Source organism: Haliotis cracherodii, unplaced genomic scaffold (assembly GCF_022045235.1).
Source record: "Haliotis cracherodii isolate W230 unplaced genomic scaffold, xgHalCrac1.p SCAF_2, whole genome shotgun sequence".
Classification (NCBI taxonomy): Eukaryota; Metazoa; Mollusca; class Gastropoda; order Lepetellida; family Haliotidae; genus Haliotis; species Haliotis cracherodii.
In genome coordinates this window covers 51,465,556-51,579,406 of record NW_027266275.1, presented here as the reverse complement: position 1 = coordinate 51,579,406, position 113,851 = coordinate 51,465,556, and the positions used below count along the sequence as shown (strand labels likewise).

Here is a 113,851-nt window from a genome sequence, read left to right as displayed (position 1 = left end):
CTTGTAAATAACACAAGACCATCTTGGTGCAGCTGATGGTGGAGGCAAGGATACAAACTCATCATTGAAGCACACTGTAGGTGTACTTGTGTACACAGTTGTTATGTGTGATGAAGTGAATAAGCCTTCATTTCTAAAGGCAATAATTGAAATACATGTATTCATCAAGGCCAATATACAGAAGAACCCTCTTGCACTGGGATTGCTTGCTTTAAGTGTCACTCACATCCCTGTTACTGCTCCTTGATACTATCTGTAGTCACATGGCAGGCCATAGTCAGCCTGTTCTGAGGGGATGTGTGATGCTCCCCTCCTTGACTGCGAACTATCACACCACTGATGAAGTGAGTGAGTGAGTTGTGTTGTATACGACTGTTGATCAAATGTTAACCTACAGACTATGAACATTAGTCTTCATGTAGCGGCCTACAAACACCTGCAGCATGTGACACCTACAAACACCTGCAGCATGTGACACCTACAAACACCTGCAGCATGTGACACCTACAAACACCTGCAGCATGTGACACCTACAAACACCTGCAGCATGTGACACCTACAAACACCTGCATCATGTGACACCTTCAAACACCTGCAGCATGTGACACCTACAAACACCTGCAGCATGTGACACCTACAAACACCTGCAGCATGTGACACCTACAAACACCTGCAGCATGTGACACCCTTGGGCTGGACACTGGCTACCATGGTAACTACTGGGTGACTGTGGCGATGTTGGGAGTGAAAGTGTTGCTCTCTATGACCTGGGATGAAGGTGAAGCATGTAACGCAGGTTTAGCCAATATGGACACAGTGTACGTTACATTGACCACCAGGTTCTGTGGAAATACTTTGAAAAATACTGAAAATGACAAATAAATTGCAAAACCTAACATTATAAGACATGCCAATAAAGTTGCATATATTGACAACAGTGTGCCAGCCATTCACACCAAACAACATTTTCTTGCTAACTGCAATTGTCTTCCCATTTCGCTTTCAGAAATTAATGTCTAAGGGGTGAGAGTTAACAAACCGCTTCCATGCCCCAACACCCAGTATTTACAACTGACAGAGTCTGACTACTTAGGTACCGTAACAAATAACACATTGTGAACAACGGTTGGAAATAGATTCCATCAAAAACAAATATTTACCAATATATACAATGTGTATAACGTGATGCCCATCTTCAACACTCTGAAACAGCAACATGTATATGACCAAGTTTTCAAGATTTCGGTATAAAATAGTCACCTCTGTGATATAACTCGATGATTGTGGTAAGCACACAGGTGAAAAGTGAAGGGGGATTTCATGTCTCCCAGTGACGCCAGCATGATATACATATTAGCACTTCCATAGTGACAAAGCAGAGTTCCCTTGCCTTCGCCATTGGTAGCAGCCTAGACAAGGGTAATATCACAAGTGCTGTCTTGCCAGCACAGTAGTGCCTTTTGAGACTTGAGTGCTTTGCCCAGGGCTGAAATAACCAAAATATAAATAGCAAAAAATCTTTCATTTCCTGAACTCAGGTTTGGCCATTATCTAGACAATGGCGGAGGAAGGTTTTCTGCCATATTTAGCAATACTGCATCAGCATCATGCCCACGGACACCGAGAACAGTCTTCATCTGTTGTCTGTGGGGAACAGAACTCCGAACATTGGTGTGATCAAAGAACCAACAGTCCAGGTGGAGCCCGGCACCTAGACATGTACAGGTATTGGATGCTCCAGACAATCAGCAGGCTCTGACTAACATTCCGGCTGCTACTGTAAACAATGCTTAATCACACTACCAGATTGGTGCTGAATGTCCACCAAATAAACCCAAGTGTACATTGTGTCAATTATCCTATAATCGTTAACCTGTTCATATATTCGAGTACGTGAAGAGTCTGTGTAATTTATTTATGTTTGACTTGCATCTGCTGTGTAAAGTGTTCATACAAGCTGTGTGAACAGGAAAGGTGAGTATTGTGTGAGATACTCATTAATTGTGTGATGTGAAATGCCCCCGATGTATATCATGGCAATGGAATCAGTGTAGGAACATTGTCCAGTCTCTTGGTAGTTGTACGCTGAGCATAAATTCTGTCCCCAGGTCTTCATGTTTCCTTTGTCAATCACTCCATTACACACACCGATCGGCTCCACAAGCACATCTTTCAAGCAGCTACCCACTTGTATCTGTTCACCAGGACTCCTTGCATCCCTGGACCAATAGATACCTGACATCCACAACACTTCTCGCATGTCTTTGTTCTATGCCTTGATAACAGGATTAACAACAACCTAGGAGGTGTTCACTGACTGGGAATTGCATCTATATCTCCTGTATCCGTCACATTGTTCTCATCTAAAATATACGTCACTTTGTACTTTAACCGGATCTTTTCCTGGAAGAGAGACATGACAACATTACAGCCCCATAGATAGCCGAGTACGTGACATATCACCTCTTAGCAGTAGCTAGTGTTACGATACAAAACATACGATATCAGACTATCAGACTAACAGTTTAACATCACATACATTGTATTATGCAAGCTCGAACATGACTGTTACCTGAACTTGTAAAGATTAGTTTTCAAAATGTGAAAAATATTTGTATTTGAAATACACCTAATTCTATACACCAGTAATGTCTATATATGAAGGTAAGTAAAGCAGTATTTCATTCAGCCTTCAGTTTATTATAGGAGATATTTCACATTTTGAAGTTCATTCACAGTCATTGTCTTAGCGACCACTACCATTGGGACACTTTTGAATTTGTGATAGGGCATTCTCCTGAAGTCGCATCAGATTCTCGGAACCACATTATTTTCCCTTCCACCCAGCCCTTACTGTAATACTTTGGCCCTAAATTAAGCAAGTCTAGATTTTCCACAGAATCTCCCATCTTACTGTTGCTTCTTTTCAATTTCGGTGGAGTTGATTGTTTTATTAGTAGCATTAGTCTAATTCTTCAGTATCATGACCAATTGATAATAAGTTTTAAACAAAACAATTGTACATTTTGGTTGATAGTGAGTAAATGTATAAGAACATGAACTGATCTCAAACATAGAAGACAGCTACTGGGATGCTTGCTAAGCAATTATGTCCTACTCTGTGGCCAGTGAGATCTCATAGCGACAGTCAAACTGAAAACAGGGGGCTGACAATAACAGCATCACTGATTGTCACCAGGGTATGATGTCACAATTAGCCAGCGAGCATGGTGTTAATCTATCATGTGGTGGGGGATGATATGCCCTTAACTCCCAAATGTTTTGGAGAGTCATGGATTTCAACTTCACATCAGACGATTGTTATTTTAGAAACCTTACCCTTTTTGGGTTTGCTATGAGCATAACTTGTGTTATGGCTGCTGGGGGTAGGATGGGGTTGTATGCTGGCAGGTCCGAGGCTGAGGGGGGTTGCAGCTTCACCTTCATCACCTGGGGTCAAGAGAACAGTGCATCATCAACATCAACAACATCATCAACAACATCAACAACATCACCTGTACAACACCATCACCTGGAGGCATGGAAATAACATCACTAACATCACCTGTACCATGGAAATAACATCACTTACATCACCTGTACCATGGAAATAACATCACTTACATCACCTGTACAACTCCATCACCTGGAGGCATGGAAATAACATCACTAACATCACCTGTACACCTTCATCCCCTGGAGGCATGGAAATAGCATCACCTGTACACCTTAATCACCTGTATGCATGGAAATAACATCACTAACATCACCTGTACACCTTTATCACCTGTATGCATGGAAATAACATCACTAACATCACCTGTACACCTTCATTCCCTGGAGGCATGGAAAAAACATCACTTACATCACCTGTATCACCTGTACGCATGGAAATAAAATCACCTGTACACCTTCAATACCTGGAGGCATGGAAATAACATCACTAACATCAACTGTAACAGTGAATGTCGTGTACTAACCATTACTTCATAACTATAGTTATGTACCTCACAAGGACTATTACTTTTGTGCTTTCCCCATCTGACTAAGCTTACTTTTGGCACAGCTGCCTGGAAAACAAACTTCTTGATGGGACTTGTGTTGGTGGACAGTGTTGACAGTACCATAACAAGTACATCCGACCGAGGCTTGTCTGTTGCAAAATGAATCACGGTCTTGACACTGTTCTTGTCATAAGCTGTCACTGGGGGCATGTCTGTGGCTGCAGAGAACATGTTTGTTGAATAGGGTTAGACTTACATCAGTGGCTACTCACCTCGTCTACATTATTCTCTGGTAATGGATCAGGTTTGTAATTTCAATAATGTATTTAATAGAGTAAAAAACTCATTTCCAAAAGGTAGTGGAAACATCCTAAACTGTGTTCCCGGAGAACACATAAAAACAGCTCACCTGAACGCACCCATGGCCTGCGCATGACCAAGCCGGTCTACTCGTCACTCATTTCCCTCACCTAACACCCGAAACAGATGGAACGAGGGGATGGCTGGGTGGGTGCTATAGCGCATGAGTCAGGATAAATCTAAATGATGCTCATACTGAAATCCTTTTTACCTATTTTACCTTATCCTGACTGCTTGAATCCCATGGAAGGTGGTGGGTTCCACCTGTGTGCAAGATCTAGATTGAGATCTGTTCAATTAACCTCATTGGAACGTAATATTCTTCTTAATTCTTCTTTTATCCTTGTGGGGTACCACCTCCTTGAAGTAAATCTAATAGATTTTGTGGGTTTTATAAAGAGTGCTAGGAAATATTTTCCCGCTTACTTTAAACGATTATAGTGTTAAGAGTTTTAGTTTAGTTATAGTGTTTCTTCTGTTCTCCTGGAACACAGTTCAGGAATTTTCCAATACCTTTTAGAAGGTATTGGGTTGAGGTAAGCAACTAGTAAGAGTCAGGATAAGAATAAATGATAATTTTACTCTAAAAAATACATTATTGAAATAACAAACCTCAACAATTGCCAGAGAATGATGGAGACAAGTCAGGACAAGGTAAACTATTTATGATGGAAGTAGGCTTGTGGGTTTATACTATACGAAGTGACATTTTTATATCATTACACTTGGAACCGTTCTGTGCTGTTTACAGATAACTTTCCAAAAACGTAAATCAAACACATCTGCTATGGTGTCCAAATAACATGTTTAACAATGCAGCATTGCCACATAAAGAACATTTTAGTGCTATAGGCATGCTTCAGTTTGGTATAAGTCTACAAATTGTAGCAAATAGAGTTAATGTGGCACAGTCTATGATCAACAGATTGTGGAACAGATCATGCCAAACACAAAATGTTGACTCAGGTTCTATGAAATGAAGGACTAACAGCTGGTGACCTCACCCACCATGTAGGCCTAAACAGGGATACTGGTGCTTGAGTTCCATTTCAGGCAGCTGCATACATGACAGCCACATTTGTGTGATCACCACAGAGTGCAGAGGCACTTGGGGAACAAACAATGTTCACGTGTACTGTTCACAGATAAATCCAGATTCACCCTAGACTTCCTTGATATGTGTCAAACTAACACAACTTTGTTGTTTGCCAGAATGCTTGGTATGGTGGTGGTGGGTCAGTGATGGTAGAGGGTGGGATCTCCATAACGGACACACTGCACTCCATCAGTGAGAGGGCCGTCCAATATGACAATGGACAAGCACACAGTAGAGCAGTGGAGCATCACATTAGTGTGACCCAACACTGAGCCCCAATTTTACCCCTGTTGAGCACAACACCAGTCGACATTTACAATGCCTGGCACTACCCGAGATAACCTGTGCCCTGTGCACCACATGTGTGGGATACCAACAGTAACCAGTGGATAGCTGATCAGGAGCATGCCATGTTGAATACATGATTCTTGGTTGAGACCTGGTAATTTAACCCATTACTTATGGGCAACACATTGTTTTTTCAAACTTCACACCAGATGACCATGACAAGCTGTTTTGATTGCAGCTTCCCTCTATGACATGATAAGCATGTCTTGACAAATCCTTCATTGTTGGGAACTTGATCCACTCATTACCAACAATAAACCCATCTGCATGTATATCAGATCTGTTGTCATTTTTGGATATTCCCTAATATTTTCACTGGTATATTTTGCTATGTAGATAGCTATCTCACCTGGTTTGATGTTTTCTAGGGGAACGAAGATGTCAGTCAGGGGAAGTAGCTCTTGTGATGCAGCACTTCCGGGACCCACTGGGTTGAGTATTGCTGTAGACTGTGAGGATGAATTCTGATTGGCTAATAACAGTAAAGTAGGCTGTGTGCCTGGTGCTGATTGGCTACCAGCAGACACCGCAGCAAGTTGATTCATGGTCATTTTCTTTGGTGTTGTTCTGAAACATGGAAGACTTCAACGATGAGAGTGTGTGAGAGGCAGACGGCCACCTACTGTTGCCCAACATGGATCTTAACCAAAGAATGTGAGAGAAGGAAAAACACGTACTGTTGTGGAGGGAAATGATTGCGCTGGTCCTTTCCACCCAGACTCTGCTGTAGCAGATTCTGACCTAGGAGGTCAAGGTCAGCCATTGCAGTCACTGGTACCTTCTGTGATGACATGCCAGTTGATGCACTTGAGGCCTGAACTCCTGCATGTAGCAAAGTCATAGTATGTATTCTGGTTGATGTGCTTTAATACCCAACAGCATTTACACACAATAGGAAGACGAAACAGACAGGGATGTTTCACACTGTTATGTGGCAGTAGAGGTTGTTGTAGATTTTTTCCGAGTGATTGTCAGTAGCTGCAAACATTGTTGCCCGATTGTAACAGGAAGTGTGATTAGAGTTACCTCCCTTGGTTACTGACAACAATTACAAGCTTGAAAGTTTTAGAGGTTTGGGTGGGCTCTATACATAAGAGCGACACGAATGTAATTCAAGGCCTATCTGAAAACACTGAATCCCTGCCAGCTTCTATCACTATTTCTGACTGAAGAACAAAGACAGGCCTATTTGATGAACAGTGAAAATTTCTTGACATTCGTGAGTGCACCGACATATATTGTAGGGCCTGTTACTTGTCGCTGCTGGCACTACAGGTTGTGTAGGACAGAACAGTGGTACCTTGTACTGCTGGTGCTACAGGTTGTGTAGGACAGAACAGTGGTACCTTGTACTGCTGGTGCTACAGGTTGTATAGGACAGAACAGTGGTACCTTGTACTGCTGGTACTACAGGTTGTGTAGGACAGAACAGTGGTACCTTGTACTGCTGGTGCTACAGGCTGCTGCAGCTGCCCAAATGGTGACAATCCAGGCTGCTGGCCCATCGCTGGCATCATGACGGGGAATGGTGCCGCTGCTCCCATGACTGGCACTGTGCCGGAGGCAAACATTCCTGCTGTGGACATGGCTTGAGACAAAGCAGGCTGCGGGGGTTTGGAAACAGGCTGGAAAAGGGATGTAACTATTTGTAGGACGTGTATGTCGACTTCCTTCTCAACCTGGCTACTTGCACTGCTGCACAGTTGTTACAGATTTGGGCATATTTGACTCTTGATCACATGACGCCTGATCATTGGAAAGGAGATGACTACTAGTCTACTACCGGCTGTAAATTGATCAAAAGCACCTTTCCAAGGCAAATTATCCTCTTTCAAACCTTTTGAAGGAAGAATCGACATTCAAGGATTTTTCAATAGAGACAGAACAAAAAAATTAAAGGCCTTTTCAAATGTGTGGAAACCTGCAAGAAGTACCTGTTGTGCAGCAGCTCCAAATATGTCATCTAGTTCACTGAGGACAGAGCTGTCGGACGCCTGGGTCCCGGACACCTTCTTGTCATCCAGACCTAATCGACGGAGGGAGTTTCATAACAGTCAATGTAACCACACTGATGACTTAATTCCTCCTTTTAAAATACCTATTCTTGTAGCAGTCAAAATAGCAGCTGCTTTTGTTCTGTTTACAACACAAGAAAACATGTTTCAGCCAAGTTTACTTCGAGTTACACTTTCTTGGCATGTAGTAGAAGTGTGAAAAGCAGGATTACTTACAAAGAGTGGTAAATGATACAAACGGAAAACTAAAGACCTTTTTGATATGATCATATTGATTCATCATCATCACCTTGTTGAACATTTACGCATCTTTCTTTTCCCTCATGCTTTGAAACAAAGGGAAAATGGATATTGGCCCCTTGCCAGAAAGTAGTCTGTATACATCACAAGCAGCAATAGCCAATCCCCGCCACCACATGTTTACCATAAGAAAGCAGGAGGTCTAAGGACATGACTCAGTAACAATGTTGTTTAAATACCATAATGAAAATGAAATAGCACAACTTTTCATTTCATAATTCTTTCATAAACCCTAAAACAAACTACCTAATGCCTGGAATTCGCCCTCCAAGATGACTGTTGAGGTGGAGGTTGCGGATTGCTCAATTCTAGCTGCTCTGCTGGGCGATGGTTCAAAGTTGAGATCCAGTAGTGAAGAGGCATCTGTGAGGAGTATAGATGGGGATCACTATGAAGGTGCCAGGTCTTGTGTATACTTAGGGGTCACTTTGACGATGCCAGATCTTGTGTATACTTAGGGGTCACTTTGATGACACCAGATTATGTTACAGTAATTTAATGTACATTGCATGACAAGCAGTTACAGGTAGGACATACGACAATGTTATTTTACAGTTACAGTAACAACAGCTTGGTGTGCTATTCAACAGTTGTCCAAAGGACAATGTTATTCAACAGTTACGTCTAAAACAGCAGGCTGTGCTATTCAACAGTTGACCAGAGGACAATGTTATTCAACAGTTACGTTTACAACAAAGGACTGTGCTATTCAACAGTTGGCCAGAGGACAATTTTATTCAACAGTTACCTTTACAATCAAGGACTGTGCTATTCAACAGTTGGCCAGAGGACAATGTTATTCAACAGTTACAGCTACAACCGAGGACAATGTAATTCAACAGTTACGGCTACAACCAAGGACAGTGCTATTCAACAGTTAGGCCAGAGGACAATGTTATTCAACAGTTACAGCTACAACCGAGGATTGTGCTATTTAACAGTAAGGACAAGGACAGGACTATGTCTGTCCAGTTAGTGGATCTGAAGTAGAACCTGCTATGATCACATGGCAATCCTTTTAATAAATAAACAAAATTTAACACAAAAAGGTCAACTTCTAAAAAGTAATGACAATCCACCACCTGGATAAAACTCAAAGTTGGAATGTGCTTAAATAAATATAAAACAAATTTATTTCAATCTGATAACACAAAGCCACTAGCATCCCAAGCCTACAGTATCTCACCTGTATACAATTAACTACAGGTACAAATGCTAAGCATTTCTTGGTACACAAAACATAACTGTTGCATGAAGCAAATATCTGCACAGCTTTCCTTCCCAAAGCAGCAGCAAGAGTCCCATACCTTTGCCATGAGCCCAGTCTCCTTCTTCATGGATTCCCTCAACCTTGGACTTATATTCTCCCATTGTCTTCATAACTGTGTCATTAGCCTTCAGGATATCATCTTCAAACAAGAAGAAAATACAATCACCTCTACCATGGCAAGTATGGCCACTGAATACACAATGCCATTTAGTAGTATTGGTGATTCTGGTACTTTTTGGGGTTGAGTCCCATGCGGGATTCAAATTTTGATTTACATTTTATCTTTTCTTGAATCAATATGAAATTTGAAACTTCTGCATTTGAACTGATTTGAACAAGTAGGTTTACACAAGTAACTTAGGTCTGGAAATATTGGTGACTCACTGATTCCGTCACTGTCTTTCTCATCCACATCGCTGGCGAGGCGGAACAAGTTGGGGCGTAGCTTCTCCAGTGTTGCATGCAGCTCCTGTGGAAAACACATGGTCTAGGTGTAGTACTTGGGTAGCAATCACTGTTATTGTCCCACATAAACCAGGAAAACGACTGCAAATACTTCTACAAACAGAAGAGCTTCTTCATTTTCATTTCCAGACTGAGTGAGCGAGGACAGTTTTACACTCCTTTCAGCAATATTCCAGCAATATCACGGGTGGGGACACCAGAAATGAGCTAAACACATTGTTCCCATGTCGGAAAAAGAACCCCGGTCTTCAACATGATGAGCAGTGCTTTTAACTACTAAGGCTACCTGACCGCCCCTTTTAATTTCCAGAAGGGCCCAGGACTCACTATATACCACCATGTTCTTCCTGGCTGACACAACTATCAGCTTCAGTGAGGGGAAACACATGCCTTGAGCAACCTCAAACAGATTAAAATAACGTGCCTCTGGCCAATTCAATTGAGGAACCAACATGCATTTCCAGTCTAATGACACGACTTGCACTGAGATATACAGGACCTACAACCTGAAAGTCCCATTTCTCTTGCTTATGAAAGATGAAAATGATATGGATTAATGACATCACTTCTGGATTAATGACATCAGTTCTGGTTTAAAGGCAACACTTCTAGTTTAATGACATCACTTATGGATTAATGACATCACTTCTGTTTGAATGACATCACTTCTGGATTAATGACATTACTTCAGGTTTAATGACATCACTTCTGGATGCATGCCTGCAGCTACCTTAATAAAAGTGTCACTTGCACTTCCTGTCTAATGACCTTGACCCTTAATTTCAGCCAATCACACGCTTGCTACTGTCAATTTGAAATATGGGTGACAGCTCTTACAATATGTCATACCAACACATGGAGTTGGTGCAGTACAAACAGCAGCAGGTTACCTCCCAAAATGACCATTCAAGTGACTGACTCATATTCAATTTAACACCATGTTCACTATCACAGCTTCTCTACAAATAGCTGTCAATGATTTCCAAATAAAGTGCAACAGATCTGTCTGTGTTACCATGACAATACAACTGTCCTTGAAGTAAACAACTCTTCAATGCGTTGTACCAGTCCATAACAACTATAGTTTGGGAGATCAAGGAAATATCCTCCACAACATGGTTCTTGTCATTTGGAGGTAGCACATACCTTCATCATGTCTTTCTCTGCCTGTGTGGTGGTGTTCTTGTCGTAGATGGACATCATCTCTGTCAGCAGCTTCACGTTGTTGCTGATGGTCTCCAGCTCATTGATCCGCCGGGATATCTTCTCCGACTTAGCCGCATCCTACAGCCAGGACCAGCCAGCGTGTTAGAGGCATATCCTTACCAGTTCTAGTTACTTTGTTCAACACATTTTATAAAGCAAGGCATGAACATGCTGAAAAAGATGTCATGTGTTTCTAAATGAAAACCTTTAATTTACATTTTAATATTCGAAACATTGGAAGCACACTTTTCACTCTTGAAACTTCTTACAATTTTTTCACACCACTGCAACAGACTGAAATTATGTGTCTGGATAGTCTGGATAGTCTGGATAGCCAATCTTGGTTAATAAACAGCTAGCATCGGGCACTGTAGAACAATCTGCATATCATAGGCATGATAGACACTCGTACTCTGTCAAACATATTGAATCTGTTAAAGATATCCAGGATACTTGAAGTCTATCAAGACCACACTAAGCCCTGGATGTGATCTGCTGCAATAGACAGGAACCTGTCCCAGTGGTATTACCTCCTTCACCATGTTCTTGATGAGTCTGTTGGCAGCCTGCAAGTCATCAGGGTTCTTACTCTTCAGGAGTTTAGACAGAAGCTACAACACAAAGACAGGTTCAGTGATGCTTCAAGCCAAGCTTTCATCACAGTAGGCTAAAAGAAATAATAGTCTTGGTCCTCAGGCACCGCCCGCATCATGATAAAGTCTGCCACATGTTTCTTTCTTATTTCCATTTAAAATATTAAACAAAAAAATCCTAAAACTTAAAAACAAAGCAATGCAATACAGCATGCAGTTATTTCCTTTACATGCACACTGCGCAGCTCGTGTTATGGTCTTAGCGGCAATAGGTTTGTAGTTTGTATGATTGTTGATGTAGGGAGGCCCTTTCCCAGGTTGATGGTACACAACTGTTTATGTGGTTACATTCTAGTTTGAATAAGCTAAAAAAAACAAAAAAACACTGCCCAATTGCACTATATTTTCAAAAGTCATTACCTGAGAACCAATTCTTTTATTGTTTAAGTCTAATAGGCAAAAATAATCCAAATCGAAATGAGCTTTTAATGAGATTCTTGTGACAGTATACTGTGTCTTACTGAAAGTGCCCTATGTAACATCAGTGTCAGGTAGTGTCAGAATGAAGCCATGTCTACAGGGTATAAGGGCACCTATCAGCCACGGCGTCATTGTGGAATGAGCACTATAACAGTCAGTGACGGGAATTACAATAGAACACTTTGTGGAACATGGTCCTGGTCAAAGATGAAAGTTGGTCTACCCTGAAGGTCACTATTACTACAGAGTAGCCATTTTGACCAGCTGATTCACATTACAGTCTCATCATATGACCTGCATGAGATCTGCATCTCTTTTACCTACCTTGGCCTTCTCGTCATCTTCAAACACAGCATTACGTGGCCGCTCTGGGGGGATCTCGAAGGTCTGAAGTACAGACAGGGATTATTAATGCTGTCATTTTGCTTGTTTGTTTGTTGTTAAATGCCTCACTCAGCAATATTCCAGCTATATGATGGTGGTTTGTCTGGACAATCCAGTGATCGACATCATGACCATCAACCAGGCAATTGGGAACGATGACAAGCAACAACCAAGTTAGCAAGCCTGACCACCTGATCCCATAATCACCTCTTACAACAAGCATCGTTGACTATCACGGCAAGTGGGTTTCTGAAGACCTACTTTAAACCGGATCTGCATAGGTCGTTTTGCTTGTCATACTCATCACAAGAAACATCTGTAACAGTCTTACGTCATTTCTGTAGGTTAGCATGTCCATGTATTGGGTCAATACTAAATTTTTAAATGAAAGAGAGAACGTAACTAAGTGTTTAAACAGTGATGAATGAAATACAATGTCTTTTCTTATCTTAATACAGGCCAGTAAGAAGTTACCTAGCAACATGACAACGTCTATACATTCTATTGTACATATTCTCAACAGTGTTTTCATCAGATTCATCAGCACATTCCACCACTTGGGATACCCAAGTCAGAAATATCAAATCCGATCAACTAAGCGGCAGGATTAGTGGTCTTGTTTAGGCAACAGTAAATGTTGGACATCCTTCAAGATAATACCATGTTTTTCCCATGTCTAGGAGTTCACAATTCTCTGGGATGACAGACTTTATATGTATTGAAGGTCCTATCATGGCTATAGCTTATACTGTACAACTGATCTCTCGAACTTTGTAATTGTTTCATGCGGAGAAGATGAACATGGCGTGCTAATACTAACATATCAGTCATCAGTCCTCTTGGCAAGCAAGCATACCCTTTAAGACTACATAAGACCATTCCCATATGATGCTTGTCTGGCTGTAACCATGGTAACTACACTGTTTAAAATAACTATCATTGTCACTGATTATCACAACAATCCCTTGATTCAAGCATGAGAATGCATATTTTCCTTTTCAGCTGAAACTTCTTTGCAATAGAGCGTGGTCCATAACTGTTTGTGGGGGAAGCCATCAGATCTTAACAAATTTGTGGTCACTAAAGGTGACGGAAATCTGTGGATCGGTGGAAGATTCTCATTCCTGTTGATTACTACCGGTACATCCATTTCTCAAGTTTCATATAATCCTTTGAAGTCAAACTGTAAAACAAACCAGGATCCAGAACAAAGTACTATCCATTTCTAGAGTTTTACTTTTTTACATGGCACATCATTCAATGAGATATCCCCGTGATCTGGGAATTGAATGACCAAGCCATGGCAGCATAACCTGACCCATCACAGTCGGATCATGACTAGTGTTTCTTTAGTTTGTATCAACAAGTTCAACATCAATATAATGATGAAACAATAAACAGAAAGTATTAACATGATTAAAGAAACAAATTTCATAAACAACAGCAGGGACTGTCAACACAAATACAGTGGAACCTTCAACACAACATGGCTTCACTCAACTCAACTTTGGCCTATGACTGTGACAACCACAAATGTCAGACAACACAGTAGTGATAGATAGTCAAAGTGATTACATCGGGGGACTGGGCACACCCAACAATATATTTGTGATATGAAGGAGAGTAATATCGTCATGCTTCTGACTTGGCCATAGCAGGACTGTATCATGTGTATAGGACAGCACTTCTTGTGCAGAACATTGAAAGTTACAACTTCACCCATTTGTGTATTTTATTACTTACCCAGTTAATACATGTACAGCTGTATTACACATTGGGTAATACCAAAGCACTTGCTTATGTACTGCAGGAACAAGTTTCACTGACAAATATCTCTGGACTTATTCAAAGACATTATGTGTAGAGATGATAGATCACTGAGAGGAGCTTATACACACTTGCTGACCCCAGCAACCCTGTTGCTAGGCTGACATCACCTGGCATTGCTTCGCCAGAGATCTTGCAACAAAATTCCACACAATTACCATGATAACGTGATTGTAAACTTTACGTGCAGGGTTCCGCTCCACAATGCAATTGTAGTGCAACGACAGTCGTAAGTCTATGTTAAAGTATGGGAGTTACGATAACCTTAGCGCTACGAAAGCTTTGTGGAACATACCCCTGAATTCTAAAGGTAGTTGGTATTATATTAATATGTGTCAACTTTTGACGTGTTTGAAGTAATATTCTGTCAAACTGTAATACACGAGAGTGAAATATTTAGAAAAAGTTATAAATGGCAAGTAGGGAATACTAAACGGGCTCCCCTGTAATACCAGTTTTCTCTTGTCAGGTGACAGAAATATTCACTTGTTTAAAACACTTGTTATTACACAGGAGCTTGTTTAGTATTCTCTATGTATGTAAAAACAGAAGTGTGGGTGAGCGGTGAGTGAATGTTGCCAGCGGTATTCTAGATATGTCATGGTGGGTGGCGTAACTAATCCACCGGGAAAACCAGGCAAAGGAGACATTAACCACCATCCACTCCACTGGCACCCATCAGCCATGTCACAGTCTCACCAACCAAAGCCACATTTCAGTTGCTCCACCACATGATCATACAACAGACATGAGGTGCTGGGGTGGTACTTTGACCTGGAACCTCCACAGTGGAGAATACTGAGGCCCCAACAGCGTCACATATTAACTGAATCTATGTATCAAGTTAGAGAGATGCATTTCACTTGAGGAAATAAAGTGAATTACTGCAGGAAACATACAATTAGATGATCACAAAGAAATGCTTCATATTCATTGAGAATAAACTTTTCAACAGGCTCGACCATCTACATGTCACCAACGCCATCTTGAGCACTGAGTAACTGAGATCCTTTCAAGTTAAACACCAGCCCGACATACAGCCGTGGAGGGGATACATCACGTTTTTACAGCAACATTTAGAGAGACACATATTTCAATCGCATGATCCAAATTCAGTCCCAAAATTGGCCAAGATCAACAGAACTGTTAAATAATGTAACATTAAGGACCTAGATGCCATGGTGACATGATCTGTTTCTTAGGGACTAACCTAACACAATACGAAAGAAGAAAAAACTTTTGACATGGCCTAGATTATCTAGAGGTGCTACAATGCAAGATTACAAACAAACTGCACTTGTGTGAGACAGTGATTAAAAACAGAACAGCAAAGTGTCACTGTCATATCACTATTATATCACGGGGGGTGACAGCTTAATGTGATGCAGGTCTCAGACGTTTACCACTTCAGTGAAACCCACGAGCACAGGTATGGTGCTAACAAACCTAGAAACATAATCGGGGGGAACTGGGATTTCAACCCACACTCATAGGTTTCTGGTGAGCCCAAGGGACGCAACTCTGCACAGCGAATCCCAGCGCCTAGACAACTGGGCCACCAGTGCCCCTGCTGAGTCACGAAGGAAGAGTAAAGTGTCTCAGTCCGTCAGGTACTGTCTGATGCAAGTGCAATGGCTGGCAGGACATCATTTTGCCATGGTAATGTGAGACCAGTGAGGCCAGTCTGGCTGCAGTCATCTGACATTTGACTTCACTGGCTATTGTCTTTCATCAGGAATGTCAATAAACCAAATTTAGTACAATTCCATGAACATACAGGACATGTGTTTAAACTAATGTCTCATTAATCAGACGTGTCTTGTGTTCATAAATCAGACGTGTCTTGTGTTCATAAATCAGACACGTCTTGTGTTCATAAATCAGACACGTCTTGTGTTAATAAATCAGACACGTCTTGTGTTCATAAATCAGACACGTCTTATGTTTAACCTGGAACTCTGACAGTTGGTGGAAGACAAAGATGGCGGTGACAACATCAACAGTACACAGAAAACACTCCCAACTGCAAGCTGACACAAACAGGCAAAATGCATAAACATCGCTATGGTTACCTGGAAGTACTGGTCACCGACAAAGAAAAATTGAAATGGATTTAGTAGTGATAAACAGTGATAACTGAGCACACTGCAGTAATTTGAAATGAAAATGATTAAGATCAGATCTTAATGCTTGCTGCTGCCATACAAAGATGTCAGGTCATCCCACTGCAAGTCACGTCAGGAGGACCTTTAGGAGCTACTGGGATTTATTAAATTTATTTCTTCCTTGTTAATTAACATTGTGTGACTGGCATGGGATTTAATATACAGATTCACCCAAGACATCATCCTGAGGCAAGGGAGTTAACTGATTGTAAAAGTCCAGTTTCCACCCTTGCCGGACTAGGCTGGAATTTTGAAGATCGATGATAGTGCCACAAATGGCTATTACGATATATGTCCCTTCCATGTCCTTCCTATTGACCAATCAGGTTCCATCTCTCATATGTCTTGCATTTGCTTCAAACAAAATGGCAGCGCCTATTCAAGACGATCTCATTGATAATCAAGATCTATATCATAATAAAACGGGTCTTATCTAGTGAAGTACATCAAATCACTTGAGCACCTTGATTAAAAACATGAAAATATTTGAAAAAGTATCTGAAATATTTGAAAGACATGCTCTGCAAATCCTGCAGTCGACTGAAATCTGCTGTGGCTATGTTGATTAGGAACTGGATGTCGATTTTGTTGCACGATTTTGATTGAACTATGCTCGTTGGTCCAGCCAAAGTGTAACTCCATAATTCCTGCCTAATTCGGCAAGAGTGGAAACTGGACTTTTATAAGTCAGTTAACTCCCTTGCCTCAGGATGAGGTAATGTCTTTAATTAATCTGAATGATAATCAGGTATATAAGCCACAACCACATAGATGTGCTTCGGTGTCAAAATCCTGAACCAATGTTTTCCAAATAATATTATAAAGGTATTCAACCAATCAATGATGTTAGTTCTACAACAGCCTCTAAATGCAAAAGACAGCAGCAGTATCTTCACGAAAGGCCCCTTCGAGTAATAATAGGGCTTAACCTTCACTTGATGCCTATCCAAATTAGCCTTTGCCCAGGTGTTCTACAGATGTAAAGATTCACTCACTGTGTCCACGTAAGTTGGATCCTCCTTCACTATGCCCTGGGTCTTGAGCATGGTGTAAGCCTCCTGGATCTTAGACTCATGGGTCAAGCCCTTGCTCCAGCTGTACAGAATCTCAATACACCTCTTCTTCACTTTCTCTGTTGTCTTGGAGCCAAGATACTGGAAACACCCCCATTTGGAAGGTCAGTGAGGGAACAGGTGAACAGGGTTTGCATGTAACAATACTGAAGGGACCCCTACCTTCATGACATTTCCTACTACTTAGAACTAAAAGATGAATTAGGTTCAAGTGAGTTCACATTGATTCTATACAGAACATATATTTTACATAGAAATATCAACAGTTAAAAAACAAGAACAGTGTAGCATTACTGGAGTGACTGAGTGAGTGGTTGTGTTAGCCTGATGTCATGCTTAAAGGTATTCAGACATAATAAGGGCAAACCAGGATTTGAACCCTTGATAGCCAAGGGATACAACTCTGCAAAACAATGACGAATGACGACTGGGCCACATGTGCCCCCCTGAGCTTGGCATGGCTAAAAAATACAATTCTGCACAGCAAATTCCAGCATGATAGATGTTAGGCTCCCCAAATCACTGCTGGAATCTCAGTATCCTGGTGATCATGGACATACTTACCTTGGGAGACACAACCTTGATAATCTCATTTAGAAAACGAAATTTTCCAATTTCCTGATGAAATCTGCGGCCACAGTTCTTCACACATGCTTCCAGTGTCTGGAGGAGAAAACACTCAATAACCACAATGATAAATTTAGCATGATCTCACTACAGTACTACATTTATACTGTTATGTACATGTGTCGGCTATGAGAAGGCTGTGTCTTCAAACAGAGTAAATGATTTGGGTTTTACATAAATTGAACAATATTTCAGTTGTATTATGACATGTCAGCTGAATCCCGTTGATGTGGCCGGAAAATACAGAGTGATGCAGGTCTCAGATGTCTGCCACTTTTAGTGATGGGTATTGGCCAGACTTTTGTATTGCAATTTAGCGCAACAATGATTCATGTATTGCAATAGCACCACAACATATTCCAGTCGATTTTCCGATCATGTTTTCTATATTTAACAGTTTAAGTCTGAAATGGGCATATTTATGATATTTTTACAACCTCGTTGTTGATATATGGTCACAATGCATGTGTAATAGATACATCATATACAGAAAAGTGGTTGTGAATGTTTTACCTTTTTCAATCACAAGAATCAATTCTATTCAATTCTGAAATTCATAATTCCAATTCGACTTAACACTTATGTAAACTTTACAAACAAGATGAAAATATGTATGATTTTGAAAAACGCATTATACCAGTATTTTCCAATTGTATTGTGATACATATTCATTAGTATTTCAAATCCTGGTACACAGTTTAACTGGGAATACCATGCATCTCTAGCCACTTTGAGAAAATCCACAAGCAGGGGTATGGGTCTGATAAACCAAGAATAATTGTCAGGACAAATGTGGATTAACAAGGAAATCTCACAGTGAGGGCAAACAGTGACTCTCTCTCCTGGGGCGACTGTATCTTGTGTGCCAGGAGTCGCACGGCAAACTGGGGCCCCTCCAGATCATGGTTCACCTTGTCACAGAACGCCATGATGAAGTCCCAGTCCTCATCTCTCTGGGCTGGGTTGGTCGCTTTGTCTGGCAACACATATAAACATTGTTTGAACTCAACATCAACTATGTATGTGAGTGCTTACATATTAATATCATTACAATGATGACATACTTCAACATGTTCAAAGGATCTCAGTAAGTTAACCAAGCATAAAGTGTTGCCAACACAAGAAATAATAGGAGCTAAATCCAACTAGTCTACAACTCATTTCCATAAAAAAACGTATTTCAGACTAGTGTTACCATGGTTATTATACTAGATGTGTAAAGGAGGAATCACTGGAGAAATGCACTTTACCAGGCACATATTTTTTTATTTCAATTAGCGCTATGTGGACATGGTGGAGGATCGAACTCACATTGATATCTTGCAGCTAAACTAGGCTGATGAATTAATCTTATTAGCCTACACCTCAGCAAGAGACCACAGGCACTATCACAATTAATTAGCGCTCGTTTACCAAGTGATCACCAGCCGACCGTTCACCTTTTGGAGCATGCGTAGTACCATCTTCTCTGTGAATTTGAATGGATTTTCTTCAAAATACATTGGGATAATTCGTTAAAAGAGAAAAAGGTAACCCATACCCTACCTTACAACCAACGCTAAGGAGTGCCTTACCCTAAGGATCATAAAGGGGCGTTTGATTGGGAAGTAGTGCTCAACCCCAAGAATCATGAAGGGGTGTTTAATTGTAAAGGGGTACCTAACCCTAATGACGGTAAATGGGTGCTTGATCGGAAAGGTGATCCAAGGGCTAAGGACATAGTTGAAGGGACCTGCCCTAAACCAAAGAGATATAACTCGGAGGATCGAAGGAGCCTGCAAGATCTGTGAAGCAGGACCCACAGCGGGAAGCCTGAGCCAATTAGCCCTATATCAGCAGTGCCCAATAAACTGCGTTGTTGTGGAATCACATGTAACATGCTTATGGTAAGAAACAGAAGGCAGGGTTGTAGTGTAACCCGCGTTCAGTTCCAAATTGAATTTAGCGGGGTTAAATCTACAGGTAACCTAGCTCTACATTGAAAACACAGAATGTTTATCTCCTAAATGGATAGTAAGGGCGAATGCTTACTAACACATTAACTATGTCATACGAAAAATGTTTCTTGTTCTATTTTAAACTTTCATGACATCAATTAGGATTGATCGGTGCTGATTTTCGGTGAACAAAGTACCTGTCATTAGAGACTCAAGGGTGGGCACCTTTATATTATCGTGGCATCCCTATTTTGTGTGTGATACGTGTTGATTATGTGGTTTACATAACTTCCTTTTTTGGATTGTGCATAATCAGTATTCATACGACCTAGGTTGGCTCAATGGACATCGTCCAAACAAGTGGATTCTCTTCTAACTAATTTAGAATGGAGGTAGGGGTAATTCCACTTAAAAAACATTCCAGAAACCATCATAAAAAAGTTAACGTGTATACTTACAAGTAGCCGTGACATAACGCAACAAGTCCTGTATTCAATCATGCGATGAAATATTGTGCTTACTTTTGCATAAGTAAAGAGTCGACAGGGGATGTAGATTACGACATTTACTGATACCACGATAATGCAGAGCCCTTGATATCATAGAGTCATATAACCTTTACGTGGGGGTATTAGTGGCTATTGGTTAAGTTGAATAGACTAAAAGAAATGTTACTACTCCCAGGCTTCAGAGTAAGGGGTAGGTTCACAGACTGACACTGGTCATGATACAAAGGTGTTTAGAGGATGAAAACGTGATACATGACACAGGTATGCTATAATAACAGTAGCTAACCACAGCTAACCTAGAGATGTGATATGATGATAATTAGACTTGTATTAATACACAAGCATTATGATACAGAGATCATTACGGAGATATTGCATAATTTGGGTATGCAGCCACCTTTTTTCTTTTCCGATGTTTTATGGTCTGGTCTTTATAGTTTAGGAATAGGTTTGACAAAATAAGTGTTCGTGGCTAAATATCCTTGGTCATTTTGATTGATATCTGTTATGACTTTGTACTAAGCTTTGTCTGCATCACAGGTTCCGCCAAAAACGTATCCGAGTAACCGCTGCAAAGTGACAAAATACAAGATAGATTGGCAATCCTTGATAAACACCTTTCGTTGCCACCAGACAGTGTCATCTCAGACAATCACGAATTTACACGCACATGCCGACCGGAAATCATTTATGCAGGTACTGTTGCAAATCGTCTTTACACAAATGTGACAAATAAATATTCAAAAATAACAATCATTCAGGCAACGTGTGCTCTGTTATTTTCTGCAAAATGTCTAGTCTGCTACCAACTTACTCAGTACCGACTCCAACGTTTCTCGTTCTTCGGCCATCTTGGTGACTATCACGCGACAAGTTGCGCGAGATTGTACGATACTTCCGACACTAAGGGGGCGTGGCATTGACAAATGATAAACAGTAATGTCTGAGAATATCGTGTGCTAAATACAGATGTAATTTGCAAAAAGGCCTTTCATTCAGTGAAACTCTCCTAAATTTTGTATTCATTTTATTCACAATTTACCTAATGAATTGGAACAGGTATTTGCCTTTTAACTAAATTTTGAATGCGTTTGATATAAAGGTCAAAGCAATATCATGTTTATAACAAAAAAATATATAATTGTGATAACTGTCTATATTATAATTATTATTATTATTATTATTATTATTATTATTATTATTATTATTATTATTATTATTATTATTATTATTTACAGATTAAAATAAAAAAATGCAGCAAGTTTAGAGGGTTTGGGTGATCCCGGCGCACCCTTGCCCCCTCGCAGCGAATGGGACTTCTCCCAGGAAGAGCTGCCTTGTCAAACCCACCCAGAACTTTTCGGAGAAGGTGAAGATTCCCAAACACTGAAGCCTTCTGCATTATCCAGATTGTCAGAAGGGCTGTATTCCCGGTAGCAAACACGGGTACTCTCCCATTGTCAGTCAACAGATTGGGAGGTACCAAACCTAAGGCACCGAGAACAATGGGGAGTCGGACAACTTGGTACTTGGGATGCAATCGTGACATTTCGAACGCGAGGTCTGCATACTTGCCATTGTTTTCCTGAATCTTGTCAATCACATTGGTGTCAAAAGGGACAGATTATTATTATTATTATAATTTTTGTTGTTGTTATTGATATTATTAAATCATATCAACTCAGAATTGCGTTTTGTTAAATATTGATACAACATGGTTGCAGTTCGATTCGTATCTCGATACTTTATAACTAAATCAACTATGAACATGAAACACATTGCAGGTGCGAGGTTACACACCGCGCTAAATTTAACACTTGATACCTCACGCTCCGCGTTCGGTTCCAAACTAACTTTAGCGGGGTTAAATCTACAGGTAACCTAGCTCTACATTGAAAACACAGTATGTTTATCTCCTAATTATCATTTGTACAGGACCCGTGAAGATTCCGGGGTAGGATAGGTCTTCAGCAACCCATACTTGCCGTAAAAGGTGACTATGCTTGTCGTAAAAGGCGACTAACGGGATCGGGTGGTCAGGCTCGCTGACTTGGTTGATGCATGTCATCGATCTCAATTGCGTGGATCGATGCTCATGATATCAATCACTGGATTCTCTGGTCCAGACTCGATGATTTACTGATCGCCGTCATATAGCTGGAATATTGCTGAGTGCGGCGTTAAACAACAAACCAACCAACCAACAAATCATTTGTACAGGTTACTGGCAGAGGAGTCGTCCGTAAAATATCCTTTTTGATTGCGTCCCTTGAATCATAACTCTTCAAAGATGAGGTAATAGTCGTTCACGGGAATAAACATTTACTGACATACATGCTCCGCAGACCATTCTAGAAATGCTCCAAGATCACAGTCTACTCCCACCGGCCCACGTCAGGTCACAAACTACACGTCAACGTTAGACAGGGCTGTGTGTAACACGCTTACAACATACGCCAGAGATGTTGTTATTGTCGGCTGGTACACGTCTCGCGTCGGGACAGCAGCAGAGGTTTCACTAGCGGTATGCAACCTGTTGTCCATATTGTGTTAAAACAGTGACATTGTTTATCCCTACAGGCACTTTTGGAAAAGATGTGTCATTATTTTCCAGTCAATCTATGAATGAAACAAGACAACCACAAACAAATTGTAAAAGAATTCATTTCAACTGTTTCACAACAGTAAGGGATTATTACACAGCATATCAAGTCTAGAATTAACGTTTCATTTGAGGAATATTTAAAGAATAAATTATTTCCATAGCGACCATTTCAATATTGTGAAGCTTCAAAATTTCCAAATTAGGACTGATGTGCCTCAGCATTTTGACTGAAATGGTCTTAATTGGGAGTTTATTTGCCTGTCTAGTATCTCAGCATTATGTAGTCAGTTGAAACAACATATCAAATATATATAAACCTTTCATTTGAGGAATATTCCTTAAAATACGTTTTATCAAAAGTGACCTTTTCATAGATTAGAAATTTCCGACTTTCAATATCAGGTCAGATGTACCTGAACATTTTTACTGAAATGTGAAATATTTTTTATTTTGAGTTTGCTTGTCTAGAATCACAATATCATGTATCAGTTCTGAGGAACGTACTGTATGCTTTGATATTGTTCACTCATCACAGTGAATATCATCATGAGACACGGTGATGCATCGGAACAGCTGACACCATGACACTGTCCACATCCAACTGAACACTGCAAACCACGTTTCTTGCAGTTACCATGGTTACATGGTTATCTGTCTGTCTTACAGTTGCATCTGACAACATTGATCGACTTGTACTGGAGGTAGATATGTATGAAGGTTTTTCCATTGGCAGTAGTCCAGTCCCATTGTTCGGGAATTAATATCTCTCCCAATCCAATCCACCACTGGACTTGAAGATAAGTCTGTTTGCTGTGAAAACTTGCTGCTGCGGATGATGGTGGTAATAATTATGGACCTGGATGAAGTCAGTATGAGACATCGCCTTAGTACTGAACTTTCTGTGCCTTTACAGCATCAGTCCTTCTCCTGGAGTTCTTCCAAAGAAGCAGGCTATGGCTTCCTCTCCAGATCTTACAGTCTCTTCTTGCAAGGCTTCTCCAGAAAACACTTGTTTGAAGCTTGAAATGAGGATCTGTTTTGAGTTTCTTTAATGCCTTCCCTTTTCCAGTTCCAAAAAAACAAGATGTAGCATCACATCCTGTTACTACATGTGCAAATAGAAGTAGGTGACAAACTTCAGGACGAAGTTTTGTTTTCATTGTCTGTATGCTCCAAACCCGCCTCTAGCTTCTTCACTTGGATTCAAATAAATCATTGGCAAGAAACTGACAGAAGATTTTCCAGGTGGGATCCTTGTTGTATCATCGGCAACACACCAGACCATCCAGGCACTGGTGCTCGAAGAATCCACGATAGTTTCTGTTGTTGGTCCTCGTACGTCAGTGATGACGTGCATTTGAACTCTTGTTTGTAGAAATGGCTTTTCATTTTCTCAATTGCTATAAGGTCTTCAGATGTAGCAGATATTCCTGGAACTGGTGTGAGATGTTTCGTGCCTGGTGTAATTCCAGCAATGATTCCCATTCCATGAAAGGTGTTATGGCCATTGAGAGTCCTGATGTTCTCCTCTACATTATCCTCAGTGAATTGAATGAAGTAACCAGGCCTCAATGATGCAGCACTGACTTCAAACTTTTTCACTGTTAAATACGAAGAGCAAAAACCAAGGCTGTTGAGAGTATCTATCAAAATTTGGTATGCAAAGTGATGATGTAGTGCTACTGCAAGACCTATTTGCAGAGGTGATATCAGGATTCAAGGTGTTGCTTGAACAATGGCTTGTCCAACCAAAGCGACATTGATTTGAGGATTTTTCTCACTGAACAGTGTGTTCAACAAAATCTTTAACGTATCAGGGACATTGGTTATGTCAATCAAAAGACCTGGTACTTCAATGGACCTATTCTGGGATAGAATTGGTTCCAATGCAGTAACCCATGCTTATTGATGAAACTTTGTGATGATCAGGCTATGCAGCCTTACTTCTTTGATACTGCAGTGCCAACTGCCATGTTTGGAAAACTGGTAAAGAAATACTTTTTGCCTAGTGCTTATACTAAAGGACTAAAATCATGCCACCTTGGTCTACACAGTGTTATGAGATGGTGTTGATTATCAAAAGACTAGCAGAGTTAGCAGCCAAGTGATGGCTTGTTTGAATGACCTGTTCAAAATGCATTTGCCTGCATACATCAAGACTGTCCTACTTGGAGGAAATGAGTAGCTCTGGCCTATAAGTGAGGGAGCCACTTTATCATTATCAGTGATTATATAAAAATATATATGTTGGTTATCAACATCAGACAAAAGGTTTTGGGTACGCATTACCCTGATTATTGAAGATAGTCAAGTAGTGTTAATAATAATTTTACTTCTTCCTGGTTCTAGGAATACCTTCCATCCTGTGAGAAATAGATGCTTTGATAATGTGCTTTGTGCAATATGAGGGTGTGAATATTGATTTATGTAGCCCTAGAAGTGTGAATATTTGTTCGAGTTTAATTTGTTAAATCAGAGTTTAAGCCAAATCAAATTATTTCTTTTCTTGTAGATGGATGATGTGTACAAGGTCATCGGGGCAATGTTGGCTATGCTCTTCTTTTTGGTGTATCTGTCCCGCTTGTACCGACGATACAGGCTCAGACACTATGAAGTGCCAGTCCGAGATATTCGTAAGGGGCATCGGTGGTTCATGATGGATGTCTTCATAGAACCGACATACTGCAACATCAGCGGTTACCACATCGTTCATGGGGCTAGATGCGACTCGTGTGGCATCAGCGTGGACGACCACAACATGAGAGCGGCAGACAAGAAGTTTAAATGTAAGCAGGTGTGCATCAAGGGGGAGGTAATGCATCACCAGTGGATACCAGGTAATCTCCCCTTGTGCAGCGTCTGTGATGTGTGTGGTGAAGACTGTGGCAACTCCCCGGAGCTGTGTGATCAGCGATGTTGCTGGTGTCAGAGAACTGTGCATGATGACTGTTCACCCTCCACTGATATCTGTGATATGGGGGCCAACTGTAAAGAAATTGTACCTCCAAACTGCCTTGAACTGAAGTGGGTTGGGCTCAAAGGTCGTAAACATCTCATTGTGAAGTCTGTCCGCAAACCTTCCATTCCAGAATGGTCTCCCCTGATTGTGATAGCCAATAGGAAGAGTGGGAACAATGATGGGGAACACGTCCTGCAAGCATTCCGTGCAATACTCAACCCAGCACAGGTAGGTTGTTAGTCCCAGTTTATTAACACCCAAGCCGTTTTCTCCGCCAAGGTGCCCACATTGCTTGAAAAGGCCTTAAATTGTTTAGTTTGTCCTGAAAAAGCCTTGAAAATAATCATCATTTGAAAAGACATTGAATTAAACCCTAACTACACAACAACTTATTTTTTTACTATTCATATACCAAAGACAAACTTACTTATGACTGTCCTCGAACATATGCTATATTGCTGTATGATAACCAATAATTCAAACTTTGTAGCTGATTTTGCAAACCTGGTTTGCAAGATGATTGTTTGAATTATGAGTGTTCTACTGAATGAATGCAAGTTGGGATAATCCAGGAAGATATTTGCCTTGATTTGACTATGAATGCAATGAAAAAGTCTTAAAAAGGCCTTGAATGTGTTGAGGACAAATCTGTACCAAACCGTTTGCCTTTCCATGTGGAAAATTCAGTTGGGAACTATCCTACATTTTCTTATTCAAGTTTCCTGACTCTTGGGCATGTTGGATAGTCCAAGGTTAAATACTATTCGGGTCTATTCCCCATGTCTCAGCATTAGTGTGCAGTTTTGCCGTTATTGAAAAATATCTGATCATGCTCAAAATTCATTAAATCCAGAGCTTGTGATGGGAGATAACATTCCCATCTAGTTTTGCAATTTTTCTAATTGTAGTTTATGGAAATATTTTGAAAGGCCATCCATGACCCTTCAGTATATTGTGTTGCCAGGTGATAGATCTCCATGACATTCCCCCTGAGAGTGGCCTTGAGTGGTGCCATCTTCTCCCTCTCACCCCCGTGCGTGTCCTCGTGTGTGGGGGCGATGGCACCATTGGCTGGGTGCTCAAGTCTATAGAGAAACTACAATTCAAGGTATGTTTGCATCCACTCTAAACAAATGCTGAACAGTGCACCAACAATGCACCTAAACCAACATCTTTCAGCTCTGTTCAGTTTGCACAGAATAAGAATGGCACTATTGTCACACCAAAAGTATGAAACACTGCCTCCGATCATGTAGACAGATTGCACTGCATGTATGGTGTCTTGACAGGGTCATGACTGCAAGCACTTATCCTGCATTACATTTACACCTTAATGCATTTACTGCTATTGTTTGACCGAATGACGAAGCTGTGTGAGGTCCAGCTGAAAAAGAAGTTTTTCCAACTAGTTGTGTGGCTAATTCCATCACACAGCGCCAACGTGACCACAAAAGTCACGGAACCTCATGCAAGTCATGCTCAATAAAGTTTCAGCTAATCTACTGGCATCCTGTTGCTTGTTTATTTTTTCAGCCTTCAATTGGGATTTGTATCATTCTTATGGTGTGTTTTCACATCTTACCATATATATTTGCCATCGCATTAATATATTGCATATGATAGTGGCTACAAGTCACTTTATATATCGTGTAATATAATTCCAAATCGCCATTTTGATTTCTTCATGTCACGTTCTCGTGTCTTATGTCCTTTATTCTGTATTGTTGCTTAGTAAGTCTAGTGGGATCCCCCCCTTTGTGTATGTACTGTACCAAACACTAGCCCCGTGGCTACGAAGTGTAGCCTCTGGTCACCCCTCTCTCCTACAGACTTTTCCAAGTACCTCCAGGTGTCTCGGAAATGCCTTACTCAGCAGGCCAACAGACAGACTAGGATGTCAGACTCTCAAGAGATCCCGTTCGAGACCCCTGCCACATCTAGCATCATGTCCATGCTGTCCTCTTCTGGATGGAAGCTGCCTTCGTCATCTACACCTAAGATCGCTGCCTCTTCTAAGCTACCTCTGATGCCGCCAACTAGGCAGCCTTTGCCTCCCCAGGCGCCGATGACCACGCAGGGGCCAGCGCCTCCCTTGGCGCAGATGACCACCATTGATTTCTCCAATGCCGACGCTTACCCAAGCGTATCTTCTGACAGCAACGCTGCCTGCGCCTGCACATAGTGCCTCCGCAAGAGACTCCACAAACACCTGCGCCTTCTGCCCCTCCAAGGTTTGGTATACCACCTGGTTTCAGTCTCTACCATTGCCTTACATGGACCTGACATGGATGCAAACTTTTATGCAGTTCATGTTTCACCAGTCGTTGGCACTTCAGCTGGTTCCTACACCTGTAGCGCCTCCACTGCCACTAGCGGCTCACCAGTGCCTGTTGTACCCTCAGTGCGTACCCCACCTGCACCTACTGCACTTTTTGGTGGTGCATCTACCTCCGAAGCTGTGTCATCTTGCAGGTAGGCTTCTCCTGGATCTTCTTCTAGATGCAGCTGTAAGTCAATGAGGTTCAGGTGCCGCTCCAGGAGCCATTCCTCTGAATGCCGAGCGTACAATTATTGCAGAGGGCTCCTTTTTACCTAAGTATGAGGGTTCCTCCCCGTAGAAGGATACCCATCTGAGCCTCAGCCAGGTACCGGACTGGATGGCTGATTGCTTGACTGCTGTTGTATTTTCACTGGGCCCAGGTGTGAATAAGAAAGATACTGTCTGGTCACAGCCTACCTCCATTCTGCCGGACCCAATGTTGAAGGACATGGTCATGACAATTGGACAAGGACTTTGTGAAATTATCTCGCACTCCGGCATTCAAGGCTACTTGATTTCGGAAGGATGATTCCCCATCCGAGCATTTGAGGTGACAGATATTGCCAATGCCTAGGATGAGGATCTCAATCGCATAGCTGACTTGTCCAAACCTATGACCACCAGGATCCTAGACATGCGGTTGAGTTTTATAAAGACGGGGATTCAGCATTCTTAAACCTTTGTCTGCTCTAGCGTCTTCCTTTTGCACTAGTGATCAGGACCTGACGGACACTAATCCTAATCAGATGAATCATCTGAGGACAGTTATGGTTTACCAGCAACATCAAATAGATCACATGTGTAATCATCTCAACGCTGCCCTGGCTGAGATCACTGCGACTGGTCGCCTTGGCTACCTGGCTTTAACTGATCGAGACTTCAAATTTTAAAGGAAGCTACTATGTCAACCTTGGTCCGCATCTTCCCTTTTCAATGGAGAGGTATCCGAGACTGAATGCCTTCCGTATTTACGGATGACAACATTGAGGCTGTTCAGGACCCGAATCAATACCAACGATTCCCTGATGTGCCTATCCACTCCAGCGACAGGTGGTTCCTAGGGTTCCTCTTCAGCGGTACCCATTACCAATGGGCGATACACCCATTTCGCATATCCACGGCCCCGTGACTATTTACATGCATCACCAAGCCAGTGGTCTCATACCTGCACCTGCACGTCCAGTTCATCCTTCTCCATCAGCTGGGGTGGAGCGTCAACGATCTGAAGTTGATGTTCACTCCATCCTTCACTCTCCAGTTCATAGGAAGCCTGTTCAAGACCAACCAGTACCTCTTAACTGGTCTGAGGGACAGATTGCACAAGGGCCAGCATCATCTGCTCCCTGCCCCAACGCTTCACCAGTGGCAAGTGCTTCTGGGTCTTCTCACATCGACGCAGGATCTGATTTCCAGAGACACTTACATTTGCGCCCAATTCAGCAGTTCCTATCTCTGTTGATCAGGCGCCAGGTACCGTCAGTCTCCATCGTCCTACCTTCACATCTCAAACCACATCTCCTGTGGTGGACAGGGGAGTTGAATGTCTTAGGAGACGCCTCTCTACAGGGTTCGGACGCTAATCTGGAGGACCAGTATACGTGGCACATAAACAACCTGGAGCTGGAAGCGCTCATTCTTTCAATATCTCACTGGCAGGATCGTCTCAAGAATGCCAAGGTAGCAATCTCATGGTGGTCTGGTGTCTGGTCTGCAGCAGATATTCCGTTTTTTCCATCTGGTAGATCGACTGGGCTTTCTAGTCCAGTACATCCCAGGTTGCCAGAGCATTATAGCGAATGCTCTATCCTGGCTGCACAAGGTGGCTCCCATAGAGTGGAAGCTCCACACTGAAGCCTTCAACCTGGCATCTTTGCTATCCAAACATAGACCTGCTTGCCACCAGTCAGAACTTCCTGATCCGGAGTCTCTCTGGTTCCAGATCCACAGGCCTGGGCTGTCAATGCCCTCAGCGTCCCTTGGTAAGGCCTTAGAGCATACACTATTCTGCCACCTGGGGACTCTACGACGACAAGTGGCGATTCTTTGAGTCCTTTTGTGAGGAGAAGCTTCAGGACCCTACTTCTACATCTCCCCAATTCTTGGCAGAATTCCTTCTGTTTTTGCGCAGCAAATGACAGTTCAAGGGCAGCACCATTTCTACCTGCCTGGTGGCCCTCAACTCTTTTTCACTGTTCTGGAAGATCGCAAAATGACAACGGTTCCAGAACTCAAAGCATTGCTGCGCTCCTTCAGGCTAGAGGATCAGAAGGCCAAGTTCAGACCTCCTGCCTCGGATCTGGACATGGTTCTCAAATTGCTGCGTGGTGCTATGTTTGAGCCTATTCACTCAGCTTTATTTTTTAACCTTACCAAGAAGATTGTGTTCTTCTTGGCTCTGGCCACACTGGCAAGGGTAAGCGAGTTGCATGCACTCGACCTCACCAGTGTACGGTTTGAGCTCAGGCCATTGACCTTTGGCTGTGCTGGGACTTCATAGCCAAGAACAACTCCCAGGACAGCCTTCACAATCCCACCACACGCTTTGATTGTGGGTGCCGAAGATGCTTATGAGGAGGAACTTCTCTTGTGCCTGGATTGAGCACTGAGGATCAAGGAAACGACTATTCATCCCTGTTTCCATGACTTCCCAGACGGAATATTTTTGTTGCTGCATGCAATCATCCTACAGGCTCTAGAGACCGCTGGCCTGGATCCTTCCAGAGCCAACAACCTTTACGAGATCCGAGCTGTCACATACACCAATGCTCTCCACAGCAAAAAAAAACAGTAACAACAGCTTAAGTTTACAGATGTAAGGAATATTTAGATATTTCTAATTTTCAGTTTCACCTACTTTTGTAATGAATGCCTCGGTATCTCCTGGTTGTTGTCATCCTGCTAACACTCACTTCTAACTACATAATTATTTGAACTAATCCAAATAACAAAGTTCTGTATGGAATTACCCAGCAAACAATTCTTTGACTCTTATGTAAGTATGATTTTCTGATAATATGTTTTCTTTTCTATGTTCCAGAAGCCACCGAGAGTGTGTATACTGCCACTAGGCACGGGGAACGACCTGTCCAGAGTGCTGGGATGGGGTGAAGGTTACACTGGAGACGTGCAGGTCTCGGATGTCTTGTCCCACTTGAAGGAGGCCCACCCTGTAGCCCTCGACAGGTGAGTGTGTTTGCATAATGTTAGGGATACATCAGGGGGGGTGTGTTCACACAATGTTAGGGATACATCAGGTGGGTGTGTTCACACAATGTTAGGGATACATCAGGTGGGTGTGTTCACACAATGTTAGGGATACAGCTGGTGAGTGTGTTCACACAATGTTAGGGATACAGCTGGTGAGTGTGTTCGCACAATGTTAGGGATACAGCTGGTGGGTGTGTGCACACAATGTCAGGGATACAGCTGGTGAGTGTGTTCACACAATGTTAGGGATACAGCAGGTGGGTGTGTTCACACAATGTTAGGGATACAGCAGGTGAGTGTGTTCACACAATGTTAGGGATACATCAGGTGAGTGTGTTCACACAATGTTAGGGATACAGCAGGTGAGTGTGTTCACACAATGTTAGGGATACAGCTGGTGAGTGTGTTCACACAATGTTAGGGATACATCAGGTGGGTGTGTTCACACAATGTTAGGGATACAGCAGGTGAGTGTGTTCACACAATGTTAGGGATACATCAGGTGAGTGTGTTCACACAATGTTAGGGATACAGCAGGTGAGTGTGTTCACACAATGTTAGGGATACATCAGGTGAGTGTGTTCACACAATGTTAGGGATACAGCAGGTGAGTGTGTTCACACAATGTTAGGGATACAGCAGGTGAGTGTGTTCACACAATGTTAGGGATACATCAGGTGAGTGTGTTCACACAATGTTAGGGATACAGCAGGTGAGTGTGTTCACACAATGTTAGGGATACAGCTGGTGAGTGTGTTCACACAATGTTAGGGATACAGCTGGTGAGTGTGTTCACACAATGTTAGGGATACAGCTGGTGAGTGTGTTCACACAATGTTAGGGATACATCAGGTGAGTGTGTTCACACAATGTTAGGGATACAGCAGGTGAGTGTGTTCACACAATGTTAGGGATACAGCTGGTGAGTGTGTTCACACAATGTTAGGGATACATCAGGTGAGTGTGTTCACACAATGTTAGGGATACAGCTGGTGAGTGTGTTCACACAATGTTAGGGATACAGCTGGTGAGTGTGTTCACACAATGTTAGGGATACATCAGGTGAGTGTGTTCACACAATGTTAGGGATACAGCTGGTGAGTGTGTTCACACAATGTTAGGGATACATCAGGTGAGTGTGTTCACACAATGTTAGGGATACAGATTCAGAATGTGTGTGTGTGTGTGTTCACACTATACATTTCTGTGTTTTTCTGTGGGTTTGTCAGATTTTGATGGAGAGAGGTATTGAACATTGTGAATCAATCTAAAACATCTGACTGAATGATATTAGGTTTTGATGTGCATTTAGGGACATCCATATGCGACTAAATTAAAAAATGACTTAAAGATCATCATGGAAGACTTCCAGACCCATAGTCTCTCTTGTCAAAAATATGTAACAATGAAATTACCTTTGTACAGCACACCATAGTTACATCAGATTCTACAGTACACTTTGTAAACTCTTGTTTATGAGGTTATCACACATGTTATGGCTGTGTAGACATGGTAGAGGGGACTTGTATGCACTGCAGACAGGACCAGTAAAGAGGAAGCAGCTTTGATGCTTAGTTTTACATAATTGAATTACATGTAACTTTAATTTATCGGTGCCTCTAAATTAAGTAAATTCCAAGTTTTACCAAAATTACCATCAGAGAACTTAGTTTGGAATCCAAAATAGATCTCTGCAAATGGCCAGCTTGTATTTGTCACAAGACAATAGTCTGTAATTTCTGATAGTAATTGATAGACTGATTGCTGTCACTACTGACAACTTGATCAATATTGGGTAAAATCAGGATTTTACTGATGCTTCATTTGATTCATAGCAGTTTTGCATCAGGATGAGTGAAATTGACCAAATATTTCGATTGATGACTTTCAGGTGGAAAATAGAGATCAGTCATGAGAAACACTTTGGAATATCCGTTCCCAAGCTGAAACGGGTAAGTGTAACTCCACCCTTTATGGCCAGGTGGTCATGTTCTGCAGAGTGCTAGACATTGTAATTAGTACTATGTGTGAAGCGGAGACATTGTCTGTGTCATCAGAGTAAGCATTAAGTGAGAGATTGATATGCATGCTAAACTTGAACAGCAGATATGCAAAGTTAAGTTTGATGGATTTAGATAAAATGTGCTTGGACTGGCAGATAGATTGAGCCTAATGCCCTTCGGAACTTAGCTCAGAAGTGATAACGCTTTAATGGAATTTGTATATTAATTACCTGCAGGTCATGATGATGAACAATTACGCCTCTATAGGTGTTGATGCACTTGTCACCCTCAACTTTCACAAGCGCAGGGAAAGTTGGCCATGGCTGTTTGCTAACCGGCTCATCAACAAGGTGAGTGCTTGTTCTCAACACGCTGCAGACACATTTGTAAGAAATATATTCTAGTTTTTACAGAAAGTATGTTTTGCCAGCGTTTTTAATAGGATTCATTTGTCCATCTATCATCGTTTGGGAACAACCATTTTTTTCTAGGGGGTGATGAAAGTTTAGTTTTTGAGATTATTTTAGTAATTGTATCAACACATGCTAGTGTTTGTTTGGCTTCATTTTACACAAAACAGCCCATCATGAAATCCAAAAGTGAAGCAAAAAGATACATCCCTGCCCCCATATGTAGTGGTCATATGAGAATTGAAAAGACAGTTCTTGCAGCTTAGTCAGTGCACCAGGAAGAGAGTTACCTGCCTTAGATCACTCTTGGTGTTTCCAATCCAGAATTCTGCTCTGGTATTCTAATATTAAAACCAGATGTGTGTAGTGTGGGTGAAGTGTTTGTAGGTTAAGCTGATTTGTCATGTGTGATAAGCTGCATGTATTATTTCTGATTAAGGTTTGGCATTGCTCACAATTTCACATGATTTAACACAAGGGCCTCATGTTCGATACCCTTATGAACTTATTCCGCTAATTTGTCCTTGTTAAAAGCAAAGGACTTTTCTTTTAAAATGGCTTCTCGGGCAATGACTTTCAAAATTTGACTTGACAGGCGACCTCTTTTATTCCTTATGACAAAAGTAGGCTATTTAGATGTAAAAAGTTCTCTTTTTTTGTCAGAAAGAAGCAATAAAATGTTTTTATTACGGGTGTTTTTGCTGATGTGGCAGTGACTGTAAAAAAAGAATATTTAAAAAACATTGGTTGAGATAATTTGTAAATATGTTATTTCATTCACGTGTAATGTTCCTGATTTGTGTTAAACCAATTTTACCATGCTATTTGGAATCCTGCATGATGATTGGTCAATCAGCCACTGTGAGTGAACCCATTCTTTATTCTGAAGGTATAAGTGTATTTGAAAACCTTGATTCCTTGAACAAGAAGACCAGTAAACAGATTCAAATACTGATATTACCTGAAACTGCCTCTGGATTATTCAAAGCATGTGTGGTAATGCATTTGGACAGAAACATGACAAACATCCACAAATTGTTTTAATAGAGAGCATTATAAGATTCCATCCCACTAAGAAAGTCTAACATATGGTGGCATTCGGTCATGTACGACATCTTGCTCCCTGCATCACAATGCTTCAACATTATGAATATCAGCATGTTGGTTCTTTAGAAATACCTATAATGTTTCAGGGATTTATCCAGGATTGTAAACTTATATAAGTGCCCCATGCAGGCAAATTGGGAAAAATATTGTTATTTTGTTCAAAATTGGGAGGAAGGCCTATTTTAACTGTGTATTTTGAGAGTACATTCAATGCAGCAATATACATGTATAAGGTAACTTAACATTGTAACCCCTCCTATTCATTCCTATTCAGTGAAATACAGGTTATTTTCACAAATCAATAGAATTAGCTATCTGTTATTTATTAACATAAATTGGGAAAAGTTAAATTCCATTAAGGGAATATTTAATGACATTTACTGCAGTTTTGGGCCAAATGTCGGCCTCTGAGCAGGTCTCGATCAATCCCTGTGTCTGTGTCATTTTCTCACATGTTTATTTATTTGTAGATGATTTATTTTATGTTATTTGTGAAACATTGTTTGATTTAAGTAGGCCTATATCAGCGAAGAAGTATTAGTTGTATTGGTTTTTAGTACTCAGTGTTTAGAAAGAAAATATTTGAAAATCCTGCTGCAGCCTTTGTCCTGTGTTTTGTTGACATTTATTACTGTTGCCTACATGCCTAGATGACTAACATTGCCATGGCACCATATTTCCAATTTTAGACCTGATACATCTGTATTTATTGAAATGCAATGTGCACATTGTGAAATGTTAACACTTTGACAGTGACGACACAGAAGGTATATTTGTTCCTGCACAGGGACATGTCAAGTGATACGGTCAGGCTGCTCTTTTCTAGATCAGCAATCAATGTTTTTATTCTTTACAATGTCTCGGTAAAGTGGCCTATGTGTATGTCTTTGTATGTCCGCTTGTATGACATGTGGAGTTTTTGTTTCTTCTCTGTGCAGTACCCCTGACATGACACAGCAGGAGTTACGTAAGCTCTGGCAGTGAGACAGTGTCCCTGGGTGACATGGGTGGGGTGGGGGGGGGAGAGTGAGTCACCCCAGGCCAGGTACTGTGGGATGTAGGCTGCATCACTCTGACCTACGGACACATCATGTGACTGCCTGCTCCAGTCTGACTCACACTCAGAACACCACAGTATATATTTATATGTATGCAAACCAAAACAGCTTCAGTTTGGGGAGAAGGGTTGTGTTTTCTAATATAGCTGTTAAAAAGTCAGAACTTTATATAATTGGGTGAGTCAGCTTCCTTAGTTTGGGTTGAAAGAGGCGTCTTATGTACTGATTGAGACAGTTTGATTGTTGACGTCCCTGATTCCTGAATCTAATGATTTAGATATGGTTGTATAATCAATATTGTCTGAGACTCTTGGCTGTTTAAACTGATCTCTTTCTTGACTTGGTGGATGCTTTTGAAACATTTCAAACTGAATGATTCACAAATGGGTATGTTGAGTTGTTCAAGGTGCATTGACTAGTCTTACAGATATCAGTTGGTACCTTGGCACCTATGACTAATGTCTACATTCTAGAGAGGTATCCCAGAAACTGCCTCATAAGTACTGGGGAATTATGGTGGCATAGTGTTTATGTTGTCATGGTGCTTGTGATGTCATGGTTCAGCTCTGATTACAAAATTAATATCAAATGTGAGAAAATATTTATTGACTTAAACTTCCTATTTTGGATAAGCACATGTGCACTCAGAGTAGGCTTCAGTGTTGTCACACATGCGCTTTAGTGTCGGCACACATGCGCTTTAGTGTCAGCACACATGTGCTTTAGTGTCAGCACACATGTCCTTCAGTGTCAGCACACATGTCCTTCAGTGTCAGCACACATGTCCTTCAGTGTCAGCACACATGTGCTTCAGTGTTGTCACATGTCCTTCAGTGTCGGCACACATGTGCTTCAGTGTCGGCACACATGTCCTTCAGTGTCAGCACACATGTGCTTCAGTGTTGTCACACATGTCCTTCAGTGTCAGCACACATGTCCTTCAGTGTCAGCACACATGTGCTTCAGTGTTGTCACATGTCCTTCAGTGTCGGCACACATGTGCTTCAGTGTCGGCACACATGTCCTTCAGTGTCAGCTCACATGCGTTTTAGTGTCGTCACACATGTGCTTCAGTGTCGGCACACATGTCCTTCAGTGTCGGCACACATGTCCTTCAGTGTCAGCACACATGTGCTTCAGTGTTGTCACATGTCCTTCAGTGTCGGCACACATGTGCTTCAGTGTCGGCACACATGCGCTTTAAGGTCGGCACACATGTGCTTCAGTGTCAGCACACATGTGCTTTAGTGTCGGCTCACATGTGCTTTAGGGTCTGCACACATGCGCTTCAGTGTTGTCACACATGCGCTTTAGTGTCGGCACACATGCGCTTCAGTGTTGTCAAATGTGCGCTTCAGTGTTGTCACACATGTCCTTCAGTGTCAGCACACATGCGCTTCAGTGTCGGCACACATACGCTTCAGTGTCGTCAAACGTGCGCTTCAGTGTTGTCACACATGTGCTTTAGTGTCAGCACACATGTCCTTCAGTGTCGGCACACATGTCCTTCAGTGTAACACATGCACTTCAGTGTCAGCACACATGTGCTTCGGGACACATGTGCTTCAGTGTCAGCACACATGCGCTTCAGTGTTGTCAAACGTGCGCTTCAGTGTTGTCACACATGCGCTTTAGTGTCAGCGCACATGTCCTTCAGTGTCGGCACACATGTGCTTCAGTGTCAGCTCACATGCGTTTTAGTGTCGTCACACATGCGCTTTAGTGTCAGCACACATGTCCTTCAGTGTCGGCACACATGCGCTTTAGTGACAGCACACATGTGCTTCAGTGTCAGCACACATGCGCTTCAGTGACAGCACACATGTGCTTCAGTGTCGGCACACATGTGCTTCAGTGTTGTCACACATGTGCTTCAGTGTCGGCACACATGTGCTTCAGTGTCAGCACACATGTGCTTCAGTGTCACCTCACATGTGCTTCAGTGTCGGCACACATGCACTTCAGTGTCGGCACACATGCGCTTCAGTGTCAGCACACATGTGCTTCAGTGTCAGCACACATGTGCTTCAGTGTCAGCACACATGCACTTCAGTGTCGGCACACATGCGCTTCAGTGTCGGCACACATGCGCTTCAGTGTCAGCACACATGTGCTTCAGTGTCAGCACACATGTGCTTCAGTGTCACCTCACATGTGCTTCAGTGTCGGCTCACATGCACTTCAGTGTCGGCACACATGTCCTTCAGTGTCAGCACACATGCGCTTCAGTGTCAGCACACATGCACTTCAGTGTCAGCACACATGTGCTTCAGTGTCACCTCACATGTGCTTCAGTGTTGGCACACATGCACTTCAGTGTTGGCACACATGCACTTCAGTGTCAGCACACATGTCCTTCAGTGTCAGCACACATGTGCTTCAGTGTCGGCACACATGTGCTTCAGTGTCAGCACACATGTGCTTCAGTGTCGGCACACATGTGCTTCAGTGTTGTCACACATGTGCTTCAGTATTGTCATACATGTGCTTCAGTGATGTCACACATGTCCTTCAGTGTTGGCACACACGTCCTTCAGTGTTGCCACACATGTGCTGCAGAGTATGATCTGATTCCAACCACTGTGAAATGCTGACTTTGTGATTTCCACAATAGTTTTGTTCTAATACACCACTTGCCCACCAAAGGTCACTAGTGACCCAGTGGGTATGCAGCCCCATCACAAGTCCCGAGTTTGATTCCCCAAGCATCTCCTGAAACCATGGTATCCTTGCTGTGGTTGGCCAGTGTCAGAACACACACTGACTCCTCTAACATTGTGCAGGCTTCTGTTTCTTCAAGGTAGTATATGATCCGTGCGGTTGAAGAAAAATAATTGTTTCTTAGAATTGAATCTTGATGCTATTTATTTTGAAAAGATGTCCACACAATTTTAGCAAATACTAAGAATATTATTGTGTCATAAAAGTGCCATTTGTTTCTGATTCCTGTCAACATGGGCTGTCAGCCATGACGAGCATTTTCATGTCACCACGGAAGACACCTTTAGTTGTGTTGTTATTTTAAAAAAAAAATGGTGGTTCCATTAACCAAAACATCCAAATTGGCAAAGTATGTAACATTCAGCAATTTTCGAGTAATGTAATTTTGAAATGTGAGAACAGCAGAAAATAAAAGACAAACAAGTGTGCTCTATTCTTGAAGAGTGTTTTGCTTTAGGGAGTCCTACACAGTTCAGAGACAAGAAGCGTTAGCCCAGAACAAAGGTGTTTATACATTGTCCCTCTCCCCCCACCAACATTCGTGAGGAGCAAGTGACAATGGGCAATGAAGTGTGTAAGCAGAGATGCTTTAAGTAGTAGAATGAGGAACGGGTGTGAGATATGAGGGGAATTTTAACAGTAAAACACCAGGAGGAGAAGCCGACCAGTGTCTGTCACGCCTCCTGGCTTGGATGTGGAAGTGGTAGTGTGGCCCCTCCTGTGTTGGTTCCCCCTCTGGGGGGTACTGTTTCAGCCCTCTCCCCCTCCAGGATCATCAGTGAGAACACTTAGCAGCCTCCTAGTTCCTCCATTATCTGCCCTTCAGCAAGATTTATGCTGTCTTTTATTGACCACGGTAGTGGTGGAAGCTTGAGTCAGGTTGCATGGAATGAGGCTGGAGTTCTTTGTACCGCTGATGAGATATTACTGAAACCACTGATGACCTCAAAAGCCTACTTTCTTAAATTTGTGACCCTTCATGTCTGGAATAGTGAGAGTTCCTGTGGTATTTATGGGTCATTAGGAGTCAGTATTTGGTGAACCCTCCATAAGTGCCATCTGTATTTCTGTTATCTTCTCATCTGCACTACATCACAATATATCTTTATAATGGAAAAGCCTTTTATTGTAATTGGCTACAAATCATTGCTATTGATATCTTTTATGTGACCTCATTAGTTATACAGTTCAGACATATTGGCATATTTAGCCATTGTAACTTTGTTCTTCATTGCAAATGGTATTGTTGCGCAGTGGAACTAAACAATTAACTAAATGTGAAATTCACTCAATGTGGTATGCGGGGACTCTCTTAGATTGATGAAGTAATTCAGGTAATAAATATCAAGTATCCTTGAGTCTAGATATTAAGTTTTCTTGAGTCTAGGTGTTAAGTATCCTTGAGTCTAGGTATTAAGTATCCTTGAGTCTAGGTGTTAAGTGTTCTTGAGTCTAGGTATTAAGTATCCTTGAGTCTAGGTGTTTAGTGTCCTTGAGTCTAGGTATTAAGTATCCTAGAGTCTAGGTGTTAAGTATCCTTGTGTCTAGGTGTTAAGTATCCTTGAGTCTAGGTGTTAAGTGTTTTTGAGTCTAGGTATTAAGTATCCTTGAGTCTAGGTGTTAAGTATCCTTGAGTCTAGGTATTAAGTATCCTTGAGTCTAGGTGTTAAGTATCCTTGAGTCTAGGTGTTAAGTGTTCTTGAGTCTAGGTATTAAGTATCCTTGTGTCTAGGTGTTAAGTATCCTTGAGTCTAGGTATTAAGTATCCTTGAGTCTAGGTGTTCAATGTTTTTGAGACTTGGTGTTTAGTATCCTTGAGTCTAGGTCACAGTATCCTTGAGTCTAGGTATTAAGTATCCTTGAGTCTAGGTGTTAAGTATCCTTGAGTCTAGGTGTCAAGTATCCTTGAGTCTAGGTGTTAAGTTTCCTTCAGTTAAGGTATTAAGTATCCTTAAGTCTAGGTTTTAAGTGTCCTTGAGTCTAGGTATTAAGTATCCTTAAGTCTAGGTTTTAAGTGTCCTTGAGTCTAGGTGTTAATTGTCCTTGAGTCTAGGTCACAGTATCCTTGAGTCTAGGTGTTAAGTATCCTTGAGTCTAGGTGTTAAGTGTCCTTGAGTCTAGGTATTAAGTATCCTTGAGTCTAGGTGTTAATAATCAACACATTTCACAAAGAAAATCTCTCCATTAATTGAGCTGTTTCTGGTTCTCCATGGTGGCGGTGACATACGAATCTGTTCGCTACTGCCAGGATGAAGCACATGAAGAAACAGTTCCTTCCTTATCTTGTTCAGCCAGACCTCAAAATAATATCTAACTATGGAGTTTCATCAAATGTTTTTGTAAGAGTTTTTCATGGGGATTAATTTTGTCCAAATGTTATTACATTTTGCCCTATTCCCCTGTAACTGACACTGCAGTGGGACCATCCTATAAATCTGAGCTGATTATCTTCAGATGCAGCCAGGCATCGCATGCAGCAACGAAATGGTGGTACATTTCAGAAAATGATTACGTTTTCCAGCTTTTTAAGTTTCATTTTAAACTTATTCCTGTTTCTCCTTGCTGCTGTCTGTGAATGTTTTTGCATGTTAAGTCAGTGTGATCCTCACCATGTGGCTGTGCTACTGGAGAGTTGCAGCCAAGCTCTGATTCTCTGAGTCTCCTCTTCTCTCCATTTTTTGTAAGCATTCTTTCTTTTTATGGAGATGCTAAAAAACTTAAAGTGTTCAAGTAGATTGGCAGCTCAGTAAAGATTTATTTAAGTTTATAAACAATGATAAAGGAAGCATTATGATTATCCAAATTTGTTGTATGAATTCTTGGTACTGAGGAAGCTTTAATATCTACTTCTGTATATTTTGTATGTCAAAGCCCACCCACCATACCATACCACCATACTTAACTCACTTAAGGACCGGTCGGCTCGGAGTCAGTATACTGTGTCTGAATGGGGTATTCATGTTATACTGTGGCATTGTATCTCAGCGAGCTAGCACTATAAAGCGACATCAGTCCGGACTAGTACAACAAGTTCTCAACAAGTGGTTCATGCATATTGTCATCACACACACTGACACTCTCAACAAGTGGTTCATGCATATTGTCACCACACACACTGACATTCTCAACAAGTGGTTCATACATATTGTCACCACACACACTGACACTCTCAACAAATGGTTCATGCATATTGTCACCACACACACTGCCACTCTCAACAAATGGTTCATACATATTGTCACCACACACACTAACACTCTCAACAAGTGGTTCATACATATTGTCACCACACACACTGACACTCTCAACAAATGGTTCATACATATTGTCACCACACACACTGACACTCTCAATAAATGGTTCATACATATTGTCACCACACACACTAACACTCTCAACAAATGGTTCATGCATATTGTCACCACACACACTAACACTCTCAACAAGTTGTTCATACATATTGTCACCACACACACTGACACTCTCAACAAGTGGTTCATGCATATTGTCACCACACACACTAACACTCTCAACAAGTGGTTCATGCATATTGTCACCACACACACTGACACTCTCAACAAGTGGTTCATACATATTGTCACCACACGCACTAACACTCTCAACAAGTGGTTCATGCATATTGTCACCACACACACTGCCACTCTCAACAAATGGTTCATGCATATTGTCACCACACACACTGCCACTCTCAACAAATGGTTCATGCATATTGTCACCACACACACTGCCACTCTCAACAAATGGTTCATGCATATTGTCACCACACACACTAACACTCTCAATAAATGGTTCATACATATTGTCACCACACACACTAACACTCTCAACAAATGGTTCATACATATTGTCACCACACACACTAACACTCTCAACAAGTGGTTCATGCATATTGTCACCACACACACTGACACTCTCAACAAGTGGTTCATACATATTGTCACCACACGCACTAACACTCTCAACAAGTGGTTCATGCATATTGTCACCACACACACTGCCACTCTCAACAAATGGTTCATGCATATTGTCACCACACACACTGCCACTCTCAACAAATGGTTCATGCATATTGTCACCACACACACTGCCACTCTCAACAAATGGTTCATGCATATTGTCACCACACAGACTAACACTCTCAATAAATGGTTCATACATATTGTCACCACACACACTAACACTCTCAACAAATGGTTCATACATATTGTCACCACACACACTAACACTCTCAACAAATGGTTCATGCATATTGTCACCACACACACTGCCATTCTCAACAAGTTTTTCATGCATATTGTCACCACACGCACTAACACTCTCAACAAGTGGTTCATGCATATTGTCACCACACACACTGCCACTCTCAACAAATGGTTCATGCATATTGTCACCATACACACTGCCACTCTCAACAAATGGTTCATGCATATTGTCACCACACACACTAACACTCTCAATAAATGGTTCATACATATTGTCACCACACACACTAACACTCTCAACAAATGGTTCATACATATTGTCACCACACACACTAACACTCTCAACAAATGGTTCATGCATATTGTCACCACACACACTGCCATTCTCAACAAGTTTTTCATGCATATTGTCACCACACCCACTGACATTCTCAACAAGTTTTTCATGCATATTGTCACCACACCCACTGACACTCTCAACAAGTTGTTTATGCATATTGTCACCACACACACTAACACTCTCAATAAGTGGTTCATGCATATTGTCACCACACACACTAACACTCTCAACAAATGGTTCATACATATTGTCACCACACCCACTAACACTCTCAACAAATGTTTCATACATATTGTCACCACACACACTGCCACTCTCAACAAATGGTTCATGCATATTGTCACCATACACACTGCCACTCTCAACAAATGGTTCATGCATATTGTCACCACACACACTGACACTCTCAATAAATGGTTCATACATATTGTCACCACACACACTAACACTCTCAACAAATGGTTCATACATATTGTCACCACACACACTAACACTCTCAACAAATGGTTCATGCATATTGTCACCACACACACTGCCATTCTCAACAAGTTTTTCATGCATATTGTCACCACACCCACTGACATTCTCAACAAGTGGTTTATGCATATTGTCACCACACCCACTGACACTCTCAACAAGTTGTTTATGCATATTGTCACCACACACACTAACACTCTCAATAAGTGGTTCATGCATATTGTCACCACACACACTAACACTCTCAACAAATGGTTCATACATATTGTCACCACACCCACTAACACTCTCAACAAGTGGTTCATACATGTTGTCACCACACACACTGACACTCTCAACAAGTGGTTTATGCATATTGTCACCACACCCACTGACACTCTCAATAAGTGGTTCATGCATATTGTCACCACACACACTGCCACTCTCAACAAATGGTTCATGCATATTGTCACCACACACACTGCCATTCTCAACAAGTGGTTCATACATATTGTCACCACACCCACTAACGCTCTCAACAAGTGGTTCATGCATATTGTCACCACACACACTAACACTCTCAACAAATGGTTCATAGATATTGTCACCACACACACTAACACTCTCAACAAATGGTTTATGCATATTGTCACCACACACACTGACACTCTCAACAAATGGTTCATGCATATTGTCACCACACACACTAACACTCTCAACAAATGGTTCATGCATATTGTCACCACACACACTAACACTCTCAACAAGTGGTTCATACATATTGTCACCACACACACTAACACTCTCAACAAGTGGTTTATGCATATTGTCACCACACACACTAACACTCTCAACAAATGGTTCATACATATTGTCACCACACACACTAACACTCTCAACAAATGGTTTATGCATATTATCACCACACACACTGACACTCTCAACAAATGGTTCATGCATATTGTCACCACACACACTGACATTCTCAACAAGTGGTTCATGCATATTGTCACCACACACACTGACACTCTCAACAAATGGTTCATGCATATTGTCACCACACACACTGACACTCTCAACAAATGGTTCATGAGTATGAGTATGAGTATGAGTATGAGTGAGCTACACAAATCAAGATTCTGTTCCCACATTTCCGACTGTGCTCTCAACAAGTGGTTCCTGTCCACATGAAGCCCCTGCCCCAGCACATAACCATGGGAAACACAGATACCCCGTGCCCCCCTCTGTATCATTTATAGAGTCCCCAAATATGAACCTCCACATGGCACCTGTCCCCCACTGCCAGATATATCTGTCCCCCTGTGATCCTGGGCCCTTGCCCAAACACTCTGTTTATAGCATTTCAAAATTTATAAACAAAATCGACAAATATTTGTGCCCCAGGGTGAATTTCCCAAGCTATTTTGCTGCCTAGCTGGCCATGTTTATTTGGTTCCAGGCTGGCTGATAAGAAGTGATTAGATGATGTTAGAAAGAGCACTCAGTGGGCCATTTTGTCAGCTTCACTACAAACATAGGCCTTGTTGTGATCCACATTGCGTAATAAGCTCTGTGCAGGATGTTAATGAGGTCTTGTTAGTATTCGTATCAACCTATCTGTAGTAGGCTGTGGTCCATATTCACTACTAAGCTATCTGTAGTAGGCTGTGGTCCATATTCACTACTAAGCTATCTGTAGTAGGCTGTGGTCCATATTCACTACTAAGCTATCTGTAGTAGGCTGTGGTCAGTATTCACTCCTAAGCTATCTGTAGTAGGCTGTGGTCAGTATTCACTACTAAGCTATCTGTAGTAGGCTGTGGTCCATATTCACTACTAAGCTATCTGTAGTAGGCTGTGGTCAGTATTCACTAACCTGTTTGTTGTAGGAAATTCTGGTATTCACTAACATATGTAGAAAGGCTATGCTGGTTTTCATAAACAAATCTGCAGTGGACTGTGGCCAGTATTCACTACATTCTTGAAGCTGGGGGACTCTGTTCATAATATCAAGCACTGGTTTGTGTGTTGAATGGTTACAGGCCACCGTGGAATAGTTGGAATATTGATGACTGCAGGGTGAAACAACGAACAAACAAAAACGGTTGACATAGAGAATAAGTGAAACAGGAAGAATATAATACCACCTTGAGCATTTCTAGAGGCACCGGTTGAAATGACTGGGGGAGTGGTGCCATTAGCTGAATAATGTTGTAATCTGTTTACCATTAAGCTTAAATCCATCTCGTGATATTCAACTTCAATGCCAACCTGAGTAACGTTGACATCAGGGGTTGCATGGTGTTACGTGCTGATGAGAAGTTCACAAACATCATTCTAACATATGAGTTTGCCATTTCCAGAGGTTCACATGTCATGATCGGTGCTTGTGTAGTTTAACTTTGTAGCCTAATTGAATGAGTTGAAAAGATGGTTGATATTTGTGTTGGTTTCTACTGAGTGTCGGTATGCAGCATTGCCCAAACAATCCCTCATACATGTCACACAAATACTTGATTGTTATTGTTATATATTTATGCTTATGTTACTTGTGAAGGTTTCCTTTGTAATGTGATTATTTGGAGTTAGACACTGTTTGATTTATCACCCTCTTAACCACTCCTTCTCTTCATACAGGCTATTAGTCTCCTTCAACATTAGAAGACTATAAATTCTCCTGTCATTAGAAAACACATCCAATGAAACCTGATTGTACCCTGTGGAGATTCTGGGTTAGACTAGGTCCTCTGCAAGAGGTGACTGGATAGATCGCGTTCAATGACCTGATTGATGGAGTGTTAGAGTACCCACTGCTCATTGTATCACTGGTAAACACTCCGCTCTGATATAACGTTACTATTATGGACTGCTGCATTTAGCACAAACCCCAACTCCATTAACCAGAGATGTCATCAAAGACGATGTTAACTGGCAGGTTTGCTCTAACATCAGTAGTCACAAGCTACAAACCTGCTCGAAACATATTTTCATTGTTCCGAAGGATTTGAGAGAAAAAATATATGCAACAAAAGTATTTTGCTGTGTTTCTTGTCAAAGATACAAATATTGACATCTAGCCATGAAAGTGGTAGTGTCATTGGAGCATTGTTGCAAAGGTTGTCACTAAAGTGCGAGTCTTTCTTCACATATCCATGTGGTTACTATGTTTCAGGGAAGTAGGAGGTATGTGAAGTTATGGCCTCTTCATGGCCAGAACCCTTGACAATTAATATGTACGCTCCATCTTTATTGAGAGTAAACCTCCAAGTCCTGATATTTGAGACAGCTATCATGGTCATGGATGACAAATCTCACCAGAAAATGTTTTCTTTCTATTTCACCTTGTCATTCAGTTTTTATCACTGCCCGATATAACATGATCAGAGAGCGTGGAAGCAGTTTTATGCCAATTTTAATACTTTTGGAGCTGGTTGCAGGGAAAATTGCATTTGAAGTCTTATGTGATTCTGCACGTGTGCCTTGCACACCAGATGCAGAGAACCGTTTAAAAACTAGAAATGTCACATGACATCTGGAATAGCTTGTGAAAGACCTGACCATCTGTGGGCGGGATGTAGAGTCAATGTTCCACATGGTGGTGGGCCATTGGACGCATTCTCCAAGCTAGTTAGCAGGATAAAATTATCTAACAGACGCTTCATGACAACAAACACTCTGCTAGCCAAAACACATGGTGGGGCATTCAGATTTTGAAGGCAATTTAAAAGATGACTTTATGTTGATGTGAGAGGTAAAAATATGTGAGAAATTTGACAGTGAGAGTAATGTGTTGATAATGCTGATTTTGTTAGACGGGCTTGTAATATGTGAGAAGTAGGATGTTGATAATTTGTCACCCAAGTAGAAATGATGGTGTTTCAGGTAAACACAACTACTATATGAGAGTCATTGCCCAGCCCCCCTCCCCTCTTGCGGATTCTTGGCCTGATGTTTCACGGGAGTGAATGTGGTCATTTGGCAGGAGTGCACACCAACAGTAGTCTGGCATCACAGGGTCTGGAATAACTTATTCCACTGCAAGGATTCAGAACACTTTCATCACTATGGGCTGGCAAAAATCGGGAATGTTGATTTTTATGCTGATGTTTTTGTATGTCCTCATGGTTTGGTTTGTGAGTAATGAGGGTATGAGGAACCTTTGGGAGGTTGGATGACCTCAGTATGTTTTTCTACCTTCTCTCATTAGCAAGATGACAGAGCTGTGTAGTCAGTACAGATTCACTGGATTAGCACCTCTTTCATTACCGTGCATGTACCGTTCACTGTATATTTGACCACATACACAATGCCATCCTTGGGTTCACAGCTATGGCCACCTACTTAGGTCTTCATTCACCTTTACACCTGGGCTCCATTAACCACCATCAATCACCACCACCTCATCATTCATCATTTCACCATCATTCACCATCATTCACCATCATTTGCCATCATTTGCCATCATTCATCAGTTTACATGTAAGGATCCCCATCTCCCCCATGCGTACCATAGAATCCAACTAAGATGAGGAATGGGTGGTAGTGAAATGTAACCTGGCTCATCATCATGATCGAGTCAGTTAGCATTGTTCATTAGGAAAACAAGGTAACTGACTGGTAGGTGTCAACTGAAATACCGTATTTTCTTGAGTATAGTGCACACCCAAGTATAATGCGCTACCCCCTCTAGCGGATTATGAAAAAAAACCAATTGGAATATTATGCGAAGAAAAAACTTATATCGTACCCCTTCAGCAAATTCCGGTAATCGAACAGGTGATAATTAAGAAACTTGGTCAATACAAATATGAAATTTGAGATAAAAAATGACCAGACATGTTGATTTACTGTTTAATTTGTAGTTTTTGTTCAGCTAGGCATGCTAGGCATGCAGGGATTAAGATTACTTTGTGTATTTTCTCATAAACTGAGCCGGAATCAGCAGTCAGCTGTACACATGTTATCTTGCAGTCTGCCGGTGATTCGGTTAAAACTTACACAATCATATAACTTTAAAGGGTTTTGGTGCAAGGATCGGCAAAAAATTGTATCTGAAACTATTTTTTTATCAGGAATAATATATTCCAATATCATGTTATTCTTTTAGTTGCAGCTTTTACTAAACATATTTAAAATAATAATAACCCTAAGCATAGCAGCTGATCGCTATTGCCGGTTATTTTTTTTCACATGGAACAATTTGACCAGTCACCATTGAGGATCCCGTGATCGCGAGAACTACATGTTGACATAGAATCATCAAACTTCAACAAATATGACTTTTTAAGATTCAAAGTATGGCATTTATGATACATGTATCCGTTCTCTGTCAACTTAAGTTTGTTTCAAGGCGCCAATAATGGTAATCTGACTCTGGTTGCTGTTAATAACGGTGAGTTGTGTGATCTTCTGATTGTTTCACACCCGATTTCACCGAAATTAATTAAAACAATATTGAAAGGAATTTTGAATGAAATTAATGAAATAAGTTAAAAACATAAGTCCAGATATACAATGAACACTTTTTATAACCAGACAGTGTAAGTACAAGATTACATTGTGTACTCCAGTATGGATTTGTTGACATGGTATTCCGGTGTTACGTGCTCACGGTAATGTCTTTGTGTTGGGGTGAAAAAACATCAAAACTCATAATGATGTGTATAATGGGCACCCCCTTCTACACAGCTGTGTTTTTCTGGGGAAAAAGTGCACACTATACTCAAGAAAATATGGTAGCATTCATGTAAAAATATGAATTTGGTAAAGAAATGAAGCTGAATCGTTTAAGAAAGCTGACATCTGATTGGCTTAAGAATCCAAGCATTCTTAATTTAGATTGGGCAGTCCTAGTTTACTCTGGGTTCCCCTGACGAGACATTCTGTTGGTGGTAGTAGTGTTGGTTCGCCATGTATATAGGTATTATATCAGATTAAAAGATTGAAATTTAATTATTGAGATTGACCAAAGTTAGTTTCTAGCATCAGTGACAACTTTTGCCTGTCCTTTGTGATTGCGTTTTAGACAGTCCACTGTAACCGGTACATGGAATATTGCTGACTTTGGTGTAAACGCCATTCACTCACTCAGCATTCCATTCACCATGCAGTGACTTGATATCAACTCAGTGATATATGTATTGGAAATCTGATATTACCATCATAGGCTTTTTCTCCCATACAATTTGATGACAGAAACATCTTCAAAGTCTGCTAAATGGGGAGATGAAGTGATCATGGCTTGATGCTGCCAAGCCAAAGTCCCCAGTGTAATCTCCGGTCCACACCAACACGTGTCCTGGCATCCCCACTAGGTGTGTGGCAGCCCCACCAGCTCATCAGCACAGGCCAGGCTTTTTACAGCTAGTTGGCCCTCTGGCACTTGCAAAAAAACTCAAATTTAGAGCAAAAACATTCCTCCCTGGTGACAAGCTTGAAATCACAATATTAGTTTTAGCCTTTCTTACGTTTGTGTATGTTTGGAAGACTTCAACCATCCCCTGTCTTCTTCTCACTGAACCCAGGGGGCATACCATCTTACACACAAACAACCTTTTTTATGAAATGCCATACCAATTTCTCCCAAAAATAATATTTCAATTTGTATTTGACATGGCTGTTGGCTTTGATAGTAAGTTCAATGTTTTGGACATGTGGTTTAGTTTCTTTCTTTTGAGAGATTTTGGCAGACCTTGTTCTTTGGTTTCATAGCCCATTGGATTTTAGAAAAAAAAGACCACATACCACATACCTGAACGGTTTATAAGGCAGCATTTCCGACAACTGGGTGGCATCAGCCTCACTCACTCATGTACTCAGACTCATGTAAAGTGTTCTCTCTGTATTGACTGACCAAAGTATTCTCTCTTTATTGACTGACCAATTAATAGAACTTCTACATGTTGATATAGATAGGTCTTTGTCTAGCTTCGTAGACTATTTACTGAATTCCGCCAGCTGCATGAAGAAAGTCTTATGTTCTAAGAATGGCTACATGATTAAAAGACGTTATAGCATTGAATGTATGCAGGCAAAACGTGCTACGAGGCGAGCACTACGGAAATTTAGAAGTAACAAGTCTGCTGATAACAGAAAGAGTTACTGTTCCTTAAGAAATCGATATAAGTACGAAATCAGGTTATATAAGAACAAGATACGACACAATAGAATTGGACAGCTATGTAATGCAATGGGTAATGCTAAGAAATTTTGGAAAGAGGTTCGATCCATTAACATGAAAAACATCCCTGCTTGTAGCATTTCAAAAGCTGAATGGGCAATTCATTTTAAAGAAGTATTTTCAACAAATGACGTATTTGATCATACGCTTTTTGATGACATATTTGATCCTATAAATGAAGATGATTTCTTTTCTGAAATAGATCAGGAAATGCTTGAATCTGATATTCAACGTCATGAGATACTGACAGCAATTCAGTCACTTAAAAAACGTAAATCCCCGAGACTGGATAAAATTCTTGCTGAAATGCTGCAATCATCAAGGGAGATAATTTTGCCCTATCTTACAGAATTGTTTAATATGATTTTTCGTTCAGGCGTATTTCCAAGTTCGTGGTCGAAGGGCATTGTTATACCTATTCATGAGAAAGGAGATGCTAGCAATGCAGATAATTATAGAGGTATAACATTAAACAGTATTTTGGGGAAAGTATTTTCGAGTATATTAAACAACAGACTAACGTTATGGGCCAATATGAGGGATAGAATTCCTGAATATCAGGCCGGGTTTAGAAAACACTATTCAACTACAGATCATATTTTTACATTAAATGCAATAAAATAATAATAGACTGACCAAAGTATTCTCTCTTTATTGACTGACCAAAGTGTTCTCTCTGTATTGACTGATCAAAGTGTTCTTTCTATATTGACTGACAAAAGTGTTCTCTATATTTTGCCTTACCAAAGTTTTCTCTCTGTATTGAAAAGGTCGACTGACCAATGTTTAGTATATATTGTCAAGGTAGGGGCCTGTCGACTGACCAATGTTTAGTATATATTGACAAGGTAGGGGCCTGTTGACTGACCAATGTTTAGTATAAATTGACAAGGTAGGGGCCTGTCAACTGACCAATGTTTAGTATATATTGACAAGGTAGGGGCCTGTTGACTGACCAATGTTTAGTATATATTGACAAGGTAGGGGCCTGTTGACTGACCAATGTTTAGTATATATTGACAAGGTAGGGGCCTGTCGACTGACCAATGTTTAGTATATATTGTCAAGGTAGGGGCCTGTCGACTGACCAATGTTTAGTATATATTGACAAGGTAGGGGCCTGTTGACTGACCAATGTTTAGTATAAATTGACAAGGTAGGGGCCTGTCAACTGACCAATGTTTAGTATATATTGACAAGGTAGGGGCCTGTTGACTGACCAATGTTTAGTATATATTGACAAGGTAGGGGCCTGTTGACTGACCAATGTTTAGTATATATTGACAAGGTAGGGGCCTGTCGACTGACCAATGTTTAGTATATATTGACAAGGTAGGGGCCTGTCGACTGACCAATGTTTAGAATATATTGACAAGGTAGGGGCCTGTCGACTGATCAATGTTTAGTATATATTGACAAGGTAGGGGCCTGTCGACTGACCAATGTTTAGTATATATTGACAAGGTAGGGGCCTGTAGACTGACCATTGTTCAGTATATATTGACCCAGCTGATTCTTCAATCCCTGTGAGTGTCTGGCGGACATACAATAGTGCATTGGTCGCAGGGTGCACCATGTCTGCCGGAGCAGTGCTATCTGCCAGATCTGTTGGAGAAGATGTACTGAGGAACCTCATACATGGAGATAATGTGACAGCAAGGAGCTAGGTTCCCAGGACATATTTGTTTATTTTAACTTATCACCAACTTTGTTACCAATGTCACGAATGTCCTTGAGATATTTAGAACAAGTTATATTGTTACAACTCTGGTGCAAAGGTATGGCAGGATTCTTGTAACTTCCTGTGCATTGGTCTTGGTAGTGTTCGGGCAGGCTAAGCAGTGTTTGAAAATGAACGTCAAGTGTTCCTTGTCATAACCATATGTTCAAAGTTAACATTTTCAGGAGTCCCTAGATTCAAATACTACAGCACATGCAAACTTAAAAAAAATCAGGCCCCTACTTATTTCGAACAAAATAAATCTCCAGTACCCTTGGTGTCATTAATTCTTATTTGTTATAGTGTTGGAAGACCTTGGTGACACTGGTTCCTATGTGTTATATTGTTGGTTCTGGCAGGTTGAAGGCCTCCTCAGTATGAGATGGCTCCTTACTCCTGCCTTCCAGCAGGTTGAAGGCCTCCTCAGTATGATATGGCTCCTTACTCCTTCCTTCCAGCAGGTTGAAGGCCTCCTCAGTATGAGATGGCTCCTTACTCCTTCCTTCCAGCAGGTTGAAGGCCTCCTCAGTATGATATGGCTCCTTACTCCTGCCTTCCAGCAGGTTGAAGGCCTCCTCAGTATGAGATGGCTCCTTACTCCTTCCTTCCAGCAGGTTGAAGGCCTCCTCAGTATGATATGGCTCCTTACTCTTGCCTTCCAGCAGGTTGAATGCCTCCTTAGTATGAGATGGCTCTTACTCTTGCCTTCCAGCAGGTTGAATGCCTCCTCAGTATGATATGGCTCCTTACTCTTGCCTTCCAGCAGGTTGAAGGCCTCCTCAGTATGATATGGCTCCTTACTCTTGCCTTCCAGCAGGTTGAAGGCCTCCTCAGTATGAGATGGCTCCTTACTCCTGCCTTCCAGCAGGTTGAATGCCTCCTTAGTATGAGATGGCTCTTACTCTTGCCTTCCAGCAGGTTGAATACTGTTCAAATGACGTTAAACCCAACTCACTAACTCCCTCTAATGAGCCTACTGTACATGCTACATGACCCAGATGTAATACTGGTGTGAGGGTACTTTCATTGATTACAAGCAGCAGACTGACCAGGGTTAGAAACTAACAGTTTTTGTTCACTAGTCCTTATAATGATAACATATAGGCAAACCCTTAAAATGTGCCAATTTCTACTAAAGTACTCACGGAAATAAAAAAAAAATGTTTTTCTCAATTTAAAAATCGACACAAAGTGTTACGTAGCTGTAAATACGAAATAACAAAACAACTCGAAAAGTACTAGTCTGGATTTGCTAGTTTGATCTCAGTGAACAATACAAAATGTACTTTACAGGAGGTAATTTGTCGGCACTTTCAACATTCAAAAATAAAACTAAGTCCAAATTGACATAGCAGAAACAGACTATAGGCATTACGCACCTGTTCTCACCTGTTGTCAAGGTGTCATAGGTCACCTTGATCTACTTACACTTGGTTATGCCCTGTTTCACAAAAGTCTGTTTTATTCACAATTTTACACACTTTTACGTGTAAAAGGCATAAAAACATTTAATATGCTGTATTTGTGCCACGGCCCAATTAGTACTAATTTAGTTGTATGAATATTTACATATTTTGTATATTAACTGCAATAATTTAAGATCTGAGGTCGAAAAACAGTTTTTTTTCATTTCCGTGAGTACTTTAGTCCTTAGGATACCTTTACTATTGGACAGTTTGGTAAGGACTACAGGACTAGTGCCAATTTCTAACGCTGCTGACAGATCTGCACATCAAATGTGAGAATTCCCCATGTAGAGTGGTAGTGTTATAAAGAAGAAGATGACAGTGGTCTCCGCAGTGGACCATGACAGAAAACAACAAGCTGGCCAAACCCGAATTAGGAGTGAACGCTGTGCGAGAGCTGTTTAATATTGCTATGAGAACAAAAAACCCTATTTCTAAACCAGCTGCTAGGCAAGGGAGACAACTGTTCACATGACCTGTTGCTTTCCAATGTATGCCAGTGATGAGAGACTTTTTTAGTGGCGTCCCTGGTGGAAGATGGTGTAATGGATGATGGCAGGTTCTACTGTACATTGCTGCATGCAACCACTGTACTGAGTGACCTCAACACTTGCTGTCAGACACTTAGCACACATTCTGCACTTATTTGTGTCCTTGCCATTCTAAGAATTCCTGAAAATGTGCCAATGGAATGTTAGATATTCACTGACTATCTTAGTTGATGGTATGTCATAGTAGTCTACCGCATGTACATCGGGTAACCGATGGGATGCAACAGAACGTTTTTATGTTAAAACTTAATTCTTTTGACATGTCATTCACCCACTCTGTACCAGCCAGGATGACATGTCATTCACCTACTCTACTCTGTACCAGCCAGGATGACATGTCATTCACCCACTCTGTACCAGCCAGGATGACATGTCATTCACCTACTCTACTCTGTACCAGCCAGGATGACATGTCATTCACCTACTCTGTACCAGCCAGGATGACATGTCATTCACCTACTCTACTCTGTACCAGCCAGGATGACATGTCATTCACCTACTCTACTCTGTACCAGCCAGGATGACATGTCATTCACCTACTCTACTCTGTACCAGCCAGGATGACATGTCATTCACCTACTCTACTCTGTACCAACCAGGATGACATGTCATTCACCCACTCTGTACCAGCCAGGATGACATGTCATTCACCTACTCTACTCTGTACCAGCCAGGATGACATGTCATTCACCTACTCTACTCTGTACCAGCCAGGATGACATGTCATTCACCTACTCTACTCTGTACCAGCCAGGATGACATGTCATTCACCTACTCTACTCTGTACCAGCCAGGATGACATGTCATTCACCTACTCTACTCTGTACCAACCAGGATGACATGTCATTCACCCACTCTGTACCAGCCAGGATGACATGTCATTCACCTACTCTACTCTGTACCAGCCAGGATGACATGTCATTCACCTACTCTACTCTGTACCAGCCAGGATGACATGTCATTCACCTACTCTACTCTGTACCAGCCAGGATGACATGTCATTCACCTACTCTACTCTGTACCAACCAGGATGACATGTCATTCACCTACTCTACTCTGTACCAGCCAGGATGACATGTCATTCATCTACTCTGTACCAGCCAGGATGACATGTCATTCACCTACTCTACTCTGTACCAACCACGATGACATGTCATTCATCTACTCTACTCTGTACCAGCCAGGATGACATGTCATTCATCTACTCTACTCTGTACCAGCCAGGATGACATGTCATTCACCTACTCTACTCTGTACCAGCCAGGATGACATGTCATTCACCTACTCTACTCTGTACCAACCACGATGACATGTCATTCATCTACTCTACTCTGTACCAGCCAGGATGACATGTCATTCATCTACTCTACTCTGTACCAGCCAGGATGACATGTCATTCATCTACTCTACTCTGTACCAACCAGGATGACATGTCATTCACCTACTCTACTCTGTACCAGCCAGGATGACATGTCATTCATCTACTCTACTCTGTACCAGCCAGGATGACATGTCATTCACCTACTCTACTCTGTACCAACCACGATGACATGTCATTCATCTACTCTACTCTGTACCAGCCAGGATGACATGTCATTCATCTACTCTACTCTGTACCAGCCAGGATGACATGTCATTCACCTACTCTACTCTGTACCAGCCAGGATGACATGTCATTCACCTACTCTACTCTGTACCAGCCAGGATGACATGTCATTCACCTACTCTACTCTGTACCAGCCAGGATGACATGTCATTCATCTACTCTACTCTGTACCAGCCAGGATGACATGTCATTCATCTACTCTACTCTGTACCAACCAGGATGACATGTCATTCACCTACTCTACTCTGTACCAGCCAGGATGACATGTCATTCATCTACTCTGTACCAGCCAGGATGACATGTCATTCACCTACTCTACTCTGTACCAGCCAGGATGAGATGTCATTCATCTACTCTACTCTGTACCAACCACGATGACATGTCATTCATCTACTCTGTACCAACCAGAATGACATGTCATTCACCTACTCTACTCTGTACCAGCCAGGATGACATGTCATTCACCTACTCTACTCTGTACCAGCCAGGATGACATGTCATTCATCTACTCTACTCTGTACCAGCCAGGATGACATGTCATTCACCCACTCTGTACCAGCCAGGATGACATGTCATTCACCTACTCTACTCTGTACCAACCAGGATGACATGTCATTCACCTACTCTACTCTGTACCAGCCAGGATGACATGTCATTCATCTACTCTACTCTGTACCAACCACGATGACATGTCATTCATCTACTCTACTCTGTACCAACCACGATGACATGTCATTCATCTACTCTACTCTGTACCAACCACGATGACATGTCATTCATCTACTCTACTCTGTACCAACCACGATGACATGTCATTCATCTACTCTACTCTGTACCAGCTGAATGACATGTCATGGTGGCCTGTAGTGTAGCATTCATTCCCTAGTATAAAGGAGGATGGGGAACTTTGGTATAGTTTGGGGCACATAACAAGGCAATAAAACGCCGCCCAGCCGAGTAGAAACCAGACAGCTTTCTGATTCCCAAGACCTTTTTTCATCAATGGCTGAAAAAGAGAGAAGCTGAAATTTTCTCATGAGAGAAAAACTGATGTAACTTTGTAATGTTTGTGGAAGGGCTGCAGAGCCGAGGAGTCAAGCATGTTGCAGTGTGTCTGTGGCTGGCAGAGGTGAAGCTGACTGTCTGTGTGTCTGTGGCTGGCAGAGGTGAAGCTGTGTGTCTGTGTGTCTGTGGCTGGCAGAGGTGAAGCTGACTGTCCGTGTGTCTGTGGCTGGCAGAGGTGAAGCTGTCTGTCTGTGTCTGTGGCTGGCAGAGGTGAAGCTGACTGTCTGTGTGTCTGTGGCTGGCAGAGGTGAAGCTGTCTGTCTGTGTGTCTGTGGCTGGCAGAGGTGAAGCTGTCTGTCTGTGTGTCTGTGGCTGGCAGAGTTGAAGCTGTCTGTCTGTGTGTCTGTGGCTGGCAGAGGTGAAGCTGTCTGTATGTGTGGCTGTGGCTGGCAGAGGTGAAGCTGACTGTCTGTGTGTCTGTGGCTGGCAGAGGTGAAGCTGACTGTCTGTGTGTCTGTGGCTGGCAGAGGTGAAGCTGTCTGTCTGTGTGTCTGTGGCTGGCAGAGGTGAAGCTGTCTGTCTGTGTCTGTGGCTGGCAGAGGTGAAGCTGACTGTCCGTGTGTCTGTGGCTGGCAGAGGTGAAGCTGTCTGTCTGTGTCTGTGGCTGGCAGAGGTGAAGCTGTCTGTCTGTGTGTCTGTGGCTGGCAGAGGTGAAGCTGACTGTCTGTGTGTCTGTGGCTGGCAGAGGTGAAGCTGACTGTCTGTGTGTCTGTGGCTGGCAGAGGTGAAGCTGACTGTCCGTGTGTCTGTGGCTGGCAGAGGTGAAGCTGACTGTCTGTGTGTCTGTGGCTGGCAGAGGTGAAGCTGTCTGTCCGTGTGTCTGTGGCTGGCAGAGGTGAAGCTGACTGTCTGTGTGTCTGTGGCTGGCAGAGGTGAAGCTGTCTGTCTGTGTGTCTGTGGCTGGCAGAGGTGAAGCTGTCTGTCCGTGTGTCTGTGGCTGGCAGAGGTGAAGCTGTCTGTCTGTGTGTCTGTGGCTGGCAGAGGGGAAGCTGACTGTCTGTGTGTCTGTGGCTGGCAGAGGTGAAGCTGTCTGTCTGTGTGTCTGTGGCTGGCAGAGGTGAAGCTGACTGTCTGTGTGTCTGTGGCTGGCAGAGGTGAAGCTGTCTGTCTGTGTGTCTGTGGCTGGCAGAGGTGAAGCTGTCTGTCTGTGTGTCTGTGGCTGGCAGAGGTGAAGCTGTCTGTCTGTGTGTCTGTGGCTGGCAGAGGTGAAGCTGACTGTCTGTGTGTCTGTGGCTGGCAGAGGTGAAGCTGACTGTCTGTGTGTCTGTGGCTGGCAGAGGTGAAGCTGTGTGTCTGTGTGTCTGTGGCTGGCAGAGGTGAAGTTGTCTGTCTGTGTGTCTGTGGCTGGCAGAGGTGAAGCTGACTGTCTGTGTGTCTGTGGCTGGCAGAGGTGAAGCTGACTGTCTGTGTGTCTGTGGCTGGCAGAGGTGAAGCTGTCTGTCTGTGTGTCTGTGGCTGGCAGAGGTGAAGCTGTCTGTCTGTGTCTGTGGCTGGCAGAGGTGAAGCTGTCTGTCTGTGTGTCTGTGGCTGGCAGAGGTGAAGCTGTCTGTCTGTGTGTCTGTGGCTGGCAGAGGTGAAGCTGACTGTCTGTGTGTCTGTGGCTGGCAGAGGTGAAGCTGACTGTCTGTGTGTCTGTGGCTGGCAGAGGTTAAGCTGTCTGTCTGTGTGTCTGTGGCTGGCAGAGGTGAAGCTGTCTGTCTGTGTGTCTGGCTGGCAGAGGTGAAGCTGACTGTCTGTGTGTCTGTGGCTGGCAGAGGTGAAGCTGTCTGTCTGTGTGTCTGTGGCTGGCAGAGGTGAAGCTGTCTGTCTGTGTCTGTGGCTGGCAGAGGTGAAGCTGTCTGTCTGTGTCTGTGGCTGGCAGAGGTGAAGCTGTCTGTCTGTGTGTCTGTGAGGAGATGTGTTGCAGCAACTTCTCCTGGATGTGGCTGACTGTTATCACTGATGTAATCTGCAGAGCTCCACCCTGTCATCCATGTTACATGGGACATATGCCATGGCAACCATGTTGTTTGTTTAGATGAAACGTCATCTAGTTTCAGTCTGGTGAAGCAGGAAGAATGCAAGAAGTTACCACAAGTTGATTTGTCACCAGATTATTAAAATACAGTTTCTGGTTGTTTTCAAAAAGGTTTATATAAATTTTAGAACATATATTTATCCTCATGGATGAGCTTGCAACAGTGTCCTCCTCCTTGGATTGTATTCACTGACATTACTTTGTAAACAAATTATGGCCCAGATTCTACAAATTTAATCACAGCTATTGTTTCACTGTGGTATTCCCAGAGCCAAAATTTTGTTCCAGGTTATAAATCCCAATCTATCAGTGTCGATCATAGACATGACTTTGATAACATTGTCATCAGAATTCGTAATACATGTCAGCTTGTACCATGTGTAAACTTTGACAGGTGTTAATGCAGTGAGAGTGGTGACGTTGGATATTGACTAAGAGTTTTCTGCGATGCTAATGTGCAGTTGCTGTGTTTCAGTTTGCGTACTTCACATACGGCACCAAGGACGTTCTGGAGAGGGAGTGCAAGCAGCTCAACAAGAAGATGAGGGTGAGGATAAATAGTTGGACAAATCTGGGACACAGTGGCCCTGTAAGGCACCACAATGGAGGGTTGCATCCCTGATGCAGGTTTGAATCCTGAATAAGCATCATTCTTGGTTTATCAGCACCATACCACTGCTTGTGGATTTCACGCAAGTGGGAGACAGATGTCTTAGACCTGTCTCACTTGGGGCTTTTCTCCAACATTAAGCTGACATGCTGTGACCTTACTGAAATCCTGTTCAAAGCAGTGTTAATACCCTCTCTCTCGTAGAATTACTTGTAATTGGTGTCTGTGAAAGCTCTATAAGTGATTTGTTAATCAATTTGTGTCCATATAATTTTTGAACACAAGGTATGTATTTGAAGGTCCACATGAAGCAGAATTAATATATTTCAGTAAACCATCTTTCGGTGCTGATGCATACTGAAAATGTCATTACCAATTAACAGTGCACAGTCGCAGACTATGTTCAGTTAAAATGTGGGCTCATTGCCACATTGATGGAGTGAAGTGGACGTTGTTGTTGAGGATGTCCAGTGTTCAGCTCACATACTCTCTATAGTACATCATTTGTGACACAGGCACACTGTAGCTCGAAGTGTTCACACCTGTGTATGTATGTGAATGAGGAACTTGATAAGAATGGACAATGGGCCATTCACATTGTACATGTGCAGGCCAGGCGAGGCGAGTGAGTTTATATATTGGAGAATAATGACGTCTTTTATCTATCCAGATAATTTACCTTTGGAGTAGTTGGGGCAACACCTGCTTGTGTTCTGACCGTACCTGAAACAGAGGAATACCCTGTATCATAGAGACGGCACTGCCGCACTGGAGAACTAAACCAGTGGTTATTGTATAACTGAAATATAGCCTTGGTTGGTGGGATGTATGAACATTTGATCATCATTGAGGGAGTTAAAGGTGTTTCTTTTGATTAACTTTTATTGAGGGTGTTCTCACTTTTTATTGATGGTAGTGAGTTTGCTTCTTGTGATTGAGGTGGATTAAGTATCCTTGTTACTGATCAGTGTGTGTGGATTGGAGTGAAGGTTTTAATGCTATATCATGCTATGCATAGTTGTGTCCCTCAGATGCTAGGTTTCTGTGGTCATTGTTTTAATCCCAGACACTTTTTCCCTAATTATGACCAAATAATTTCTTGTGAATTTTGCTAACATTGTGAATGTCTCAGCAGACATGTCCTTATACTACATGGTGTTGGACGATCTCAGTGACTCACCTGTGAAGATCCGGGGTAGAATAGGTCTTCAGCACCCCATGCTTGCCGTAAAAGGCAACTATGCTTGTCGTAAGAGGCGACTAATAGGATTAGGTGGTCTGGCTCGCTGACTTGGTTGACGCATGTCATTGTATCCCAATTGCGTTGATCGATGCTCATGATGTCAATCACTAGGCTGTCTGGTCCAGATTTGATTATTTACAGACCGCCATCATACATCTGTAATATTGCTGAGTGTGGCGTTAAACAAAAAAAACAAAACAAAACAAACATGTGCTATTGATGGACGCTGAGGCTGATCCTTGTCATTTAGGGTGTGACTTGTCACGTGGTATGGCTATCACCTGTTGTGTATGTAACACATGGAGTAAGGAAGTCATGCAGGGGACATCAACCAGCCTCAAGCTGGGCATCATATGACAGGAACAACCCATTTCCTATATTTATTGTCTCATTCCCCGTTATTGTAAAATGCCTCTCTCATGGGTGTCAGGAATAAACATCCTTTCTTTGAAGCAGTAAGCATGGCCTGTTCCTACTCATGTGTAGACACTGGTGTTTGGCATGCCACCGATGTTGTTGGTTATGTCTTCTCTGTACCATTCCCCACCGCACACTGTTCCCAGGTATCTCCAACCCTGGTTCACACTTTCCAACACAATTCCTTACTATCCCATACTATCAAATTCTATCCCTAACAATCCCCCACTGCCTCATACTATCTAACACTATCCTACGCTGTCACACCTACCCTTTTCCATGCTGTCCAGAATACTACACCTCTATCAACCTTATCCAGTGGAACAAAGCATTGTCTCAGTTTATGCCCAATACTATCTGTTAATTGGTATCACACACTATCCACAATCATTTTTAACCAGGTGCAAGCACTGCAACACATTACGCTGGTGTGACCCCATCCACAGGTGCAACCACCATCACCCCCTTGTCAGTATCACTGCTGTACCACGGCTGTGTGATGGCTGTGTGGTGGTTGTACCATGGCTGTGTGATGGTTGTACCAAGGCTGTGTGATGGTTGTACCAAGGCTGTGTGATGGCTGTGTGATGGTTGTACCATGGCTGTGTGATGGTTGTACCAAGGCTGTGTGATGGTTGTACCATGGGTGTGTGATGGTTGTACCATGGCTGTGTGATGGCTGTGTGATGGTTGTACCATGGCTGTGTGATGGTTGTACCAAGGCTGTGTGATGGTTGTACCAAGGCTGTGTGATGGTTGTACCATTTCTGTTTGATGGTTGTACCATCGCTGTGTGATGGTTGTACCATGGTTGTGCCATGGCTGTGTGATGGTTGTACCATGGCTGTGTGATGGTTGTACCAAGGCTGTGTGAAGGTTGCACCATGGCTTTGTGAAGGTTGTACCATGGCTGTGTGATGGTTGTACCATGGCTGTGTGATGGTTGTACCATGGCTGTGTGATGGTTGTACCAAGGCTGTGTGATGGTTGTACCATGGCTGTGTGATGGTTGTACCATGGCTGTGTGATGGTTGTACCAAGGCTGTGTGATGGTTGTACCATGGCTGTGTGATGGTTGTACCATGGCTGTGTGATGTTTGTACCATGGCTGTGTGATGTTTGTACCATGGCTGTGTGATGATTGTACCATGGCTGTGTGATGGTTGTACCAAGGCTGTGTGATGGTTGTACCATGGCTGTGTGATGGTTGTACCATGGCTGTGTGATGGTTGTACCAAGGCTGTGTGATGGTTGTACCATGGCTGTGTGATGGTTGTACCATGGCTGTGTGATGGTTGTACCAAGGCTGTGTGATGGTTGTACCAAGGCTGTGTGATGGTTGTACCAAGGCTGTGTGATGGTTGTGTGATGGTTGTACCAAGGCTGTGTGATGGTTGTACCATGGCTGTGTGATGGTTGTACCAAGGCTGTGTGATGGTTGTACCAAGGCTGTGTGATGGTTGTACCATGGCTGTGTGATGGTTGTATTATTGCTGTACCACAGCTGTTCTCTCAGCTGCAGCATGGCTTTATCAAGGCTGTACCAAAGCTGTAGTCTTTTGTATCACACTTGTACCACTCCTTTACCATGTTGAGTACCTTCCTGGCATGGACTCCGTGCATGTATCATCTGGAGGACATTGGGTGGTGTTGAGCGAGCGGGCTGTTTCATCTCCCCCTGCCCCGATCAGGTTGCTCGTAAATCTCTCCCTCCATTAGCCAGCAAGAAAACAAACAGGCAGAAAATTCCAGGTTTTTATATTTCTGATTTTTCATTTTTGCAGTTTCCATCACAGGCAGTGAGTGTGAGAAAGGCTGCGTTTATGACAACTGCATGTATGAGAGTGTGGGGCCAGGGAGTTCCCAGACTCAGGCAAGGCTGTCGCTGTGTTTACATGGAAGAGGGGGTACCCATAGTGGGGTTGCTTTATCATTAATAACACATTTGGGCCTAATAACATTTATCAGGACAACCACTGCACCGTGTGAACCTTCCTTCATTAACAGTATACCAGTGATTGATCAGTCTTGACATTCTTGCTGCACATAGTGTGATGAATTTATGGTAAATAGGAAATAAAATATGACAAATTGTACCAAGGATTAAAGAATGATGTAACTGGATTTATTCTCCATGTCCGTTTATAACCAAGAACAGGGTTTATGAATTCCATTTATCACAAATGATTTAAAACAGTCTGAAATGAGGTCAGATATTTTTTAATTTTGAATCATCCAGTTCACTTATTGAAGTTTCAGAGATTTCAGCATCTCAACATTACTTCAATTCTAGACTTGATAATGCTATGAAAGCTAAATGTGTTTTGAAACAGTGTAGTATGCACTATGAGCCAATGACACTGAAGGTCAATAGGAGATAACAATGCATGTTTAATTCTAAACAGGAATCTCAACTGGTGATGAACGTTTTCAGCCTTTCAGATCAAACATGACAAGACAGCATTAGCCCATTTATTACACCACCGTCATGAAAGGTCCAGGTATATAGTTCTGCCAAGGCATTCCATCTGTCCTTCTGTCAGTCCTTCCAAGGACATTTTTGCGTGCAACCTTTCACTTGAAAACTACGTCATAGATTCTTTTTAAACTTGCCGAACACTTTCTATACCAATAGGAGGGGTGCAGTGCAAAGTTTGATTTTGACATGTGGATTTTCTGAGAAAATATGATTTTTTCCATGTTTTGAACTTAGAATGTTATTTTTTACTTCAACATTTGTGCGACCTGTAACTGAGAACTACTTCATGGATTCTTTTCAAATTTAAGGACCACTTTCTATACTATTAGGAGAGGTGCACTGCAAAGTTTCATTTTGATATGTGAAATTTCTGAATACAATATGATTTCTTTTCATGTTTTGAACTTAGAAATATTTTTTCTTCAACATTTGCACGATCTATAACTTTAAAACTACTTCTTGGATTCTTTTCCAATTGGAGGAATCGTTTCTATAATAAAAATAATGCATTGTTCTTGCATGTGATGAGCTGCGTCTATGTAGTAGATTAGGCATGTAACATCATTATCCCTTCACAACTGTGTCCCTGTGTGCTTCACACTTGTCTGTTTAATACCATTATGTTGACCGAGTTGACTTTCAGTGAAAGCTGATAGCTCCTCTCTTGACATCTCACAAATTGGGAATATGTTTTCAAGCTGTTTGTAAATATTCTTCCTAAAGAGATTTCAATGTGTGATGGTAACAAGATAAGACATGTATAGTATAGGCAGTGGTGTGTTCCTCTCAAGGTCTGATGTCCATCGGCACCAAGTCTCTCATCTGTAGTGGGCATCTCATCACTTGACTTAAGGTTTTTAATTAAACGAGGTGACCCATGAGATAAACCTGTACCGTATTGTACACATCTTAAGTGTCCTGCACTGTTACTTTACTGGATTTACATGATGGAATGAGCACATCATAATTACCTTCTGTAACGGGTATTCACTGGTCACAATGGCTGCTGAGTTTGACTTGTACTTGGAAGGTCCATGAAGTGACTAGTTCTTGGAAGGTCCGTGAAGTGACTAGTACTTGGAAGGTCCATGAAGTGACTAGTACTTGGAACGTCCATGAAGTGACTAGTACTTGGAACGTCCATGAAGTGACTAGTACTTGGAATGTCCATGAAGTGACTAGTACTTGGAAGGTCCATGAAGTGACTAGTACTTGGAAGGTCTATGAAGTGACTAGTACTTGGAAGGTCCATGAAGTGACTAGTACCTGGAAGGTCCATGAAGTGACTAGTACTTGGAATGTCCGTGGAGTGGCTAGTACTTGGAAGGTCTGTGAAGTGGCTAGTACTTTGAAGGTCCATGAAGTGACTAGTACTTGGAAGGTCCGTGAAATGACTAGTACTTGGAAGGTCCATGAAGTGACTAGTACTTGGAAGGTCCATGAAGTGACTAGTACTTGGAAGGTCCATGAAGACAATTCTGTATAACACCTCGACTGTAGATCACTGACAGACAGTGTGGATCTTACTCACTCTACCAACCCATGGTTTGCGTTGCCCACATTCTATCATTGCAAACCCAAACTACAGCTGATATGTTGCTGATTGCAGTGTAATGAAAAACCATTTGTGTAGTCACTATAAAGTACCTCAAGACAAATGCTACAATTATTGAACTTCCAGTCTCCTAATGCACCTCCCCTTTGCCCTGTCACTTATTTGTGTGAATATGGTAGAAGCCTTCATACAGCCTTCCGATAGATGTAACCACCGATCTTATGAGAACTGAACCTGTTTAAGAGATGGGATATGTCAATTCTTGAAACTGTTTACTTGCACCAACATCTGGGTCTCTGTTTCAATCAGGCGACCATACTTCAAGCCACTGTCTGGAATTTGTTCATTATGAAACAAAAACATAGTCAAGTAATAACTGAAGCACTGCAGCCACTATGAACTTACCATTCTGCTTTGAGATAAGATCCTAGTCCTCTGTATTGTTTGATTTGGGTCTGATGAGAGAGGCTTTCTGTTGAAGCGAACCTAGATGACATGGCCATGGAGCAGCGTTTGTGGGCTCACAGAGCTATCACATGTAGTCTAATTACATTTCCAGATAAACGCTGTGAAATAAAAAATAACTGTCTACAAGAATGAATGGTCTGTTCAGCCTCTCACTCATCTCCTTGACGTCAGAATGTCTCCTTTATAGAAGGTTCACTTGGTGGGTCCATCTTGAAATGTGCCTCTAGCTCACTGAACTCAAGATGTCCCTCTCTTGTCTCTGCATGTCTTCTATCTTGCATCAGGCACACTGCATCTCGCATTGCATCCTTTAAATCACAAATGGAATGGCTAGTTCCCTCAACATGTGTGACACAACATATACAATACCTAAAGCCTTTGGTCAGAATCATGCATATATTGAATGTCCACTGGCCAAGTGGTTACAATGCTTATCAATCCTCTCAATGTAGGCATGTTCAACTAGAATGGCCACGGTCAACCAGTCTATCACCCAGGGGATTCCAGAAACAAAAACATTCTTACTTGTATATTGTTCTTGTAAGTGCCAACTAAGGTTGAAGGGGTTGTTGACAGCACAGGTACTACAGATATGTACCCCAGGTATGTGTCTGGGTACAGAAATGTAGCCTTGTCAAAATCAGAATACAGAAAGGTACCCAGTATCTTAAGCGAGGCACGAGTTCAGGTATGTGTCTGGGTACAGGAATGTAGCCTTGTCAAAATCAGAATACAGAAAGGTACCCAGTATCTTAAGCGAGGCACGAGTCCAGGTATGTGTCTGGGTACAGGAATGTAGCCTTGTCAAAATCAGAATACAGAAAGGTACCCAGTATCTTAAGCGAGGCACGAGTCCATATTCCAAAACCAGAAACTAAAGCCGGTTCCTGCTGTAGATATGGTTCACCTGATGACGAGTACATGCTTGATAATACTGTGCATAGTGGAATATACGTACGTCACTGTGTATGCTTGTTTCTTATATGACACAGGCAATCATCTCATACAACAATATGGCAGTTCAGATCCGTTTCTGGAAAGGAAATACCTAGAGAAAAATATACAACGCGCAGTGCGATGTTGAATTTTTACAGCGGTTTGGCATCTATACGTAAGTGTTCAAGGAACCAGATAAGTGCGTTATGCATTACGGGCTGTGGCGGAATGGACTCATCCTAGGGTACCTTTCTGTATTCTGATTTTGGCTAGGGTACATTTCTATATGCAGACACGTACCTGGGGTACATATCTGTAGTACCTGTGCCGTCGAGTTAGGCCACCTGATTGTGCACAGACCATTGTCATGTAACTGTAATGTTGCTGTCGATGATTTGCACGAGATAGTCACCCACACTTCTGTCCTCAGTGTACAAACAAATCATCATGTGGAATATTTGCCTTATTTTTGGTCAACAATCCTGTCCATTTACTGCCCATGTTGTCTAAGACTCCTTATTTTCCTGTCACACTTGTCCACGTCTGAGATATTTGTTGTGTTTTCAGGTTGAGTTGGATGACCGCGTCCTTGAACTTCCTGACATTGAAGGCATTGTCATCCTCAACATCAGCAGCTGGGGCGGCGGCTGTCGTCCGTGGCAACTGGCATCTGATGACTTTGACTTCAAACCTGCTTGGTAAGTTGTCACTTTTATTTTTGGTACAAAATCTTGAACTGTGGTATCAGGATATCATATTGTTGTTCATCAGTTAGGTGTGTTTACCTAACCTGGCGCACTCCCCACCTGGACACAGCCAGCTGACTGCTGGGGCACCTAGCAGCACTCCCCACCAAGACACAGCCAGCTGACTGCTGGGGCACCTAGCACACTCCCCAACAGGAAACAGCCAGCTGACTGCTGGGGCACCTAGCGCACTCCCCACCAGGACACAGCCAGCTGACTGCTGGGGCACCTAGCGCACTCCCCACCAGGACACAGCCAGCTGACTGCTGGGGCACCTAGCGCACTCCCCACCAGGACACAGCCAGCTGACTGCTGGGGCACCTAGCACACTCCCCACCAGGAAACAGCCAGCTGACTGCTGGGGCACCTAGCGCACTCCCCACCAGGACACAGCCAGCTGACTGCTGGGGCACCTAGCGCACTCCCCACCAGGACACAGCCAGCTGACTGCTGGGGCACCTAGCGCACTCCCCACCAGGACACAGCCAGCTGACTGCTGGGGCACCTAGCGCACTCCCCACCAGGACACAGCCAGCTGACTGCTGGGGCACCTAGCGCACTCCCCACCAGGACACAGCCAGCTGACTGCTGGGGCACCTAGCACACTCCCCACCAGGACACAGCCAGCTGACTGCTGGGGCACCTAGCACACTCCCCACCAGGACACAGCCAGCTGACTGCTGGGGCACCTAGCACACTCCCCACCAGGACACAGCCAGCTGACTGCTGGGGCACCTAGCACACTCCCCACCAGGACACAGCCAGCTAACTGCTGGGGCACCTAGCACACTCCCCACCAGGACACAGCCAGCTGACTGCTGGGGCACCTAGCACACTCCCCACCAGGAAACAGCCAGCTGACTGCTGGGGCACCTAGCGCACTCCCCACCAGGACACAGCCAGCTGACTGATCAAGCATGCTTGGGCTGTCTTGGAGAATCTGTGACCACAACTTTACTGGATTGGCAAGAATGTAACTGGTTACGTAGCCATGTCATCGTCTCTACCCGAACCTATCATTGTCATGTGCACTTGGTGATTCGGATTGCATTGTGTATGGCTGTTCAGTAAGGAATGGGAAGGGATACTGAGCTAGAAACAGGGAATGTGGAATGATTAAAACACATTTTGTCCCTAAATGATTGGATAGGCTAGTAAGTGGCTTATTTCAAATCTGTTCTAGTTCAACATATTAAAATTGCAAAAGTGAGGTATCATACAAAAAAGAGGAATTTGGGGATAGGTCTGTAGGTTGAGTTTGTTTGGTATGGAGCTGGTTTTCCATGGGCACCTGCTGCAGTAGACAGTGGTTGAAGGAGTGCCTCAGCGGAGTGCTGGGCGGGAGTGACACTACATACAGTAAACACACACTACAGAAGTAAACATTTGGCGACACAGTGTAGCAAGGGCAAGGATTGGACCAAACACAAGTATTGTGAATTTTGAAAAAATCTTCAACTTTTAACACCACAGTCTGCTGACATAGTGCCGACATAGTGCCGACATAGCGCCGACATAGCGCCAACATGCACACAATGGGAGCAAAAATAAACCTTCTATCAAGGTTTAGAAGAAGGAGATTTCAACTATTATTGTGGTTGTTTTTTCATAAAAAAATGTTCCAACCATTAAAAAAAGTCCCAAGATTACAAACATATGGCAGGAATGGTATATGTGGGAATAATTCTGTTGTGAAGTCTGGGAAAATTGTCCACATGTTCTGAAGAGAAACATCTTTGAGTTAGGTCTCTGAGATGTTTTTAAATGACCTCTGTGGTAGGTCAGCTAATGGCAATGGACAAGGAGAATTGACAGAAAACACAAGTGCTATCTGTGTTATAAATCTCCATCTCTCAATGAGAGATCACAGAAGGGGGAACCCAACTGCATCAAAACATATGTGTGATTATACACCTCCATATTGGTGTGACAGTTATCTGTGATTTATGGGAAGATAGCATCAACTAATACCCCTACTTCCCTACAGATGATATATTGTTTATGATTAAGTCCTCATGTAGGGCTCTAGCCACTTGTGATGTGCTGACCTCTCACCCTGCTCTGGCCAAAGTGACCCCACACGACCCTTGCAGCTCTCCTCCCACGGTAGGAGTGGACTTTTGTATTTGTGTTATATTTCAACTTGAGACATTTTGATAATTCAGAAATTATTTGATTGATTAGTACTTTTTGAGGTAACAGTGTTGTGCGTACATTAATCTGGCAGGTTATAGACAAAAACATTTGATAAGTATTACAACAATTGCCAGTTTGAAATACTACTGATGGAGCACCTTACACACCCTTCCCCATCTGAGCCTGTTCCCACCCCCAGGTCACTCAGTCTTGGGCCCCTTGTGTACCCTGTTCCCACCCCCAGGTCACTCAGTCTTGGGCCCCTTGTGTACCATGTTCCCACCCCGAGGTCACTCAGTCTGGAGCCACTGGCGTACCCTGTTCCCACCCCCAGGTCACTCAGTCTTAGGCCCCTTGTGTACCCTGTTCCCACCCCGAGGTCATGAAGTCTGCAGCCCCTGGTGTACCCTGTTCCCACCCCCAGGTCATGCAGTCTGCAGCCCCTGGTGTACCCTTTTCCCACCCCCAGGTCATGCAGTCTGCAGCCCCTGGTGTACCCTTTTCCCACCCCCAGGTCATGCAGTCTGCAGCCCCTGGTGTACCCTTTTCCCACCCCCAGGTCATGCAGTCTGCAGCCCCTGGTGTAACCTGTTCCCACCCCGAGGTCACGCAGTCTGCAGTCCCTGGTGTACCCTGTTCCCACCCCCAGGTCACGTAGTCTGCAGCCCCTGGTGTACCCTTTTCCCACCCCCAGGTCATGCAGTCTGCAGCCCCTGGTGTAACCTGTTCCCACCCCGAGGTCATGCAGTCTGCAGTCCCTGGTGTACCCTGTTCCCACCCCCAGGTCACGTAGTCTGCAGCCCCTGGTGTAGCCTGTTCCCAGCCCCAGGTCATGCAGTCTGCAGCCCCTGGTGTACCCTGTTCCCACCCACAGGTCATGCAGTCTGCAGCCCCTGGTGTACCCTGTTCCCACCCACAGGTCATGCAGTCTGCAGCCCCTGGTGTACCCTGTTCCCACCCCCAGGTTACATAGTCTGCAGTCCCTAGTGTACCCTGTTCCCACTCCCAGGTCACATAGTCTGCAGCCCCTGGTGTACCCTGTTCCCACCCCCAGGTCATGCAGTCTGCAGCCCCTGGTGTACCCTGTTCCCACCCCGAGGTCATGCAGTCTGCAGTCCCTGGTGTACCCTGTTCCCAACACCAGGTCATGCAGTCAGCAGTCCCTGGTGTACCCTGTTCCCACCCCCAGGTCATGCAGTCTGCAGCCCCTGATGTACCCTGTTTTACCCACAGGTCACGCAGTCTGCAGTCCCTGGTGTACCCTGTTCCCACCCCCAGGTTACATAGTCTGCAGTCCCTGGCGTACCCTGTTCCCACTCCCAGGTCACATAGTCTGCAGCCCCTGGTGTAGCCCTGTTCCAACCCCCAGGTCATGCAGTCTGCAGCCCCTGGTGTCACTCTGGTCCCACCCCCAGGTCATGCAGTCTGCAGCACCTGGTGTACCCTGTTCCCACCCCCAGGTCATGCAGTCTGCAGCCCCTGGTGTCACTCTGGTTCCACCCCCAGGTCATGCAGTCTGCAGCCCCTGGTGTACCCTGTTCCCACCCCCAGGTCATGCAGTCTGCAGCCCCTGGTGTCACACCTGTTCCCACCCCCAGGTCATGCAGTCAGCAGTCCCTGGTGTACCCTGTTCCCACCCCCAGGTCATGCAGTCTGCAGCCCCTGATGTACCCTGTTTTACCCACAGGTCACGCAGTCTGCAGTCCCTGGTGTACCCTGTTCCCACCCCCAGGTTACATAGTCTGCAGTCCCTGGCGTACCCTGTTCCCACTCCCAGGTCACATAGTCTGCAGCCCCTGGTGTAGCCCTGTTCCAACCCCCAGGTCATGCAGTCTGCAGCCCCTGGTGTCACTCTGGTCCCACCCCCAGGTCATGCAGTCTGCAGCACCTGGTGTACCCTGTTCCCACCCCCAGGTCATGCAGTCTGCAGCCCCTGGTGTCACTCTGGTTCCACCCCCAGGTCATGCAGTCTGCAGCCCCTGGTGTACCCTGTTCCCACCCCCAGGTCATGCAGTCTGCAGCCCCTGGTGTCACACCTGTTCCCACCCCCAGGTCATGAAGTCTGCAGCACCTGGTGTACCCTGTTCCCACCCCCTATCACTGTCTCCTCTGGTTCCCACACCTCCTGCCCCTCCCACAGAGAGCATCAAAGGGGGGAGTTGTTGCCTGTCATGTCCACTCAACTCACCACACTCTCTCTCCATTAAAACATTAAAGGACTCCCAATTAAGATACTTGAAGATAAAACAAAGTGTTTCAACAGAGCTATCCACTGGATGTTATGGTATAGTTATTCCCAGTTTGCTCTATATTGAAAAACAGATAAGAAAAACATCTAGTTAACTCGAGAATGTAGAGAGTTTATGAGAAAGTGACTTGCATATATTATCCATACATTATCCATATATTCTCAGAATTCATGCATATATATTTTTCACAAAACATAACTGAATTTTGTTGGATATGATACTTATATTTGTATTGTAATGAACATTGTATAAACAGGCTACTTCTGTTGGCTCACCCTAGGACCGTTGTTCCTGCAAAATCTTATCAAAGAATTTTGTACTGGGTACTGGTATTGTTTATCCCTTGGACTTTGGTCATAAAAACATTTAATAACTGGTACTTATTCAGTATGATTTGAGGTATGTGTCCTAATTCATCTTTTTTTTACTAGTGGATCTTAGTAATGGCAACAATATAAAAAGAAACATAATGTACGCTTTGGTTTCTATAGCTTTCTATTGTATTGTCCAGATGAACTATTAAACTTTTTAATTTTCTGAAATTGAGAGCCCTTGTTCCTTATCAAATGAATGTCTTGTCAATGGTATTAAATTTAAATTGATTTGAAAATAGTCCTGGTAGTGTCAAGTATCCAATTACTGACAATGTGATATTTTGATGAGGTGACTGAGGGGGGGTTATATCAGCATCACATACTCCAAGTGATACGATCAGCTGATAAGTGGGCGTGGCCGATGCCATTAGCAGATAAGAGGGTGGGGCAGACTTGATGTTTCTTTAGTAGCAGGGGTTAGTACTGGGGCTGTTAATTCCAGGGTAGGATGAGGGCTGGGGCAGGTGGACAAAATGTGATTTAGTGAGAGAAAGTATGGGTAACACAAGTGAGCCAAGGGTTGTTTGGTGCCCAGATACTGGGGTAAAACACTGACGAGATGTATTGGAGGTGAAGTATAACCCAATAAGGATTATTACTGCCATGTATAGTCTTTATTCTTGTCCTTAACATAAGGACCTTGAAGTGATATTGATTTCATCCTTTTGGCTGAAGCTCTCTTACCAGTAGGTCAAGGGTCATCCAATTGATGTTTGTTACCATATCTTTGTGTGTTCATGTAGTTTTTATTCACCTGGGTTTACATAATGCTGCTCATATTCCTCTTGAACACTTATGTATACTGTTCACACAAAGTAGGGGATAATCAGCAATCCCTGTGACAACCCCTTATTACAACCCGGATGAAGGTGTATACCATATATGTGACTTGGCGGTAGAGGTAGCCTTACAAAGTATCAGTGTCATTACTACAATGGATGTGTTTGTCTTGCTCTGGAAGGATTGTTTTACCATCCCTCACGTGAAACTGCCATCAGTTTAGGCACTGAGTTATTTAGGATGGAATCTGAGGTAATTAAGGCATGTCCCTCAGTCAAGTTCTTAGCCAGCATGACACTGGGTGGAGACAGAAGACATGTAGCTGGGTGGAGACAGGAGAGGGGCCCACATTTAGCTGGGTGGAGACAGTAGAGGGGGGCTCACATGTAGCTGGGTGGAGACAGGAGAGGGGGGCCCACATGTAGCTGGGTGGAGACAGGAGAGGGGGGCCCAGATGTAGCTGGAGGGAGACAGGAGAGGGGGCCCACATGTAGCTGGGTGGAGACAGTAGAGGGGGGCTCACATGTAGCTGGGTGGAGACAGGAGAGGGGGGCCCACATGTAGCTAGGTGGAGACAGGAGAGGGGGCCCACATGTAGCTGGGTGGAGACAGGAGAGGGGGGCCCACTTGTAGCTGGGTGGAGACAGTAGAGGGGGGCCCACATGTAGCTGGGTGGAGACAGGAGAGGGGGCCCACATGTAGCTGGGTGGAGACAGTAGAGGGGGGCTCACATGTGGCTGGGTGGAGACAGGAGAGGGGGCCCACATGTAGCTGGGTGGAGACGGAAGAGGGGGGCTCACATGTAGCTGGGTGGAGACGGAAGAGGGGGGCTCACATGTAGCTGGGTGGAGACAGGAGAGGGGGGCCCACATGTAGCTGGGTGGAGACAGGAGAGGGGGCCCACATGTAGCTGGGTGGAGACAGGAGAGGGGGGCCCACATGTAGCTGGGTGGAGACAGGAGAGGGGGCCTACGTGTAGCTGGGTGGAGACAGGAGAGGGGGCCCACATGTAGCTGGGTGGAGACAGGAGAGGGGGCCCACATGTAGCTGGATGGAGACAGGAGAGGGGGCCCACTTGTAGCTGGGTGGAGACAGTAGAGGAGGGCCCTCATGTAGCTGGGTGGAGACAGGAGAGGGGGCCCACATGTAGCTGGGTGGAGACAGTAGAGGGGGCCCCACATGTAGCTGGGTGGAGACAGTAGAGGGGGGCCCACATGTAGCTGGGTGGAGACAGGAGAGGGGGCCCACATGTAGCTGGGTGGAGACAGTAGAGGGGGGCCCACATGTAGCTGGGTGGAGACAGGAGAGAGAGCCCACATGTAGCTGGGTGGAGACAGTAGAGGGGGCCCACATGTAGCTGGGTGGAGACAGTAGAGGGGGCCCACATGTAGCTGGGTGGAGACAGTAGAGGGGGCCTACATGTAGCTGGGTGGAGACAGTAGAGGGGGGCCCACATGTAGCTGAGTGGAGACAGGAGAGGGAGCCCACATGTAGCTGGGTGGAGACAGTAGAGGGGGCCCCACATGTAGCTGGGTGGAGACAGGTTGGAGACACGAGAAGGGGCCCACATGTAGCTGGGTGGAGACAGGTTGGAGACAGGAGAGGGGTTGGAGACAGATATAGACTTGTCCCACACATGTAGCTGGATGGAGACAGGCAAGGGGGCCCCACAGTGAGGAACTCTTGTTCAGTGTTTATATTTCTTGTCACCAGGCCTCAACATTACTTATACAGGCTCTGGACTCTCTTTGATGTGTTTGATGAGAGATGAGGACTGTCTTGTGTCCAGGGAAGGGGGATGCCTTGTGTGGATGGGGGCCTGGCTTGTGTAGAGAAGCTTGTAAAAGAGGAGCAACATTTACTGCCAGGGCTGTGTGGCCTGAGACCCCAATTAAAGTCTCATCCATCTTACATTGAGGAAACCCTTTGAAAAATATTTATAACATGTACTTTCTTTATTGTTCATCTTTGCGTGGTATCACTGTAGGACTCCAGCTCACACCCTGAATCAAGGAGATCACTTTCTGGCAGTTTCTAGCTTTTATTTTCTGAAATTAGTAGCGAATATAGTGAGTCTCCTGAACATAAATACTTTTGGAATGTGTTGATGTTCATAGTACAGTCCATATCTAATGTCAAGGCTTTAGCTGGTCATTCATATTTGTATATTTGTGTCAACATACAAGCGAGAATGGAACAAAGAGTGTCCAAATTAAGTCAAATTAAGTTGTTATATTCATATATCACTGACACTGACACCTGATGTTTGTGGAAGAGTTACATTAGGTTGTTATATTCATATATCACTGACACTGACACCTGGTGTTTGTGGAAGAGTTAAATTAGGTTGTTATATTCATATATCACTGACACTGACACCTGGTGTTTGTGGAAGAGTTACATTAGGTTGTTATATTCATGTATCACTGACACTGACACCAGGTGTTTGTGAAACAAGGGACATGTCAAATTGGGGCAGGTTATTCCAGCAAACTAATCAGCATAACAAGTGTATCACATGACCCTTTTTTAATTATAATTGTTTGTAATAAGAGATTATTACCTTCGTGTGTTTCTGTGTAGTATATATCAAATGTCACATGTAAGAAATAAAACGTACTGTATAATGCAGAGCTTTGGTGAGAATAATACACTTTTGTTGTTCCTAATATATACGATATTTATGATATGGAAACACACAAGGGTAATAATCTCCTATCATATAGTGTCATTCTTAGAATAATCAGTGTTTAAGAGGTACTGTCTCTCAATGTCTTCAATGTAGCTTTAGAGACTGTAGAGAATACAGTGAGTGAGTGAACTGACCCATTTATGATATAGTCCCAACTAGAGATGGGAAAAGGTATTTTATTTCATTTTGACATCAATCAATGATCCTTGTAAGGAAGACATACAGATGTGTGATATGTGTGTAGTGGATCAATGATCCTTGTAAGGAAGACATACAGATGTGTGATATGTGTGTAGTGGATCAATGATCCTCGTAAGGAAGACATACAGATGTGTGATATGTGTGTAGTGGATCAATGCTCCTTGTAAGGAAGACATACAGATGTGTGATATGTGTGTAGTGGATCAATGATCCTTGTAAGGAAGACATACAGATGTGTGATATGTGTGTAGTGGATCAATGATCCTTGTAAGGAAGACATACAGATGTGTGATACGTGTGTAGTGGATCAATGGTCTTTATAAGGAAGACATACAGATGTGTGATATGTGTGTAGTGGATCAATGATCCTTGTAAGGAAGACATACAGATGTGTGATATGTGTGTAGTGGATCAATGATCCTTGTAAGGAAGACATACAGATGTGTGATACGTGTGTAGTGGATCGATGTTCCTCGTAAGGAAGACGAATCAATGCAAGATACGTGTCCAGTGGATCAATGCTCCATGTTAGGAAGACGAATCAGCGTAAGATACATGTGTAGTGATTCAATGTTCCTCGTAAGGAAGACGAATCAATGCAAGATACGTGTCCAGTGGATCAATGCTCCTCGTAAGGAAGACGAATCAATATAAGATACGTGTGTAGTGGATCAATGCTCCTCGTAAGGAAGACGAATCAATGTAAGATACGTGTGTAGTGGATCAATGCTCCTCATAAGGAAGACGTATCAATGTAAGATACATGTCCAGTGGATCAATGCTCTTCGTAAGGAAGACGAATCAATGTAAGATACGTGTGTAGTGGATCAATGCTCCTCGTAAGGAAGACGTATCAATGTAAGATACATGTCCAGTGGATCAATGCTCCTTGTAAGGAAGACGAATCAATGTAAGATACGTGTGTAGTGGATCAATGCTCCTCGTAAGGAAGACGAATCAATGTAAGATACGTGTGTAGTGGATCAATGCTCCTTGTAATATAGACGAATCAGTGTAAGATACGTGTGTAGTGGTTCAATGCTCCTCGTAAGGAAGACGAATCAATGTAAGATACGTGTGTAGTGGATCAATGCTCCTCGTAAGGAAGATGTATCAATGTGAGTTACTGGTGTAGTGGATCAATGCTCCTTGTAAGGAAGATGTATCAATGTGAGTTACTGGTGTAGTGGATCAATGCTCCTCGTAAGGAAGATACATCAATGTGAGTTACTGGTGTAGTGGATCAATGCTCCTGGTAAGGAAGATGTATCAATGTGAGTTACTGGTGTAGTGGATCAATGCTCCTGGTAAGGAAGATGTATCAATGTGAGTTACTGGTGTAGTGGATCAATGCTCCTGGTAAGGAAGATGTATCAATGTGAGTTACTGGTGTAGTGGATCAAGGAGGGAGGTGAGGGACTTCAGCTTGTCACTCTGCCTTGGTTAAAGATACTGTTACAAGTGTTTATTGATGATGCCCGGTGCAATCTCTGTAATCTAGACAAGGTTCTGCAGACTTTGTACTTTCCAGATAACAGATATCCTGAGATAATCACCGTCCCAGTTCACTTGCATGGAACTTAGGCATTGTTTTTACAACAATTAAGTTCTACCCCTACTGATAAACTTAATCTTCAACCAACAACATTTACGTTTTTTACATCTGTGACAACATGAAAGAAAATATCAAGCTGTTTAGCACATTTATAAATGTAGAATACAATGAAGGCTTTGTGTTACAAAAGTTGGCAATTAATAAGAAACCAATATGTTCTGTTTTTAAGTTCTCTCTTATCCCGGTTGCCAGGCGTCCCCCTGCTGGGCCCTGCAGAGATCTGACTTCCTTGTTGGTCTGCCCAGTGTTTTGTTGTTGAGCAACTTGAGCTGAGAAGGAGAAAGCTGTTGTTTTTGTAGTCATCTGTAACAACACAACACTGCTTTTTTCAGTCCTAGAAATGAAAAAAGAGCAATTAAGCATCGACCGGAGTGTTTGCAATGACACAAGGTTCAGCTGTTGTCACAAGTGTGTTCCACATCTTGCATCACTGTACACTGCAGCATACAGGTTGAATGTCTCCTGTACAGATTGCCTTAGCCGCACCAGGATCATGTCAGTGACGGATCCACTGGTTTCACCGCGGTGGTACATTTCCATGACCTGCTTCACAGAGCAGTCTTCCTCTCACATGAAACTGACATGCTGTTACGTAACTGAAACACTATTCAAAGCAGTATTCAACTGAACTTACTCACTCACTTCAACAGGAGTGTCCATATATGCAATCATAGTCCAATGGAGTCCAGTGCTAACATTGTGGTCATGGTCAGGGATTGCCAAGGTCAAGATGCCCATCACAATACTTTTTTTATGGGGGCCAATTCTTACTCGTACCGGAAAAAGTAAGCATTGCACGTATCTTGGTTTTATATCATGACGCACTGTTCCACGGCAAACCCATTTCCCAGATAAATATTTATGCACTGATTTGGCCGGCATGTGTCACAGCAGGATGCTTCTGATGTGAAAGGACACTGCAGCACTAGGATGTGTATGTCCCCTGCGGTGGCCTGTGTTGACACTGTGTACCCCTGTGTACAGCAGCACACCAGTAAATGGCTGCCATATTGGTAACAACAATACTTGCCTGCTGCTTTAGTCTCCAGATTTGTTTGTTTTAGATTCACAGTCATAATTTGTGTATGAGTCGGGGACACCCTATCTGTTCCGCCCCACAGTGTCTGTGCAGAGTGTATACGTAACTCGGAGCTACCCTGTGATGTGCTTATTTGTATTTTTTATTTGGGGTGAACTTTTGATGCCCAGTAAGTCACTTCTGACATTTCATTTGCTTCATGTATTTCATTTATGATCTAAACCATCTGTCCTTACACCGACGTGCTTTCTTAAAGTCTGACAACAGTGAATACAAACAGGATTTTTTTAAAGAAGATGCAGTGTCTGTTTGTGGCAACAGTGTATTTGACCATTCCTTGACAGGCTTGTTTGTACTGTCAGTAATGCCATTGACCAAACTATGGGATGTAGGGCGTCCTCAGATCAAGTCATTAGAGCCAGTGGTCAAGGGAAGGGAGTACAAACCATTAGTGAATGACTACCACAGTAGCGCCTGTTCTATGGGCACACAAGACTGTTTAAGTTAATGTCCATTAGAGCCAGTGTTTTTAATAACCAGTTTCTTTTCAGATATGTTTGTGAGGTATTACAGATTATGTATCCTGAGTGACAGGTGTGCTATTGGCAGTGACCACTATAGTGAGGTGTCCCTGTTGAAGGTAGGGAACTCTGGCCCTTATGTGACACCTGTTCCAGACTTAGTTACCATCAACAGGTGTGCTATAGACAGTGTCCACTATAGTGAGGTGTCTGTTGATGGTAGGGTTACCCAGACCCTGGTGTGACACCTGTTCCAGACTTAATTACCATCAACAGGTGTGCTATAGACAGTGTCCATATAGTAAGGTGTCTATGTTTGAAGGTAGGCTTACGCAGGCCTTGATGCGACACCTGTTCCAGGCTTAGTTACCATCAACAGGTGTGCTATAGACAGTGTCCACTATATTGAGGTGTCTCTGTTTGAAGGTAGGGTTACCTAGGCCCTGATGTGACACTGTTCCAGACTTAATCACCATTAACATGTGTGCTATAGACAGTGTCCACTACAGTGAGGTGTCTGTTTGAAGGTAGGGTTACGCAGGCCCCCAGGGGGTCTATCACCATCAACAGGTGAAGCTTTTATTGCTATAGAAACACAGTGGCCATTAACATTTAGTGGCGCCTGGTTTATTTAAGCCAAAGTATGCACTTTTGTCAAATATGTTTTGCTGAGAAATATGTTGTGCATGTTGAAGATTGCTTAGCGTCACAAGTGGGAGAGGAGAGCAGAGATTTATGAACTAAAGCACATGTCTGTTGGAGAGCAGGGGTACATGAACTAGAGCACATGTCTGTTGGAGAGCAGAGGTACATGAACTAAAGCACATGTCTGTTGGAGAGCAGGGGTACATGAACTAAAGCACATGTCTGTTGGAGAGCAGAGGTACAGGAACTAAAGCACATGTCTGTTGGAGAGCAGAGGTACATGAACTAAAGCACATGTCTGTTGGAGAGCAGAGGTACAGGAACTAAAGCACATGTCTGTTGGAGAACAGAGGTACAGGAACTAAAGCACATGTCTGTTGGAGAGCAGAGGTACATGAACTAAAGCACATCTGTTGGAGAGCAGGGGTACATGAACTAAAGCACATGTCTGTTGGAGAGCAGAGGTACAGGAACTAAAGCACATGTCTGTTGGAGAGCAGAGGTACATGAACTAAAGCACATGTCTGTTGGAGAGCAGAGGTACAGGAACTAAAGCACATGTCTGTTGGAGAACAGAGGTACAGGAACTAAAGCACATGTCTGTTGGAGAGCAGAGGTACATGAACTAAAGCACATGTCTGTTGGAGAGCAGAGGTACAGGAACTAGAGCACATGTCTGTTGGAGAGCAGAGGTACAGGAACTAGAGCACATGTCTGTTGGAGAGCAGAGGTACAGGAACTAGAGCATATGTCTGTTGGAGAGCAGAGGTACATGAACTAAAGCATATGTCTGTTGGAGATCAGAGGTACAGGAACTAGAGCACATATCTGTTGGAGAGCAGAGGTACATGAACTAAAGCACATGTCTGTTGGAGAGCAGAGGTACATGAACTAAAGCACATGTCTGTTGGAGAGCAGAGGTACATGAACTAAAGCACATGTCTGTTGGAGGGCAGAGGTACATGAACTAGAGCACATGTCTGTTGGAGAGCAGAGGTACATGAACTAGAGCACATGTCTGTTGCAGACACTGGCACTGTAATGATCCTCACATAGCCACACAATGCAAATAGACCTCCTCCGTGGTCTAGTGGTAGAACGTCCGCCCGGTGAGTGTAAGGTCTGGGGTTAGATCCCCGGCTCCGTCATATCAAATGACTAAAAAGGTGACATTAAGGACTGATCGGTTTGGCATCTGTATGCTGTGTCTGAGTGGGATATTCATGTTAAACTGTGGCATGATATCTCAGTGGGCTAGCACTATAAATCAGCATTAGTCCAGACTAGTACAAGCAGACACACACAAACACACACATGCACGTCGCTGTATAAGTGCAATAATTTTATGTTTTCTCCCCATTTCACATCACCTCACAATGCTAATACTTCCCAGTGGAAACAGTTCTTTTGTAACAAAACACCCTCCATAAACATTCAAAAGTTGAGTCTAGTCTTGACATTTTCACTTAGCTCTAGACATTTCTATACACAATAGAGGCATGAGACACGGAAATGAGCTGACAGCTCTGTATAGGAGCTGCTACATTGACATTCAGTATTTTATGTGGAATGTTGTAAGGAGTGGTTGCACCAATACATACTTGTCACAGTTTCAAGTTCCTGCTTATGTCTGGTTCTTGGTTTACAAGCAGAGGTCTTTAGGCTGCTCACATTGCCTGGAATGCTGTGTGCAGTGCAACCAGCTATGTGGAATGATCTATTCTGTACAACCTGTTGTGTTGAATGATCTATTCTGTACAACCAGTCATGTTGAATGATCTATTCTGTACAACCTGTTGTGTTGAATGATCTATTCTGTACAACCTGTTGTGTTGAATGATCTATTCTGTACAACCTGTTGTGTTGAATGATCTATTCTGTGCAACCTGTTGTGTTGAATGATCTATTCTGTACAACCTGTTGTGTTGAATGATCTATTCTGTGCAACCTGTTGTGTTGAATGATCTATTCTGTACATCCAGCTTTGTTGAATGATCTATTTTGTACAACCAGTTGTGGTACAAACTCCTACCATATTTGGACAGTTGATCCAGAGTGTGAAGGAGACAGGAGGTTCTGAAGTAGTGGGTTCAGTGACAGGGTTGAATGACAGTGCCTTGATTGGATGTGTCTCCAGCCTGTCTCTAGTCCGTCTGTCTCAAGTGGCTGTCACCTAATGACCTGAAACACAGTATCACAGAGAGTCTGACCACGGGTTATGTGTATTATAACATTACTAGTCATTCATGAAGTATTGAGTTAAATATTTCACAACTATGAAGAAAACTGTTGTGATGTTTTGTGTCATGTTGTTTTAGCTCTGTTGATAATACTTACATGTACTTACCCACTGACTTAAGTGCCCTCTGTTGATATGTCACACTTACATGTACTTAACCACTGACTTAAGTGCCCTCTGTTGATATGTCACACTTACATGTACTTAACCACTGATTTAAGTGCCCTCTGTTGATATGTCACACTTACATGTTCTTAACCACAGACTTAAGTGCCCTCTGTTGATATGTCACACTTACATGTACTTAACCACTGACTTAAGTGCCCTCTGTTGATATGTCACACTTACATGTTCTTAACCACTGACTTAAGTGCCCTCTGTTGATATGTCACACTTACATGTACTTAACCAATGATTTAAGTGCCCTCTGTTGATATGTCACACTTACATGTACTTATCCACTGACTTAAGTGCCCTCTGTTGATATGTCACACTTACATGTACTTAACCACGGACTTAAGTGCCCTCTGTTGATATGTCATACTTACATGTACTTAACCAATGATTTAAGTGCCCTCTGTTGATATGTCACACTTACATGTTCTTACCCACTGGCTTAAGTGCCCTCTGTTGATATGTCACTCTTACATGTACTTAACCACTGACTTAAGTGCCTTCTGTTGATATGTCACACTTACATGTACTTAACCACTGATTTAAGTGCCCTCTGTTGATATGTCACACTTACATGTTCTTAACCAATGATTTAAGTGCCCTCTGTTGATATGTCACACTTACATGTACTTAACCAATGATTTAAGTGCCCTCTGTTGATATGTCACACTTACATGTTCTTAACCACAGACTTAAGTGCCCTCTGTTAATATGTCATACTTACATGTACTTAACCACTGACTTAAGTGCCCTCTCTTGATAGTTCAAGCAAACAATATTGGGGAGATTTGTTTACAAAGTTAATATTTTCATGATTAAATGCCATATTGTGTTGTGTCCAGCACTGCAATGGCATTATGTGACCAATACGCAATAAGAGACCTTATACCGGTATATGATCTCTGACTAGACAGGTTGAGTCTATTGCCTATAATTAGTAAAAAGTAACTGTTCAATTTGAAAAATCCTGTATACAGTCAAGTCTCTTTAATCCGACACTCGTTAATCCAACAATCACCTTTATTCGACACTAATGATGAGAACCGATTAAATCTGTGGTATTTAGACCCGTTAATCCAACATTCTCGCAGTCCGACTCTGACACATCTCATTCGAAACGAATTACTGAAATCACTCATTAATCAGTATCGTTATCCGACACAGTGTTCAGTGTACTCCGTGGTAATCTGCCCACGTGTACACCGCCCCATTTTTTTATGCGAGACGAGTTAGCTAGTAGCTGCGTATTACAACAGCTGCAGAGACTGTCCAGACTATGCTTTTTAAAGTACCGTATTCGACGTAATAAGCGCCTAGGGCGTTCTCAAAATTAGAAAAAGTGGGCTCCTGTTAGAATATTACCTTGGTGAAAAAAAACAGAGTTGAAAGATAAATTTTGTGGTTTATGCTGACAGCCTGAAATGTTTATGTACGACAGATATATTTTTCTAGAATTTAATTGCCCATGTAACACATGAGTGCGTATTGTACACAAATAAATAAGTCTTGTGAACATTGATCAATCGGAAGGGGTGCTAATTGGGATTGTTCACTAGCCAATATATTAGCAAATACCGCCGTGAGCGCTTATTAGAGCGGGGCACTTATTACGTCGAATATGGTATTTTGAATCAGTTATACAGCTCGTAACAGAAGTTTTGTGTTAAGCTTTAGAGGTTGCATGATTAGAAAACATATTCCGCTTACAAACATTTAATATGAACATTTCATTTTTTATTACAACATGTTTGAATCGTTATCTATCATGTAGTTGTCCGATTTTCGGTGACGACCGTTGATACTACCCAGATATTTAATTTTGTTTATCTGACATACTCGTTAATCTGACATAATCATATGCATCCAACCATGTCAGATTAATGGGACTTGACTGTATTATTCCAGTATACACAAAACTGTGACAGATATGTTGAATGGGATGGAGTCACTCAAGAAATGCATTGTCTTCATATTCAAGCTTCATTGAGCTTATGATAAGCCCCCTCAATCTGCCTGTGTCATATGTTGACCTTGTGTGTACCGTGTGTATTTACCTCCACAGCCAGGGATGTACTAGACAGGGGATGAGAGATGAAGCAAGGGAAGATGTTATACAATGTGTCTGATACCCTTGTCTTGCCAATACACTGCTACACACAAGCAGATAGGTGTTCTGGGACCTGTGCCGATACTAATTGCTTATTGTTGCAATATGATTGGGCGGGATCCTGTTTGCTTGTTTTGTAAACAGCGTGTACAGGTTGCTGTCTTTGATGTGACATGTGTAATTTGTAGAATGATGTGTGGGAGACGGCTACCGGAGCTGATGGGCGATGGGCAGACAGTGTCCCTGCCTTGTCATTACCCACCCGTTAGGGGATACAGAACATATAAACAACCATGAGCCCTGGGGTGGGGGTAGGTGAAAGGCCAGGGTCTTAGCCCATGATCAGTACTGGTCAGCTACAGGTGTTGGAGGGTCACCAGTCTTGCTGCAAATATCCACAGCAACTAGCTTGACCACAGGTCATTTATTCTCCATTATCACCTCAGCTGGATGTTTAGGACAAAAGCCAAACTGACCACAATCCAACACCAATGCCTGGCTGACCGTTGCAATTTGCCGATGGGTCAGTCACTGGTCGTTAGATGGCCGAAGCAATTTAAATAAAGCCATTCAGCTATACAAAGGATCAAGTTTGTGTTCAAATCATGAGGATCTTCAAAGCAGTCTTGTGTTAGTTTGGGCATACAGTTTGTTGTGGGTGACAAAGAAAGTGATGGGATTGATGACTGCACTGCCGACCGGGTATCTTTACCTGCAGATTAGTGCGAAGTATCAGGTGAGCGTCAGTCCACGGTCGGGTCACAGTCAAGAACAGACCTTCCCACTAACAACAACTGCAAACATTGACTAGAAACATTTAGAATCATTGAAGATAGATTTCAAATATTACTTTGTTCTGCTTGATGAATATTGATGACTGAGGTGCAAAACGATATTCATTCACTCACATGAATCATTGAATTGAGAAATGAAAATTTGATTTGTGTTTATGGTCTGTTGGTGTTGAAGTATTGACAGCATTAGACAAAGTTATGTGTGAAGTATATGGATTATGTCCCAGATGAGGTGTTGGTGTAATTAGATGTTCAATTATCTGCACCTGTGTTACTAATATGTGAGTCTGGTCTTACACAACAACAACTAGTCCTGTGAAGAGTGATCCTCTCTATGATGAGATACAATGTATCACCACTAACCCTGTGTTCAAGTGTCCAGGTGGTCACCCATCCAAGTACTTGTACCACTGCTGGGACTGAAAGGACTGCCCTCAAGCACAGGGCGCTAGGGAGCTACTGTGGGGACTCAGTTTACCTAAATGCATTGATGGATGCTATCATATGAAGTACTTGGTTAACTGGTCGAGTGATATGATTCCTGCGAATCCTCTCCCTCTATTACATCATGGCCATTAGTCCTATATTTTGGCTGCAGACACATTATAACTAAATCTTCAGATTTTCACCAGAAGTCCTTTTCACTGTCAACTACACACAATTAGTTGTTCCCCTAATAGCACATGTAGCTCCTCAGCTCTTCTGTGCAAAAGGCGGGAAAAAGGTGACCATGCATATTCTGAAATCAGAACAGATTAGTCTTATTCAAGTATTTTGGGGTGTGTTACATATTGTTTGGCATTATTATATTGATATGCAACAACATTTGGGACAGTGAGGTGCATGACAATATATATTTATACATCAAAGTGACCGTATCGCTAGCTCTCAGTAGGGCTCCAAGACAACACATGGATCCGTAAACCAATGTAAACAAAGGATAACTACACAAATCGACTAAAAATTAATGTTTTAGGATATTTTCACAATGAAATTTAACTATACTATGACATATGTTTATCGAGAGGTGTAGACTTCATGAAACAGATGAAAAACATATGCAATATCTTGAATTGACTGTGTAAGATGTGACAAATTGTCTCAGGTGCTGGCCTGTGGAAGAGGTACTATGCTGGCCGCATGGATCTCTGGGTAGGAGAGTGAAGCAATAACCACAAGTTGCTGGGTTATGGCCATAATATATCTGAGTAAAACAATGTTCATCTACTCATACAGTTGGATGTTTCATTATCCATACAAAAATATGCCAAAGTATATGAGCAGTTGCTATTGGACATAAAGGATCTCTATATGATGTTTCTTTGTCTTGTAGCTATGACGATGGCTTGCTGGAAGTGATGGCACTGTACTCTTCCTTCCACATAGCACAGCTCCAGGTCGGGCTGGCAGCGCCGTTTAGACTCGGACAAGCAAGGAAAGTTAAGGTTAGCAAAATTTGGGTAAATTTAACATTGACAACTTTACTTAGTTTACAAGATTTTAAACATACAGATACGTACTTGTCAGTACTGTTTTGGTGAGCTTTGAGTTGTGGTGTTTCAGATCAGCCTGCATGGTGGGAAGGCCCCAATGCAGGTAGACGGAGAACCATGGGAACAGCTCCCTGCAGACATCGTCATCACACACCACAGCCAGGCCGCCATGATGGCCATCAGCTAGAGGCGGCTGGGAGGATGGGAAGGGATGGTACAGAGAAGTATGTGTCACAAGGAAGGATTGTGACACATGGAAGATGAGAAGGAATGGTGGAGCAGCAGGTGTCATCAGGGCGTGACAGGGAGACTGCTACTGTCAGATACCTGAAGGAACTGGATGGTTGAGGTGGAGTAGGTCTGTAGGTCCAGTAGAGGTGTTCTGGGTTAGGAGTAGTAGGTGTAGTGATGTAAGTACATATGCGTATAATGCAAGGGTGCTGGCTACACTCTTGTGAATCTTGTGAATTTCAGTTCATGGCCAATTTATTAGTGAACTTCGAGCACCAAGGCAGTACACTTCAGATTAAGGGGACGATGAAGAACACTTCAAATTGAGAGGACAATGCTGTACACTTCAATTTGAGAGGAGGATGCAGAACACTTCAGATTAGAAGGTTGATTCAGAACACTTCAGATTGGAAGGTCGATGCAGAACACTTCTGATTGTGAGGATGATGCAGAACACTTCTGATTGTGAGGATGATGCAGAACTCTTCTGATTGTGAGGATGATGCAGAACTCTTCTGATTGTGAGGATGATGCAGAACTCTTCTAATTGTGAGGATGATGCAGAACTCTTCTGAATGCGAGGATGATGCAGAACACTTCAGATTGTGAGGATGATGCAGAACTCTTCTAATTGTGAGGATGATGCAGAACACTTCTGATTGTGAGGATGATGCAGAACTCTTCTGATTGTGAGGATGATGCAGAACTCTTCTGATTGTGAGGATGATGCAGAACTCTTCTAATTGTGAGGATGATGCAGAACTCTTCTGAATGTGAGGATGATGCAGAACACTTCAGATTCGTAGGACAATGCAGAACACTTTAGATTCGAAGGTCAATGCAGAACACTTCAGATTGGGAGGCCGATGCAGAACACTTCAGATTGGAAAGACAATGCAGAATGCTTGAGATTGAGACGACAGTGCAGAATGCTTGAGATTGAGAGGACGATGCAGAACACTTCAGATTGGGAGGACGATGCAGAACACTTCAGATTGTGAGGATGATGCAGAACTCTTCTAATTGTGAGGATGATGCAGAACTCTTCTGATTGTGAGGATGATGCAGAACTCTTCTGATTGTGAGGATGATGCAGAACTCTTCTGAATGTGAGGATGATGCAGAACACTTCAGATTCGTAGGACAATGCAGAACACTTTAGATTCGAAGGTCAATGCAGAACACTTCAGATTGGGAGGCCAATGCAGAACACTTCAGATTGGAAGGACAATGCAGAATGCTTGAGATTGGGAGGACAACGCAGAATGCTTGAGATTGAGAGGACGATGCAGAACACTTCAGATTGGGAGGACGATGCAGAACACTTCTTATTTGAAGGTCTATGCAGAATACTTCAGACTGGGAAGATGATGCAGAAAAATGTAGATGGATATATACAGTCCCATGTATGCTGTATGCTTGTCTGACAGTATCCAAAGACTCCTGTGTTAAAGAAAACACACTCACGCTTTCTTATCAATAGAAACACAAAGTACACCTTCCCTGATGACGCCATCAGATCCTGCCTTGGCTGCTCACTACGTGTCAACAGTGTCAGTGTCACAATAGGTCATAATGTCGAACTCATAACAGCAAAGCAAAGTTATGATGAGTCCAGAGCAGGGAATCTCCTTGAGGTATCACTATTGTACAGAAGCTGTTGGACTGGTATGTGTATGCCTGCAGGTGTGAACTATATCCAGGTGATACAGTATGTATAGTATCAGGTACAGTGTTGTACAGTATGGGGCACAGCACTGTACAGTAGTGACTGGTGGACTAAGCTTTGCTTCTATGTGCATCTCCTTTTGTGTTGTGTGTAGTGTTGTCACTCAGAGCACCATCATGTCTTACTATGTGTGGATCCCACGGAGGTGCTGGTCATCTATTCATCGGGAAACTTTGTCCTGTGTCCAGTGCAAATATGTTCGTAATCAATGTTGTCACAGTATGTTTTGTTTGATGACTTGTGACTTGTAGGTTTTTGTTTTGTGGTCATGTGCCCAAGGCTGGTTCAGGCAATTGTAAACCAAATGTATAAAGGTTTTGTGACAAGAATTCAGAATCTCGCCAGTGTCAAGACTTTCAGTTGACATCAGTGAAATTTGTACAGACTCGTTTTTAACAGTTTGGTAGACATAGTAACACATCCAAGGCCTTTATTGGCTAGTGTTAGAGGTCTTTTTGACTTGTGTGAAAGATCTTAGTCGGCTTGTGTCAAAGATCTTTGTGAACCAAATCTTAGTAGACCTCTGTCTAAGATCGCTTTTTTTCCTCCATCGAAGACCTTATTTCATGGTCCAGCCAAATTGTGAAAAAAGAAGCAACTCTATGCGACTGCTTGCAGTCATGCAGTTACTTGTTTTCTAAACCATCTTAAGTATTATATCTTTTTTATCCTTTTTATTTATTATCACATTTTTATATTATCGTTTTCTATAGTTTTTATAAGAAGTTATGTAGTTTTCTTTCCTTTTCATTTATGCCTCCTGGTTTGTCCATGTAGTGAATAATGATCCTGCATAACGCAACACCTTGGTAAAGTGGACACTTTATTACAAGACGGACAGTTGAAGCATGTTTTTGTGCTATTCTGTATCATCCTACTATGGATATTATGCTTTTGTGAGATTGTGCCAACATTTTATTATTTTGAATTATACACTGTTTACAGATATGTTTTATGTTTATTCCTGGGTTGAACTTAATTTGCATAAATATTGTTTTATCTGATGATTGGTAGAAGCATTAAGCAGCTTTGGAAGCTGGCAGTGAACTAGAGTTCAGATTGTTACCATGGTGACAGTTCAGATACTTAGGTCATTGGTTCAGTTCACTTATATAGCATTATTCAGTGCAATGTCATTCTATTTGAAGTATAGAAGTAAGCTATAGTCATGATGTGATGTTGCTGTTGTCTTTGGAAAAGCAATACTTGGTGTGTAGCTATTTTGAGTCAGATTTTGCAACAATGTTACAAAAAATAATAATTTAAATTCAAGCTGAATGTGACTGATAATTGAGTATGTAACATTTTCTTTTCTTATGAAATATATATAGAACATAGTGAAACGGTTACTGTTTGCAAACATATTATTGTTGATGTAATTCAAAGAGACAGTCTATCTCTAAGATACTTCTGTACCAATTGGGACGCTACTCCCAATGTTAAATCCAACATATACATTCAGGCCTTGTTGCATATGCTCATGTTGATTTGGGATTTAGGTAGTTGGATTCATTAATAAATGCAGTTGGAATACGCTTTACTCCATGTAATTGTCATGTTGCAAGCTGATCACAGACATGATTTTTGTTAGGTACGAAATTGTCCGCTGGTGTTTGCCCAGTATGAAAAGTACTTGGATGACCACTGCATCCTGACAACACTGATCAATGCTCACAACATCGACCATTGGTTTTCCTGGTTTATATACTCAGCAGGTAGCCAGGATACAGCTGTCATATTTGCTGGAGCATAAAGTCATCCGTCTCCAGCGGAGATGTAGTTGGAATAGTCTCACATGTCTATATATCTGGACCAATGTTATATGTCTCGCATGTGCAATATTGTATAGAAATATACAGCATTTTGTTACATAATGTTTTGTGAATAGACGTTGTATTGCAGGATAAGTATTTAAATTTTAAAAATATCTACATTTTACTGGGGTTCTATCGTACATTATTTTGTATTTATTGATATGTTGTTTTTTGACTTGATAAGCCCTGGTTGATACCTCAGGTACATATTGTACCATATGCTCTGGAACCAAATACTGGGAACCAATACTGAACCCATGTCCAATACAGAGAACTCTCTGAAGTAAGATAGAAGTAGTGGATTTAACTGATCAGATGGACAATCAGTCAAGTCTCCAAGTACCTGAAGGACCAAGAGAATGGTCAGTATAGTAGCGTGGTAATCTAGCAGGAGAGCCCCAGGTACATGTAGGAGCACATCCTCCTGTTGAAAACGATGACATTTTTACAGGATTATATATATATATTTATTAAAATATGTTGAAAAGTATCTATAAGGATGTACACCTTGTCTTTTATCTTATATTTATTTTTAGCAGTGTTTTATGTACAGCAATTCTTTATGTAAATGTTGTAAGCTTTTATTGTGAAATAAAGATGTTTTAAAAGTGGATGTTTCTGTCCATGGTGAGAGAAGACAGTGGAGGAGAGCAGGTTTCTGGAGGATGGGTCTTTGGCCCAGTTTGGCCCTTCATCTATTCCAGGGCAGAGTAGGTCTCAGTTCCTTACATTGTTGCAAGGTGTTTTATAGGCTTATAGTTTTAAATAAAAAATATATCTGGTTTTGTAGCTGAAGCAGAAAAATCAATCTGGATAGGGGCGGTCGGGTAGCCTAGTGGTTAAAGGTTTCGCTCCTCAGCAGAAGACCCAGGTTCGATTCCCGACATGGGTACAATATGTGAAGCCCATTTCTGGTGTCCCCCCCCCCCCCCCCCCCGCGTTTATATTGCTGGAATATTGCTAAAAGCAGCGTAAAACCATACTCACTCACTCTAATCTGGATACAAAATCCCTGGCTCCCGACAGAATATCAAATGTTCGGTGCCTAATTCAAAATGGGATATGATTTAAATAGTGTGATGTGTGTTGAGATCGTCCTGAGAGCTGCATGACTTATTGTTTAACCTTAGATGTAGCCTGTAAACAGTACTAAGGTATGCCCTCTAGTGCCATGGGCTAGGACAGGGCTTGTACTTTAGGACCATGTGTGACACCTTTGTCAAACACTGTAGTTTTCATAGCTACGCATAGGTAGAAATATGCCAACTGCTGTGTTTCCTGTGTATAGCTAGAGCCGGTTGTTGAACACAGAAGGTCCACCCGTCCAACTAGGAGAGCACAACTAAGGCCAGTTCCACAAAACACTTTAATGGCTGCGATATCACAAATACTGATGCTATAAAAGACACGAGAAGCACCAGGGCCTCGTCGGCATCACCGCGGGGTGTGCTGGCAGTTCCCATACAGACTGTACAATTGACAATTTACAACCAATTTCTACAAATAGTAGAGCGTATATCTACAGCGCAGTCCCGTGGGAAAGTGACCCAGATGCTTTAGAAATATATTTTAAATTCCACTTACACCTATCTCTTTGTGGTGCATACATTATCCAACAACACCACGGGTCAACACAATATGTAGAAGAGTGCCTATCGTCAGTGAAGGCCGCAGCTCTCGCTCGACGTACGCCCGTCACAGAAACCTATATAAATCCTTACAAAAACCCTGCATTATCCAAACGCACTCGGTTGACTATTACTATTCTAAGTGTGTACCCTATTTTATCGGTATGTATTTGGAGCAAATCTATATAAAACCAGGTATTAGAAGTAATTCGCTTGCACGTCCAGATTGAACGTGGAGATGTTTGAAATGATACTTGGCCATTGTGTGAACTGTTGTCGCATCTGCTGCTGGAGTGTTGACCAGTCGTGTTGTACTCCCGGTGATATAATGGCCGCCTTCATCCACTATATTGGTTGATGGACGACTAGTGTTTGCCGAAACACTCGCACACTGTTTGAACTTCAGTCAAATATTATGTCAGTATTTAAGTGATGGAAATATTTGTTTAAAAAAGTATGCGTATACATGAGTGGTTTGATAACTTGACGGTTTTACTGAAGCTACATGAAATCTAGACTAATAATTTAATATAGAAGTTGGTCATATACTCTGTGCTCACGACTTTCAAATTGAGAGATGAAGATACTCGAACACTCCCTCAGCAGAAAGAATACGTACCTTCTGTAAGACTAACGAAATAGAAGATGAGGAACACTTGCTGTTGAAATGCCCTCTGCGAAGATGAGACTGAAACTAAAATCGTCACCCGCCTCAGCTATGCACCCAATCTCACTTAAAATACTACGAAAACCACAGACGCCTCTTGCCAAAATTATCTCCTGTTACATTTAAACATATGACGTGTCCAGTGTTCATTGAGGATAGTTCTATAGACAGCGTGTCCAGAGTTCATTGAGGATAGTTCTATGGACAACGTGTTCAGTTTTGTTTGTCACTGAATAGTGCATTGTTCACGAAGTTGAACTATGTTAAATCAAGTTTGTTATGCTTTTCACTTCCAGTACCCTCTCGTTACAGTTTTGAAGACGGGTTTTCAACAGTGCTACACCACTGAAACGAATGAATATCATTTTATACCGCTCTTAGCAATATTGCAGCAATATTCACGGCGAGGAACAACGGAAATGTACTTCATACGATGTACCAATGTGGGCAATTGAACCCAGGTCTTCGGCGTGAAGAGCGAACCATTTAACTGCTAGGCGACTCCACCGCCCCTTTATTAAGTATACTTAGATGAAAATAATTTAATACAATGCGTGGGTCGAAAGCTGTGAATCCACTTGGGAGGCCTGTCCGACAAGCAACATCCGGGTACTGCACATAATATCTGCTAGATACAACCCGTGCAGATCCGGGTTAGTATAGGCCTTCTGCAGCCCATGCTTGCCGTAAAAAGGCGACTATGCTTGTCGTAAGAGGCGACTAACGGGATCGGGTGGTCAGGCTCGCTGACTTGGTTGATGCATGTCATCGTATTCCAATTACGTAGATCGATGCTCATGATGTCACTCACTGGATTGTCTGGGCCGAACTAGATTATTTACAGACCGCCGTCATATAGCTGGAATACTAGTATTGCTGAGTGCGGCGTTAAACAACAAACAAACAAACAAACAATCTGCTAGATACACATCTTAAAACTTCAGTGCCTTAGCCTTCTTCTTTGGGTATGTAGGGGGCACGGGTGGCCCAGTCGTCTAAGGCGCCGCGATTCGCTGTGCAGAGTTGCGTCCCCTGGACACGCCAGAAACCTATGATTGTGGGTTCGAATCCCGGTTCACCCCGATTATGTTTCTAGGTTTGTCAGCACCATACCCGTGCTCGTGGGTTTCATCGAAGTGGTAAACGTCTGAGACCTGCATCGCTTCGGGCTTTCCTCCCAAATTAAGCTGACAAGCCGTGATATAACTGGAATACTGTTAAAAGCGGCGTTAAAACAAACTTACTCACTCACTTTATGGGTATGTGAAAGGGCTTAGTATAAAGGATGGAATGGATTTTAGATTGGAATACTGGAATGTGATTTGGAATGAGAAATAATGGAATACTCTCATCTCGCACTGAAAACAGTCCATTTTTGATGCAATAAGGTAAACTGAATTTACATTATGTAAACATTCCTCCAATGACGTGGAGACTTTGTAATTCTATTTGTGATAATGAATAGACGTGCATTATATCTATCCTTTTTGATGATAACAAACGTGATGAATATAAAAATAAACCAGGATATGTATTTTGTTCTTCGCGTGGTGTTCTGTTGTGCTTTATTAGATTACCACAAGTCATTACATTACTGTGTTAAATAAACTGTTTCCTCATCTAGGTGTGTCTCCTCTCCCTCAGCACTGGTGTGGGAAATGGCTGAGGAGAGATGCTGTCAGCAGGTCCATCACCTTATCTGCCATATATCGGTGAAAGCTGTTTATAAACTGTCTTAGCTTATTATACTGGAGACTTGCTTGTAAATAGGGTATGTTATTTGTTTCATTCCATTCCAGTGTTCCAATCCAAACTCCATTCCATACTTTACACTAACCCGTGTAGACTAACATCTAGTCTCTGAAATGAACATATCGTACAGAAAAACAGGTGTTCAGTTATCTTAATAAAAATATAATAAAAGGGAGCCCAGTGACTCTCTTCATTTTCCTGATACTGCAGTAATCTAGACTTGCCAAACAATCTCTACTTGCATGGGCTGTATTTGATATATATTTGTATCAGGGTCTGTAAGACAGACTATAACCCGTGTGAAAGCCATAGGCTTGTCCAGTGGGTAGAGTGAAAACGAACGCTGGTGCAAGAGAAATACTGATTTATTGAAGTTTCTGTACATATGGATGAACTACATGGATATGGATTACAAGAGGTGTCCTTTTGGTCCCGACAACCGCTGTCAATGTACATGTATCACAGGTAGAGGTGCCATTTCAGGTCAGAGCTAATCATATACAAGACTATATGTACAACTACGTCCGAAGAACGCTATACCTTATCAGCCCTGTTTGTAAGTATATTGGTCCCATTATGAAGCTACTCGTTAAAGCTAGATATACGAAGTATACTTTTCATTAAATACAATCTGGTAGCAACTATCGAAGTTTATTTTTGCAAAACCTGAAATATTCATTGAATCTTGTTTCTTAGATGACGAGCTTGTTTCCTTTAAGTAATCGCTGAAGGCTACACTGACCGCACAGTAAATGATAGACTAACATATTGTCTCTGAAATGAACATATTTTACAGTACAATACAGTTGTTGAATTATAATTATAAACTAAATAAAAATTAGCCCAGATTTTGTTCCCAGGGTCAGAGGACACAGATAGCATCAACAGCTACTGGTCATGTGTGCCTGATTTGGAGGATACTGGAATGGGTGAGAACTGGTTGAGAGAAATAACTCCAGATATATATCTTGGCTTACTGTCTCTACGACAAATTGACATCACCTGCTGACCCGCTTGCATGGCGTAAACAACTGACGATGTAAATAATAACAGGTGCACGACACCATGGACAAATGGAGTTGTGAAAACTTCCAGACGAATACATGGAAGGGCAGCTTGACAGCTTCATTCTGTGACTGATTCCAAATGTCGACGTAAGAACATACTGGCAGAAGGCTGGCGACGGGTAACGCAACTCAGTATGGCAGTTCCGACAAGGCATACAGAAAGGGGATCACATAGACTAAACTAAACATTTGTAAGACGGTATTTACATAATCACAATAACACATTCTTAAAATTGGTCATTATTTAAGACCATCGACAGATAGATTTAGCATATAGACCAAAATACCTTGGTAATCCCTGGTACATCACTCGATGCGTGTTGTAATTTCGTAAATTAGGAAGATTGCTATGAGCACAACATGACATATTCAGGTATCAGGGCTGGGTGGGGTAGTACAGTGGTTAAAGGTTCCCATCGAACGCCAGTTCCAAGCGCTGCTTACTCCCCAAACGAGGCCGATATGATCATCTAATTGTTTAATACCATCCTATTTTCCTACACATGTTCTAACTGGTAACCTTAGCACTGGTATGGTGTACAGTAAAGGAATTCCACTGTGACGTATTTAGTTCACGTGTCACTTTAGGTCGTCCAGTCTTTTGGTAACGCTCGATGGCTTCCTCGTCATGCGAAGATACGGGTTCCACTCCTGACAAGAGTACTCACTCTGGCAGTGCGACCCGTGACGCTCCGGGGTAGAATAGGCCTTCAGCAACCCATGCTTGCCGTAAAAGGCGACTATGCTTGTCGTAAGAGGCGACTAACGGGATCGAGTGGTCAGGCTCGCTGACTTGGTTGATGCATGTCATCCTTCCCAATTGCGTGGATCGATGCTCACGATATCAATCACTGGATTGTATGGTCCAGACTCGATTATTTAGAGATCGCCGTCCTATAGCTGGAATATTGCTGGATGCGGCGTTAAACAACAAACAAACAAACTCTGACAGTGCGGCTGGTCTTACCAATGTGCCATGTAATATAATTACACATTTATGTCAAGATGATAGTGGGTTAATGAACGAACGCAGCACACATAAAGATGTTTATGCTATTTTGATGATATGTGTTTCCTTTGCATCAATAAATCACCATGGCCCCTTGTATAATCTTTTCACTGGTAATAATTATCATTCCTGTATGGAAGAAGACGCATAGGTTATGATCGGCGTAGACACCATGCCTGCACGCATGGGACGCGAACAGAATTCCGGAAGTCACAGATAAAGATGAGTGACAGGGAAGTATTCTCATACAGATGGGATCTACAGCTACGAATCACAAGTGTACGTTTTGGCTGATCGTGTAGGCACGGCCTACGATTGTCAGTATGATCGAGCATATCACAGAGATCACTATCACTACACACACACACACACTGCTGCCTTCTGTATATATAGTAGGTATAATTCAACAACAAAACTAATGCAGTAAATGTCACACTAGTCTGTAAACATCTGAAACATAAACAGCAATGTCACATACACATCCTCAGTTGAGACGTCTCTGTGTAACTACACAAAATATATGCAACTAAAAACGGATATAAAATATATACATTTCATCTTTGGTTCACAAGCTTGTAGACATTGTAGAGGACCTTGCAGTAATGTGTCTGACACAGGTTTCTGCCAGTGCCACTGCAACACGGCACCACTCACACAGGTACGTAACCACGGGCATATGACACAGGCCTCCGCATTTCAGAAAACATATAAATGGATTCCTCTTTCAGGCTAAAGAGATCAACCTGTATTAGTAAAGAATGAACGTATGCACAGAATAGTTATGTTTCGCATCGAAGGTCCGGTTAAAGATTCTGAGGGTCCAATTAAAGGTCTAGATAGATGTTTAGTTGAATATCCATTTAGAGGTCCAGTTAAAGATCTAGAGGTTCACTTAATGTCCCATCCGAGGTCAAATTGATGAGGTCAAGTCCAGTAAAACTTCCAGTCAGAGGTTCAGTTAAAGTCCAGTTAAAGGTCCATTTAGAGGTGCAGTTAAGGTCCAGTTAAAGGTCCATATAGGGGTGCAGTTAAGGTCCAGTTAAAGGTCCATATAGGGGTGCAGGTAAGGTCCAGTTAAAGGTCCATTTAGAGGTGCAGTTGAGGTCCAGTAAAAGGTCCAATCAGTTTCAATGAGATGTCCAGTCAGAGGTCCAGTGCGCACTCCAACTGGCCATTTTCCTGGGCCATCTCAAGCACCGCCCTCCACTGTTCATAGCGCGGGGCACACTGTAACACTGGTTGACCAAGACGAACGCGGCCTGTGAACAAGAACTGCCCCTCCCCATGTCTGATGCCGCACCTGAGTGGGGCTTGAACCACGCCCTTCAGTTCATAGGGACGGGACCATCCAGCTGTTGGCTTCTGGAAGATGGCCTCTTTCTGAGAAACGACCTTTGATGCTGTGACGCGGATGTGACTAGTGTCCTCGTCATGGGTGACGTCATCAATGGTTCCAATAGCAACTAAAAGTAAAAATAAAGATTCGATCATTATATACACCCTACAAAACATACACAAAATATATCCAAGGAGGTGTAGCAGATTATACAGACGGAGGGTTCAAACATCAATTCTGTTGTAGCCTGATCTTGTCTTTTTGATAAATCCAATGAAATCATTTACACCATTGAATTCTCTGTCCCTTTGGACACTAATGCGATTGACAAGATTCGAGAAAAACATATGAAATATGCGGACCTCGCTCTCCAAATGTCAGGCTAGCATCTCAAGTACCAAGTTGTCCAGCTCCCCATTGTTCTGGGTGTCTTAGGTATGGTACCTCCCAATCTGTTGGCTGACATCGGGAGAGTACCCGGGTTTGCTACCGGGAATACAGTCCTTCTGACAATCTGGATAATGCAGAAGGCTGCAGTGTTGGGGAGTCTTCACATTCTCCAACAGTTTTGGGTGGGTTGGACTAGGCAGCGCTTCCTGGGAGAAGTCCCATTCGCTGTCTGGGCTGCGTGTAGAGGGGGCAAGGGCCCTGAGCTGATGACAGGATCAACCCAAACCCTCATTTCTGTATTTTTACAATTTTTAATCTGTACATCCAGATTCCATTATTTACAGACCGTCGTCATTTAGCTGAAATATTGCTGAGTGCGGCGTTAAACAACAACAACAACAACAACACTCACTGCGCGTTTGCATAGCGCCGTCACTTCATAACATATTTCCCTAAGGATTTTAATTACACTTCGTTCATACAAATATATCTTTTGTAAGATAAATCTTGTGCCCGCCATACTGAACAAATGAACAAACCATTGTAACACGAACAATTTATCACGTAGCGTGTAATTAAAAAGAGGAAGTCTCATTATTGCGCATGGCATGACATGGGCTGTACGCACGCAACTAAAAAATATTTTGCTACAACACTCTACGATAGGCAGAAGCGACATTAAACGTTATGGACAGAACAGGGAAGATCCTGCTTATTTTGTCATAAATCACGTCTGCCGACGCGGTATAATTCGCCATGCTATTTCAACACATCACATCCGTGAAATTTGTTTTTTCAAATGTTTTGACACACAGTTGGTTTTGACTCTTAAAATGAAATTTATGGGGATTTAAGGAAGTCCTGGCACCTGGATGACTTACAGGGCGTGGTTACGGCCTCTTAAAGTGTATTAGGGTCATTTACTGAACCAACGCATCTCCCCAAACATAACCTGTTAGCATTGGCCGCTTCACACGGTCTCTCAAAGCCAAGCGAGCACGCGACAGAGAGCACTGACCATGTCCGAGTCACGGCCGGGTGTGAGGACACAGCAGCCAGTAACTGTCTCATCCCCTAGGCCTGGAGCTCACCACTGCCCAACCACGTAACGACATGACTGCTCGTGACGTCTGCTTCTACCCAGTGGCGGGAAACAGCTTTATGCTCACACCCCGCACTTGCATCTTACTGCCATTTGACCTTGTCAAACATGAGGTGGACACATATAGCATCAAAGCTAACACACTGGCAAGCGGCCGGAACTTCAAACAGGACCTTTGAAAGTGTATGTTTTTGTTCGGAATTGACAATTGAATGTCACTGTCAAAGTCATGATCATTGGGCACTGTTCATTGGTCAAACACGCCATCGAAACTCTCATAGCATTGTCTTATCAGCATGGATTTATTTTTAAAATAATATATAATTACAATTTGCGATATCGTTTGAAACAAGAACAAAGACAAGCTGGGCTACCACAGAAACATAAACCTGTTTGGCGTGTAATTTAATTCCACTTGAAATGCACATTTTCTGCATTTTTAAAGTTTCGAGTTCGAGACTAGAATTCTCAGACATGGTAATGTCGTCTGCTCGAATTGATATTGTTATCTGCTGGATCTGGGAGGGCAGAAATTGGAACTTGAGTCAACACACCCTCTGATCCGATAATTAGAGCTACGGCCAGTCACCTGATGACCGCCATTACTCGGACAAGATGACAAACCGAATCAAACCTGCAATAAAGGCGAGACTAAGGCAAGGGATAATATTTCCGGGAATAGCCAAACAGGAATTAGTGAAATGATTGAATATGAAGTGCGATGGACAGACCAGATACCATAGTAAGATAACACGACGGTCAGTTCGTAAACACGCAGACGACAATGGTCCGCCATCTTGAAACATGCCAATCGAGTAAATATTTGAAATGGCCGGAGGAATTATCACCTGTTGACTGGTTTAAGATATCAAGTGGACACTCATCGGGCACCTGTTTTTGACAAGCGAAAGTCTCGTTTATCTTAGATGTAATCTGGGAGAATTAGCGTCTGTAGGAAGCTATCATGGCTGACATGTGTGTAGTATCGATACTGGCACTTCATTACAGATTCCCATCAACAAATATCCGTCTTTTGTCAGTACGGGTTGACAAATACATCCAGAAAAGGCAGATTCAGTAGGGTGTCAAAACTCTCGTTCTCGTCTACTTGCTCAAATGACAAGTGGGGGCGAGACGGCAAATTTTCGTTAAACTGACACTGATGAGATCGATTCCCGTAGATATCGCTTTGTCCGACAAGGACAGTTTTTCACTTTATAGAGTTAACTTTCTGTTGCAGGAGACTGGGGTTCTTATACTTCACACGAAACCCTTATCTCACGCTAGCGGGTCCCGAGAACGTCACGTATATTGCATAAATCCATAGAAGTGAGTTTCGGCCGTTTCTGTCATGCGTATCGACAAACCACATAGTCCACAGATGAGGAACTCTTCCTGATCCCACGCCCACTGTAAGCAGACACCATGAGCAGCCTGATTGCATTGATAGAAGTGGGCGACCAACCATCCTTTTCCCGGACTCCACATATTGAATTCTCAAGTTTTGTTGCCAGAACCGTTTTTCTCATGTTCCAGCTGAGACCTTAGTAAAAGCCCAAATTGTGTACTTCTGTATATGTTATTTATATCTATGTTATAAGTATAATCAGATACCATTTTCTTGTAAAGACCTTGATGTACATTGCAAATTTCCTTAGAATTTGTATACCTATTAGCCAAGTTTTTCATTTTTGATAAGCATAACCATTTACCATGTTCTTACCACTGTCTCATCTACATGTCCTATGTTTTCCCCAAGTGAGCGTTTCCGTACAGCAGAAATTCGGTATTCTTGAGTCTTCATAGACCCTGATGAGTGAGTGAGTGAGTTTGGGTTTAACGCCTCTTTGAACAGTATTCAAGTTATATCACGGCGGGTCACGAAAATGTGGGAGGAAAGCCCGAAGCGATGCCGGTCTCGGACGTTTACCTCTTCAGTGGAAACCCACGAGCATGGGTATTGTTCTGACAAATCTGGAAACATAATCGCGACGAACCGGGATTCGAACCCACGATCATAGGTTTCTGGCGTGTCCAAGAGACGCAACTCTACTCAGCGAATCGCGGTGCCGGCCAAGGAGCCTTTGTATTTTTAAAAAATTTAAAACAAATATGATTAAGTAGTAACTACAATAAAGGTTGTAGTTCGTTAATAGACTACAACGTGATGGTCTCCGGGCAGGTGTGTTATGAATGTCGTTACAGAGCCGTCACTGTGTGTGACAGTATATCTGACGGAGAAAGGTTTGAGCCTTACCGAAGTGGCTGGAACAGACAGACCTCAGCAGCTCCTGCTCTGTGCACGGCCGACACACTGAAACAATTACACAATATGTACATTACCTGAAACATATATAGAGGTTATTATACGAGCATGTGTGCCATACCTGTTTTACGAAACGAGTGTCAGAATTCTTGTATTTCCCGAGCGAAAGCGAAGGTAATACATGAAATCTTACACGAGATTTGGAAATCAGTATGGAAGACATGTGAGTATAATAATTTCTTTATTACCCATTATTCCTTAATCCTGATCCCCACCGCTGTCCTACAAAACGACAATTTGTCGAATGACATGAACAATCTTCAGCTATGATGTCGCTTCTAGTGACGTCATTCCGTCCTTACGCCACAATGAGATTCCATTGACGTCAACAATGCCATCCAGATGATGGAAACAATGCACTGGTGCGCGAGAAGTGACACTTGCACTGGTGCACATATGATTTTTATGAAGGAGGTTATTACTAACCCTGTGGGTGATAAATATTGTCATGCAACGCATATATGTAGATATAAAAGTTATTATTCAGCTTATTTGCTAACAGCAGATTTGAGTTTCAGCTATTATGAATGAATGTAGCTGTGTTAATAAGACTCATAGGGTAGGTAGGTAGGGTATAACACCCATATGTGTAGGTAGGGTATAACAGCAATATGTGTAGGTAGGGTATAGCAGCAATATGTGTAAGTAGGTCATAACAGCAATATGTGTAGGTAGGGTATAGCAGCAATATTTGTAGGTAGGGTATAACAACAAAACAATATGTGTAGGTACGTCATAACAGCAATATGTGTAGGTAAGTCATAACAGCAATACGTGTAGGTAGGGTATAGCAGCAATATGTGTAGGTAGGGTATAGCAGCAATACGTGTAGGTAGGGTATAGCAGCAATATGTGTAGGTAGGGTATAACAGCAATACGTGTAGGTAGGGTATAGCAGCAATATGTGTAGGTAGGGAATAACAGCAATATGCGTAGGTAGGGTATAACAGCAATATGTGTAGGTAGGGTAAATAACAGCAATATGTGCAGGTAGGTCATAACAGCAATATGTGTAGGTAGGGTAAATAACAGCAATATGTGCAGGTAGGACATAACAGCAATATGTGTAGGTAGGTCATAACAACAATATGTGTAAGTAGGGTATAACAGCAACACGTGTAGGTAGGTCATAACAACAATATGTGTAAGTAGGTTTAATAACAGCAATATGCGTAGGTAGGGTATAACGACAACATGTGTAGGCAGGGTATAGCAGCAATACTTGTAGGTAGGGTATAACAGCAATATGTGTAGGCAGGGTATAACAGCAATATGTGTAGGTAGGGTATAACATCAATATGTGTAGGTAGGGTATAACAGCCATATGTGTAGGTAGGGTATAACAGCAATACGTGTATGTAGGTCATAATAGCAATACGTGTAGGTAGGGTATAACAGCAATATGTGTAGGTAGGTCATAACAGCAATACGTGTAGGTAGGGTATAGCAGCAATATGTGTAGGTAGGGTATAGCAGCAAAGCAATATGTGTAGGTAGGTCATAACAGCAATATGTGTAGGTAGGGTATAACAGCCATATGCGTAGGTAGGGTATAACAGCAATATGTGTAGGTAGGATATAACAGCAATATTTGTAGGTAGGGTAAATAACAGCAATATGTGCAGGTAGGTCATAACAGCAATATGCTTTTGTAGGGTATAACAGCAATATGTGTAGGTAGGGTATTAACAACACCATTTGTAAGTGCGGTCTTAACATCATTATTTGTAAATGGTTATAAACAGCGATATTTGTAGGTTGGAAAAAACAGCAATATTTGTAGGTTGGAAAAATCAGCAATATTTGTCGGTGGGGTATTAACACAAAACGTAGATAGGTAATTAACAACAATATTTCTTGGTAAGGTGATACTTGAGGGTAACTTATCACAGCAATATCAGTATAGGGAATATGTGAAAGGCAGTCATTAAGGCGTTTAAGAAAACAATCATGAACAGAATAATGACACGCAGTGTTTGCCGGAGAGTATCTTAGAATGGTTCGAGTGCACTGTACCAGTAAACCTGAGATATTGCGCAACTGCTCACTGAACCATGTTCTGTAAAATGGGGACCAGTTTCACCTCATCAAGGGATCAACCCAGTGATCGAACACCGCTTCTAAAGATTTAATAAGTCACTATACAGTAGAAACTGAATACGCCAGAATGAAATCCCTGCCATGGCTAATGACTCGCACCACAGCCGACCTCAATACATCCTGCGACAGACCTATTGTCTGACACATGGTCTCCTGCACGTGCAGATACTTATTAATGTACATAGAGACGTGGCAGGTATTGCCTGGCGTCTGGGTGACAGCGAGGTCTGCAGGTAGGCATATAGCGTTATTGTCTGGCCCTGTATAGACGGAGGAGTACACAATGAGAGCACTCTCGTGAACTCTCGTGTGTACATCTACCTGTGTATGTATGTAGATCCGAACCTTTGTCAGTCCTGACGCGAGTCTGATGGCGCATGTTTTAATAGAAATGGCATTTTTTAAACATTGAAATGATTGTCATAAAATTAACCCTATATTCTAGAACTGCACCTGCATTCCTTTAAATCAAGGTCTCTGCACTGCCTAGTGTGAGGTGTGGTTGGGTTTAACGTCGCGTCCAAGATTATTGCACTGTGTGTGTGCGTGCATGCGTGCGTGTGTGGCTGCTTGTACTACTCCGGACTAGTTGTTAGGAAGAATGTCAAAGCTATGCTTCACTAAAGTAGTGAGTAGAGTTAAATCACCACTTTGAACAATATTCACTATATATTGGCGTGTCAGCTCATAATTTCGTCAAATCCGGGATTTGAACCTACAACTATTCAGCTAGATAAACAGCTCTGCTCTGAAAACTAAACACCAGAACCATTCAAATAAGGCAGTGTACTATTAATGACGATCGCAAATTGACAAGAGATTAAGTAATTCGTCAGCTTAGAGAGGCTAGCTGTTACGTTAAGCAAATGAGTACTTTATCGTATAACACCCACCTTCGTATGGACTATGACTTAACCCACTTGCGATCTTCTCAACGTCATATTCAACCTTGACTTTTGCCACTGTCAAGACCTCCTCAGCACTCTCAGTCTCTACATATAATCGCTTTGGACCGGAACCGGAAATACAGTTAACCTTGCTCTGGCCACTGGTGGTTAGGAGGGGAGATAACTTGATGTCCTTTTTAGTCGTTGTTTTAAGCCTGTGGTTCTGTAGCGTTGTTTCTATGATCTCCTGAGACACGACAGTTTTAAAGGCACCACTTTCAACACGAAAGCAGATCCGGAATAGACCTGACTTCGTTGGATTCAAGGTGATCCGAAGGGAGCCGTTAGTTGTGAACCACGTGACCTTGCCCTCTTCACAGGCGGCAACAATGTTGGTAATTCCGCCATGATTGTTGTCAGGATCCCTGGCAAATAGGAAACAAATATTATATATATATATATGATTCTGTCTTCCAAACCGTCTTGTGTCATATGATAGGGCCCACGTATCAATACCAAACAGTACAAATGATTTAGTCCAATGTCTTGAAGATGTACAAATCGTTCGTGCGCCAGATAGAACAATCGCATAAAAACTGAGATATTGCCGATGCGATGTTCCTGTTTGATAAGGTAGAAACTACTTTGGCGTTCTTCTGGAATGAGTCAAGATAATTGGGCGAGTAGTCAAGGATGGTCTATGTGAGACCTGATGAAGCATCAGGGATGGCTTCAGCTTCCTTAACGGCGTCTGCGAGAGAGTGTTGCTGCATAAACCATCCTCTGCATCAAGCTTACGGCCGTCTGTGATACCACTATAAAACATAACGGCCCACTGGCACAATTCTCCTAAATTTGCACCTAGCGACAATAACACTGTCTGAATTCCCGTCGTTTGGCAGATCAGGTTCCCAAGACGGAGCTCGCTCTCACAACACATTGAGCTCATTGCCTTCTCGTCATACAGAAAAAAACGATGTTTTTAGTAAGTGCAGCGTGCTGCTTGCACCGCAATCTATACTCTCCCACCAGAGTCTGCGACAGTCACGTCCGCGCTCCTCCAATGAGAAGGCCAAGTTCCAGTCAGCAGAGATTTGAGACATGGGCCTGGGACCGTCGACGTCAACACGGGATGTTGTTGGGGGGCGAGGATTTAAAGCCACTGTTAATATCAAGTGAAAATTGGGCAAGGAGGTTAACAGGATAGGAATCGAATCTATAGTTCTCATATGAATTCCATAATAATATAATCAATTCAATATGGCTAGAACTATATAGAAAACTTTCCGCATCAAACATTGTTTTTGACTGATATCAGAGTCAAGGTCGCGTCTCTCAGATAAACAACGGCAGAGCACGTTGCGACTGGTTACATGGTTCCAGGGAGATGAGATACGACGTCATGATCAACACTGCATCGGTTTTTGATAATACACGCTTTGCATGTGATATTTGCATCGTAGTTTAGAAGCGTATTCATTAAACAACGCGGCAACTGGTAAATACACGTGTACACGTTATATGGTCTTTGTTCTGTGTGGGTGGGGAATATCTTTATAAACATAATGCTCTACTTACTTGACCATGCAGTCACACTGTTGACAAGCCGTTCCCATGACGCCACGTACTGCCCAGACGACCACTAGGGCCAGCATGCACGTGCATGACCATTGTCCACGTGGCACGTGCAGCATCCTCCTCTGGTCAGCGAATATCGTTCCCAACATAACACAGATGACAGTCCACCATCATTCTGAGATCTGTGATTGTCATATTACAGGGTGTTGGAGCACTACGAGATCACTATGTACACGGGTGCATCTTAAACATCCCTGGATGCTGGTCTCTTAACGCTGCGTCCAGAAGTCTCATATCACGATTCAGTGTCGACTATGCTGGTGCAGGTGATCTACGACCACTGTCAGTCGGTAGTGCACAGACGTCTATAGTATCTGTACGGTATGTGTTCTGTGGTATGCGCGGTGTGTTCCGCAGACCTGACTCCCAGACGCTCCGGCAGTGTGTGTGTCCCTGCCTCTCCGCCCTGCACCCATCGGCCACGTGTTGATGCGGCACCGTCCTCCCAGCTCCCATCTGGAACAGTGCGAACACCCCCTCTGCAGCAGTGGACTCGTCCCATGCTTCCATTCCCAGACATCTGTTGGTCAGAGGTGCTTTTGTCAACCCAGGATACAGACCAAACTTATCAAGAATTCCCCCCTGTATCACAGGTGTCGTTGACAGTTTATAAAGACTAGATGAAATATGAAACAGCTATGTGCTCCGTATTCAAGATAGTTTTATTGTCATATTTCGCAGTTTCTGGTAGTTGCAGTACTGTATTTCACTTTCGGAGAGTGTTATAAACTTATATATGCAGTGCGTGATATTCGGTGATCCTACTCTCGAAGAACGTGCTCTATTTCATATAAATCAGCATCGGAAAAAAATATTTATTTAATTTTAGAGCCGTGAAGGGTATTGTGTAATATAAGACTTTATAGACTTAATGTTAGTCTACAGTCGATCTTTAGCATTAAGTTTCCAAACAGCCATAAGAACCGAAGTTTTGTCTCCATCGACATGCGCCCCGTGAAGATTCCGGGGTAGTATAGGTCTTCAGCAACCCATGCTTGCCGTAAAAGGCGACTAACGGGATCGGGTGGTCAGGCTCGCTGACTTGGTTGATGCATGTCATTGATCCCAATTGCGTGGATCGATGCTCATGATATCAATCACTGTATTGTCTGGTCCAAACTCGATTATTTACAGACCGCCGTCATATAGCGTGAATATTGCTGAGTGCGGCGTTAAACAACCAACCAACCAACCAACCATCGACATGCTCGTGGCTAGCTTCTTCACCGGGTCGCGACAACCACTGCTTCCAACCATGTGTACACCTTCGGTATTTCTGCAATACCAAAAGGATAAATTGTGCATGTTGGCAATTAAATTTGATATCTTTAGTTCTCCCTCATATTTCCCATGTGCTTTACATCCAGTTCCGGTGGCCAGTGTCGGGCATCCTGCGTCCTTGCTGACCCCAGCAGCGCGTGAGCGTCAAGTGGCCCCATCCCCTCTTCTGACGGCGCGTGGCATCTACGACCGCCTTCAATCTTGAATGTCCCCAGTGTGGCACTCAGGTCGCTGAGGACTCTACACAAGATCAGGCCGGAACGCCGCCTCTTGGACAGCAAGAGGCATATTATTTTTTCACTGGCTCTGTCAGGCTTGGTAGGATTTGACTGTGTATGCCAATTTATAGGTTGAAACATTTTCATCTCTGTACCCATATAGTAACAAGATTGACACAGTGACACTTGTACACAGTTTTCATTAATTCATTAAGGTAGACATATTTACACACACACACACACGCACGCACACACACGCGCACACTACAGACACACACACACACACACATTATAAACAAGGTACACACATTTACACCTGTACACGCATTTATTAACAAGAGTATATTATAATATTCACCTGTATGCAGTCATGTGCAATCGTGTTGACTACACATTAGAGCACGGGGCTAAATGACATTTTGATTCATGACGTGACACCTGACGTGACTGTCACACGTCTCGCGGAACACCCACCAGGAGGTTTTCACCATTCAGACATCCACAAGCTCCAGTAACCATGATGGCATATTGATATGTGTGGAAGCTGTCAGTGAAAAGGCCCGCCCAACATCGAACTGTTGTAGAGCAGTCATACAGGCCGTACATAATCAGTTAAACACCTGGCACACCTCACACCATAGCCTCTCAAATACACGTCAAGGCACCAAAAGGATATATTTTATAAAAACATGAAGCATAAGGATAATTCTTGGACTTCTTTGACACACATTTTCAGTCAAAAATGCTGGGTGCTATGCATCATCGTCTGTCTCGCCGCATCTGTATCATATTGTGTTGTAAAGGTATGTTTAGTCACGTTTGGTGCTGACTGTCCTGGTGTTTGGTTGTCTTATGCTTTCTACAGGCTTAGCCTGTGTGGATCACGTGTGACTCCAGTGTGGGGCACTACTTAAAGTCCCGCGTACCCCATGCTTGTCTGTCTGTGTGGATGTGGGTATGAACTGGTCCCGTGTACCCCATGCTTGTCTGTCTGTGTGGATGTGGGTATGAACTGGTCCCGGGTACCCCATGCTTGTCTGTCTGTGTGGATGTGGGTATGAACTGGTCCCGTGTACTCAATGCTTGTCTGTCTGTGTGGATGTGGGTATGAACTGGTCCCGGGTACCCCATGCTTGTCTGTCTGTGTGGATGTGGGTATGAACTGGTCCCGTGTACTCAATGCTTGTCTGTCTGTGTGGATGTGGGTATGAGCTGGTCCCGTGTACCCCATGCTTGTCTGTCTGTATGGGTGTGGGTACGAACTTGTCCCGTGTGCCCCATGCTTGTCTGTCTGTGTGGATGTGGGTATGAGCTGGTCCCGTGTACCCCATGTTTGTCTGTCTGTATGGATGTGGGTATGAACTGGTCCCGTGTACCCCATGCTTGTCTTCCTGTGTGGATGTAGGTATGATCTGGTCCCGAGTACCCCATGCTTGTCTTCCTGTGTGGATGTGGGTATGAACTGGTCCCGTGTACCCCATGTTTGTCTGTCTGTATGGATGTGGGTATGATCTGGTCCCGAGTACCCCATGCTTGTCTTCCTGTGTGGATGTGGGTATGAACTGGTCCCGTGTACCCCATGCTTGTCTGTCTGTGTGGATGTGGGTATGAGCTGGTCCCGGGTACCCCATGCTTGTCTGCCTGTGTGGATGTGGGTATGATCTGGTCCCGTGTGCCCCATGCTTGTCTGTCTGTGTGGATGTGGGTATGAACTGGTCCCGTGTACCCCATGCTTGTCTGTCTGTGTGGATGTGGGTATGATCTGGTCCCGAGTACTCCATGTCTGTCGTGAAAGCTGACAAACGATGATATAGCTGTCTGACTCGGTGAGAAGACTGTCAACGTGCTTTTGTCACTGGTTTGTCTTGTAATAGCGTACCAAAATGAGTATCGGGGTTATAAAATGTGTGATCTAGCCTCGTGTGTCATCGTAACGTGTCATGGATCGTTAATCATGTTATCAACCACTAGTCTGTGTGATGAAAAACCGGACAACCGACAGGCCGCCGTGACAGAGCAGGAAAATTGCTAACTGCGGCATACTACAACACTCACTCACTTAAGGGACAATCTGAGCTTTGTGCTCATTGCTTATTTATTGTAAGAAAAGCGCCTGGGGTAACCAAGCGCATGTGTATTTTCTTCGTCTAATCATCACACAGATGGGCGAAAGCTTGATCCCTTCCGAGAAACTATCCCCTAGGCCGTATCACCAATCTTTCATCTAATGGCGGCGAAAGAGTGACATTTGTAACAGAAGCGTTTATACAGGGATTCGAACCTCCCCGCCTCACACGCCCATGGTGTAGGGTGTCGTCGTGTGTATGGACACATGATTGAATCAGTGGCGTAACTGTTGATTGTAATCAGTGTCTGTTGCCAGACGGATCTGTCAGTGGAGAGAGGCAGGAGTGGTTGTTATGACAAAGATACTGACGGATAAAGGCGTGGTGGATGGTGCACTGTTGTTGCAGGAAATAGGAGACTGTAGTGGGTCGTTTAACGGGGTAAAGGTATAGCGGTATAACGGACACATATGTTGAAACAGCTTATGATGAAATTTGATAAACATATCTAAGTACTGACTTTCGATATTCCATTATTGGGTGGAACTTTTGCTGTTTTGCATGTAGGGAAAAAGGAAGTTTCAAGGAGGAAGTACAACTGTTACCATGCAGTGGCGGAAGTGGTTCATTGCAATGTGTCGAATAGCTGAAATAAATCCTTTCTTTATTTGGAGGAAACATTACATGAAAGGACAAAGTTATTAGCGTGTTCCAGACCGTGAAGGCAATTCGCATTTTACTAATCAGTAATAAAATATAATTCTGTTGCCAGAAAAATAATGACAGTGATAAAACCTAAAGTATTATTCATCAGCTCTATCCCACAAGTTGTTATATGTTTTTATGTTCCATACAAAATATCACTTTGTTATTTTATGATAATTTTCCATATTCAATAGAAATCTCAATAGAGTCGATTGTATGATTCACAATATCATAAGCATGGTTTTATGAATCACTGTCAAATAGTGATGATACCAGCTGTATTTGATATATGTGTATTTGTTTCAGGGTCTGTATGACAGACTATGATTGAAATGCTGATACAGTTTGAGAATTCCACTGCGGTTATTTACTATCAGCCGTGTACACATGCATACAGTCGTTATACGACGAACAGTAGTCAAATTTGTTAACTTCCGAATGAACATCCTTCTCGGGTTCATTTGATAATCATGTTTAGAAATAAAGTTCAAATTATTTTTAATAGATTTTTGTTTATTTTCTGCTGTTAAGAGATAATCTGACATCATTTGTGTATTGAAACTGGGAATATATTCTAGTAACTAGTATAGCCAGCATTTATTGAAACTATCCCGCGCATTGTTGACATTATTTCATCAGCTGATCGGTCAAGCGTTATGAGCGCGAGCGTATAGTAGTACTAAAACCAGAGCCGGACACCCGTGAAGATCCACGGTAGAATAGGTCTTCAGCAACCCATGCTTGTCGTAAGAGGCGACTAACGTGATCGGGTGGTCAGGTTCGCTGACTTGGTTGATGCATGTCATTGTATCCCAATTGCGTGGATCGATGCTCATGATATCAATCACTGGATTGTCTGGTCCAGACTCGATTATTTACAGACCGTCGTCATATAGCTGGAATATTGCTGAATGCGGCGTTAAACAAACAAACAAACAAACAAACAAACAAACAGAGCTGCCTGAAGCGAGACTTGCTTCCGATATATCACGGGGTACCTGTAACTATTCGTGTCTGCAACGGTCTATAGTAACGGTACTTCCAAGACGTATAAAACGTTCTGTAATACTGCTAATTATATAAGACATTTTAAAACAGATGTAGCTTAGACATTATGTCCAAAAAATACGTATTATATGACAGTGCTGGGAGCTGGGAGATGTCGTTTTGTTTCAATGGAACAGTGACAAAATTCACACGAATCATCAGTTTTTCGTTTTACCATTTTCAACTATATATTTGTTGCTGTAATTCTTTGTTGTATAAACTGAAATCATCGTAATTTAATAAATAAAAAATGTACATTTAAATGGAAGCAAATGTATCTCATTCCAATCTTAGTGGTAAATGTCTTCCTAATACATCATCACATTTCTCTTCACATTTTGCCTTGCTATATTTATTTTCAGTGAATTATCATAACACGTTACAGCCGTTTTCATATTCAGTCAACGAGATCAAACATTATGTTTTTAGTGGACCCGTTACCTCTCCTGGAGTTCTGTCATTACGCAGGCACATATATTGTTTACACATCTTAAAAAGCCATTGTATTGTCAAAAGTTTAGCAGTATTCTATGTTTCTCTACTTTTTGTCCATAAATGATAAATATTTGCCCTGCTCTTTCATTAATATTTCTTATTCCTTCAGAATACAAGAATTTTGAAACAAAGTTTTGTTTCCAATCTTTATTATTCAATTCTTGTACGATAAACTTAATGTTACTATATCAAGCTGGTCATTATAACGTATACAATTACTAGATTGTACATCTGCCTCAAACTTATTTGTCCTATTAGTTACAAACCAGCGTACTTATTACATTTGTAATACAATTTACAATTCTTGATGCAGCTAGTTTGTAGATAACATTGAACTCAAGTATATTAATGTACATATCGAAAATATAGGAAACAAAAATATGTATTGCTTGAATTGAATATCAACCGTAGCTATTCTTCTCGTGAGAGGAGCTTGTGAAGGAGATCTTGGGTTTGACCGCGATGAACCCGGAGTAGGAGAGAGGGATGTGTGTTCAACTAAAGTGCATCTCCTCTATCACATGCCACCCTTGACAATCCCGGCCACAGCAGATGTCAGAGTGACGTACACAGTTTCAGTCAGCAATGTTTTAAGCCGTTTCTTAAGCCTTTTTGTAGCAATATTCCAACAATATAACAGGAAATGGGCTTCACACAATGTACCCATGTGGGGAATCGAACCCGGGCCTTCGACGTGACGAGCGAACGGTTTAACAACAAGGCTAGCCCGCTCTCCCTGTTTACCACGTCCGTTTGTGAACGGAGTCTGTCATATTGTTCTGTACAGAGAGTGGAATAAACTGGATTGGATCTGCTCAGATCATACCGTCTGGCAGGTCTACTGGCCTGGAGCTTGCACGGCATAATACAGGGGCTTAATTATAATTTCTTCATCGTGATAGTATGCAAAGAAATATGACTAGTATTAATACTGACTGTTCATGCTTTTATTCTTGGCTTCCTTTAACGACAGGATTCCTGGCACCAACACGAAGGTGGTTCTGAAGCTTACTTGATGTGTCACGTTGTAGGCCCGGGTTCGATTCCCTACATAGATACAATGTGTGAAGCCCTTTCTTGGTACTATCCTACTATCCCCAGGCATGTAACAGACGAATCGTTGAATTGTTAGACGACGACATTTACCGATGAAACTCGTGGAAATATCGCTAGACCT

At 42.6% G+C, this 113,851-nt stretch overlaps 3 protein-coding genes across 3 annotated transcripts; 1 reads left to right on the top strand and 2 right to left on the bottom strand.

Moving 5' to 3' along the window:
- Nucleotides 1–1,046: 1,046 nt before the first annotated feature.
- Nucleotides 1,047–21,528, bottom strand: LOC139468199 (ADP-ribosylation factor-binding protein GGA1-like). Its single transcript, XM_071250011.1, has 17 exons — nt 21,474–21,528; nt 19,029–19,189; nt 18,151–18,249; nt 17,509–17,667; nt 12,462–12,524; nt 11,595–11,675; nt 11,005–11,142; nt 9,778–9,862; nt 9,431–9,532; nt 8,370–8,486; nt 7,743–7,834; nt 7,247–7,433; nt 6,486–6,630; nt 6,158–6,375; nt 4,056–4,222; nt 3,340–3,450; nt 1,047–2,403 (listed from the first exon to the last, which is right to left on the bottom strand). Exons 1-17 carry the CDS (start codon nt 21,508–21,510, stop codon nt 2,311–2,313), a joined length of 2,055 nt encoding a protein of 684 aa, XP_071106112.1. The 5' UTR covers nt 21,511–21,528; the 3' UTR covers nt 1,047–2,310.
- A 1,446-nt stretch (nt 21,529–22,974) lies between these two features.
- LOC139468197 (diacylglycerol kinase epsilon-like) lies at nt 22,975–91,508 on the top strand. Its single transcript, XM_071250009.1, has 10 exons — nt 22,975–23,183; nt 25,777–26,451; nt 27,188–27,331; nt 31,581–31,726; nt 33,642–33,702; nt 33,990–34,103; nt 60,149–60,220; nt 67,949–68,079; nt 87,027–87,138; nt 87,257–91,508. The coding sequence occupies exons 2-10, from the start codon at nt 25,777–25,779 to the stop codon at nt 87,371–87,373; spliced, it is 1,572 nt and encodes a 523-aa protein (XP_071106110.1). The 5' UTR covers nt 22,975–23,183; the 3' UTR covers nt 87,374–91,508.
- Nucleotides 91,509–96,373: 4,865 nt separating this feature from the next.
- LOC139468196 (meteorin-like protein) lies at nt 96,374–107,253 on the bottom strand. The gene is made up of 4 exons (XM_071250008.1): nt 106,803–107,253; nt 105,231–105,649; nt 102,169–102,225; nt 96,374–98,546 (listed from the first exon to the last, which is right to left on the bottom strand). Exons 1-4 carry the CDS (start codon nt 106,949–106,951, stop codon nt 98,227–98,229), a joined length of 945 nt encoding a protein of 314 aa, XP_071106109.1. The 5' UTR covers nt 106,952–107,253; the 3' UTR covers nt 96,374–98,226.
- Between the last annotated feature and the right edge of the window lie 6,598 nt (nt 107,254–113,851).

Coding starts and splice junctions, on each gene's coding strand:
- LOC139468199 (XM_071250011.1), bottom strand. CDS start 21,510: ATGGCCGAAGAACGAGAAACGTTGGAGTCGGTACTGA. Junction 19,190..21,473: donor AACGTTGGAGTCGGTACTGA/GTAAGTTGGTAG, acceptor ATGTGTTGCCAG/ACAAAGCGACCAACCCAGCC. Junction 4,223..6,157: donor CCTAGAAAACATCAAACCAG/GTGAGATAGCTA, acceptor TGTTCTCTGCAG/CCACAGACATGCCCCCAGTG.
- LOC139468196 (XM_071250008.1), bottom strand. CDS start 106,951: ATGTTGGGAACGATATTCGCTGACCAGAGGAGGATGCTGCACGTGCCA. Junction 102,226..105,230: donor AAGTCATAGTCCATACGAAG/GTGGGTGTTATA, acceptor TAATTGTTTCAG/TGTGTCGGCCGTGCACAGAG. Junction 98,547..102,168: donor TGTCTGTTCCAGCCACTTCG/GTAAGGCTCAAA, acceptor TTTTACTTTTAG/TTGCTATTGGAACCATTGAT.
- LOC139468197 (XM_071250009.1), top strand. CDS start 25,777: ATGGATGATGTGTACAAGGTCATCGGGGCAATGTTGGCTATGCTCTTC. Junction 33,703..33,989: donor CCGTTCCCAAGCTGAAACGG/GTAAGTGTAACT, acceptor AATTACCTGCAG/GTCATGATGATGAACAATTA. Junction 60,221..67,948: donor AGCTCAACAAGAAGATGAGG/GTGAGGATAAAT, acceptor TTGTGTTTTCAG/GTTGAGTTGGATGACCGCGT.